Source organism: Sturnira hondurensis, unplaced genomic scaffold (genome assembly GCF_014824575.4).
Source record: "Sturnira hondurensis isolate 20B ecotype Veracruz unplaced genomic scaffold, ASM1482457v3 Scaffold0006437, whole genome shotgun sequence".
In the NCBI taxonomy this organism is placed as follows: Eukaryota; Metazoa; Chordata; class Mammalia; order Chiroptera; family Phyllostomidae; genus Sturnira; species Sturnira hondurensis.
The window spans coordinates 3,030,746-3,174,924 of record NW_028079068.1 but is presented as its reverse complement, the minus strand read 5'-3'; the positions used below and the strand labels follow the sequence as shown (position 1 = coordinate 3,174,924).

The 144,179-nt window shown below is 48.9% G+C and overlaps 2 protein-coding genes across 2 annotated transcripts; both read right to left on the bottom strand.

The window, feature by feature from the left end:
* Window positions 1–456: 456 nt before the first annotated feature.
* LOC118989106 (diacylglycerol kinase iota-like) lies at window positions 457–1,645 on the bottom strand. Its single transcript, XM_037049128.1, has 2 exons — window positions 1,234–1,645; window positions 457–847 (listed from the first exon to the last, which is right to left on the bottom strand). The coding sequence occupies exons 1-2, from the start codon at window positions 1,641–1,643 to the stop codon at window positions 820–822; spliced, it is 438 nt and encodes a 145-aa protein (XP_036905023.1). The 5' UTR covers window positions 1,644–1,645; the 3' UTR covers window positions 457–819.
* A 27,119-nt stretch (window positions 1,646–28,764) lies between these two features.
* CREB3L2 (cAMP responsive element binding protein 3 like 2) lies at window positions 28,765–138,884 on the bottom strand. The gene is made up of 12 exons (XM_037049122.1): window positions 138,377–138,884; window positions 73,521–73,737; window positions 60,626–60,801; window positions 59,172–59,259; window positions 54,259–54,443; window positions 51,980–52,126; window positions 51,053–51,111; window positions 49,446–49,514; window positions 36,882–36,981; window positions 36,504–36,630; window positions 34,979–35,195; window positions 28,765–33,387 (listed from the first exon to the last, which is right to left on the bottom strand). Exons 1-12 carry the CDS (start codon window positions 138,476–138,478, stop codon window positions 33,312–33,314), a joined length of 1,563 nt encoding a protein of 520 aa, XP_036905017.1. The 5' UTR covers window positions 138,479–138,884; the 3' UTR covers window positions 28,765–33,311.
* Window positions 138,885–144,179: the final 5,295 nt, after the last annotated feature.

The window sequence follows — 144,179 nt, the reverse complement described above, 5'->3', positions numbered from 1 at the left end:
CGCGCCAGGAAGACCGTTTTCAGAGTCGTCAGAGGCTGCCACTGAGACCCAGGGCAAATGCCCTAGTGACTGGGGCACCCAGGCCAGGCTATGCCTGTGGGGATCCCAGTGACTCACACGCACAGCCCATAAATACAATGCACACCCTCGCAAACCCACACACCCCTGGCATCTGCTTTTGCTTACATAACAGCACACGGTGTGCAGCCTTCCTACTTTATATGGGCTTCTGGAAAGGACTGCCAACTCAAAGGGGACAGGGGCCCGAGGACGCTTTTACTGACCCCTTTTCAAGCTACACCCCCCAGCCCTCGGTGCAAATCTTTGAAATTCTACGCTTATCACCTTCACTTCTAGAATTAACAAGCAGTAAGGGTAGGCTCTGAGATGTTCTGAACCTCTCAATTCTGCCTGGGGCTTGGCGGAGTGGGGCTGGGGGGCTGGGGTGAGCAGAGAACCTACTGAATCCTCGTTTCTCATTTCAGGATCCTGACACAATCTGGGGGACTCCTTCATCACAGGTTGTGGAGGCTTATCCCACACTGTCCTTGTCTCACAAATACTGCCATCCTCAGGAGCAAGCATGGCCCCATTCTCGGCCTCCCTGCTGGCTTGCCAGCGGGCTCCCGAGTCGTCTTTCTGGACACACGTAGTAGAGAGACAGAGAGAGCACGTGTACGCGTAACCCCATAACCAGTCGGGTGTCTACAGACACGGTCCGCATGGGCTCTTCCTCCATGGGAGATTTCTAGGCAGATCCAACTTCCAGGAGGATTTCTCTTCCGTACAGAGTTGTTCTTTCCTGCCCCTCAGGTGATGTCAAGTATGTCGTGAGTGCCAGCAAAATCTGGAAGGCAGGGGGGACGGCTGAAGATGACACTGGCTTAGGGACAACTTCGAGGACTTCTCTCACGAAAACCAGGCATCTCTGTGTGTGCGCCCCCCCCCCCCCTTCCCCAGACGCGCGCGCATTTTCTCGTTGTTCTGACCTCGGGGACTGAGTCTTCTCTCCTATCCCGGGGGAACCAGGCACGTCGCTTCCCTCCAGCCCAGAATGATGGGACGACAAGAAAGCAGATCCCCAGAGCGGGAGGCGGAGGGTGGGGGCATGAGAGACAGCGAGAGCGAGGGCCGCCAGGTGCCGGACTCCGCGGCAGCGCCCCTCCGCGGGAGCAGCGCGGGTCCCACGCCCCGCAGCGGCACCTGGCTCTGGCGCCGGGCGCCCGCGCCTACCTGTAAGAGACCTGCTTGCGGAAAGTTAAGTTCCTCAGCTTCTCCTCCAGCGCCTCGTCCTTCTCCTTCGGGCCAGCGGCCCCGGGCTCCTCCAGGGCAGCGGCCCCCGCGCCCCGCGGGTCCTCGCCGCCCTCGGCGCCCAGGCAGCAGCTCCCGGCGCCGCTTCCGCTGCTGCTGCTGCCGCCCGTCGCCCCCTTCTCCTCTCCCGCCGAGGAGCTGGGGTTCATGGCGACCGCTCCGGCGGCCGCGGAGGGAGGCGAGGCAGCGCCGCCGCAGAGGCCGGGCCGGCTGACGGCGCTGTGGGCGGCCGCGCCGCGGGAGAGCGAGCAGGTCCGCGCGCCGCTGTCAGGGGCGGCAAATGGCAGCCCCTTCCCGCAGCATCCATCCGCGGCTGCACCGCACCGGGGCATTGTGGGAAACTCCGTGCCTCCACTCCCCCGCCCCGACCAATCAGAGGCCACCTCCCCCTGCACCCCGCGCCCTCCCGAGGTGAACCCGCGCCCTCCAGCCCCCCTGGCCTTCCCTAAATCGGGAGCACGAGGCGGTGCCGCACTGGAACTCTGCCCTGAGGCTTCGGGCGCGGGAGAAGGGGACGGAAGGGGTAGGAGGAGCCGCCCCGCGGGGACGCTGGGCGGGAACCCGGCGTCTGCAGAGGACAGCGCCCGAGGGAAACTCCGAGGAAAGCGTGCCGCGCCCTGGTCCCTACGCCCGGCCAGCAAGCGGCAGCGCCCACCCTGGTCCCGCGGCCCTTGTGCCCCGGACCCCCGAGGCGGATTCTCCCCACCGCCGCTCTCCGCAGCCCGGCAGAAGCTGCCTTAGGCGGGAAAGCTTGGGGCGATGTAGAAGGAGCGCGGTCGGTGCGCACCTCGGAGAGAATTTGTGCGCAGAGTAAATTAAGAGGGGGTTCAAGTTCAGGATACAGATGAGTCGCCTGCCCCGGCTCCCAAGGCGAGGGCTGGGACCCCTTCAAGACTGAATCCCCCAGCCCAGCGTCTCCCTGACACAGAGCAGGCTCTCCCCACACCGCTGTTCATCGGATTCAGTCGGATCACAGACCCTCCGAGAGGCAGAAAGGCTGAGAGAATCCGAGAGGTGAAGTGAGGGCGCCAGCGCTGGGTGCTGGGCTCTGGCGCCGGGCGGGAGCGGGGAGAGGGTGGGCTCGCCCAACTGGGGGCTTCCAACCCCTTGGGACCCCTCTGCTGAACCAACCTAACTTCACAGTCTGCGGGTTTCACTGCTCCCCTCGCTGCTAGTTCTTGTTTCTAAGATGATCGGAAAGGTAGTGGGGTTTAAACCATGGGCTCCCAAGTTTGGGAGACGGACTCAGCTTTCCAAATGAGGGGCTTCCACCCAAGAAATCTCTGCTGTCTGTCAACCAGCACAAGAGAGATCCAAACTTACACCCCAGGGTAGTAGCCAAAACACGTACGCACGTGTGCGAGTGTGGTAAGAGAAGCGGACCGGGGAAGAATTTCAGGTCAGCGTCGGGCGACCCTCAACAAGTGGCCTGACTTCTTCCTCTTTATTTTCTTATGGCTAGAATTAGAAGATGGAACAAAATGCCTCAAAGCTCCCCCAAGTCCCACATTCAGTAATTGCCTTCATATGTACTGCATTTTTAGGACAATAAGACGCACCGGACCATAAGACGCATCTAGGTTTTGGGGGGGGGGATTTTTTTTTGAAGCAAAAGATGTGGTACAATATTTAATAACCGGTGACCCAGCTCCACCGCCCATTCCCTCCACTCACACACGGCGAGCCAGGTAAGTTACATTGGGCCTATAAGGTGTACCCCCATTTTCCTCCTAAATTTGGGGGGAAGTATGTCTTATAGTCCAAAAAATACGGTATATTGTCATAAGCCAGAGGTTGGGGCATTTCCACAGTGGAGTGAGGAAAGGTAATAAAAGAACAAAAACAGCTAGTGGTTATTAAGCCCTCATTTTTATATGACAGTGTTGCACTAAACACCAGGCACCCCCCCAAATGTGAGTACATTGCCCTGTTGCTCAGGCTCATGCCGCTGGAAATGGACACACCAGGAATTATACCCAGGCTGCCTGGTCATAGGTCTTCGCTCTTCATTCCAGGGCAGAGTGCCCCATCTTCCAAGGGGACTAGGCGTACCAGGGCCTCCAGCAGTAATGTAAAGTGAGGTCCACGACTATCCAGTGTATCCCTAAGACCAAGGAAACCTCATCTCGCCTGAATTACTGGATGGCATCCTGTGCTTTCCATACCTTCTACAATCAATTCTCTAGCTCAGCCCCCAAGACACTGCTGGTATCTTGTGCTCTACTTCAGAATCTTCCAGTGTGTTGCATGGTCACTAACGCAAGGGTCAAACAACTTCTCACCTGCTCTCCAAGGTCACACTAGAGGATGGTGGTCGAGCCCCGCCCACTCCCCCCTCCTTCAGTCCTGACCGTGTGACTCTGGGCTGGACTCCTTACAGGTCCCAGCAGCTCTCTGCTCTCTCTGCTCTCCTCTTTCATGCCTGGGTCTGTTGTCTCTTCCTCCACCCTCCCCCATCCCCCAAACTCCCCTAGCTAACTACTGCCTCTCCAGCAGATTCCAGCTGGCGTGTCCCTCCCACTAGCAGCCTCTGTGGTGGGTGTGCCGCCAGCAGGGCCCCCTGCACCGTGGCACTGAACTTCAGCCACCGCCGCTGTCGATCACTTGGGTGTCTCTCTCACACGGACATGGAGGCCACATGTTGTTCGTCACGATGTCCCCCATCATCAGCAGAACTGTGCACTGTAGGCCCTCATTAAATATGTATTAACTTAGAAAAGAAATAGAAATGGCTTTGAGCCTATAAACATACGCTCAGATTAACTCATTACAATAGAAATTCAATTTTAGACTAGAATAAGATGCCATGTTTTAGAATGATTTTGATAATAGATGCTAATGGTGATGGAGTAGGAAAACCCGCAGTGCCTCAAAATGTTGGTGGTGTTTGGGAGAGTCTCTCTGCTATGAAATTTAGCAATGTCTATCAATTTTTGAAATTCACAAGCTAATTAACCTGGCTACTCTAGACTTCTAGGAATTTGTGCTCTGACATCCTTGTAGGCGTATACAAAAACTTTAAGACTGAAAACAACCTAAATGTTCATATGGGATTAATTACCTAAATTACTATTCATCCAAACAAAGAAATGTAAGGCAGCCTATGACAGAATAAGGTAAATTGATACATATGAATATAAAACAACCTTAAAAATGCTAACTGGAAGAGAAAAACTGAGTTCACCTATTTAGTATGCTATCATTTACAGGAAAAAAAGAGGACAGCTATATATAATATTTCAAGAAAAATACATAAGAAAACAGTGACACTCAGAGTGAGGAGCCCTAAAATCGTGCGGTTTTGTATGATTAAATCAATACATACCAACAGGAGACAGAATGCCTCCCAACCTCACAGGAGAGCCAGCTGGACCTGTCAGGTGTGTATTTGTGTATTTAGAAGTGTGTAAGCAAAAATGGGCTGCTGAAGAAAAGCAAATAGGGTCAAAAATGGTCATTGAACATGCATTTCAAACAAAAACAGGGGAAACCCTGCCACTGAGAAGCATGAGTCAAAGAAATTCTTGCTGTGGGTGGCGGGCTGAAAAGTTACTTAAAATATCAGGGACCCCTTCAGACGATTTATTTCCTTCTTTGTTTCTCAATGGTCGCTAAGCAACCATGTAATTATTTATTCACCTTGACCCTCAGAAGTGGAATCCTTGGAAATTGCTCAAAAGTACTCCAATTACAGGAAAAGAAATGGATATTCAGGTCTACAAATGCAGCACCTATGATCTTGAGTAACATAAACAAGACAATGATCTTCTCTGGGTATCTTGAAACATCCCTCATCTAGACGACACCTCAAAGCCATGCCCTGTTAGATGGGTTTCTTGCATTCATCGATTACTGTTCATTCTGAAACAGATATTAACTAAATCTTGAATACCAGATTTGATTGCCCTATATTCTGGGCCTGATTTAAAAAAAAAAAACACTTTAATTGTGAAGTTTTGAAGAAAGAAGGAAATTTTTTTAGAGTTTAGATAAGACTGCCAGATCAGTAATAAATAAAACATTATGTCTGACATTTTTTTTTAAATGTATGTAGTGAACAGGTAGTTTTACAAAATGACACAGGAACATTTTTTTCAGCAAATACCAGATATAAAGTACACACAAACACACAGTTTTAGCATCTTAGCTATTTCTAGACTAGCCTAAGGGTAATAGAGCTTATGAAAATATTGTCACTGAAGGAACAAATGCAAAGTTTCCAGATTGAGCTCATTCCTGTCTCCCAACTTCCACAGTTGCTGCATTAGCCTCTACCTCCGAAATTTCCAAAGTTTTTCAGTTCGCAAAACCGTTACTAGTTGCTCCTCCCAGGGTCTCTAGGCCAGAAGAAGAGCCTAATATTTATGTTTATTAGGTAGTTAAGTGCTAACAACGTAATCACGACTTACAGGTCAGCAACTTGAGTAGCTGTAAAAAACATTACACATAAAATGACCAAAAAACAATGCTTGTATTTCATTCTGAAGTAGCCATAATTACTTCATAACAGGATAGTAATGGGCAAGGCGTAACTTCTCCAACCTTGGGATCATGTTAGAAATCGCCACCCTCACTTCCTGTTCCACGCTGAGTTTTGTTGCTTTTTATAGGAGCAACCACTGAAAACCCGGCTTTGCCAAAATGATGATGTCATCGAAAGAACGGAGCGTGATCCAGTGCTGAAACAGCCAACAGATAAAAGTAACAGTGTGCACAGTGTGAAACCGATGTTGAGCATCACTGTGTTTCTGTCAGAAACTTAAAACATCCTGCAATGTCCCTGTGAATTCGCTGCAGAGGGCTGAGCCCCTCCCCACACGGTTCAGGAACTGTGATTCCACCCCACAGATTTTTAATGGTATTTGTTTCTGCGTGGGTTCCCTGGAAATCAGATTCTCGGACAAAGATTACCAGCCAAGACTTTATGGAGAATTGTAATCCCAGAACTATTTGAAGGAAAAAAAGAAGTAAGGCACAAAAAAAAAGGAAAGAAAGAGGAAAAATAAATTCAAGGCGGTAAGCTACGAGGTGGTCGCACCCTGAAAAATAAACATAACTATTCGCTTGGGCACCAGAGCTTCCTCCAGACACAACCGGCAGCATCCGTGCACCTGGGAACATTCCATCTGCAACAGAAAGAAGAATTTCTCGGCTTCTTTCTTCCTGTCTCTGCTCTCGCACTGGCGGACGTTTGTCCACTAGGGAATTAACTCACCGTCACGTCTAGGTTGCCTTACTGGATCTTTATGGCGGCCTCTGGGGGACCCGGGTCCCTGCCCCACAGCAGGCCTCCTCATCCCTCTTTAAAGGTGATGGGGGACCTCTAAAGACAGAGGTTGGTGGGACGTGAGCAGTAGAGGCTGCGCAGGAGCCCAGGCCTCGCTGGGGGAGGCTGAGAGAGCTGGCCAAGGCAGGGGACCAGGTGACAGCAGTGGCAGCTGGGACAGCCACAGAGCAAGTGAAAGAACAGCAGTGTGGGGAGGAGAGAGACGCGTCAACTAGGTCCTGCACACTCTGTGTCTTCTCCTCATTCAGCTCTGACTTCGCTTCCCTCCTTCTCAGAGAGGCCGCCCAGACCCTCCCTGAAATGCTTGCTGCTTCCGTAGCTGACATACACCTTTTTGTTTGATTTTCCTCCTAGCACTTGCCCACTGTCTCAGCTTTACTATTTACTTTCATCTTTCTCTGCTTATTAGAATAGGAGGTCTATCCTAGCTGTGTCCAACAAAACTGTGCTAGGTATACAGTAGGTACACAACACATGTTTACTGGGTGAATGAGTCAATGTTACCCAACACTTATTTGCTGGTAAGGAACATCAGAGGGCCAATCAGAAAGGCACTGCGATTGTACATTTACCAGTTAATAAGGGAAGAAGGGATCCCCCTGAGGACTGAGCGGTGAGCCCGAGATGCCCAGGCTTATGTCACTGCCACACAAAACAGGAAGCTACGGTGAGAGCCCAGAATTAGAATGGAGATAAATCCTTCAGGTTCTCCTGATAGGAATAGTAGGGACTCGTTAGCATAGGCAGTCTCTAAGGTAGAGTTTGGTAGGAAATAGAGCCATTATGTTTCCAGGATGGAAGGGGTCCTTAGAGCATCCAACGCAGCCTTCCATCCGTGCACAGCGCTCCTGCAACATCACTTCCCATGATCCTTTGCAGCCTTGAACCACTGACGTGCAGGGGAGTCACTACTTTCTGAGACAACCTGGTCCTTTTCCACAGCCTCTGCCATAAAGTTCTTCCCATTTTTCATTGCCATTCCTTCCTCTCGCTGCTGGCGCCCCATGGAAAGTAACATGGTTTACAGTGTTCCTGCACCTGAGCGGCAGGTTTGTGGGCCAAAATGAAGACATGAACCGTTATTTAAGTTTCCTGTGTTCTATCCTTTACCCATCGTACGTCTTAGAGATCTGAAGTCTGCCGCTCACTGCATTCACATTCCCTCCTGGGCCTTCTCAAAGCAAGTCTGGTCTGAAAGTCACCGATGAATTTCCTGAAAAGAATAAGGTCAGGCTAAGAATGAGCAGCCTACCCGGTAAACACAATCCAGGCTGACAGTCATTTGCTTTCCAGGCAGTTGCCAAATGTGTATACGGGACATACAAGGTGCTGGATTCCTCAGGGGAAAAGGGAAGGCCCTGGTTTCTTAATGGTAAACATTCTAATGCTCCATTAATCAATACCTTTTGTAAGTAGTTATTAAAATCTGAATTAAAACACTGAGCTGGTCTTTCATTGAATCCACATTTCTTTATTCCAGTACAAAGTCTGGTTGAGCGACTGTGTCCCATATGCTATTTCTACTGCATGACCTCAGAATATCAGACAAGAAAAAAAACCTCTCAGAAAAAATGAATGAGGCTAATCTAATGTGACTTTTTAATTAAGTTGTCTTAATTTCCAGGGATCGTGCCCACATCTTTTATTTTTTCAACATATGACAAACACTTATTGAGCCTCTTCTGTAAAAACACTGTGCTAATGCTAAAGATTCAGGGATGTGCACAGTTCAGTACACGACCCAGGAGAGTGTCGTTTAATTGTAATAAATGAAAGCCATTTTCTTTCTTTTTCACTGAAAGTCATGAAAGTCATGTGGTAGACATGGTGGCCTTCTTACTCAGAAACCATTCTCGTTCCCATGCTCCCCCACCTTCCTAGACTCCAGCGTACACAGGACATCACCCGCTCTTTCCCGAACTTCCCATCATGCAGTGCGACTAGGTGCTTCTGACCAATGAGCTCTCAGCCAAAATAGCCAGTCCGGGCTTTGGGAAAGCGTTCTATTAGCCCAGAAAAGTAATGTGCCCCTTTGGTCCTTTGCCCTTCTTCCTTCTTCAATTCAATGCCTAGGTATAATAGCCATCTTGCGACCGTAAAGACAAAAACCGTTTACTCAGGATGAAGAGTCAGAGGTGATGGCCTTGGTTCCCGATGACTTCCCTGGGCAGTTCGCAGCCCAGGACGGCTGGCCTCCTACTTAGACTTTTTATTACAAGAGAAAATTACACTCCTCTGTGTTTAAACCAATGTGGATTTGCGTTCATTTTTTAATTTGCTTTCAGTCAGACGCACTCTTACATTTTAGTTGGCATAAGTGAATTCGGAAAAGATTTAATCCATTAATTGAAATATCCATAATGACCTAAATCAAATGGGGTATTCATGTTCTCTCCCCCTTCTCTCCTTTTGGAATTATTATAAATAATTCCCAAAACTAACTATGAAATTAACAGTATTACTCTTTAATCAAATTCTCCCGTGTCTAGAAAAGTATATTAAGTAAAAATCCCAAGTAAGAGCATTGTAGGTACAGGAACGTATTTATCAGAGAATTGCTTATAATGATGAGGAAGTGACCTAACACATCAAAAATTGGAAAAGAAGTCAATTTTTCTAAGTCCTTTGAAGGAATATTATGCAGGTGAAGAATTATTTTGTAATACTGGGCAGAGTCACACTTACGGATCCGTGTAAATGTTATGCAAATTGCTGATGATATGTTTAAACAGTAGGATACAGAGTGGCATCGTCTTTGCTACTGTGTCAAATATGGGTATAGGAGACAGAGAAGGGAGCACGCTTGTCCTTCCCCTCAGTGACGCCTCCTCAGCTCCACTTCTCTGAAAGCCAAGATGAGCCACACTCAAGCTGAGAAGTCCGTGATGGGCATGACCGACCGGTCCCACAAATACATCAGCCTGATGACATGGTCGGCAAGTCGGGCCTGCTGACAGTGCTGAAGGGGAATTTCCCCAACTTCCTCAAGGTCTATAACCAAAAGGGCAAAGATTACTTGCCCCATATCTTTGAGGAAAAGGACAAGAAGGAAGATGAAAAGATTCAGTTTTCCAAATTTCGCCCTTCAGTGGGGGACATAGCCAGGGACCACCACAATCAGAGCCATGGAGAAGTGCCTTGTTCTGAAGAAGGCAGGGGACCCAGCCCAGCCCGAGGCCTCTAGAGACCCCAATATAATGTCTCCACCCCCCCAAAAAGACAGAAGGAATGCACAGAGAGGAAAATAACTGGTTTTGAGACAACTTTATTTTTAAAAATTATTTATACTGATATCATGCTATAATTATAAGGCACTAGAGCATAAAAATTATTTTATTAAATACCATGTTATTTCAAAAATGCCTTTTTGAACTTCTACTAGAGAGAGAAGTATCATCCACTTATGGTTTGGGATCGCTGGTGGTATAAACAGAACCATTTAATCTAAATAAATGGCATAAAACATTTTAATTCAGTAAAGGGGGAAATTTTTATAATAGGAAAAGTTCATTAAGATTAGAACGATTCCTCCCAAGAACGACTATGAAATGTGGAGTGAAATGAGTTAAAGAAATTAACTTCATTTTTCTTGTGTGTCATGGACAATGAAGTTATTTTAATATTTAAGGTTGTCTTTTGCACAGATAAAAACGGCAATAACAAAGTCAGCTGGAGGAATGTGGAGATGATCCATGGCCACCTTTCATTTCACAAATGAGGAAACTAATATCTAGAGAAGCTAAGTAACTTCCCAACACTCACATAGGTAGTTAGCGGAGAACAAAGAGTAGAGTCCAGGACTTCTTTAATGTTATTTCTCCTCCAGAATAAACATTTCCTCATTAGATAAGCATTTATTACATAGGTTCTCTGTGCTACTCTGTACTGGCCACTGTGTCAGGTGTTGTATTCAAATATAAGTTGGGACATACACTCCTCTTCAAGGATCAGAGCCTTAAAGGCAAACAGGATGATAATTACAATGCACATGGACATAGCGCTTATGTGCAACCAGGTTACAAATACCTTGGAACATGCCCTTAGGGGACATAACAATTGGTATCTGATGAGTCCAGGGAAGAGGGAACTTTCACCGTCTAGAAAGAGCACGTTGCAAAAACACTGCAAAAGCTAAAGAACCCACGTTGCAAAAACACTGCAAAAGTTAAAGAACCACAGGTGCCATGCAATGCCAAATATTTTGATATGACACAGACGTGGAATGGAGGGGCAAGAGAGAAGCAGAGGCAGATGAGGCTAGGGGGCAAGTTACAGATGCTTCGAGAGGCCTTTCAATTCTGTTCTGAGGATTTTGAACTTGGTGAAACAGGCAACTGAAAAGCACAGTTTGTTCCCCAACAGGGGAAATGATATGATATAATTAGATAATAAGCTTTAGAAAGCTATCAAAGCATGGAGGACAAAGCTGGACAGGAAGAGGCAGAAAGACAAGTTATGAGTCTGTGCAAGAAATAGTCTGCACAAGAAATATGAAGGGCTTCGGCTAAAGTAGTGGAAGTGAGTTATGAAGCGGAATAAATATTGTGGGGCAATTACTGAGATAGAAACAAAAATATTGAACAAATTAACTGTAGATAGTGAGGGACACAGTAGAATCAAAGTTGAAATCAACAAGTAGCCCTAGAAATGTTAAGTAGATTCTAATAACACAAACAACCTAATGTAATGTAACATGGTCTTATCTATGTGCCCTAGGTAGCTGCTCAAAACCTCCATATCCAAGGTATCAGTCTCAGTTAATCAAACACAAGTTATGCAAGAGAGAGGTCAGGTCAAATACTTGTTATATTTTACCTAGACTGCTCATGGATAGGTAATCTCAATAGACCTATATCTAGTAACAAGATTGCATTGATAATTAAAATAGTCCAACAAAGAAAAGCTCAGAATCAGATGGCTTCGCTGGTGAATTCTACCAAACATTTGGAGAAGAATTAATACCAGTGCTTCTCCAACTCTTTCAAAAAACTGAACAGGAAGGAACACCTCTAATCTCATTCTACAAGACCAACATAACCCTGAGCCCAAAGTCAAACAAAGACACTATAAGAAAACTGTAAACCAATATTCCTGATAAACATTGGTGCAAAAATACTCAAAAAACACTGGCAAACAGAATTCAATAACACATCAAAAGAATTATACACCGTGACCAAGCGGGACCCATTCCTGGAATGCAAGGATGGTTGAGCTTGTGAACATCATTCACTATAACATCACAATGACAGAATGAAGGAAAAAACACATGATTATCTCAATTCATATTAAAAAGCCATTTTACAAAATTCAATGCTTTTTCATAACTATAAAAACATTCAAGAACCCAGGGATAGAAGGGAACTACCTCAACCTGATAAAGACCACATTTAACAAAAAAAAACCCTACAACTAACATCATACTTAATGGTAAAAGACTGAAAGCTTTTCCGTTAAGATCAGGAACAAGATAAGAATGCATAGCCCTGGCTGGTGTAGTTCTGTGGATTAAACATGGGCCTGAGAACCAAATGACCGTGGTTCAATTCCCAGTCAGGGCACATGCCCGGGTTGTGGGCCAGTTCCCAGCAGGGGACACATGAGAGGCAACTATACATTGATGTTCCTCTCCCTCACTCCTTCCCTTCCCCTCTAAAGATAAATAAATAAAATATTTTTTAAAAAGAATGCCTGATTTTTGCCACTTGTATTCCACATAGTACTGGAAGTCCTAGCCAGAGCAATTAGGCCAAAAAGGAATGAAATGTGTCCAAATTGAAAAGAAAAGTAGTAAAATTATCTCTGTTTGCAGACAAAATTATTTTAGGAGTACAAAGTCCTGAGGATTCCTCATACAAAAAAATGTTTGAACTAATAAGTAAACTCAGAAAAGCTCCAGAATACAAAATCGACATGCTAAAATCAGTTGTGTTTCTCTACACTACAATGAACCATTAGAATAGAAAAGTAAGAAAATAATTCCATTTACAACAGCACTGGAAAGTATAAAATACCTAGAAATAATCTTAACCAAGAGAGCAAAAGATTTGTATACTGAAAACTACAAAATGTCATTGAAAGAAATTCAGAAAGATCCAATGAACAGAAATTCATGTGTTCATGACTTGGAAGACCTATGATTGTTAAGATGTCAATACTACCCAAAGCCATCTACAATTTTAATGCAATCCCTGTCAAAATCCCAGAGGCATTTTTCAGACATAGAAAAATAATCTATCTTAAAATGTATATGGATTATAAAAGACCCTGAGTAGCCAACACAATCTTGAAAGAGGAAAAGTTGGAAGTCTCACACTTACTGATTTCAAAACTCACTACGAAACTACAGTCACCAAAACAGTGTAGTCCTGGCATAAAGGCAGACATATAGACACACAGAATAGAAAAAACATAGCTCAGAAATAAACCTTCACACATATGATTAAATTCTTTTCAACAAGGGCACTAAGATCATTCATTGGAGAACGGATAATCTCTTCAACAAATGCTACAGGAAAACTTGGCTACCCATTTGCAAAAGAATGAATTTGGACCATTACATAGCTCAAGTTGTAAAAAATATCATTGCCTGGATTAAACAAGAGACGTGTATTTCTCAGAGTCCTGGAGGTTGGGAGTCTAGGATCAGTGTATCAGCAATTTCATTCTGGATGTGGGCCCACTTCCCAGGTTGCAAACAGACTCCTTCTGCAAATATTCCCACGAGGTGGAGAGAGGGAGTTCTGAGTCTCTTCTTCTTCCGGGAACAGCACTAATCCCATTAAGGAGCTCCACCCACATGACGTCATCTAAACTGAATCACTCCCAACCACCACCAAGTCCCTCCCTACTACCTTGGAGGTTAGGGCTTTACAACACAGTGTATGAATTTTGGGAGGATGCAAACATTCCATCTATAACACTTGTCTTACACCATATAAAAATTTTAATTTAAAATGTATTGCAGACAAAAATGTAAGGTGGGGAAAAGCTTCAGGACATTGGATTTGGCAAAGATTTCCTAGGTATGACACTAAACATATAGGCAACAAGAGTAAAAAATAGATAAATTCAACTAAATCAAAATTTAAATTTTCTGTATATAAAAGGACATAATCAACACAGTGAAAGGCAACCTACAGAATAAGAGAAAATACTCGAAAGTCATATATCTGATAAGGAGCTAATACAGAATATATAAAGAATATCTACAACTCAACAAAAAAAATCACAAATAACTTGATTTTAAAATGGGCAAAGGACCTAAACAGGCATTTCTCCAAAAATGATACACAAATAACCAGCAAGCATATAAAATAATACTCAACTTCACTAATCATTAGAGAAATGCAAATCAAAACCACAGTGAGATATCACCTCATATACATTACAGTGTCTGTTTAAATCAAAAAGGAAATGAAAAATAGCAGACGTTAGAGAGAATGTAGAGAAATTGGACCTTGTTCCTATTGGTGGAAAAGTGAGATGATGTAGCCGCCATGGAAAAGGGTGTGGCGGTCCCTCAAAAAATTAAAAACAAAATGACTATTTGGCCCAGAAATTTCACTTTTGCATCTATATCCAAAAGAATGAAAAAGGAGACTCTCGGAGAGATATTCATACCCTCATATTCACAATAGCCAAGAAGTGAAACCAACCCAAGAGTCTATCCATCTATGAATGGGTAAACAAAATGTGGTGGATACATGGAATAGACTAATATTCAGCCTTAAAGAAGAGGGAGGGCCCTGGCTGGTGTAGCTCAGTGGATTGAGCGCGGGCCTGCGAACCAGAGGATCGCAGTTCGATTCCCAGTCAGGGCACATGCCTGGGTTGCAGGCCAGTTCCCAGTAGAGGACACACACAATACATTGTGTGTCCTCGGCAGAGGCAACCATACATTGATATTTCTCCCCCTCTCTCCTTCCCTTCCCCTCTAAAGATAAATAAAAATAAAATCTAAAAAATAATAAAATTTAAAAAGCTGAAAAAAAGAAGAGGGAAATTCTGACACATACTACAACATGGAAAAAGTGAAATTGTGCTAAGTGACATTGTGCTAAGTGAAATAAGACAGTCACTAAAAGACAAATACCATAAGATTCCACTTACATTGGGTACCCAGAGCAGTCAACTTCATTGGGAAAGGAAGGGAATGGCATTTGCCAGGGGGTGTGGGGGCGGGGGTGGGGAATGAGGAGCTCTCATTTAATGGAAACAAATGTTTTGTTTTGCAAGATGAAGACCTTCTGGTGATTGATACACTTAACACTACTGAACTGTACGCTTAGAAATGGTTGCGATGGTCAATTTTGTTATACCTTTTTTACTGCGTTGTTTTAAAAGTACCTGTGGAAAGCCTTTGAAACAGGAGGTAAACTATGTTTGAGGACAATCTGAAAGTGAATTCATGCTGAGACCACAAGTTACTGAATTCATCTCTGACTCTGTGTCTTGGACCACGAGCAAGGAAAACAGATTCTCCGAAGATGAGTCCAAATGAGCCGGAGCCAGGGAGGCGCAATTGCAAGGCAACGGAAGAAATAATTTCTTGATGGAGACATCAAAGCTAAGATGCCAGTTCCTGCACCAGATTTCAGGACACTGGAGCTTTCTCTTCCCTCTTCATTAATCAAAGATAATGCAGAATTACAGGGTGAAATGACTTGCCAAAGACTTTTCCATTTTCCGCCTCTCTGAAATGACGCTGCTCGGAGTGAGAAAAGTTCCCTGAGGACAAAGCCTCGCGTAGGACCAGACTTTGTTTTCAGCAACAACAGGGTACTCAGAGGTCTGTTCTGTCCACAGTCCCTCCGGAGAGGCCAGCACCCTCAGCAACACTTACCCAGGCTGATCCTCCACTGTGGAGCTGCACGGAGAGTTTCTGCATTTCCCCTTCCATTCCAGTCTTTAATTGGCCTCCTGTAATTTAACCTCCCTAGGCCAACATCGCTTTGCTCTCCACAGGGCTTAAAAGCAACTCCTGGTACATTTATTTAAACTTCTTTTCAACTAATTGTACCAGTGTTTCTCAGTCTTCACTGATACTCTGAACTCTCTTAAAGGAACAAAGGGTTCTTCTAGACCCACAGATTCGGTGAAATTCTTTCATTTATAATTTGGCTTTACAAAACAAGGCATAAACTCCTTATATTGGTTAGGTGACAATGCAACCCAGATAATGTTCAAAAACTATAGAAAAGTACACAACTCAAATATTCCAATAATACGAATGGATGATGGATGAGGTTTTTCTCAAATTGAATCAGCACCTTCGGTGTGAAAGTGGTCCTGTTTGCCCCAGAGCTGCTTCTTTTGAGATGGGGATTTGGGGTCTATGGCCATACATACCACCCTGAATGCACCCATCTCTTCTAGTCTCAGAAGCTAAACAGGGCGGGGCCTGGTTAGTACTTGGATGAGAGATAGGGGTTTTGATGATACTCAGCTGTCTGATCATTCTTCTCTACTGCCATCCTGGGACGCTTTGCTCACACAGCACAACCTGGTGCCATCTGGCCTTCCTTAACACAAAAGGGTCATACACATATAACCCCCATCTCTATTCTTTACTCATTAGCCCACAGTCACAAGAGAGCACTACTTGGCGATCAGTGGAAATGGGGCCCCTGAAGTCACAGGTCGTTAGTATTGACAAGATAATCTGAGCCATGCAGCATTGACATATACTAATTTTTTAGACTGTCATATAAATAAAAACAAATATTTTTCATGTTGAAGAGGAATAACAGAAGCTCTAGGTTCTTGGGAGACGTTGAGGAATGTTACAACATACCTCCTGGAGCACCCATTTAGTGCTTAGGGTATTTCATTGTTTACTGCTTACCTCTGCCAGCTAGAGGGGCAGGAACTTGAGGGCAGTAAGTATATGCTTCTGCAGCTTCCCCTGTACTACCCAGGAAAACTATGCCTATTGTCACAAATTATAATTGATCAATCGTTTGCTTGATCCAGAGGTTCTGAACAGATTGGTTAAGGTTTCCTGAGTGTTTACTGCTTCGGAGTCTGTGCCAGTCCACTAAATTTTTTCCAGTTTTATTGAGATATAATTGACATATAACACTGTATAATTTTAAGGTTTATGGCATCTGCCAATTTATTGAGGTAAAGAAGATATTACTGGGCTCGGTGAGTGGAGCCAGCCCTGGTGTGCGTCGTTCTGAGACGTGAGTTCTCTCGGCCCCCCACCGGCCACGCTCCCTTACCACCTGCGGTCAGACCGTGCAACCGAGCCCTCACACTTCCTGCCTATCACTCAGGTGAACCGGGCTAGAAAATGGGAACTAGAAACCGGACAAGTATGGAAAATATCCACCCCCAACCTGCCACCGTCTAAGGCCTGTCTCAGAAGGACTAGGTGGTGGCGAGGAGGTCGGATGAGAAAGCCCGAGCCCTGCCTGCTCAGTCTGGACCACAGAGCAGCTGTGTGGCTTCCAGCAAGTGACTCAACGTCTTCAATATTTAGTTACCTCCCTTATAAAATGAAAGAGCTGAAATAGAGATTCTCGAAGATTCTTTCTGGCTCCAAGAATCTCGTACATAGAAACACAGTGGAAGCAGAATTGTGATAGACGTCTACCTCATCGTACATGTTGTGGTCCTGAAACAGCTGGAGTGATACCCTGACCATGCATTTCATTTTTCTCCCACATCACCCTGTCTTCTTCTATCCTCCGCCTCTTTCTCTTCCCTCCCTTCCCCCTTCAGATGGCCATGGCCATCAGGGGAGAAAGAAGTGTCAAGAACACTTCCAAAGGGCGTATCCGCAGAGTGTCTTACGGATTCCAGCGTGTTCCCCTTCTCTTGGGAACAAAGATGGATCCTCTTCACCTTTTCTTGTCTCAGAAAGCAATTCCATGAGCATGTTTGCCAATCAGAACATTGAGCTATTTCCAAAAGATCTCTTCATCAAAGCTAATGGATGAATGCAGCCCAGCGGTCAAGAGTTCATCGAGGTGTTTCCTGACCCATTAGTCAATAAACAGGAAATGACAATAGCAGAAACGAACTATTAACACCACTCTGGGTGCGTTCTCTGAGATGGAAGGAAGTGGGGAGGAAAAGAGAGAACCCATTATGCAGAAAGATGTAACTCATACAAAAGGAGATGTGTTTCCCCGTATGGTTAAAATGTGTTCTTCAAGCAAACATCCTTAAGAGGTCCCATTACATCTTTATGACCATTATCTTCGGTTCTTCCACAGAAAGCACGTAATCTGATTCTTCAGCCTGATCTGTCCTTTCAACCTTCTCTGTCTCCTAGCGGTGGTTTTTGGCCTCCTGTGCCCACCAGCCTGTGGTGTCCCTCAGCCAGTGCTGGCGGGCTCTTGGGCCTCTCAGATAGAAGTGGATAGTCAAGAATGAAAGGTCAGGGGGGTATCCTTTATCCCTCCAGGAGGCTTATAGTGAAAAAGCTGGTGGTCAGGAGGGAGGACTGTAAGTGCCCGCTGGTGCTGAACGTTCTGGCTAGAGTAAGCAGGAACAGCAGCCCTCTTCCCCGCCAGCAAATTTCTTCTGCCTCCACTCTAGAAAGGTCCATCGGCTCAGCCAGTTGGTTGCCCAAATCACCTAAGCAGATGGCAGGCCTCCTTGGTAGCCTCTTGGTCTGGGGACCATCCTGTGTGGTATAGTTATCAGGGATGTCCATCAGATTCCCAATGTCGGGGATTGTCCCATATGAATGGCTGTTCACCAAGGGCCAATGTTTGGCCATAGTTATTTTAACGGTTGAGTTGGCCATGCAGAAAGACAGAAAGAATAAGGAGTTTGAAATCTGTACTCAGCTCATCATATCCCCCAAATCTCTCAGGGCATTAATTTAACCTAAAGCTTGAGAGAACACGGGATATGTTACAGTGGTTCTGAGGAACTCTTGGAACCTCTAATCAATTCACCGGTCCCCTCTAATTCTCGGTCCCACCCACAATTTCACACACCTATTTCCGTTTCCTGGTGCTTACCTGTGCCATTTACCTGTTTGTTCACGTAATCATTCTTCCATGCAAAAACAAACGAACAAACAAATTCTTTCCCCTTCTCTACCTGTCCATTCTTTTGTATGTGTGCAGCCATTAAGCTGGACAAGAATGTTTACATGAGTCAAAATGTGAGTGCCATGGATACATAATACACAGTGATGGTTGAACTTGACCCCAGACCAGATCATTGGAATGGAGCCCAGGCATTTTTATAATAAGTTCCCAGAATTACTTATGAGAATAAGTAATTCTAATGTATAGCCACCCAGTGTGAGAACCATTGATCGGACAGCTTGTTGGTTTCTCCTGGTACAACACTCTGGGCACCTGCCCGGGGAGTGTCAGTTCCTGATAAAGCAAGGTGGTCACCCAAAGCTTCTGCAGCATACACAATGGATGTAATAGTAATTTTCCAAAGGGAGAGAGGTCTGTCGGTGGGTGGGGTCAGTAAGGAAAGTCCTTTGGCATCCATGGGAAAGCTTTAAATTACAGCTATCATTCCACTTCTGCTCTGTAAGGAATCTCTAGTGAGAAATCTTACGAGTACAATAACTCTAACAACACTGATGTAGTGAATACTACGTGACAATAATGAACACATCGCTCAGACTAACTCACTCTATATTTGCAATAACTGGTAAGGTCAGTACTGTTTTAATTTCCGTTCTCTGCACGGAGGAAGTAAGCAGAGAGGCTGAGAGACTTGCTCGGGCTGATCAAGGTGGGGCAGAGTCAGCATTCGGAATCCTGCCTTCAGGTCTGTGCCCCAGGTCTGTGCCCCATCTCTGGGGTGGGATTCCATCATAGATCCACTTAACTCATTTTCAATTCCTTCAACTGAACTAAATATTTCTTCTTTTCCATGTCCCTTTATGGGTTCTAACCTTGCCTTTTGAAGACAAATCTGTTTCATAGAACAAAGGACTCATGTATCTAGGGTTACAGGCAGTTAGACAGGAATTGTAAATCAATCACTATTGCCCGTGCATTGTGTAGATAGATGGCGAAATCAAGGGCAAAATGTTCAAGATGTTTCCGAGGTGACATAGCTAATCAATGGCCCAGCCAGAACAAAAGCTAGACTTCTGGAAAGTTCCAATCCAGCCTCCAACTGATCCCACCTCTGGAAGACAGTGTATGATCTTCTCCAAGACAAGTAACTCAGCCTCCTCAGCCCACAGGGAGACCCACAGGAGTGTTACGAGGGGTTGCAAGCAGAACACCGTCTGGAATATAAGAGTAGTCAGAGTTCCGTAAGGAAATTTGATAGAGGGAGAGGGGAAGAGGCAGTGGTGGGAAAGATACCGGCAGAGAGTTTTCAAAATGGGTGAAAACCCCCAGTCCTCGGGCTAAGAAAACATGAAAGATCAATATGTACCTCCCTGAGTTAGTTATTAGGCAAAGAAAAGATCACGAAGTAGCCAGAAAAAAAAAGCCGGAGTACCTTCAGATAATAAAAAACTAAAAAAAACCTGATTTTCTTACTAGCAAAATTGGAGACCTCAAGACAGCGGGATTAAAATATTGAACAAGAATAACTGTCAAGCTAAGATTGTCACAAAGAAGAAGAAAAGGGAATGGCAATTACATGATGTGACAGATGATAGCTGATGTGGCAGGCATATGGCAATATATAAATGTATCCCATCAACCTATGGTACACCTTAAACTTACACAATGTTATATGTTAGTTATGCCTCAATAAAAATAAAATCGTATACTCACCAGAGCTATTTTTTAAGAATTAGGAAGAATCAGAGACTCATAGGCAAGTTAAAGCTTAGAACAAGACTCGCACATAACCCTTTTCCTATATAACACTTGGTAGGTATTTTTTAAAATCTTCTGCGGCCCCCTAAATGGCAGAAACCTCTCCTGAAGGTTTCCAGTGTTTACACTTTATCCTTTTTTTGAAATGTGTGAGCCAGCCGGCACCGAGAAGGGTTGACCATTTTCCTGACCCTGAAGAACATGGCCACAAATTTCTTTGGTTTTTCAGCTTTACAACTGTGCTGTCCAGTTCTTCTTTCTAAATCGATCCTCATGTCACAAATCCAGAAATGTAGCTGCTTTTTCACCTTTTCCATGTCTGCATCACACACTGTCATGTTACTAGCACTTTCCAGAATAGCCTCATGAACACAGACTGGGATTTCCTCTTCTTTTTTTCTGGATGGACTTGATTTATTAGCATTGCATTTATGGCCGACAGCACTGTGACTCACCCCGAATGCAGCTTCTCTGACACGTATCATCTCCAGAAGGCAAGCCACGGCTTTTTCACCCCAAGGGACACTAGTGAGAACTTCGGCACTATGTGTGGGGGCCGTTTTAAACAGCAAGGTCACGGAGAAAGAGCACAGAAACGGAGACACCATGGAACCAAGTCGATGACAAGGGGCCGCTTGTTTACAATACGAGAGCAGAAACAAGAAAACAGAATGTCGCCTTGTTCCACCTCAGCTGGGAACGTGTCCACCAGGCAACTCATTTTTTGCCGCTCTGTGCAAGCCCCTGAAATATTATGCGAGGGCTGGGAGTAATGATTTCAGGGTTACCAATAAATTTTAATGGGTAGGCAAAGTCACAGATAAGATATCTGCAAATAATGAGGACTGACTGAATGACTAAAATATTGCACAGAAACTGCATGAAAATGAGAGCAGCTTGGAAATCAGGCATTCGAAGGTCCTTCAGTTGTTCAGAAGTAGTAACTATAGTGGCTAATTTGAAATGTTTGTTAAATATGCATGAAGAGAATAAAAAATAGTGCTTCCCAGGAATAAAAAAGATGTGTTGACTTCAAACGATAATAACCACAAGATGCCATTTTCTACTCATCAGGCGGGCAGAAGTTAAAATCAGACGACGTCGAGCACAGACGTGAGTTTGGGAAGCAGGAACCCACATACTGTTGGTAGAGGTGGAAATTGATACCGCCGTTTTGATCAACACTTGCCAATCCCTAAGGTTTGTCATATGCATTTAAAAATGTGGTGCCCAGAACTGAAGGGAATACTACCTATGTGAAGCAATTCGCTCAGAGCGGAATGCGTGCTTGCTTCCTGTGACTGCAGGCAGGTTCGGAGTTGGCAGTCACCTCGCGACAGTCACGTTCCAACGTGTCAACAGAAATTTGTAGATCTGTCTGCCCAGCCAGAGCTTCCTCGGTCTATTTTGGAAGGTAACTTTTGGACCTAAAAATAGCTCCTCCACCTAAAAATAGGCCTTCGCAACCCCAAGTACTCTCCCTGTGTATGCCGCCACCATCAGGCATCCAGGGCAGGCAGAGGGGGTGAGGTTTATGTTCTGATGGGAGGTCTCCTCTTTGCCACATCACCACCTCCGGTCTCTTTCAACCCAGGACGTCTTCAGCTTCTAATGGGTTTTTGATCCCAGCTTGAAAAACTGGTTTTAAATTTGTGTCCCAAGTTCTAGTTCTTCGTTGCTCATGACAACTATTCTCTTAGACACGCAGAACTAACTCTACCTTTGTTCGCACAAAACTCAGGCACCTCTAGAGCAAGGAAAAGGGCCCCAGAGACCGCTGCAGGCTGAGCAATGTCAGAGGAAGGTGCAGGGGGGGCAAGGGAGAGGGAGACTCACTCACTGGCCAGTCCTTGGTGCCAGCCTTTCACGGCATAAGTTAGGCAGCGGCGGGGTGAGAACAAGTACTGAACCGTCTAGAAAATTCTTGAAGGTTCTGTGATTGAGTTCATAAATATAGAACAGAGCTTAAGCCTCCAGAGAAAGAAGAAACCTGGGGTGAGGCATGGGGTAGAACCCTGAGGATCAAGTAAATAACACAGTGGGGGATGGGGGACTGGATTTTCCCTGCCAGTCTTCCCCACCCTGACCCCGGAATACCTGCCCATAGCATGTTCCCGGTCAGGACACTGAAATAGCCTCCTCTTCAGAAATGGAATGGCCCCAGATTCTCCTATACGACCCTTGGGAACCCAAACAAAACCCATTAAATTGTCATTCCATCTATCTCTACACAGAGAGCTCCATGAGTTCATTAATGCTTTTTTTTTTTGAGATTCGTGAACGTTTTATTGTGATCCTTAGGAAGACATACTTTTTATGCTGTGAACCAGAACAATACTTACACATCTCTACACACCCCCACGGGACTGAAGTTAAACATACACGAAACGCTGTTAACCTCTACTTGACGTGTCCTGACAGGTTCTATTTCACTCTGTGCAACTCCATCCCATCCCATTTCCTCCTGTTTCCTTTGTAAAGTGTTGGTTAAAATGGGCTAAATTGACTCCCCAATTCCATCCCCCTTGGTTTAAAGAGCACCAGACTAGAGAGAAGCAAACATCCGCTTGTCCTAACACTCACGTTTAGGATAACTGATCATTGTACCTCATTCATGTTGGTTGATGCCTGTGATGTAACAATAGCCATTCAGATCTTTGAGGAAGGTAGACAGATACAAGAGGGAGGCCCGAATGGGGAGAAAATAGGGAGAAGTAGGGTGTGTGTGTGTGTGTGTGTGTGTGTGTGTGTGTGTTGGAGGTGGTATAAACAGAGTATACCACAATGAGAACTAAGAGTAAGTAACTAAAATGGACGTATCGACTATGAGCAGCATAAACACATAACTTAGAAATAAACAGACCAATACTAAACTGTAAGTGGTTACTCACAAAAAGTCAGGCTGGTGGATGAAAAAGAGAGAAAACAATAGCTATTTGTCAATAAACACATCCCGGTAGTCAATTCTTCATAGCTATGTACAGTAGCGCTGCAATAATTTTCTTTGTATTTAATTGCATCGCCAGAGAGTTCTGTCACTGGTTTCGGAAACACTCCTTCCACCCCTTTCTTTTCCGAACGAGGCCGTGATGCGGTCCCTCACTGACTGACGTCCCTTCTAGCCTCCCTCCTATTCTGACTCATATTCCCCGTCAGGTACTGCCCTGGGGTACGACTGCATGGGATCATGTGGCCAACACTGCAAATTCTATTTCAACCGTATTTTCTTTTCCGCATTCATTTATAACGTAAACGACCTGAAACAACGGTAAAAGGCTGTACTAAACGCTGAAAGCTTAGAAGTGATCATTAAGCCAAGAAAGAAAACATTTGAGGGATGGAGGGCACCTTTTCTCTCCTGGTGGCGTCTCAATAAGTAGGTGGTTTTATGCACACACTTTTTTCCTTGGGGGGAGATATTTGTCGGAACAGGCCCAGGCACATGGAATCGCTCAGGCAATCCACCAGGAAGTCGCACTTGCCGTCCCCAGCGCACTTGCCGTGAGGCTGGGGAGGGCAGTGGTTAGGAACGCTCCGGCAGCCCCAGTCCCCGAACACTTTTCCCATAAGAAACATTAAACATTTTGAAACAGACTTCTTGGAGAACGGCACAGCAGCCTCTCGGGCAGCTTTCGCCGTATTCCTCAACGGTTATTTTTGTTCCTCCGTCTAAAAACGACAGCGCAGAGCGGGGAAGGGAACACACGGACTCCTCGTGTGGCCAGAACTCTTCTTGAAAGTTGCCAAAAGATCTGGCAACAGCTGCGCCCATGGGAGGCCAACGTCAGTGTGGACAACCTGCCTGGGCTCATCAGACGGTGAGGGGTCAAGGGGGATCGGCCTCTTCAGGGACGACCTGGAGCGTTTTGCAGGAAATGACTGCGATGAGCCGTCTTTTTTCCTTTTCCCTCTCTGAACACGTAGGGGCCTTGGGGGGTGTCCCAGACCCTGGGAAACACTCCATCCTGGTGATTCTAGGAAAAAGAGTATGCAGGGGCACCTTGTGAGGCAATCCCACTGGTGGGGTCACAAGTGACTTGGACAGCTACCAGGGGGTCACATGACTTGGACAGCTGGAGGGCCACCTGCCCAGGTGAGGCACAGCTAATGGAAATGGTACTGGGATGGGAATCAGGGCAGCTGGCTCGAGGGTCTACTCTGCACTCACTCGCTGTTCACACCTCTGCAGCCCCCGCCCCTCCCCTGGGCGACAGGGACCCTAACAGTTGCCACACCTTCCTCATGAGTAGTCAGCAGGTGCATTACAGGACATGGGGAAGAGCTTTATGTAAAGCACAAGCTTTCGCAAACGGGATCATTAACAAGGACCATTTCTTCTACAAACAGGATCATTAACAAGATTTTTTTTAACATAATTTATGGGGTTAGTGAAGGTTTGCCTTTGGGACTAAGAAACAGCACCCAGATGGCGACTGCGAGTGTGTGTGCGTGCGTGTGTCTGTGACAAGATGAGGGGCCGTGTGCAACGCCTGCCCTGATCACACAGCTCAGCCCCCTCTCTGCTCAGGCCTCCCATTTCTGGTCCCTCAGGGTGAGATTACCCACCCTCCCACTCCTAGTTCCACCACTAATACAGCCCTTTTCAACTACTTCCTTTCTTGTGACACTCAGAAAGTCAGCCCTCACCCCATCTTCAGATGACAGAAGGACCCGATAAGTGACATTAAATGAGTGAACAAGCCTGGACAGGGGGAAATGTGTCTACCCAAACATGACCTACGCCATCTAAGGGGCCATCATTACTCAGTCCCTGAACTTGCCGGGTCCTCCAATCTTCCAAGGGCAGATGGAAATCTGGAATTTTAGGAAAAATCTTTGAAATGTTGAAAGGTTATCTAATTATTTTTAAATGTTTGAAACGCCTTGGGACCCAACCAGAAACACTTGTGCTTGAGCTGAGGGTTTGGAAACTCCGATCTGGGCTGACTCCGTGTTTTTACAAGTACAGATCGCTGAGCCCTAAAAACAGCACAGCGTAGTTCAAAGACCATGGACTTGGGGTGAAGACCGGGGTCCAAATCTCTCCTCTCCTGTAGTTTGCTGCATGATCTTAGGTAAGTTTCCTACTCTGTCTTAGCTCCACTTTCCTCAGGTGTGAAAGGGGGAATTACACTCGTATACCCTCTTGTAAGAGTTTGGGGGTAATAAACAGGATCATAGATAATGTAGAAAAACCACCTGGTACATTAACTGGCAATCACCGTCTCCTTTCCCCTCAAGGCCAACAAGTTCACGGTGTAACAGGAGAACCCATAACCCTCTATCTCCTGAACCCGGCTCGGTTCTCTCCCTCACTGTCTCCTGGTGTTTCCTTGCTGTACCTCTTGTTTTCAGAGATACCAGGTGTGACTTATCCTGGACCCTGAGTATAGGACTAGGACTTTATTTTTTATCTTTATTGTGTTTTTTCCCATTACCATTTAGTCCCCTTATGCCCTCCCCCGCCAGCAGCCACCCCACTGCTGTCCATGTCCGTGAGTCCTTTTTCCTTTTTACTCAGTCCCTCTGTCCCCCTGCTCCCCTGCCCAGCTGTCAGCCTGCTCACCATCTATGAGTCGGTCCCCATTATCCTTGTCGGTTCAGTTTCCTCATTAGATTCCACCTATGTGTGACGTCATATGGTATAGGACGAGGACCGTAGACGTCTCCCTTCAGATTTACCGTTTTTCCCCTGTGGACAAACCCCTCCGCCCTCTATAGTTCTCCATTTCTTCCCTGAAATGAAAGTGACGACCCGTGTGCAAGGAGACAATAAATCTGCATCGTGTTTCCCTAAATCACAGCAGGTCCATCCACAACACCCCAAATACCCAGGAGTCTGGGATCAGCCTCTGATTTGACATGCAATGTCTAAGGAATGTGTGTTAAAGTGGAGGTGTTATTATTATTCACACATGGTGAGGCCCAACCGATCCAGAGACAACTGTGAGTGAAAGGACATTTGTTACCCACAGTCCCCGAGAGGAGGGAGCAGGCCACACCCCGAAGGGCCACGGAAGCGAGCCCCAGGGTCCGTGGGGAGACAGAGGCAAAAGCAGGCATGAGCCTCTGTTGAGGGTTCAGCAGGCATGTGGGAACGAGGAGGGTGAGCAGGCTCAGGACTGGCTGGTTGGAAGGGTCCCAGCAGGCTCTGGGGTTTAGGGACTGTGTCTAGTCGTCTGGTCCCTGGCCTTGGGGTGATGAGGGCAGTGGGACAGTCGCCCCTGCGAGTCTCAAGGAGGTGGCTGCAGCACCTGCATCCACCCCCCCCGCCCCTCCCCCAGTCTGGAATTGGTTGGTTTGCATATGAAAGGTATCCTCACAGGCAAGCCCTCTACTGTCTCTAAAAACTGCCTCTCCCTGGGAGGGGCCATCATTCCCGGATCAGCAAGGCCCCGCCTGATGTCAAAGCATCAGAAATACAGAAAACATAGAGGCCTGTTTCATACAGAACATTCTCACACCGGGAGTGTTGGCCCCTCCGCACATCACTGGATCCGTATCAGCAGGCTGGGGAGGAGGCTTCGCTAACAGGCCCCCAGTGTAAGAAAGAGGAAGGCTTCCCGGGAACGGTCCCTGTATAGGAACAGAAGAGGAGAAGGTCAAGGTGCTCAGGAGGGAAAGGCAGTGGGAAATTAACGCCCTCCTTACCCCAAAGCAGGGCTGGGCCTGCTGCTGAGAAAGGACAACAAAGCCTTGGTCTTTTTTTGTTTGTTTGTGTGTGTGTAGGTAAACATGGTCCAAGGCTGTGGTCGCTCCCCTCCTGGGCTCTCTGTCTGAGGCTGAGGGAAGCCCCACTTTCTCTGAGTGGAGAAAATCAAATCTGAACGCAGAGATTCAACAGAACAAGATGATTCTGCCTGAGTACATTGACCTTCATCAGAATTTCTGGAGCAGGAATCTGCGTGCGCGTCCTCCGCAGCTGTTCCCAGGAAGAAGGTCCCTTCTCATCCGGCTCAAGTCCAAGATCTCATTCCCAAGCACCTGACCCGGGGAAGCACATTCCAGGGCACAGAGTTCTGAAATCAAGTTCGGGAACCGTTAAGGGGAAACAACGAAAACAGCGCTCAGGCCGAGAATCTCTAGCGAATACTGCTTTTCTTCCTGGCACTGGCTGAAAAACCCATCCCATGTCTCAGTGCTTCTCCACCTGAGCCGTGGATTCAGCACTCGATGACATCCAAGTCCTGGCTGGAGGCTCCTTTTACTTCAACAAGATCATCGGAGGAGGGCGGTTAGGCGTTCGTACACCAAGCCGTGCCCGTGAGAACAACAAATGTTCTTACAACCAGAGCACCAGGGTTTCAGAGACAGGACACCATTTCACTCTTTAAGAAAAAAAATATTTTTATTTGCATGAAATGGAATACAAAAGCATAACAGTTTTGATTCATTTTTTTCCCAGACTAAGTACAAGTTCCAAAGCATTTATTTTATTATTTTTTTGGTATTTACTAAGATAAGATAAAGAATAAAAAGCCATTAATATAAACAGCGTGATACAACATGTAATAGACTCGCAATGTCTTAGACGCACACACTGCTGGTCTGCACAACCTGTTACAAAGCAAAGGCAAGGCCAGCTGTCAGCATAAACATCAACGCTCACGGTGGATTATAATCCCGGGTCCGCTCAGCGTTGTTTAGAACGGGCCACTCAGAGTGTGTCCAAGGCTGCTGGTGTTTCCATAGACTCATAAAGCGTCTTTTCTGAGAGAGACATTCTCTAAGCGGCACAGGCCTTGGGTCCATGGTGCAAAAGAGCTCCTGTTTTCACCCACCTGGTGAGCAAAGGATAAGCTAGGACCCCCGTTTGTTTCCCTTTCCAGGATGCAAAGCCCGCGAGCCAAACTCACAGAAGATTGGATGAAAGAGACAAGAGATGAGCATCGTATCTGCAGGACCTCGCCAGCATGTGGCAAAGCACAGCCTGTGCACGGCGGGGCCAGCGCGGGGAGCGGGCACTGTGTTTGCTGCCTGCAGAACTTACACATTTACAGTGTGAGTAAACCGAGGCATCCGCTCAACCTAATCCACGGACTGTTGAACTTCCAACACCACTTAGCTGTGTATTCAGCTCAGAGTAACTAGTTGTCTTTGTTTAGTCTGCCTACAAAATGAAAAGACTCAAAATGTATTTAGCAGAGCACCCAGCACTTAATTAGTGCTCACGAAATATTGTTCCCCTTCCTTCTCGAAACCGAGAGAAGAGAAAGCATTCCTGAAATGTAGGTGGCCCCAAACGACCGCAAGAATCAACACGCGGATTTTTTCCTGGGCTGAGGGCTGACCCTTTGGCCACCGAGGTATGGGACGTTAATCCCCAAATGGGCCCCATTCCTCTGCACCGAGAAAACGCTCTGCTATATGGACTTATAATACCCTTAATCCTGGCTGGCCTTTTTTTTTTTTTGCTGTGATTACACCTCTCCAAAATGGGATTTTCCTAGTGGACAAAGCCCTGATTCTTCTCTCCCGGTGTACCCATCTGGTCAATGCTCACTCTTAGGAAGCCATCTTTGAGCCTTTAGAGAAACCATTCCTCCCTCAGCCATTTCAGCCTAATACTACCAGGCTATATATAAAATCTCCCAGGAGCAGCAGTCCTCAGTCATCCTGATGACTGGACTCATATGTAAGGCACCTGTAAGGCACGAACGAGTGTCTGAGACAGACAGACAGACACACAGAGAGAGGGAGAAAATCCTAGCACTTGTGTGTTTGAGGAGCTATTGACGAATGATCCTTCCTTACGCCTCTTCTTCTCCGGGGCCTCACTCAGCACTGCGCCTCTGGAGGAAGGGAATGAATGAATGAACAAATGAATGGCCTGAAATCTCTCTCTGGCTCCTTCCCAGCCCTTGCTCTCTCCGCTAACGGCCCTGCCACAGTTTCCCTCAATGTCTCAACGGAAAAGCATTCAAATGATATGACTCTCCCCGTGCCACTACCTGCGAAACGTTTCACAGGCCAGCACCGCAGGTAGGCCTGCTGGTGTCTTTGATAAAGGTTCTCAAAGACAGGATTCGACAGAGCCGCGCAAGCGCCGCGTGGCAGACAAGGGGAGGCTGGAAGCCTCCTCCTCCACCTCCAGCCTCCCACGTGAGCGAGGCCAGCATGGACAGTCCACTCCCCTGTGGGAAGCCTCCATGTGTGCTCCTGCGGAGGTCCACCTCTCCTGGGACAGGGGACAGGTGTGTTCGGAGGAGCTGGCCCGAGAGGCCTCGGATTCTGTTTCTGTGGTTTTGCTTGGTCTGGGGATGTGGGGGGAAGGAGCCACGCAGTTCTGAAATTTTTACATAAAACACCGGTGACAGAAACTCTGGACACGGACTCACTGCCTGAATGAAAACGAGTCAGTTCGACACTGCTGTTCTGTGGGCACGTGAGACCCACGGCCCCCTTTTGGCATTCAGGCTAAACCCAGAGATTTGGGAATTAAAAACCGTGGTATTTATACTTGGCTTGTAAGTAAGTTGAGCTAAAAGCTGCTTTCACAATCCACCAATTAGGTCTCCAAATAAAAATCGCCGATATAAACGAAAAGGTCATCTCATTTTGCCTACACGGGTGTCAAACTTCACCCCAGCTCCCGCCCCAAAGGGCACCCTCAGCCGGCTGCTGGATTTTTATGTAGCACTCTCTTGATGCAAGCCAGGCTCCAGAGTCCTAACACTTCACAGGATCCTCTCCCAAAACGGGCACCGAGGCCTTTGGGTTTCAGTATCCATTTCGAAGTGCAAAGTCGAGAGCTGTGAAAAGAACCACGCTGCGGGGGTTCTGGGTTACTCAGGTCTCAGCCAGTGAAAAAGCACCTGTTCTCTGAATTTCTGCAAGACTCTCCTTCCAAGGAGCCAATCAAAGACAGGGAAGAGGAAAACCTGTTTGCATGATGTAATATATAATCAGCATATGTGTCATCAACATGCGTATTTTCTATGGTTTACGGCTGAGCTGATGGTCTCGTGTTTCCCAAAACTGAAATGCAGAAGCCGAGGTGAGCTACTGTTTGAAATCATCAGGGCTCACAGGGGGCTGCTGACTAGTCTGTGGGGCCGCTCTGGGCGGGGATCAAATCCACTGATATTCTGGGCGGGGATCAAATCCACTGATATTCTGGGCTTAACCCTGGGACAAAAACATGCACACGTGCGTGAATTCTTTGAGACGCACCTACTGTTAACCCAGCTCTCCTTTGTCTCTCGACCCCGTGGCACACTCCTGAAGAAGGAACTGTTTATTTTCCTTACTCACCAAAGCAGGGAGTGGAGGGCACAAGTTTTTCTCAACGTGGCGGCAATCCTGGCTCTTGGAACCCCCCCTTACACTGGCCACGTGAGCGCTCAGTCTGATGCCTCATGTCTATAGATGCAGATTCTGTTCCGAAAAACGGTTTCCCAGGGGGCAGGCCCGGCGGCTGGGAGGTCTGGAGAGAGTGGGTAGCCATTTACTGATTTTTTATTGAATTGACTGGGGTGACATTGGTTAGTAGGATCATACAGATTTCAAGTGTCCATCCTTACGATACGTGAGCTAGGCATTGAGAAAATGACGTCCAAAACGGGAAGGTAGGAGAGAAATGCAATCGTCACGGCACTAAGGACAGTGCCTGCCCGTGTGCTGCCCCTGCCCTGGGCCCCCTCATTCAGAAGAGCGGGTTTTCCACGCCGGCCAATTCACGAGCATGGAAGCCCTGGCCTGGTTCTAGTGCTGCAGGGAGGGGGGGGGGGCGGGTGCTGACCCATTCTCCCACTCCTGCCCCTAACTGGGAAACCTTCCCTTTCGCATTGTCCAAATACTGCATGAGTTCATTCTCTCTCGTTTCCTTCTCGGGCCCTCGCAGGCTGCCTACGCCTGATAATTACATGACATTTACAGAGAGGGAGGGGTCGGCAGTGGCACACGGTTCCCAGACACCAGCCAGGCCCGGGAGGATCCAGAGCAGGAGAGCAGGGGAGAAGGGAGGGAAGAGAAGCTGGAGCAGGAGGCAGACTAGCAACGCCTGTTCCCACACAGCCCAGATGGTCTCAGCCCTCCCCTGCCAATGTCAGGGCCAACGTCAGGGACAGTGAGAACCGTGCAGACCACCCCCAGGAATGCCAGGACCACTGCAGCCCTGACTCTGCTCTCACGCCCTGCTGAGAAGATGCACTTGGCTCTCCCCCAGTCTGAAACACTCTCCGTTACAGTGGGGAGACATGGGAATCACAGACAGGGAGCCCCAGATGTGCCTGGGCCGACACACAAACAGATCTGCGTATGAGCTACGACAGCAAATGTCAATGACCCCAAATCCTGTATCTGAGAGAGGATGGAAGGCACAGCTATGGGCTTAATCCCTCTTCGGTACAGGTTCCAATAACAATGTGGGCTGGGGGAAAGAGAGAGATTGAGAGAGATTGAGAGAGAGAGAGAGAGAGGAATTAAAGCTAAAAGGCCTTTTTTTCTTCTACTAAAAATAAAGTACAAAATGGTCCTACACAAAATCTTTTACAAGCTAGGAAAACATTTAAGCAAAACTTTCTACATTGTACAATACAAAGGCAATTTCCATTTCTTATCTGTATGAAAGGAAAGATATTTTTAACTACAAAAGTGACTTGAATCATTAAAAAATAATATAATAAAAGTAGGGAGGGGGTTTAGGTTATGTCTCTTTGGGTGAGCTGCAAAGTAGCCAAACCTGACTAGGAAAGGTAAGACTGTGGACACACAAACATCGCCTACTCCAACCCCAGGAACTGACCTCAGGCCCACCTCCTGCTGAGGCAGAAGAGGAGGGTACAGGGGGGTTAGGGGGTGGTGGGGAGGCGGGGCCAGGAGCAGGTGTGGAGAGACACGCTAGCAAGGTTGCCCGGGACGCCTGTTGTCAGGGACAGGGCCTGCCTCCTCTGTGGCAGGCACAGGACAGATGAAGCGTCTGGCCACAGGGTCACAGGCCTAAACCATCTTTTCCTCCGAATCCATCCTACAGGAGGGCCCCTGCATGCAGGGGCTTTCCAACTACAGCGAGAAGCCTCCAGTAGAAAGAAGAAGAAAAGGAAACGAAGCGCCTTCTAGAGGACTGGGGATCCCGGGGCCTGGGGGGCCCTCCCAGCGCCAAGGTCCAACAGAAGACTCGGCTTGCTCGGAGCGGGGCGTCCAGTCTCTTCAATGTGGCTGCTAGCGGGAGCCTCAGCAAGCTAATAAATACTATTTACAAATGGGGAGGAGAAGCCAGGGAGGCGGATCTATGGACGTGTGGGAACACAGGTTACGGAGAAGTCCTACAAGCGACAGACGGGGCAGGTTTGCCTGGGGTAGAAGAGCCTGATTCCGTCAGGCATTGCACTTGCGGCCTGAGAAGGTGAAGGGGGCGCCCTTGCTCCACAGCTGGAGGACAGCAGGCACGGGCTGGGGGGGCTGGGACAGAGCGGAGTGGCAGGGGGCGGTCACGGGCCAGCCCGGCACTTCCGGGGCTGACGGGGAGGGGTGGCAGCGGACACACCAGACACCCAGGCTGAGGGAGCTGGGACGTCGGTCAGTGCTTTGCCACCTCCCAGCAGGCATCCCGGTGTCTTTCCGGATCGAGTCTGGGGTCTCCCATGGACGCGTTGTCTCTTCTTCAGAGAGGGGGCCACACCCGCAGGTGAAAATCAGGCAGCGTCTCTCCGGCACCATCGGTAGAAACAAGCCCCCTTGTCCCACCCGGGCCCTAAAGTGATTTCCTGTGGCAATAAGCGGAGCGGAAGGAGAGCTGCCGGGCTCCGTCTGCAGAAAGCACCCCGGGGCTGGAGGGGAGGCACTCTCGCCGCGGGTGGGACTCCCAGGCCGTCCTCCCATCCAAAGCCACAACCGCTCACCCAGGCCTTCATCCACATCGGGTGGGGAAGAGGGAAAGCTTAGGCTGAAGGTGGCCGGGGCCATAGGAGCGGAGCGGAGACGAAGGGGGAGGGGCAGACCACCTCTCAGAAGGTGGCGTTCACTCTTCTGTCGAGTTCTACGACTTGGAGCGTTTCGTTCCCCTCCAGTTTGGCGCTGACCCTGTGAAGAAGGCATTGGAAGGGAAAAAAAGTCTTAACCACACTTGGCAGGGAGACAAATCCCTCCCCCGCCCATGGCAACTCTGTGGGCCAGCCCAAGCGCGATTCTCGTTCCTTCCCAGCCTGGGGCAACTCTCCGTGCCCAGCCTCCCACTCACAGCCTATCCACGGTTCACGTCCCTACCTTTATCCCCACCGGAGACAAGACATCCCAACCCAGGGGAGCAACCGTGGCAGCGTGACACTGATTTGTCACATGTTGCCTTAAAGCACCGCATTTACTGCAGACGGTCGGTCCTACGCTAGACTCTGGGAAGGGGACACTATACGGATAAAGGCAGATCCCTGGTCCGGCGTAGCAAATAATCTAAATAAAGACACAAAAAAACCCCTAACTTGAAATAACAATAAATATTAACAGGAAATAAGTGTTATTGATTGTGCAACAGCCGAGGAATTCTGTAGCTGCTGGGAAGACGAACACATGGGCTTCAGTCTCCGGGAGACATCACCCCAGACGGGTGGGATTTCAAAGAGGAGCTGAGCTACGAGGGGAGGCCACTTGTGCCCTGTAACCATTAACAAGGAGCTGAGTCTCCACTGGTCTAGCATTTCTCTATAATGGGGATAATAATAATGATGCCTAATCTCTTCAAGAGTTGAACGAGACGTGCACATCGTAGCTACGCAGTGCTTGGCATGGTCAGTGCTAGTATGTGGAGCATGCATACAATGGAAACCTGCAGACGTGTACGTGACCAAGAACCCACCACGTTAGGGGAAGAAAGCTAGAGAATTAGAAACAGAATCTCCCCCCTTCCCCTGGACCAGCGTCCTTTCTGGGAGGCAGAGGGGCAGAGTGTGGTCAGCACCATCACCAGCCAGGCCACACCTAGCCGGGAGCGCGCCTGCAGGCCCTCCTTCCCGCACTGTTGGCGGCTCCCTCGGACCTCCCCCGACACAGGCACGACGCCTGGCACTCACACAGGCCTGCCTGCTTACAGAAGGACTCCTCTCCATAACTACCTAAGGGGAACAACTCACGGAGAACTGGAGCCAAACATGTCCTTCTCAGTATGGAAACACAGACAGGCACCATGCTTCGTCAACGGTGCCCCTCGACATAGATGTGTCACTGTAACTCATGCATGTTTATTTACACGAAGCACAAAACTATATGCTGATATACAGCACAACATACAGGCACGTGAAGTTGGAAGGAAGCTGGAGAAGGTGCCCGGAGGCTGCCTCTGCACAGCAAGTGTTCTTCTGTGACTGGGCTGTGCTACTCGTGCGGCTTTGAGGGGACAATGAAGAGTGAGGAAGGGAGGCAAGCCACTGTCCCACTTTGTGGACACAGCTCCCAGGGACACAGCAGACCTGGAGGGTGGGCAGTCTTTCCCCATCCCTGCTAAAGGCAGCTGTTGGCAAACAGTGGACCCTCTGGAGTCCCGGGCCCTGGAAACAGGCCCCGAAAGAGCCAAAGGCCCGGGAAGGCCTGTGGGAATGTCTGGGCCTCCGCAGCCCAGGTTGCTGACTCCTAGCCCCACGTCAGGGTGTGAGAGGACTGGACCCGAGTCCAGCGGACTCACAGGTGCTGCTGAAGCTCCAACAGCACGGACTTCTCCAGACCGGTCTCGTTGGAGATGAGGAAGCGGGGAAGATCCACGTCCGGCCTGGACTCCAGCCCTGACGCCCTGAGCAGGGCGGGGCTTCTGTCCCAGCGCCCGAGCTCCGCGGCCGAGGCCGGGCTGGACGGCTCCTCCAGGGCAGAGTGTTCCTCATAAATCAGCAGGTTCCTGGATTTCACTGAGGACAGAGCACAGTGACAGGCGTTAGGGAGAGACCATGAGGACACGTCCTGTCCCTCTATGCCCAGGGCTGGGGCAGATGGCAGTTCCTGGGTCTTATGGCCCCAGACCGAGGGGCCACCTGGAGTCTGCCTTCCATAAAGGTGTCCGAGTTTTGTGCACTTGAAATACTGTACCAACCACACTGTGCTGGAAGAACAACAGAAAAGCAGAAACACAAGATGCAAACGGCTGTGCCCACCGCTCTCAAAGTAAAACTCCCCTCCTTGCCCACCCGACCACCTTGGGAAACACTGCATGGGCGGTGGGAGCAAAGCGCTCGGGGCCGTCAGACCCAGCTGATGCGAGCACTCCCGCTGCGCAGGTCCTGCGTGGAGGGAGGGCACCAGGGCAGGAAACCGCCCTTTCACTTAGAAGCTAAAGTAAAGACGCAAAGCCACAAAGAAACCGAATGGCGGGGACCGTCTCCTTCGTCCCCCAGGGTCGTCGCGTAGCTACGTGACGCTGTGCAGCAACAGCTACTCTCATGGGTTCCCACCTAAACTCAGAGACCTGGGAGCTTAGGGAAGCAACGATTTCCCGAGAGACCACTTTGACTGCAATGTCCCCATACGCCTGGCAGGGGACACCTGCCTGGGCCCACCTGCCTGGCGAAGACACACATGCTCACAACTGCAAAACAGTGCCTCGCCCCCTCTGATGCCCCCTAATCCCACACTTGGCCCTCTTGTGTCTGCGTGCGTGAGGGTGGGTTACCACCCCAGCTATCGCCTGTGTATTTCCTACGTACTCAAAAGAGATCACCGATCTAGGTGAGGACACCACAGATTTCTCATCGAACAGCTCGGTCTCCAAAGTCTCACATCTTGGGCGTGACGTTTTGTACGACAGGCTGGTTCTTTATTTTCACTCACAAACTCTTTTGACGGTGGGCACGTTTCTACGGCCCGGACGTAGAAACACAGGAATTCCCTTAAAGGGCCATGAGAGCTTAACGCTTCCCTTCCCGCTAAAAGCCACACCCCTCCCCCTCCCCGGAACTCAGGAAGGAGGCCTCAGAATTCTCCAGGCGACAGAGCCATGAGCACTAGTCTGCAAAGTGTGCCCTGCTGAGCGCAAGCGAATTCCCGGCAGGTGGGCACGATGCCCCTGCCGCCTCTTCCCTCCCTCCCATGGGGAAGCTACACTTGGACCACTTTTTAAAAATCAGACTGTCACCTAAGACTCCCTTCAGAAAGCCGAGCTTTCAGAAAGCTCCAGAGAAATGAAAGGAAGGCCCTTCCCAAGCGGCTGAGCGCGGCCTTACCCACGGAGGCTGTGTACGGCTCTGGCGCGGAATGCTGGCTGGGCAGGGCCATCTTGTTGGCAGAAGAATGGGGCCCGTAGCCTTGACAGAAGCTGCCGAACGCCACAGCAAAGCACAACACGACAACCTGCAGGAGGAGCGAAGACACAGGAGGTGTCCATTCCCAGGTCCACAGAGCAAACCTTTGGACCCACGACACCCGGAGGCCAGGGAGAAAGGCTCCCTCCGTGGGCTAGGAGACTCCACCACAGGTCGGTCCCTCAGAGAGAGCAGCATACTTCCTCCACCCCATGGCACTCGGACTCGGCGAGATGGGGAGAGGCTGGACACCGGAGACAGGGCTGGGCAGTCACAGTACTGTCGCTTCGGGAAACTCACCATGAGGCAGGTGCCAGTCTGTGTGCCGGCCAACTTGCAGGTGCGAGAAACCTTGCCCATCACCAAAGTCTGAAGTTTCTGGAGTTGCTGAAGGAGAGTCCTGCAAACGGAAAGAACAGAAACCATGAAGTCTGAGATGCCATAGTGCTTTTGGGGGGACCTGGCCCCAAGCTCCAGGGCAGCTGCCATGATTTTGTGGCTGAGTTTGAAGAGAGTGCCAAGGGACAGTCCTCTGTGGGAGAACGTGAGGACACCAGTGCCTTCCAGTGCTCAGAATCAGCCACTTCTGGGGCTCAGAGTCAGGCACGTTCACCGCTTGTCCAGTTCTTGTCCTGTTCGGGGAAGAGGTGAACGCCCCAAATTTTCCCTGATATATTGGGATTTGTCTGTCAGCCACTGAAAAGGGGGAAATACCTTTCTGACTGGCTGTTGATGGTGGTACAGGTGAACTCATTTGCCCAGTGCTCAAAGAAGAGAAATATTGAAGAAGACATAAGAAAGGAGAGAGCAATGGAAGGAGTGGCCAGAGGTGATGGCCGTGATTGGAAATGACAATGCTGAGCTAATCTCCCTGAGCTAATCTCTCAGATGGCCAACTTGAAGAAAGAGGGAAAGAGCAAAGCCAAGAACAGCAGAGAGGCAAACAGCTACGGCACCCTAAGCTCTCGTGGTCCTTGAAAGCTCGAGGTACCTCCACAGCCAAAATTGAGGCCGCGGCATGAAAGAGCAAAGACGCCTGCTCTACTGGACATACGCTCAGAGCCAGGATCTCAGAAAATACCCTCGGATACTGACTGATCTCTCTGTTGGAAGAGACAGAGAGCAGGAGCAAAAAGAGTTGTCCTGTCTCTAAAATTGGACTCTGCATATTCTTAAAAGGGAAGGGTTTGGGAAAGAGCAGGTGGCGAAGTTCTTTGCAAATCCTGACCACGGCAAGCCAAAGACGAGGACCTCACAACACACCCTCCCGAATCAGCGCCTTGGAGGTGAACCGTGCAGAAGCAAAGTAAAAAGTTGAAGCTCCTCCCTCCCACCTCTCTTCTCCCCAAGGCCCATGCACACGGCAAAGGGGAAAGACTTTGCAAGCAGATGTTCTTCCTTGAGTCGCAAAGATTCTCAGAAATTTATGCTGGGATGTCCCTTTAGAAAGCCAGACAACTTCCCTGGCAAACAGGGAACCACCACGCATTTGCAGAATTCGGGGCTTATAATGTGCCCAGTCTCTCTCCTGAATGGCTTTCAAGTGCTTGAGGCACAAGCAGGTGGTCCCAGGTCTGCAACTTCCCCCAGGCTCGTGCCAACACAGCGAGTGCCTGGGTGTCAGTCCAGGCTGGGTTGGCCACAGGACGATACCACTTCCAGCAGGGAAGTGGGTGAGAGTGGGGGCGGAACAGGAGCCCCCCCCGCCCCAGCACACGCTGGGGAGGCCTTCTGAATCCCAACATCTGTGAGTGGTGCCCAGCCGCACTGGGTTTTCACCTGTGCCATGCTTTTAATTGAAGCAAAACGAAATCATCCATCCCATTGATGAACATCACTCATTGAAAGAAGAAGATGGCAGCCTATTCGTGGTAAATTTTTTGCTTTAGGGTTATCTAGAAATAGAATCACACGCAGTGCAGACCCAGTTCATGTTTATGTCTGCTCCCAGGACACAGGCTTTGAAAGTGTTCTGTACAGCACTCGAGGCTTGGAAACACTGAGAGCGTGATTACCCTACAGCCCACTTTCAAGAAACTATTAACAACCACACCATAAACAAAAACAAACTAAGGCAACAACTGGAACAGGAACAGAACCACAGAAATGGAGATCACGTGGAGGGTTGGCAACAGGGGAGTGGGAGGAGGAGAGAGGGGGGAAAAGGTACAGAGAATAAGTAGCATAGACAGTAGGTAGAAAATAGACAGGGGGTAGGGCAAGAATAGTACGGGAAATATAGAATCTAAAGAACTTGTGACACATGGACATGAACTAAAGGAGGGTAATGTGGGAGAGAGAGGGTGTGCAAGGTAGAGGGGAACGAAAGGGGAAAATGAGACAACTGTAATAGCATAATCAATAAAATATATTTTTTAAAATCCTGTCATTTGCGACAACGTGCATGACCTTGGAGGGCACTATGATGAATGAAACAAGCCAGACAGACTGAGAAAGACAAATATTACATGGCATCAGGAATATATGGAATCACAAAAAAACCCCTCGAACTCAGAGAAACAGTACAAAGTGGAAGGGGCTGTCAGGGGCAGGCAGGCTGAGAAAAGGCCACACGCTTTGAGCCGTAAGATGAATGAGGTCTGAGGGTCTCATGTATAATGTGATGCCTACAGTGGATAGCACTGTATTATATAATTAAAATGTGCTACAAAAACGAAGCTTAAATGTTCTCACCGAGAAAATGAAAAGTAAAAAGGCAACCACGTGAGGTGTTAGGCGTGTTAATGAACTCACTGTGGGGATTTGCCTTTCACACTGTATACACACACCCAATCGTCACGCTGTGCACTTTAACCTCCTTACAATTTCACTGTTAACAACGCCCCCAGGAGGATGGAAAGCAAAGAACACGTTTGCACTAAATGATCACACAATGCCAGGAGTTTTTTTCTCCTCTCACTTTTTCTTTCTTCTCCCTGCCCCTCCCGTGAGCACTTCATTCTGACCCCAGCAGGGCTGCCTGTCCAAACCTGAGCCCTAAGCCGAGGACCACACGCCCACTTCCCAGGCGGGCGGGCAAACTCTCTTCTCAGAGCTGCGATGGGGTTGGCAGGAGCACGCACACCACTGCCCCCCACAGGTGCCAGCCCAGCAGCCCCCACTGGGTTCTTGCAGATGTTTTCTGGAAGTCTTGGGGCAGACATACAGGTGGGCACACCTCCCACCCTACCAGACAGTGAGGGCTTTGTCGCCAGCTGAACGATGGCCAGGGGCCACTGTGTCTCCTGGGCTGCCACCTCTGTGAATGACGGGGGCCACTTCTGCCGGGCACCCCAGTTCCCACGGGGCACCCTCGTTCAGCCGTGCCCTGTGCACGGAGGGGAAAGTGTCTCCACCCTCTGCTGGGCGGCAGCTTTTCAGATGGTACCGAACCCACTTACTTCTGCTCCAAAGTCGAAGGTGTTTTTACAGTCAAATGACCCTTTTCCATTTTTACCCATTGTCCCTATTCACCCACACCCTTCCCCCACTTCCTCCCTGGCCCCCTCCCTGCTCCTGTCCAGCCTTTTGAATGGGAACCACTGAGAAAACCAAACCTGCCCCATTCTCGGAATCCCTCCTCCCCTCTAACTGCTGGGTGAGATGGCGAGGCCTGCTACCCGCTTCCCTAGAATGAAGTTCCCCAGGAGGCGCCACAGCCCCGTAAAAACAGACTTCTAACAGGCCAGACACCCCTAAACCCCAACAGTTGAACACCTCAGGCTACAAGTCGGGAAGGAGCGCTTCTGGGCGGCTGGGCAGCAGAGAAGGCCTCACGCCCACGGGTGGTGTGGCCCTTTGCCAGCACTCGTCGGGCCCACCCTCTCCAGACGCCAAAGTAATTAGACTCTGAATCCACTGCAAATGAAAGGGGGTGTGTGGTGGTCCCTCCCTGATTTCCAACAGTTTGCAATCCAATTCTTTAAGCGGCGCAAACACGTAGTTTAAAATAGACTTTTTAGTTTGGAACTTTGGCGGGGGGCACGAGTGATTTAGGACGCGCGGTTTGCTACTGCTGGTCTTACCGGGGTTGGCAGGGCTGCACCGAAAGGCGGGGCCCAGGACGAGACTGCGAAGCCCCGCCCACCAGCGACTGCGCGGAAAGTGGGCCGGTCCACCCATCCCAACCGCCCAGATACACCTCCCCGGTCTGATCAACTAGAGGGAATCCACGCACATCCGCGCCACAGAAACGCCCACGTTAGCACAAGGAAAGAAAATCGACAGACTTGAGTGCCCGCCGATGGATTCCTAGGACTTCGCAGGCTGAGATACTGGGGGCTGGTCTCAAAGACCCAGAACAGGTCCACGAAGACCTCAGAGGCAAACCCAAACCTGATGCCACACCCCCCCAAGCACTTGTACACTAATCTATAACCTGGAAAGATTGACACCCAGAATGCGTGTCAGCTGAGTAGATATTCTTAAATCCAGTGACCTTAATGTCACATCGACAAGGGCCCGAGCAAGAGATGTGTCCACCCTGAGACAAGAGAAGGTCACTATCCACAGGGGCCAGCCGCCTTTGGAAGAGCCACAGCAAATAAAGCCCAGCTGAGGGGCAGTGAGACGCACACTAAATGGAGTTTCGTTGATAATGGTGCGGATGAAAACAACAGCAGCACACGACACGACCATGTGGCGGCCCTTCCCTGGATGTAGCAAGGTAAATGCAAGTGAGGGGCGCAAGCCACAAGGGGACTCCACACCCTACCTCCAGTGTTGGGAGGGCAAACCCAGGCTTCATTTTACGGAAATGGAAGTGAGAGGGCCGCGCCCTGCCAGACTGGGGAAGAGCAGAGGAGAGCGCTCTAGGATAGCTGAGTGGGTCCTGTCGTTGGAATTCGGGGGACAGGCTCCCAAGGCAGAGAACCCTGAGTTTAGACCTCAGTGCTGCTACTCTGCCTCTCGTCAGCCCCGAGTTCGGGCAGCCCGTCAAAACAAAGTTCGTCCCCTTGGCCTCGCCCCCCAAAAAGAGCAAGGAGAGAACCCTTCTGGGGTGCTCTGGATGCCCCTTTGAAGACTGCTAGGTCTTTTCCCCCATGACAGATGAAGCCTGGGACCTCGTACTTGACATGCTCTGGGCTGACACGGTACTTACTCCCAGATGTCACAGGGACAGGTGCCCCAGCCGGCACGGAAAGCCTGGGTGGCCACTGTTACTCAGCCTGCATGAAGGGCTAGTCAGGGAAGTGGCGGCCATCGGCCAAGTGAAAGAACTATTTTAAAACTAGAGCTATAAAATCAACCAGAGGACAGACCCCAAAGGGCGTTCAAAGCCCCATATAAACTCCTCCTTGATCAGTATATTCTACGTCATCAGTGACCATAGCTGATTATGGCTTAATGAAGTCTTGGGCTTCTCGGAATAAGGTCTTGATTGAGAGAAAGGAGAGCTCTTGGCAAATGGTTATTTGGGCCAAGAGATTTCTCACGACTTGCAAAATCGGCGTGTCCAACGTGCAACTGAAAATGTGGATTTTGTCCCGTGGTGAGATGTAAAAATAAACCCCGTGCGTGTCCTCATTCAGTTCCTTGCAAAAGAGCGTGGAAAGAGGCCGCCAGCCTTGCCTGAAGTCAAGCATCGCCCTGGCTCCTGGAGGCGGATGGGGGGCGGGGGGGGGGGACCAGGCAAAACATTCGCACGTCGTGAGAACATGAGACACAACCTTCTGATAACTGGGAAACGCATCAACAGACTCATGGGTTTTATTTGCGTTTGGTTGAACTTTGTTTTCTTCTGTTTTCGTTATTCAGAGAGAGAGGGAGATACGATAGCCCATTGCACATTATACTTCGAACATTCAGGAACCTAATTTCCCACCGGAGTCGGAAACGGGGACCCAGGAAGAATAAACTGGTGTTTCCCAACTACTTGCCGTGCCAGAAGTTTCCGACCGGGCCCTCTTGAAGGACACGCATTCTACTGAGTCTGGTAACACACCTTGCTCAGAACCGGAACTAGCTGGGCCGTGGAGTGGACGTGCACACACGTGTGTGTGCACACACACGTGAGTGCATAGAAATACCGCTCTGGGAAAATCAGCCTGCTACAGAGACGAAGGAACTCTCTTCACATCCTCACACAACCATCTACAGTAGTATGTTCCAAATTCCAGAGTATGAACTACGAGAGGACTATAAAAACGACTGGGTTGTGACAGGTGTACTTTCTTAACAAAACAGAATCCCACAGAACACAAAATATTTGGGAGCATCGCACAAGATAAATAACATCCGTNAGGCGGATGGGGGGGTGGGGGGGACCAGGCAAAACATTCGCACATCGTGAGAACATGAGACACAACCTTCTGATAACTGGGAAACGCATCAACAGACTCATGGGTTTTATTTGCGTTTGGTTGAACTTTGTTTTCTTCTGTTTTCGTTATTCAGAGAGAGAGGGAGATACGATAGCCCATTGCACATTATACTTCGAACATTCAGGAACCTAATTTCCCACCGGAGTCGGAAACGGGGACCCAGGAAGAAGAATAAACTGGTGTTTCCCAACTACTTGCCGTGCCAGAAGTTTCCGACCGGGCCCTCTTGAAGGACACGCCTTCTACTGAGTCTGGTAACACACCTTGCTCAGAACCGGAACTAGCTGGGCCGTGGAGTGGACATGCACACACGTGTGTGTGCACACATGTGAGTGCATAGAAATACCGCTCCGGGAAATTCAGCCTGCTACAAAGACGAAGGAACTCTCTTCACATCTTCACACAACCATCTACAGTAGTATGTTCCAAATTCCAGAGTGTGAACTACGAGAGGACTATAAAAACGACTGGGTTGTGACAGGTGTACTTTCTTAACAAAACAGAATCCCACAGAACACAAAATATTTAGGAGCATCGCACAAGATAAATAACATCCGTTGTGAAACCTCTGGGTTAGTGGGGCTGGGGGGGGGTGTGTGCATGTACTGTGCCTGAGTCGCTACACAAAATAGAAAAATGGTCACCATCAGAAAAGTCTAGGTGCCACCCGCCTAGTGCGGACGTGCCAAAAATAATATATCTGCCTCTCAGGTGGCTTCAGGAGGGTAAGCGTCCACGTCTCCTGAAGCAAAATCCCACCCCGCCCCACCCCCATCCCACCCGTCTTCCTCTTAGTGTCTACGAAGATCTGAGGGGTTAGGAGGAGGGGGTCCAGGGGTGGCGGGTGGGGAGGTGGTGGGGTACATGTCAATGATTAGGAGTTCATACGCGGCATCGCAATATCTAAGGAGTCTCATAAATTATCTCAAGGACTTTTTTTTCATACTCACCCAAGGACGTATGTTTATGGATTTCAGAGAGAGAGGTTTGGGAGAGAGGACAGAGAGAGAGAGAAACAATAATTGGTTGCCTCCCATCCATGCCCCAATCAGGGATCGAATCCGCAACCTAAGTATGTGGCCTGACTGGGGATCGAACCCACCACCTTTTGATACGAGGAACAGCACTCCAACCAACAGAGCCACCCAGCCAGGGCTCAAGGACATTTAAATACCGAAGTGTGACACGTAAAAAACACAATCACATTCCGTAAAAATCCTAAACTGTGATTAAGTACTCATTTATGCATGAACTTCTACTTCAGTTCTGAGAGGCGTTCACGGGGCTCCGGCCTAAATGAAAAAGGGGGGTGGGGAGGAACGAACTGTTTTCTTTCTCATTCTGTGTAATTGCTGCATGACAGGAAGCTGATTCCACGGGGATGGGAGGGCTCTTCTGAAACATCCTGTCACCCACTGTCCCAGGAGCAGACACAGGAGCATCCTAGAATGTATTCTGGGGCCGTGGAATTTCTAAGTTTCCCACTAAATTACACCAAAATGCCTTTTTAATCTCTCGTGGAGACCTGAGTCTGGTAACCAACAACCCTCTAGTCTGAAATAGTTCCACCTGGAAAGAAAGCTTATGCTCTTCACATGACTGGCAGTTGGAGACAATGGAGAAATGGAAAATGAGTTAAACCAAGATGAAGCTCTGCAGAGGAGAACCTCCAGGTCGTTCATCATTACTCAAATGCCCTCTGCGTAGAGCAGGGAGGGGAGCCGGCCAATCGGGGACAGTCTAAAGAGGAGAGCACACACAGCAAAGACGGTGACAGTGTGGAGGGAGCAGATCACAAGCTGGGACAGAGGACATGGCTGCGTGGCTGGACACACCCACAGGAGAGCCAGACTACAGCCAAAGCCCAGTGGGCTTACCCAGAAAGACCTTTACCGGGAACTGTACACGGATTTTAAAGAACAGGACCAGCCGAGTGAGACAGAGAGGACTACAGGTAACAGGAGGCTAAAGAGGGAGACCGAGGAAGTCTGATTACGGAAGAGACATGTGTCAGGACAACCACATCCCTCATTCCTCGGAGGTCTGGGGAGGGGGAACCCGTGAGACCCACATACCACACGTGACCTCACCCATCCCACCCCAAGCCAGACAAACTCTGCCCACAGGAGCCCCCCAAATCCCACTCCTTCCACCTGTCCCCAAGGCTGGCTTTGAGTTCAGAATTCTTGGACTCCCCAGGGCTCCCTCCCCAAGAGCAGCGGCAAGGCCAGAGCTGCTCCGGCCACAGCCCGCTCCCCCTGCTTCTCGTCCCGGGCTCTGCCCACCCCAGCTGGCAGAGTCTCCTTCCGTGTCTCACGTGGCTCCCTCCACGTTTCACGGAGGGCTCCCCGAGAACAAGGTCCCACATGCTCTTTCCCATGGGGCACGGCACGGGTTGTTTATGAGGCTGGTGACCTTGACAGGGGACGTCCTGTCTCCCGCGGAGCGACAAGCAGGCCTCCCTACTGTCTGCCAGGAAAGCAGGGGATTCCCTGGAAATAGACTAAGTCCCTTTGGGCAGCAAATCCGGGATCCCAGATACCGGGGTGTGGTCTGAAGGGGCGCGTCTCCTTGGTCCCACACAGAGGGGCATGGCTGGAGGTCGGCCGGAGGAGCAGGGCCCTCAGAAATGTGGGGTGGGAAGCGAGGCTGCATGCGGCTGCCCTGCATTTCAGGAAGGCGGTGTCCTCAGAAGGGAGTGGGGCACAGCAGAGGAGAAACCCAGGGAAGGACCCGTTCAAACAGTAAGTGCCTGAGTTCTAGTCCCCGTTCTACCTCTAATGGATGGAGGACCTTAACCTCGCTGGGCCTCGGTTTCCCCCTCAGTCCAAGGAAGTGATTAGAAGTAAGATGATCTGCACAGCCCACGTCAAACGGAAGCTCCTGTGATTCCACAAATCCGGGCTCAAGGAGGGGGACTCACAGTAAAACAAAAAATGAGCAGAGAGACCTGAGACAGACACAGGGAACTGTGGGCTGGGCAGCGTGCGTGCATCGCTGGTGCAGGAGAAAAGAACAGAATGGGGGGAAAGACGGGATTTCTCAGGAAGGAGACCAGGGCAGGGTCAGCGAGCCTGCAGCTCAGAGAGGGGGCTGAGGAGCCCGGGAAATCCAGGGGGAACCCTCCAGCCTCCACGCACCCCGGTCTCGCTTACACTTTAAAAGTGAAAATGCATTTCCTGGTTGAACACAGGAGAGGGGGGCCCCCTGGGAAACTCTGCCTCTCATCTCACACGTTTCCCGAGGGCCTGTGATTAGTGGGTCGCCTGAGCCAGGGAAGCGTGAATGTGCTTTCACGCTGTCTCAGCTCTGCTGGCAGAGGCTCCCATGGTAAGGCCACCAAAGGGTCTGAGGACTTCCTCCTGTCCTCTCCTGTCCACACCCTCTTCCAGTTTTCTGAGCTCAGCTACATGGGTCTTTGCACCTGGAAACCAAAGTGCGCCCTGTAGCTGCTGCTGCTGCTGAGGTCAGTCCCGGAAAGAGCGAGAACTGACTCTCACCTGAGCGCTCATTTCATCCGGGTGGAAAAACCGCTTGCAGGGTGCAGAGCAGAAATAGTAAAATGTACGGAGGTGTGATGTTTTGTTAAATTTGGTGAGTGATGAAACACCTGTTCATCTTTCCCGCCACGTCGTGCCATCGGAGACACTGGCACACGGGGTGTCCCACCCCACTCCTCGTGACCCCGGCTCACTCAGGGCTGTCACTCCTGCCTCTGTCCAGCTACCTCCAGAGGACGATGACATGAGAGGCATAAACAGAACACAAACACAGGTGTGCATTCCATGGGCCCAGCCCTGTCCTCAATTCAAACACTGGGTCACTTACACAATGGGCCACGTATACAGGGTCCAAAAGGCTCCCCTTCCCACACGCCCCAAACACAGACACCTGTGACAGGTTTAGGGCAGGAGACTGCCACCGTTCACGTAACAGTCACGGGGGCTGGCGAGGTATCAACCCAGCAAGGGGGGCCTTGGGGGCGGGGGCAGAAGGAGCTGGGGATGAAGTCCAGGGGAAGGCAGCCCCGCTGTCCCTGTGGGCGTCAGCAGAGGCTCTGCTTTTATTTTTTGACTCCTTGAACTAATACACATTGAAAGCTGCTGGACTTAGAAATTACACCCCTCCAAGCTCCCTGATAAGATTATCTGTGGGAAGATTATGGACTAATCAATTGTTGGCCATCACCACCATAAAAAGCTTGTCTATCTGGAGAGGTCTGTCTGGAAGAGGGAGAGGAAATTCGAGGTGAGCACGCACAGGACTCTGCAGGGGACCACGGTGGCCGCTCTGGCAAGCACAGGACACAGCAGGGACCAACACCAGCTGACAGGTTTTCCCCAGTGGGGGTCCCAGGAGGCTAACTGCCCAGGACAGGGTCCACACAGGAAAGAGGATTCTCGGAAAAGGTCATGAGATATGCTGGCCCCAAATATGCCATCTGTGCCCAGGCCTCATAGTCAAGGTCACAGTCAAACAGATATGGCCATTATCGAAGATCAAAGCAATGGGTGGAACCCAGGCTGCCGTTCCGTGAAACTGGATATATCAAATCTCAGACAAACAAGGATTCTGTAGGAATATTTTCATTGATATAAAAATATGGCCAGTGTGCTCTGCTAAATGGAAAATTTTCTTAACAAAAGACTATGTGCAAGAGGAATGTATATAGGTATAAAATACTCTAAATTTATAAAATGTATAAAAACTCAATGATGTCAATATATCTGAGTAAAAAGACTGCGGTTTTAAAACGGTATTTTCTGAGTTTTTTTCTTCAATGACTATGGGTGTGTAAGTTGTTTTTTTTTTTTTTAAGGTCAGCCTGGAGAAGGAAGGAGAGACCCTCCTTGATTACCAGCACCCGCTGCTATAAGCACAGCCTGTGCTGAGCCTCTGCTGCCCCCGTGTGGCTCATAGAAGACATGACACCCAGAGGCCCAAGACAACACCCAACCTGGACCAAACTCCAAGGCTATCCTGAATAGATTCCTCTTCCCCTTAATACAAGTTCATGGCCTGGACTTGTCCCACTCATTAACACCAGGCTTTGGGGGGGGAAAAGTGCTAGGGTGGGCTGGGAACTGCTATCTTGCTCCTGATGCTAAAGAGACGAATACGGAGCCTGGCAGGGGGTCAGGACCCAGAGACGGGCTCTGGTGGGACTGAAGGTGGAGATAAGGATGGCACCTCAGGAGACGAATGGCCAAAGGCAACCGTGACACCAGAATCTGTAATCGGCACTGGAAACATCTTCTATGTCTCAGGGGATCGAGGTGATGCCCCAGGGAGCTGGGGATGGTTACTTCTGCAGTCTGTCTACAGGGCATTGAGGTGACAGCCCCCACCTACTTATGTGAGTGCACGCTCCCAGAAATGCAGAGGGGAAGTCGGCGGGTGCACAACGTTCAGTATTCCCCCCAGGGGAGTTTTAACTTACAGTGAATCAGCTTGCCGTTGGAGCCACAAACCGTGGAGATTTGATAATGTCATTATCGAACGGCGGGCAAGTAGATTTCACCTGATCTTTCAGCATTGGCAACACGGCTAGAGAGCATTCCTGCTAAGCCTCGAAATGGTGGACAGTTTGCTCTGCTTGAATTGTCAGATCTACAACAACTAAGGGCAACAGGACCCCCCGACGAATCCCCTCACTGTCAAAGCACAGGGAAGTACCACACACGACACCCAAATACACGCATTCTGTCTGGAACTCCCCGACTGCCTGTTTTTTCTCCGGCTTAGGACCCAGGAAGGAAGCTCCATGTGGTCCTCTTGCGTGCTGGCCCCAGAGTCAGGCCCTCTGCATTCAAATGCAGCCCCAGCATGACTGTGTGACCACAGAGAACCCACCCGGACTCTCTGAGTCTCAGCTACCTCCCTGGTGTGATGATAACAGGAAGACCACATGGGGCTGTTCGGAGGTTAAATGAGTTACCATCCACAAAGTGCTGAAAACAGTGCCTGGCACAGGGAGTCCGGGAGAAACCAACTCATTAACTCATCCCGTCCTTGAATTATACTTCAAAATGGGTTTGAAGTGTAATTAATGAGGTAATTAATTTTTAAAAAACAGTAATTAAAAAACAAACTTAATGTTCTCTTTTTTTTCTGCACTACTAAAGATCCTTTCTTACGAAAATGGGGTGACAGTGGAATGGCCAGGGCCTCCTTGTCCACCTCTGACGCCTGGTGTCCTTTTTAGGAGAATCAAGCCTATTGACTCGATTCTCCTCCGAGCCCCTCCTTAAGCCCCTCCAGTCATAGCCCTTGTCAGAATCAGCATCTTCATCCGTGCCATGTGTTTCAGGAAAAGTGAAAAGCATGTGTGTGTTTGTGTGTGGCCACGTGTGTTTGTGTGTGGCCACGTGTGTGTGCATGTATGTACTGTGTGTATATGTCTCTGTGCGGAGGGGTACGGCCTTCCTGGCTCAACGCCATCCCCTCCACTTTTCCTCCAGCTCTGGCCCTGCATCAGTCCGCCCCCTGCTGGCGTCTCTCCTTCCAGCAGTGCACCCAGCCCCCGACTCAGCAAACTCACCTGTTGGTGTTCTCCAGCACCTCCACCTTCTTCCGAAGCTCCAGGTTCTCCGTGGAGCAAGACTCCACCCTACCCAGGAGAGAGGAAGAAGCAAATCTGTTTTATCAGTAAAGCCGTGAGCCAGACGCTCTGGTGGAAGGAACTGGGGATCAGAGAAAGATGGGGAGCCAGCTCCTCCAGCAAGGAGGGGGAAAAGCCTGGCTCACCGGAGCTGGGAGGAAGTGGGAGAAGACAGGAGGAGAAAAAGAGAAAGAGTCAGGTAAGGAGGGCCTCAGTGACAGAAAAGGAACAGGGTGGCGCAGAGCGTGAACTTCCCTGAGGGTGTTCCAACCTTGTCTGCTCTGACCTGTTCCCTACAGCTCTCAGGGCCATCACGGCTTCTCTGTGAGGATCAACTCTGGGTGGTCCCACTAAGCGCCACAGGAAGGATTATCGGGAAGCCAAGGGGCTCAGGGCATGACAAGGAGGGAGGAGGAGAATGCATGCCCCAAAGACCCAAAGAAGAGATTTTCACAGAACCCTCCTCACCCTGGATGCCCACAGAAAATGACAGACCAGGATGGGACTACTTCAGAAAAGCTAACTTCCACTAGGACCTTCAAGAACCAGCCAGGATCCACAGACCGCTCCTTCCCCAGATACACAGGAAGATTAATTTCTGATGCGGGGCCTCGTTCCCATCTAAAAATGGTATTCTTTTGTCAGCTAGGGAACTCTTTTCCAGGGCCAGTGGGAAATTGTATTTAATTCACATTTTTCTAACAACCCTTCTGATACTCATTTCAGGCTTTTCAGAAGGGCAAAAGGTGCCTTCGAGCGTTGGTGTGAAAGGTCTCTTGCCTGCAGCATGAATTACAGCAGACAGAAAATAACCAGTCCCACTCTGCCTTCTCTAGGGGAGAGGGGAGTGGCCCAGCGAAACAGACCAGGTCTGCTCCTTTGGTGGGGGGTGGGCGGTTGCCTGTCCCCTGGGGAGTTCTGGGGGGTCGTGCATGTTAATATTTGCACCTGTTTGAAAGGAAGCCTTCGAGGACTCGGAGATCTTTGGTTGGAAATGGGTGTGGCCCAAATGCCTGCGAAGACTGAGTGCCTGGCTGGCCACATTACGCCAAGTGAGGTACGTCAGACAGAAAAAGGGAAGAACCATAGGACTCCGCTCAAATGCAGGATATAAAGCTGAAAGCAATGCATGAACGCACAAGACAGACAAACCAAAACTCATAGACGCAGAGAACAGTATGGAGGGCACCAGAGGGAAAGGTGGGGAGGGGATGGGAGCGGGTAAAGGAGTCAAATATATGGTAATGGCCGAGGACTTGAGTTTGGGTGGTCGGCACACCATACAATAATCACACAGATGATGGACTATAGAATTGCACACTTGAAACTTACATAATCTTATGAACCAGTGTCACCCCCCCTAAATTAAATTTTGGACAAAAAGGTTGTACGCTTCCCTGTAACAACCACTAGGTGGCAGGCGACACACGGCTGACTAGCCGGCGGCTCTCCCGGCAGCTGGGCGGGGACCTCCCTGCAAGCCCGCACACCCCGCCTTCCCCGCGTGCAATGCCCAACTAGCGCAACCCGTTCGGGGAGAGGCTTACTTTTTCTCCAAGCTGTCCATGTACTCCTTCTTCTTTCTCCTACTTTCCTGGGCAGAAATCTGAGACATGCGGAAAGGGAAAAGGGTCAGGTCCCAGTTACACCAGAAAGCCAGCCCTGTGCCTACAGCAGAGAGGAGCCCTGGGCACCGCGATCACGGAGGCCCTGCTCCCTTCTGTGACCACCACCCACCGGTTTAACGCAGGACAATGGTCTGCGGAAACTTTCTATAAAAACCCCAATCCAAAAAAATAAAAGATTAAGCAAACACCCATGAGCATTTCTATTTATTTACTTATAAATTACAGGCAGACAGGGGGAAAAGATGGAGGCTGGCAGTTGGAAACCCGGCCTGGAGACCTCAGGGACAGCCTGGGAAACACAGTCATACTGTGATGACCATGTACGGTGCCAGGCGGGCACCGGAAATGGGGGGGGGGAAGTAGAGCACTTTGTGAAGTACATGATGGTCTACCCACTCTGCTGCATGCCTGAAGCTATTAACAAAATAACATTGAACGTCAACTTTGAAAACAAATTTTAAGTAAAAAAGAAATCAGTTACGGACACGCCCCACTGGAGGGAAATATCATGTACATCATCAAACAAATTTCCAAGGCTGAGGTTTTTTTTCAGTGATATCGGTGAAAGTTCTAATGGTTTCCTCCCACCCTGAATGACTCATTGCAAGCACCAAGGATGCGCACACCCACTCGGGGAGCTCACTGACCCAGCGGGTGGACGCAGGGGCTGGAGGAGGTCGGGCCAGGGGTCACTATGTCCCCCTCCCCCGCTCCTGGCCCAGGGCAAGGGAAGGGCTGGGGCTCAGAGGGGTGGGTGTTGGCCAGCCGGAAGGGAGTGGGGGGCGCACAGGCTCGCTTCTGCTCACGCTCTTGGCTCACAGAGGCCCCTGGCTTTGAAGGGCTCACCTTATTCTTGATTTTCCTCCGGATTTTCTTCAGCGCCTTCTCCTCTGACTTTGTCAGGGGCAGTTTGGTGGGGATGGGGTAGCCCTCGGCGATCAGGGTCCTCTTCTCCTCCTCCGTCAGGACCAGTGGGCCTGAGCCCTGCAGTTTCTGTGCAAACCAAGGAGCAGAAGGGGGTCAGAGAAGGACAGCTGGGCACGCTGAGGCCACCCCTCCTGAGGGGCGCAGAGACTCTATCACTGTCCTACACAGCAGCTAGGGGGAAAGGCTGCCCCGTCTGCTCTTGGTGAGAAACAGGCACTTTGAAGCAGAAAAGGAGAAGATGCTGTCTGTCCTGTGAGTGTTACAGCCCACAGATCATAACTCAAGGGGGAGGGAAAGGAACCTCCCTCCCCATCACTTCCCAGATCGTGCCCCTTGGGCTGGGACGGCAGAAGTGAAGGGCAGAATTCTCGGCTCACGGCCCTGGAGACTTCCTGGCCTGGGGGGAGGGGGGGGGATGAGGGTGGAGCTGACGTGTAGACAGAGTTGTGCTGCCTCCTGAAAACACAGTTGTGTAGGACACTCTCTGCTCACGGGGTGGGGGGGGGAGGGGGGGGGCGTTGCTCCTTGTCCTTATCGCTGCCAAGGGGCCCGGGGAAGATGAGGACTGTCGCTCATCTTGTGGAGCCCACGACAGAGGGACGTATTTATAGCGAGTCAAACAGACCGAGCATCCACTACAATGTTTGCTCCGTGCTAAATGCCATGGAGGACTCAGGACAGACTCCGTCTCTCCGGCAGCTTCCGATCAAGACTGAGACTGTGCAGATGCCCACGAAAGAATGAGAGGAAGGAAAGGATGAGATTAACTCAGGGTGCGTTAAAAGTGTGGAGAAACAATACCTCCATGAGTTTGTGTGGGTGGGAACTGGGCCTCCTGAGGGAAAGGAGGTGATTTATACCAGGGAGGGGAGGCATTCCAAGCAAAAGGGAGTATTTTGACAAGCGCAGATGCGCCTTGAGGGGGGAGGCGTTTCTGAAGCTGCAGAGGGTCCCAGCGGACACAGCGCAGGGTTACCAGGGTCTGCCCCCCACGCGGGTAACCAGCGAACCACCAGGCCGCTGAGAAGGGTGTGACATTGGGGGACTTCCCCCATGAGCATGTCGCATGGACAAACTGGGAGGACACGCAGGGACACAGGATGACAGCTGGGCTTGTCATCGGAGGAGAGGTGGAGTTAAGAGTCGAGCAGAAGAGAGGGAGTGGAAAGAGTTCATTCTCTGTCCTCAGGCATGAACTTTCAAATGTCCAGACTCAGGCTGGTAGATAACTCCCAGAGAATTTTTAAATACCTGATTTAACTCAAATTTCTCTACACGATACACATTCAATGAATTGANCCAGGGAACCACCAGGCCGCTGAGAAGGGTGTGACATTGGGGGACTTCCCCCATGAGCATGTCGCATGGACAAACTGTGAGGACACGCAGGGACACAGGATGACAGCTGGGCTTGTCATCGGAGGAGAGGTGGAGTTAAGAGTCGAGCAGAAGAGAGGGAGTGGAAAGAGTTCATTCTCTGTCCTCAGTCATGAACTTTCAAATGTTCAGACTCAGGCTGGTAGATAACTCCCAGAGAATTTTTAAATATCTGATTTAACTCAAATTTCTCTACACAATACACATTCAATGAATTGAGTGTCATTGTTAAGAGTTAATAGGCATCGATTAATTCCTCGGTACAGTCAGAAGTTAATGGTCTGCCCTATTTGCATTTGGAGAACGGTGCTATTACAGATGTTAAGGATCAATGGTGGCGCGTGACCACTGACTTGTCACTGGGTTCAGAGTCCCATCATGGGGCGGGGGGCTAACCTACATTTTTGAGCTTTAGACATCAAAGTGTTTAATCCCGGAGGGATTTTTAAGTTCACCAAAGACTGCTTCTTTAAAAACAAAGCTCCTTCCCATTGCAGGTCCCAGGGACCGCCTACGTGGGTGGTAAGTGTGTGTGATAAAATTTGGAGGGGGAAATAAGACATTTTTATTCCTTGTGCTATTGCCAGGTTAAAAAAAAACATACGAATAAAACTGGAGGTGTGCGAAGAAAGAGACACGTGTTACTAGATGAGAGGACAAGCCATTCTGAAAAATGTTCCTTGAGATGATCATTCTGCTTTAAACCTAAACCTTCCTTATAAGACTAATAACCAAGTGGCCTTGACTGGCAGCCACTCCTGGGGACGGTCCAGGTGACAGAATGGAGGGGGTTCACGTCCAGGGATCCAGCCCAGACTTACATGAGGCGCTGTGAGGAGTGGGGAGCTGGCAAGGGTGGAGGGGGCCCGCGGCACGACCCTGGCGGGGCCGTGGGTCTGAGGCAGGCCGAAGGGGTGCAGGCGCGGGCTGGGGCTCAGGCTGCCTTCCGAGTCGCTGCTGTGGCTGCTGGGAGGGGTGGGCGGCAGGTGCAGGTGGTCCACGGAGGCTGGGGGACAGAAGGCAGGTTTTGGCCATCAGAGAGCAACGAAGCAGGATCTGGGCACAAACTACACATCCGTACGGCCGAACGCCGAACGCGGGACGACTGAACCAAACAATGAGGGAGCTCCATGAGTCGGTACAAGATGCATGGTTAAGAGGGAGGAACACTCAAGGTGCAGAACAGTGTATAAAGCAGTGGTCCTTTCATATGAAACAGCAGAAAAAGAGAAAACAGTTATGGTTGCTTGTACCTGCATAAAGAGACGCTGGTAACTCAGTAGGAAAGGAATCAAATGATGACCTCAGGGCAGGGGGAAATCAGGGGAGGGAGGCAAAGCACTGGCAAACCTCTCACTGTATTCATTCCGTACCATTTCTATAGTCGGACTCGTAAACCTTGCGAATGTATTGTGATCTTAAACACACACACACACGCAAAAACCCAACAGCCTGGGAGCCCAGGAGGGTTTGAGAGAAGCTCATTTGTTCCTGGAGGGATGTGCGTGGCAGGTCCACAGGCAAGAGGCCAGACACTCCCCGGTCAGAAAGCACTAAATCCGTCCGCAGAGGACGACAGGCACTGGCAAGTCAGCGGGGAGGACGGGGTCCCTCCTGCCAAGCCCTCCCCTGCATCTGAGCCTTCAGGAAGGCGCACAGCAATCGCCGGGTCAGGCCAGGAGCCTCAGTGAGTATCAGCCTCGTGTCTCCAGGGCAGCCAGGATGGGTCTCGGGAGGGAATCCACTCGGAGTTCACTGGGAACCAAAGGGTCGCTGGTTCGATTCCCAGTCAGGGAACATGCCTGGGTTGTGGGCCAGGTCCCCAGTAGGGGGCACTAGAGAGGCAACCACACATTGTTGGTTTTCTCTCTCCTTCCCTTCCCTTCTTTCTAACAATAAATACATAAAATATAGGAAAAAATAAAATAAAATTATTTTTAAAAATAATAAAAGCTCTGTGCTCTCACTCCTTTTCCAAATGGTGGATCTTTCCACTCCGCTGAAAACACGGTGAGCTCCCGCCACTGTAGCGGAGCCCAGGGGCGGGACCTTGGTAGGCCTTTCACCTCCCAGCCTCCGGGGGCCTCTGCGGCACTCAGCACTGGACCGCCTCGGAACTGGGCACAGCGCCTGGCTGCCTCCCACCCCCGGGCTCGATCAGCCAGGGAATTGCCAGGGGCTGGGAATGAAATGTGAGCTGTGAAATAGGCTGACAGACAAGCATGGGGTGGGGGGGAGGGCGGGGCCACATGGCAGGCCTGACAAGCCCACTGACCGACAGTCACCTCACAGGATGGTCTGGTCAAAGTCCCAGCTGGGCAGGCCGCTGGGGTCTTCACCTCCCAGGCCCACAGCTTCCTCAGCAAAGGCCAGTCTTGGCCTCCCTCTGCTCCCATGCAGCTAGGATAGCACACCTTCCGGGTGTTGGAGTAACTTCCTCTTCCTGTGCCTCCAAGCACACAGCCCACCTCGGACTACCAGACCACAGAGCCCCGCATGGTCCGTCCCCCTCTCCCCGCATGCCGTCTCTGTGTAGCTACCCTGCACCCACTTATGAAAAAAGCATGTCTCCCCGTTTTGCCTTTTATCCCGCCCCAGGGATGTCCTCACTTTGCTTTTTCCTGCCCCTAAATGTGCCACCAATGGATTTCATGGAACCCTCCTTCTGCCCCCTCCTTTGATTCAAATGCATAAAGCTGCAAACTGCCCTTCTCTGGAGCGTTTTCTCCGTCTGTTGAGGTTGTGCTTCCTGGCAACTGTCGTCAGACTGGCTCAGAGTCAACTCACACAGATTCTTCACAGGTTTGGACATTTGTCACATCAGTGGGGCCATGGCAAGGCAGCCATCTGACGTCTTCAAACAGAGAAGGGCTGACCCGCTCTCCAGGGAAAGGCCTCTGGGAGGCAGGACGACTCCCCTAAGGAAAACGGCCCTGCCCAGAGCTGCCTCTGCAGGTAACCAGCAGCAGCTCAGGGGTTCGCTCTCCTGCTGAGATACCTGAACGCTGATGGGGGTGGGGGGATAGGTCCTGCCCCTCTCAGCCTCCCCCTTCTGATCACGGTGTCCCATTTCCACTCACAGCACACCCTGCTTTCTCTCTCATCCTCTCTCTGATTTTGACCCTCTTTTTCTTTTTCCAACCTGCTAATTTTTGCTCCATGCTTCCCTTTTTCTCTGCCAAGGTCTTGCCAGAGAGCTGTGTCTAGGGGCGCTCTTAGAGCTCAAGAATGTTCTAGAACAAGGCTATACACCTCTATTGCCAGCACCCCACCAACAGCTGCAGGCAGTGAAGCCGGATAGGCAAGTGCCGTAAATATGTGCTCATCTAGAGAAGAGTCCTGTGTGTGTGTGTGTGTGTGTGTGTGTGTTAACCGAGGTTTTCCCTGCCCCCAGTTCCCACGGCACTTCCTGGGGTTAAATGAATCAAACGAGAAGGCCATCAGACTGAAGTGCCCCGCACGGCGTGGTGGCCTGCACATGCAGACCAAAATCCAAGCCTGCAAACGTGCCCATGCCACCAAACTGAAACCCAAGGACACCAGTCACAGGCAGCCAAGCAGGCTGGAGGCCACCGCTGACAATAATGCCCTGACTTTGCTCCCGTCTCTTCTCTCTAAGCCTCTCCCCGGAGCGCTGCAGAGTGGAGGCGCCCTAACCACTTGTGGCTGGGTACTGCCCCTTTCTGACCAATCTTTGCTCACATAAACTCAACATGTATACCATGCCTCAGTTTACCTTTCAACAATGGTTACACAGACAAACAACCATCAGGAGGAGACTAACCTATTAGGGACGCCGCCATCTCCCACGTGGGGCCGTGACATCTGGAGAGCCAGCCAAGGGTTCCTGGAGCTTCCCTGTGCCTTCCGCTTACCCAAATCACTCACACTTGTTCCTCCTTTCGAAGCAGAGGGTGCTCCTCCCCACCAGAACCACAGAAACGACAGGGAAACCGAGGCAAACTGGAACCTCCACTTCCCTACCTGGTACAAGTTACTGACTCGGCCCCCGGAGCCTCAGTATCAGATTTCTAAATATCGTTTGCAACTCGATCTTGGGTTGCTGAAAGGGCTGGGACAACAAGAAGCGGGAGGCCCTCAAGGATATTGGGTTTCCTGGTCTCTGTTTGTCAGGGACAATGAGGAAGGCCTGCTATTTACCCTGGGGACACCTCTCCTCCCGTGACCCCAGATGCCCGAGCCACCGTGGGACTCGCTCGCACAGTTACACCACTTTCGGAGGCGTATTGCAACATAAATGAAATGAACACCGTGCATCGGATGCCAATAACAAGTGTCATAAAAACAACAACAACAACAAAAACCCCTACTTTACAGCAGTATCTGAAGCTGAGAGGCCCGAGGGCATATCACTCAGTGCAAAGAAACAACCGTCTCAATATGGAGTCTACTCAGTATTATTCATTTTTCAAATGCAATCCTTTCTCTCCTTTGCTGATAATAAAGGCAAATGCCAACCCTGATGAAATGGTCTCAATTGAGAGGGTAGGTCAAAATAGACAGGTGGGGGGTTAAGAATAGTATAGGAAATGCAGAAGCCTAGAATTTGTATGTATAACCCGTGGACATGAACTCAAGGGGAGGGAGAATGTGGGTGGGAGGGGGTATGCAGGGCGAAGGGGAATAAAGGGGGGAAAATGGGACCACGGTAATAGCATAATCAATAAAATATATTTTTAAAAATCAAACCAAAACAAAAATTATTCTATGGAAAGAATTTTTGCACATCATGAAATGCTACCTGGTAACTGACCTAGCAAAAAAAGAAAAAGAAATAAAGAAATGGTCTCAATGACATCCCACATCGGTTCTAGTGGAATGAAGGCAGACCGTGCGTCCATGAGAACGGCTCACATACGATGAAGCACATCCCATGGAATAGAAGCATGCACCACAGCACAAGTACCTCTCCCATGGCAAACGCACGTACAGATTTCCTCATCGTTCGCCACACTAAGGAGTTATCCTTGTATCGGTAAAAAGGAAGGCCGAGGCCTGGCTGCAGGCTCATGAGAGAAGATCTCAATAAACAAGGCAGGGGGACCTTCACTAGACTGTGCAACGTAGGGCTCAGGATTCCTAACTGCGGGCTTCCTACGAGAACAACAGGGAGAGGTCAGAAAGAAACTGACACACACACAGGCAGAAAAAAGGGAAACTGTGACAACTTCAACTATGACACTGAGTTCTAACTAGGTGACAAGAAGCCCATGGGGTGCACGGACGTTGCAAACCGAAAGCAGGCCCCTTGCTACTGCTGTCGTCCCGAATCGACTGTTAAATACACTGAATTGATCCAGCAGGTACCTGGGGAGTTCACTCCCCAGCGGGCTTAAGCGAGAACTGTTGAAATGGGTGGCTGTGGGGTGCCTGCTCCTTCGCCTCTGCGGGGCCTCACTCCAGCGCAGGGAGCTGGGCTATTCTCCACCGGAGTCACAGCGGTCTAGAAAGGCTCTGAAAAATCACCCTGGCTAGGAGCAAAAGCAACGTAACACATTCCACTTGGAAAGAAGCCTGCACACACACAGAAACATAATACGTAGCTTTCAAAAAGACGTCTTGAGAATCCAGGCTTTTAAGAGCTGACCTATTCCATGCAGCGAGCTAAGTCTTTGGGACCAACGGGCCCCCAGCACTTCCTCCCACACCCCCTTTCTCTGCAGACCCGCAGGGGCCCCTGGTGACCCAAAGGGACACGGGAGAGGAGACAGACCTTCTTTAGGAGAGAAGTTGAGGAACTGATCCACTTCATGAGGCTCCAGCTTAATCTTAGGGATGACCGTCTGGCAAGAGGAATCGACCTAGGGGAAGAATTTCAAACACGGTTTTTAAAAACCAGTAGCACCCCCGACAAAACACCCAGGGGGACTCCCTGTCACCTGTGTCAGCCTCGCAAGGGGTGGCCCTGCTTCTCCAGCCGAGGCCTGGCTGAGCACAGGTGGCTTTGACCTCCCTCTGGTGGCCAAACCCGGCACTACAGCTGATGGAAGCCTCGGGATCCCCAAATTCGAAGCCCGGGGCTCCCTCACGAGTCCACTTTCTACTGTCTTTATGGTAAGAGAAATGCATGGCATCCCCAAACAGTCTGAGGAATTTTTAACCGGCCCGTGCCAGTCTGTGCTGAGTGAGCACTGGGCGAACGGCACGCCCTGCATTCTCTCCGGGCTCCCTGACGGTGGGCGACACCCACCCAGGAAACGCTTGGTGGGGGAAGGAGAGGTATCTGGTCCGAGCACAGGGAGCAAGGCCACGACCCTGACCTTCCCAGACACACACTAAAAACCAGCTGAACTAAAGTGTGTGCTGCCAGGAGCCGGTCCAGTGAAGAGACTCGGGCAACCACGGAGTGAGGAGCTGCGGGGCGGGGGAGGGGGGGGGCGTTGCAGAAACGCTCCACCCAATCGCTCATCTTCTCCTAAATGCAATGTAACCAGCAAGCACTGAGGAGTGTACGTAGGGCCCAGCAGGGGCAGCTCTACCGCTCCACGCTGCCTCGTCCTGAACAGGTGGCTGGCGGCGGTGGCCAGAAGGTAAAATATTCACAGGAGCTAGCGTTCCCTATGGCCGCAGCTCTACAAGCCATGGGTTGCAGCATCTGCTCACCCAGGCCCTCTCCACCGGCTAAAAGTCAATCCTGTCCAACATCCCACTCCCCCCGCCCTTTGTTTTACTATGACCATCTATATGGTTTTTTAATTATTTTGTAATGGTGATCATAGAAAAAAATGAAATCATAGTTGCTACCAATTTTTCTGGTCAATGCCTTTAAAGAAAATTGTATCGTCAGTGCTGACACCAGATGGACATATCCTTAATACGCATACACATACATAGTTGTATACCCTTAAACATATCCAGCCCTGCCTGGTATAGCTCAGTGGATTGAGTGTGGGCTGTGAACCAAAAGGTCACCAGTTCAATTCCCAGTCAGGGCACATGCCTGGGTTGTGGGCCAGGTCCCCAGTGGAGGGGTACAAGAGGTAACCATATATTGATGTTTCTCTCTCTCTTTCTCCCACCCTTTCCCTCTGTCTAAAAATAAATAAATAAAATCTTAAAAAAAAAAAAACACATCCAGCCACGAGCTCCCAAATGACTAAATGCCTCGTTAGGGAATAAGAATGTCTTTGGATCAAATCGGTTCATGCGGGAGACAGTCGAGTGTACCCCAGTGTTCACTTCCAGAGCAAGTTCCTCCTTTTCAAAAGGGGTGGAGATGGCCGTGATGGTCAGAGTGACAGAGGGGACCAGTCCCGGGGGCGACTCCTCCGTCATCGGCTCGGTCTTGACGGTGGCTGAAGGGAAGTCTGCCGACAGGTACCACTTCTCGCTCTCTGCTTCATCTGTGGGAGGAAGACAAGCGCAGATGTGGCCTGGTTCAGGACCATGGGCGTAAGTAAGACAAAGGACCTCTGGTCTTTCTCCTCAAAAAAAAAAAAAGCTCCAACAAAGAATTATTGAGAGTAGCATAAAAGGACATAAAATGAGGGAGTGAGAGAGGAGATACACGGATAAAGGAATGAATGGCCAAGGGAGAATCGTCCTTGTATCCGCTCAGGCATAAGTTTGCCCAAAGAAACTCCGCGAGGACCCATCAATGGAAGAAACTTGGCCTCCTGTTTCCTTCCCACAGGAATGTGGGAGAATCTCAATGTGTCATCTTTTATACTTTTTGGGTTTCAAACCAAGTTGCATGTATTATCTATTTCTAAATAAATAAATAAGGACATTTAAAAATACAGAAGAAAATGGCTGGCAACTGGGGTCTCAGGAGAGAAAACCGCAGACAGTGGTGGGCAGGCATCTCTACCCTTCTCCCAAAGGACAGCGTTGGTTCTTTTTTTCTTCCTTCTCACTCTCTTTTGTCTTCTTTTGTTCTCCTACTGCCCCACTGACACATTAAACCAGCTCTAGACTTCCAGAACTTTCCCTAGCCCTCTGGGAAACCAGAGTGTGTAACCACCGTCTGGCCCTCGCTGAAATGGACTACAGAATCCTCCAGAGAAAAGGGTTGGATGGGGCGGGTCCGGCTCTGGGTTTGCCACCGGCTTTCGTGATCATTACCAGGCCCGGGGTTAGCCGCAAAGCCTCACCACAGCACAGACAAAAGCACAGCTACCACTCAGCGCACACTCGTCCTGGACCCAGAGCAGTTCCGTGTGTTTCAGACCCGGCCCCTCAGCACAGCCCTGGGACAGGAGGGAGGAGGGCAGAAAAGGAAGACACAAGACTGCAGACGGGGGCCGAACAAGAAAACCACAAGTCCGAGATTCTCCAAAATCAGCTTTCCTCGCCTAATCCCAGTTTTACTAAAACGAGGAGAAGGCATTTCGACACTCACACACCACACGCTCAGTGAATCCTTACTGTTAAGGGGAGCCAAGTCGTTCACGTTATGAAAGTATTTTCACCAGAGAATCGGACCCAGGTGGTCTCATGAAAGTGACCCACTGCTGCCCGGGGAGGGGAAGCTCAAGCACAGAAGATAAAAACTAGAGTTTGCCATTATTAAATGGTATTTCATAAGCAACTTCCTTGCAACCCAAGAAAGAGTCAGAGTCACTTTAACAAAGGAAAATGATCTGCCCCCTGAATCCAATTTATAACCGACTTTCTTATCCCAGGCCCAGTGTATTTCCTAAAGTAAAATGAAGATGGGCGAGAAGGTGTTTTGCTTTTAGGGCTAGTTCTAGAATGCTGCCGAGTGTGGGGGCGTGAGGAGGGAATTTCCATCTCTCTGGGGTGGAAAGAGCCACATCCTGGCCGAGGGGAAGGGGAAGGAGACAAAGAGCCTTTTGGTGGCAGCCAGAGGAGGGAGACCGCGCTGTACATGACACAGAATTCTACCAGACGGACAAGCGCCCAGCTCAGCTCAGAAAAGCAGCTAGATGAGGAAGACTCGATCACCGTTCCCCAAAGGAGCTTAGGGACGAGAAGACTGTCACCTGCGTGAGAAGGAAACATCGAAGACAGGTGTGGGGAAGGGCTAAAATGACAAAGAGGGAGAAGAGACCACGCTTTCTCCACTCAGCAATGACAACCGGATGTCCCCGCTGTCCACACCGGGCAATGTTTATCCCCAGCAGAAACTGGGAGAGAAAGGATGGGATGAAATAAATACACAGCCTCCGCAGACACTGAAATTAACAGTTGGAAGACACCCCTGAGAAAAAGGCCACACGTGACTGCCAGGAAATGGAGACAAGGCCAGGTCCCCCTGGCCATGAAGTTATAACAGTGATGCAACTTAAGTCACAAGGCAAACAAGAGAAAAGGCAAAAATAAACACACAAAGGAAATACAAAGTTACAACACGATGAAGATAGATAACGAAGATAACGAAATTGGTTCTTCCACCCTAACTAAGCCATTCTCACAGGGCACACGTTCGTAAAATGTGTCAAGACAGCTTATATTCTTAACGTTCCGTGTCCTATGCTTCAATTTTAAAAGAAAGTTTCTACCAATAAAGTCATCACTCTATCAGAGCTGGAAACAGACAGACAAACCGAGACCCTTGAATGACGACAACTCTCTCCCACAAAGACAGCGGAAGGCCTTCAGGTGAGAGGCGCAAGGGAGCTGTGACTCTGTCCTTGAGCTATTTTGAGGACTGACAACCGGGACTGCCTTCCTGCCTCCGCCCCAAAACAGCACTTTAGCCCTCCATCTTGAAAGGTACTACTTTTCTCAACTAGAAGTTCAAGGCCATCAAGCTCAAGTGCGTCATCTCATGAATGAGGAAACTGACAGGCAAGCACAGTGCAAGCTGGTGGTGGGGCCCGGATCTCTGTATTTGTACTTGTATCCATTAAAGAACAACTAAACATGCAGATAAAGATTTGTGCACAAATATGCTCACGACAGCGTTATTTACCAGTGCAAAACACTGAAAATCGCCGAAACACGAAAGAGCAAGGGCAAAGGATAACAAATTAAGGTGTACCCATACAATGGAATATTTACATATCCAGTAATAATAATATGTAATAATATCCAGCATTAATCCTTTTTAATAGCAAGGCAAAGAGTTATCATAAAATATTAAGAAAAATCTGGATATTAATTTGTACTCTAGTAATAAAGAAAGTGATGGGGGGCAGGGAAGACTAAAAGGAAATATGCCAAAAGTGTATCTCCAGAGAATAATCCAAAACACATGACTTTTTAAAAAATTATGCTTTTTTGTAGTGATATCTCATTGTGGCTTCAGTTTGTATTTCTCTAAGGGCTAATGATATTAATATCTTTCCACCCTGGCTGGTGTGGCTCAGTGAACTGAGTGCCAGCCTGCGAACCAAAGGGTCACTGGTTTGATTGCCAGTCAGGGCACAGGCCGGGGTTATGGGCCAGATCCCCAATACAGGGCACACAAGCAACAACCACACACTGATATTTCCCTCTCCTCTTTCTCCTTCTCTTCCCCTCTCTCTAAAAATAAATAAATAAAACCTTTTTAAAAAGAGAGAACCTGTCCATGTACTTATTTGCTTACCTGTATATCTTCTCCAGTGAAATGTCTGCTCTTATCTTTTACCCATTTTCTAATTGGATTTTCATGCCCCTGAGTATTGAGTTTTCGTCTATCTCAGATACTAATCCTTTGTCTCATCTGAGTTGCCTGTGCTGGGAATACGCTGTACCTGAATGCTCTCACTCAGGGGCATGGCCTGCTTCTTCCCGTAGTGCTTTATGCCTTAGGATGGCAAGTGTAACACGAGGTGGAAGCCCCAGTAGCTCAAGGGGCCCACTCAGCATCCTTCAGATCAATACGAGTCCCTGAGCACCTTAGTGTGTGTGTGTAATGAACTGTATCACTGGCCCCAGCTCTCCACTCTGCCAGCGGTACCGGTCCTCTGTCAGGTATTCCGTAACCTCCTCCTGGGGACTAAAGCCCACCCCAGGACCAGCCACACCACTTGCTTTGGGGATGTTCGCTCCCTAACACAAGCAGAGTCTTATAACGCGTTTTCCCAACTGGAGTTACATACCTGTACTTCTGCCGTTACATAACAAGGGTGTGTCAGAACAGTCTGTTGCTCCCAGGAGAAGGATGACAGACACATAAAACAGGTAGCCTGGCTAAAGTCAGCCAACTCCCAGGTGGCTTTAGACATGTGAGTGCATCTGGCTAAAACCAGAAAAACCACTCAGCTGCCCGCCCCCGCCGCCCCCCACCCCACTCCTCACACCTAAATCTGCTGGCCTCCAGCCAAGACACAGGCATGCATGCTATAATAATAAATGATTGTTGTGAAAGCTAATGAGATTTGCTTTATTGTTTTCCCATGCAGTCCCATAGCTGGCTGATACAATATAGGTGAATAAATACACACACAAGAAATTAAATCATTACATCAGAACCTATTACAACAAAGTAGCTATACTTTGTTTGCATAATAATTCCTCTAAACCATCAATTGTGAACCATATCAATACATATTTGTAGCCTGACATTGGGCCTATCAGTCACATTACAGAATAAATGACTTAAGAGAAGAAAGTCGCCCTAGCTGGTGTAGCTCAGTGGATTGAGCACGGGCCTGTGAACCAGACGATCACGGTTCGATTCCCAGTCAGGGCACATGCTTGGGTTGCAGGCCAGTTTCCGGCAGGGGCCAGTTCCCTGCAGGGGATGCACAAGAAGCAACCATACATTGGTGTTTCCTTCCTCTCTCCTTCCTTTCCCCTCTAAAGATAAATAAATAAAATATATATATAAAAAAGAATTAAGTTCCTATGGTGTATTCCTGGTCATGGAAACATCACCAAACTTCTTAATAAAGACCCCAAACATTTCTAATAGTAAACATTGAAATAAACATGAATTACACATATATTTAAAAAAAGAAAAAGAAAAAGAAAGTCAGCTGGTAAGCAGCTTAGTGAGAATGGCATTCCAGTGCTGGCTGAAATGAGAGAAAAGAGCTTTCATTCTGAACTACTGGGTGTTGGCTTGTACTCTGTCCCTCGGTGGAAATAAATAGCAAATTAGAGAAAACAAATGACAAATGTAACCTATGAGGCAGGAGGTTAACAAAGGATAGAGTGAAGGGGAATGAGAAGAGCATGTATTATCATTTCCACCTGACCTTAATTTCGTATTTTTATTTGACTGGCAAAAAAATTCAGTAGAGCCACCAAGGCTTAGAATGGGAATTACCTTTAGATGTTTGTGTTACTGGCTAAAGGACAAAAGCAAGCGTCATACCCTGGCTGGTGTGGCTCAGTGAATCGAGTGGGGGGCCTGTGACCCAAAGGGTCACAGGTTCCATTCCCAGTCAGGGCACACGCCTGGGTTGCAGGCCAGGCCTCCAGTAGGGGGCGTGCAAGAGGCAACCACACATTGATGTTTAGCTCCTCTTTCTTCCTCCCTTTTCCTCTCTCTAAAAATAAATACATAAAATCTTTTTTAAAAAAAAGCAAGTGTCAGCACACACTCTTCACCTTCTAATTTCTAAAGCTTGAGGCTTGGATATTGAGTTAAAATTTCTTCTTCTAGACTGTATTTACACGCCCTTTGACTTTCATTGCAGAAGAAAAACATCATCCAATAAGGTCAGTAGTGAAGGCCGCGGGGAGTAAGAAAAACCACTGCTACGTCATCTGATTTTATTTAAACAGCTTCCTGTCAAAGGCCGGGCCCAGCTGGCACATTTTCTCGGCATCACCTCTCTGCTATCAGCAAGAAAATAAAAACAAGCCGCTGCCCATCTCGTGGTGATGAGCAAGCCCTTCACATCCGAGGACAAAAATGGAGCAATGGGGCTGGAGGCCGAGATTCAGAGGGCAGGGGGGACAGAGGAGCTGAAGATGTGAATCTAAGCCGGCAGAGAGGCAAAACGCTCAAAATGCAGATCCTCAATCATTTCCATATGTTCTGCATAAATAATTGCACTGAATAGATACTGATTCCTGGGGAGGAGGAAAGGAAATATTAAATTCTAAATTAGGAGTACATGGTATGTTTCTAAATGTTATACTACATAAATACATGTTCTATATATTGCGTATACATGTATATATACAAATGCACATATACATGTGTACACATATAATGTGTGTGTATTCTTAGAAAGAGAAATTGCATGTGAAAAATACCGGTTATAAGAAAGACCCACTTATATATATCCACTTACTATTTCTAGAATATGTCTAAAGTGAAAAGGAAACTTTTGTCAATTAAATAAGTATGCCTCATCTAAATCCCTCAGCATTTGGTCACTGTTTGCCCTTTAAGATTTTTTAAAGGAGGCAGCAAATCTTGGCCAGTTTGTGATGTAAAAATGTCTTCAAGAAAAAATGGCCATGCTGGACCCTGGAGGCGGGGAGAGGGCCAGAAGTCAGCGGAACGTGTCGGAACCACAGGACGCTGAGACCCACTGCGTGTCCGGATGGACGTTAGAGGTCCATCTGCCCTCGGTGCCCTCCCTGCGTGGCTTAACCCTGAAATAAACTTCAGTCGTGAGCGGCAGGATAGGGTGGTGCTAACAGTCGAAATAGTAAACACTTCCCTGTGAGTACTGACTATGTGCTGAATATTGCTCCACGCGCCTTTTGTGGACTAACTCATTTCATCCTCCGCGTAACCCTGTGAGGCAGGCGCTGTTAAGCGAGGAGATTAAATAACTCCGACAAGCCACGGCCTGTGCCCATGGCCACTCCAGTGTATTGTTTTCCAAGAAGATCTCAGTGATTTCACAAAGCTCTAGCCAAGAGAGATTATTCTTCAGCCCTGGCTGGTGTAGCTCAGTGGATTGAGCGCGGCCCTGCAGACCAAAAGGTTGCAAGTATGATGGTTCTCTCCTTCTCCTTCTCCTTCTCCTTCCCCTCTCTCTAAAAAATAAATAAACAAAATCTTTTAAAAAGAGAGTGATTATTCTTCAATTAATGTCACCTTGAGCCCATAATTAGCCACGACAAAAGTGCATTATTAAGTTCTAAGCTTCCTACCTAATCTAACGTTCACATGGTGAAAAATTCCAGCTGAAGGTCGACCAACAGCAGATAAAATGTTCTGAGCGTTCACTCTGCCAGGGACCACTCTACACATTTCCATGTATTATATAAATGCCCACGATCAGTACAACTTCCCTCAGATGCGCCCCTCACTGTTCTTTCTTGCTGGGTGCACAGAACCTCTTTGCCTTACTCTAATCCTTCATCCTGTGGCCCGCTGGTAAATTATGTACTTAATTATGCAGCAATTTGCATAAAGGCAATCATGGTAATGTCTAATACTGAGTTAGGGCTTACTAACTGCCAGGCACTGTTCTAAACACTTACTTAATACATGTTAACTTATTTAATCCCTACCACATCAGCGGGTGGTAAGCACGGTATTATTATTCCCATGTTAAAGACCAGAAAAGGGAGGCACAAGAGCTGGGCAACTTGCCCACAGTCATACCACTTGAAAGAGGCAGAGCCCAGATTCAAGGGCAGGTGATCGGACCCCAGAGAGTAAGCATCCTGCCTTTAGCGTCTCAGGTCTCCCTGCAGGACACAGTGGTGAGGGTCTCGGTTAAGTATCTGTGGGACAAACGATATGGTCTCAGGAGACTTACTTAGCAGTAAAAATTTTTTCCCACTGCAAGGTATGGTTCTCACTCATGAATTTCCAAAGAAATTTTAATTGCTACACAGATGGAAATACTGCTTTCGTAGACCATTCTAGCACTGCAATGGCCAGGCAGACAAAGACGTCGTTATTTCACTTTAAAAACAATCACGGTTATCCTGTTTAGAAAAAGAAAATAAAAAGTAATGCCAAAAGAGGTGATGGAGAGCCAAGGAGCACACATCACAAGCCCAGAATTCAGACTTGGAGCGGACAACTGTCCCTTTGCTTGGAACCCAGCGACACCAGGGTCTTTCCCCAACCCCCCGATGTCAGAGGACCCAGGGACTCCCTGAAGGCGGATGGCCAGCACATCTTTCTTTCTACCCCAGAATCCACCCCCTCTAACCAAGATGGCTCAGACGGATGCTCTGCTCAGTAGCTCAGACTAGCCTGATGAAGGTGCGGCTAGCTATTCCTGCCCCGGGGGGGGGGGGGGGGGGGGGGGGGGGGTGGTCCCACTTCCCTGGAACATTTCAACACCCGAGGTCTCCCACAGTGCAAGCTGGAATGACATCGTTATGAGTCATCGCTACTCTTTACTCCGCACACCCGGTGGTGTGCTAATTCTGCTCTCAGTTTCCTCTCAACATTTCACAATCCATTGTTTTCTCTGCTACCGTACATGATACACACCTTCCCATCTTCCCTGGCAGCATCAGCCACGAGACGACCTTATCTTTTCTAGTCTCCAGAAACCTCCATCCCAGTTTCCTGAGGCCCCGTGGCCCAACCAGCCATGAGTCAATGCTTCCCGGGAGGCGGTCCCCTTGCCCCGGAGCTACGTCACTTCAGCAGCATCTGCCCCCTCGGCAGCTCCTCACAGGCGACTGTTTTTCAGTCCCACCTGCGAACGCAGCGCCACCCTCACAGTCCATTCACCCTGAGCCGGCCTCGCCCCCAGCCACCCACAGCCCTGGCCAGCACCCCAGACCCGACTGGCCTAATCGGAAGGGGACGTCACTACGATCTCTTCTGCTCCTGGTCCCACCTCTCTAAACCTGAAACAGCCACAGGGATGGTCCCTTACTCCACCCAAAATAAAGTCACCTTGACTCCTGCCTGGTACAAACACTGCGCTGGACCACTTTTCTTATTCGTGTGTTCCACGCTGAGCCTGTTGATATTTTACCTCTTTTCTAACTTTATTCTTATACCATCTGGGAGGACAGAGCCCACTCTGGTTCTCTCCAAACTGCCTAAGTACAGAATGACTAAGCTTTTTTTCCCCCCCCTCTTAGGAAAAGGACTGCAATTAAGGAACAAAGCAAATGAATACCGGGCCTCCCGATTTCATTAAAACAAAGGAACATGAGCAAGAGAGTGACTGGGGGAAGACACCTTCCAGGTGGCGAGATACGAGACTTGGTCATTGAAACACCAGCCTTCATTCCTCAATAGAGGCATTAAAAACAGCCCCAGACATTTGACATTTTACTTGGATGTTTCTGCTTATCTCTTGATAACATCCTTTTTCTCCAAACAGAAAGCCCTGGTTGGCATCTTGGTTGACAGCTTTAATCCTCTCGAGAAACGACCGGGCTGAAGGCAGGCTGTCTTTGTCGTAGTTCTGAAGGCTGAGCCCGCATTCCTAGGACTGGCCTCCTGTGGTGGCCGAACCACATGAACTTCTTCAGCTCGAGTGTTTCAGAAAAGTCTACACATTTAGCCCTGAAGACAGATGACTCCTATGTAATCTTAGGCCAGTGTTTCCCAACCTTTTGGGGGGGGGGAGTCAAAGACTCTTTAGAGAGTCTAAAAAAAGGTACATGCTCTCAGCAGAAAAGCTGACAAACGTTGATAGCCCAGAATCCAGGGTACGGTTTTAGGCGGTCTACAGTCCACCTGAGGTTCATGATGGATATGAACATCTATATTTGCCCCATATCATCGGCCTGGGGTTCAAAGAGAGGGGGAGAGGAAGGAGAATTAGCAGAGAAAGAACAGGGAAGGGAGAAGGAAAGGAAATAGGTTTGGAGTGGGAGAGAGAAAGAGAGAGGAGACGGGGGCGGAAAAGGGAGAAAAAGAAAGAGAAAACCCCTAATACACCTGGACAGAGTCTCCCTTCAACCTGTCTGTCTTATCACTTTGTTTCAGGCTTAGAAGCAATTCCTGAAGAATTGCATTCAGTCGAAGTAAAGCAGGACAAGACGACCCAATTCACTGGCTTCCCCAGGTATAAGGACATCCTCACTCACTACCCATCACTAGAAACAAGAACCTGGTTTTGCCTGAGCTTTTCTTCCCAAGGCAAGAGATAAAGAATATTAACTCTCACAGGAACAACAAGGTTTGGGTGCTGCCTCTGTGTGTGATGCCTGAAGAACCATGCTCCTCCTCCAACAGGTAAGTAAGTGATCTGCTAAGCAAGCACGCAGCTGGAGAGGGGTCCTTGTGGGCCGACCCTCCCTCGAGAGGGCTTCAGAATGGGGTTCGGGCGAATAAAACATTCCAGGTCCCCAAATTCTGGCCATCCACACAACTCAGAAAAACAAGTGAAGCTAAGATGTAGGCAGAGCTTTCCAAGCAACTCCCCACCCATTCACGCCCACTGCCCACCTCTAATTTCAGACACCCAAGTGGTTTTGCCCCACGTTTGCGATCCCCTACTAATAAAGGTGCTTTCGCTGGCACGGGAAGGCAGGCTTCACACAGGGAAACACTGGTCAGAAACTGGAGCAAACATATCGTACATGCTGTTCTCTCAGCAAGTTACCAGCTCAGCCCATGGCAGCACAGGGTCTACAGAGAGAGCAAAGTGTGCTTTGGTGGAACTGAAGGGTGTGAACTTTGACCTCGTGAGTGGGGCTTCCTGGGAGAGGTGGACTGATTATTGCTCCTCACACCAGGCTGTTCTCAGAGGTGGCACCCATGCATTCTGTTACGTTGCACTTCTATGGATTAGAACTTAAAAATAAAGAGATAGTACACTTGAAACGAATATAAGATTATATGCCAACTGTAACTGGAATATACATTTAAAGAAATATTATACTCTCCAAACCCTTCACTACAGTCATGATATAGCCACAAAATTCACAATAATAATCAGTAATAATAACAGTAATAATAGTGCTACCGTGGAAGAGAAGGAGACCCTGACCTTTGGAAATCTTCTGATGGTCATTCATTTCTCCAGGGATCTCTACCATCACCACTGTTTCAACTCCACTCAATGCTCCAAGGCCCACCTAAACTCTGCCTCATGGATGCAACTGTGCCGGTGACCTTTGGTGGGCACGGCCCCTGCCCTCTCAGCTTGAACAGCTTCACTTCCTCTTGGGGCCGTACTCCCCCCCTCTGTCTGATGAAGCATTCGGTACGCGGCATTTTCACAAGGCTCTGAGCCACCCTCCGGCAGCAGGATCTAAGTTTTACTATCATCTCCCACAAATATCCATGTCGGTGCCTGACACACAGTAGGTGCTCAACAAACAGAGAACTGAAGGGAGAAGTGAGCCTGCTGGATTGTTTAGGCCATCTCTACTCGGCACGCTCTAGAACGGCAAGGCCGCAGAACGGCTAATTCCACAGATGCTCATTATCTGAATTCCGTCTAAGTGTCCTGCTGTTATCGAACTCCCACCACAGGGCCTGGGCCCCTGCTGTCTCCTCTGCCCGAAAGCCTTTTCCTGAGACAGACATTTGGTTCTTTCCTGCCTCTCCTGCTGATCTTTGCTCAAACGGTACCTTCAAATAGGAGCCTTCCCTGTCCGCCCACTACGGTTTAGACGGCATTAGGAAGTGGAGTGTGTGGGCGCTACTTAGGTCACGAGGGTATAATGAAGGGTTATGGGGATCACAAATGGGACTTGTGCCTCATGAAAGAGACCCCACAGAGCTCCCTAGCGCCTTCTGCCATGTGAGGGTAGAATTTGAAATCCACAACCATCCTGAGACCCTGATCTCAGACTTCCAGCCTCCAGAACAGTAAGAAGTAAATTTCTATGGTTCGGGGCATTTTGTTATAGCAGCTTGAATGGACTAGGACAAACCGTGCCCCGCCCCCGGCCATAGCCAGGAACTCCCTCTGTCCCTTTTACCAAATTATTTCTCTGTGTGTCTCTGATCATCACCTATTATCCTGTATTCTATGTTACTTTAATTTTTTCTTATCTTCTACTTCCAACCTCGTATCCCGGAGTGCAAATTCTATGAAGCAGAGATCTTTATAAATTATATTTACTCCTTCACGTGCTAATGCTTAGAAAAGTCCCTGGCAGCTTAAGGTAAATACTCAATAAAAAGCTTTGGAATGAATTTTTAAAATGAATCATAAAGCATTTTTAAAGCACCAACTTCTCCTTGGCACTGATCCCACATAAGACAACTGCTACTAGCCAAGAAACACCACTTGATCCAATACATGCAAGCCGGTACGCCTGCAAAGCAGAAAATCGCGCATGGAGGGAGCCCGGGAGCCGAGGCGGGCACCGACTCCCGCAGAAGCCACGCCCCCACGGAACTTCAGGACGGGGGACTAAAGGATGTTCAGTGCAGCGTCTCAGCAAAGGCTAAAATCCTTTCTCAAAAGAATCAAACTGAGGCAGGGATCGCATGAATTTACCTAAACTAAAACCCAGGAGGAGGCTGACTTCCTGCAATCCTCCTCCCAGTGGTGATACAAACGAGGAGCATTCCGCCGAGGCAAAGACCGCCGCACTCCTGAGTTGGAATTGGGGTCACTCCCGAGAGTGATTTCGTAGGAGTCGAGGGAGGAGGCAGAAGGAGAGCAGGATCAGGGGGAGAGAAACAAGGCACATGCTGAAGTAGGATTAAGAGAACGCAGTTTTTAAAACCTACTCAAGGTACTAAAGTAGCTGGTTATACTGCTGAGGAAAAACACACAAAAAATAATATTAAAAGGTATAAAAAACATTAGAGAGTTTGGAAGATAAAACATAGCTATCAGAGGCCTACAGAGTAATGGTCAAAACGCCTGAACATCTATAAGATCTGGGAAATGAACGCTTGGACAAATCCCGCCCCGAGGGCACTGATGGTGGGCACGGGCGGGTCACCGTCAGGAAAGTAAAGAGTGATCACCCAGGTCTCACACACGCGGTCCCCCGGAGACCCCGGGAGGACGCTAAGAGGGCACCCAAGAAGCTTCTATGAAGAAGAGTAGTCACAAAATTCTTTCTCGTAAAAAAGGACCTGTCCTCTTGACACAACGAATGTCCTGGCATTGACAACCCAATGGGGCCACCCTGATTTGCACGAGGATGCTTTGCTGTCCAATCCACGGGCTCACAGAAAGCAATGACCAACTACCGTGTGGGGACAGCAAGGTCCCAGAGCGCACAGTCGGGGGAAGAGGAACGTGCCCCGTGCCTCTTTGCGCGTCCCCACAACCCGAGCTCACAGCTGGACACAGAGTAAGCATGTGGTTAAGAGGGGCGCTCCGAGCCACGGGAGCCAAGGCCCCTGCTCCGCGTTTACCGTCATTGAAGCTGTCGCTGCTGGTAGTGTGGGTGAACGGCGACTGCACCCGAGGCTCCTCGCACAGGGAGTAGCTGTGCTCGGCCTGGATGAGAGGCGCGGGGGACGTGGGGGACGGCTCCACCTCCATGGACACGCTCTTCTCTGAGAGGAAAGGGTCGTTCAGGAGCTGGCCCAAGACGTTCTGGGAAAACTCATCCAGAAGTTCTGAGAAGTGCTGCAAGACACGAAGGAAGAAGGACTCAGTTTCTCTTCATTGTGATCGGCCAGTAAAAGGCCAATTCTAAAGCAAATACCTTCCCCAGAGCCTTAAATGAGGTCACCGACACACGTTGTCCGGTTAACTGTGCAGCACGCTCCCCTGAAAGTCAGTGGCTCAAAGTAACCACAGTTCACTATTTCTCACCCCTGGCAGGTTGGCTGGGGGGGGGGGGGAGGGTGAGCTGTTTTCTTCCGGGTTCAGCCACACAACCATAATGAGCAAGAAGGTCGTCTGGGAGCTGGGATGGGCCCCGACAGGGGACACCTGGGCCTTTTGCTCAAAGCGGCTTTCTCAGGCTTGGGTCCCTCCTCTGGTAAAAAAGGCTCCACGTGGGGGAAGAGCAAAGCTGAAGAGCCTCAGAAGTCATCCATCATCATCACTCCCCCCCACATTCTTTTGGTCAAAGGGAGTGACAAAGGCCAGCCCAGATTCAGAGAGTAGGAAAATATTTCTGCCTCTTGATGAGAGAAATGGCAAAATCACGTTGCAAAAGAGGGTAGACAGAGCTTCGCGTGACTCACTAGGGGCCCTCGCTGTGACTGCCTACCCGGATCGGCACTGGGAAATATTTTTAAACAGCGACCCTGTTATTTACACCAAGGGGCCAAGTTCAAAGGCATCAGAGGCAATTCCCCTCTATTCTCCCCACCATCTGGACCTTGCTCCTCTCCAGTGTCTCCTTAATATCCTTTATTTCGTCTCATCCTCCTTCTCCAGCACTGCCAGTTCCCTAGCCCCTAGCATTCCACGAAGATGACTCAGGAGTAATCTCTACACAGAGTCACCGGGACTCCTGCGTCCTTTGTCCCACAGTTCCACACTGAGGAGGCGGCAGGCCCAGCCACTCCCCCGAGGAGCTGCCGAGCAGGGCCTCACACCCTTGGCACTATCAACATGCGGACTGGGTAATTCTCTGCTATGGCAGTGGGGCTGTCTGTGCCTATAGGGTATATAGCACGCAGCCTCCCGGGCCTCCAGCCTCCCGACACCAGTAGCAATCCCCAGGTTTTGACAGTGAAAAATGTCTCCAGACACTGCCCCATGTCCCCAGGGGGAAGGAATCACCCTTGGTGTACAGCCACTGCTACCGAGTAAATTTTAAAAAAATAGTAAGTTAATGGAATTTAGAAGTATACCCCAATAATAGCTGGTAGAACCACTTCTTCCTTCCTAACTAAGACTCCCTAAGTCACAGACTAACGTGTGTCATTCTTACTGATCAAATCCCAGGGACGTTTCTGCTGTAACAAAGAAGCTACGAAAGCCGATACAGGAATCAGAGAACTGATGGCATAGGGGAGATCCTCGGGGTGGGCAATGAAAACTCCTGCAACCCACACGGACAAGTCCTCTGCTGACCCGAGGCCTGAGTGAAGGTGTGAGAACGAATGCAATCGGGGAAGGGAAAGCAGGAGGTAGCTGACTCTAAGGCGAGAGACAGCTCTAAGCTGGGGTAGTTTGGGGACAGAACCCCTCCTAAAATACAGGGGAGAAGCAGACAACACTGAGGGGGCCCCTGTGGGCTAGGGCCCTAAGGTGGCGTGGGCCTGGTGGGCTTCACCAACATCACAAACACGAGAAACGGCTGCAGCTCATCCAGACAGGAGGCAGAAGAGTCACGGGGCTGGGGCGCATCCCGACAGGCTGCAGTCGACTGTGAGAACAGGAGAGCGTGGCTGGGAGAGAGCTCTCTGTGCGCAGAGGCGCTGAAACGGAAAAGTCCTTGGCAACAAACAGCTCAAGCTAGAATCTCAAGAGGCCAGCCATCCGTGTCACCCAACCGCCAGGGGAGTTTTGTTTTAGTCATTTTATAATGAAATAGCACCGTGAATAATTACGCCGCCATTCCTCTGGGAAAGTCCTTCACATTTGGTGCTGCAACCTTCTCCTCTTTACTCTTTTTTGTTTTTAAAGAAGTAACACGGGAAGGGGCCGTTAAAACTCCCACCCAATCTTCTTCTTGCCTCTCCAAGTTAGTCACCACCTTCCCAAACTTGCCGTTTATCGCTCCATCCACACTCCCACTACGCATGTGTGTTTTCGTCGCCCGCATGTGAGTTTTTAAAACTGTGAATGAGTCATGTACCTCACACATCCTTCTGCAACTTCATTCTCTCCGGCAAAAGATTTTCAGATTTATTCATGTTTACATGTGTAGCTCTAGTTCATTCATTTCAACTTCTTTTTTTTAAAGAGTTTATTTATTTATCTTTAGAGAGGAAGGGAAGGAGAGAAGGAGAGAAATATCAGTGTATGGTGGCTTCTTGTGAGTCCCCTGCTGGGAACTGGCCTGCAACCCAGGCATGTGCGCCCTGACTGAGAATCGAACCGCGATCGTGTGGTTCACAGGCCCGCACTCAATCCATTGAGCTACACCAGCCAGGGCTCATTTCAGCTTCTGAATTGTGCTCTATCCTATCTACCCATTTCCTCTTGAGGGGTATGAAAAGTCTATTTTTATATGCGATACTGTAATCAATGTTCTCGAACACGAAGGGAACTTATTTGAAAGGCCAGATCCAGTGGCTCACCCTCAGAGATCTTGACCTACTCAGTGAAAAGCATTCATGTTAAAACTACCGCCACCCCCGCGATTCTAACGCTCGTTTCAATTTTCCAGCCACTGAGGCTCCGCCCCTTCTCCACTCACCACGCCCCTTCTCCACTCACCACGCCTCTCCCCGCCCCACTTCACCGGTAGGTCCCCAGATAGTTACAAAGATTGTAGACATTCGGACTTGCCCAGGCCACGGGAAGAACCACAGGTTCCGCAGCTCCCATACACTACACTTTAAATAGACACCAGGGATACAAAATGATCAATGAGGCAGAAGAAGCCAATCCCTTCCCTGAGCTCACCCTGCGGCGGGGGCTTCTCCAGCATTCATGCTCTATGAATCTGCTGGGATGGCTCGCAAGGGGTGGGTCTGTGACTCTGCATTTCTAACCAGCTCCCCGGGACGCTGCTGGCCCCTAGGCCAGCTTCAAGGACAGCTTCAAAGTTAAGACGAAATCCCACGATAACCTGACGTCCGGGTCTGATTCCCCAAGCAGCTCCCCAAAGACAAGTTTACCTGTTGGCTGACAGCAAATACTCTGCAAGCGTCTGACAGAGTTCCTTTCAAGACCAAAATTAAGGTAACACAAAGAGAAATAAATAACGCAGAGTGTAAAATGCAAAACCCAGAATTGAACTCACCGCCCCTGCGTTTCCACGTGAGAATTCTGCCCCCTGAGCTACAGTGTCAAGTCTGGGCAGCTGTGTTGGCCCTGCCCACCCCCCCGGAATCCTGTCCTGTGCCCAGGAGAGGCTCTATTCGATGGCCCGAGCTTTCCCATGGAAGATGCCAGGCTGGGTGGGATTTGCTGACGCTGTTTTTTTCCTCCTGTGCAGCACTAATGAATGTTTCCATGAACATCCCCAGGATAACCAATAATAAACCTTCCCAAACTCTGCCATCCGTCTCCAAACTCCCCCTACTTCGGATTTTGTGGTAATTATCATGTTACCACACAACGTGGCCCTAAATGATGATGGGGCCTGAGAACTCACAGTTGTTACCAAATGCACTACGATAGCTCCCCTCTGGAAAACGAACCTCCTCGGAAGAAAGGACAGTCTGTGCCTAACCACCCCGCACACCTAGGAACTTAGCTGAGTGGTGAGCACTCCACCGTTCCCAGGGAGACGCTTGTCATTGGAAAGATATGCCCAGCGTGTCCCGACCAGATGCTGTGACTCAGCCCAGCAAACAAGCCCCAGCTGTGGGCTGCAGGGCTCAGCAGACAGGTCAGCATGCCCTTGCTGGCACTGGGACCAGGCCTGCATCGGCCCATCCCTGATGCCAGCCGGTGAGAGAGAGGCAGATGGTCTTGGAGCCCCAAAACCAGAGAAAGGAGCACAGTGAGCCCCAAGAGGGGGGCCTTCTCGATCCTGCACATACTTTAGCAAAGGACTACTCATGGAATCCCAGGGTTATGCAATGTGAGTTGAATTCTTCTAAGCACATGGCTGCAATAGCATTTTACCACTCTGCCTAATAGTTCGGCCACGCTTTCTGGGTCTATAAGGTACTTTCACAGCTTTCTTGTGCATCAATGCTCACAACAATGCCATTGTCCAAGATCTCGGTCACCTACTATGAAGAGACAGACCTTGAACTAAGGTCCACTTATTTCAGATCGACTGAACTTCTCCACATTGTTTCACTAAGAAAGAAGTATTTGAGCCTCACAATTCAACTACATGGAGAAGTCCTAACAAGTACAAAACACGATGCTGATGCTGGTCACTGACGCCGATGTTGACAGGAATCAAGGGCTAGAAGACTAAGTGTTTGAACATGCCAGACTTTCAGAAAATGAGCTGGGTGCTTTCCTGTAAGGCAGGCATGTCCCCATTTATATACGGGGGAAACCGGGGCTCAGAGTAGGTAGGTTCATTGCCCAGGGTAGAATTGAGATTCTGTCCCCAAATCTAGCCAGTTCCAAAGCCCACACACTGTCTACCACAGCACGCTGCCTCATTTAAGTCAACCTCTAAAGCTGACACATAGTGGAGACTGGAGTTAAAAAAAAAAGATACACTTATTGACAGCCCTTCCACTCGCCCACCACGAACACACAGCCTCCCATATTCCAGATGGAGAAACGTGCCGGGGGCGTGGGATGGAGAGGCTCCTAGGGTCCCTGCCGTGGGACACAGGCAATAAGGATGAAATGATTTGCTTGCCCCTTGTGTATGGTTCTCTGCCAAAGGGTTCAGGGTAGCATCCCAGAATCTCCAGGTTGGAAGAAACCCCCTCAGCCACCTGAGTGAAGACGCTTGGCACCTCCTTTAAGAACCTGTGTCAAGGCCTTGTAACACTGAATCGCCTCCCACCTGGCCCCAAGGGTCCGGTAAAGTGTTGTCTCAACTCTATTCTAATACACGATACTTTCATTCCAACGCTAATGGAATTCCTATGACACTGTAGCAATATGGCTTTGGAGCCAGACAGCCTTGGAGTTGAATCCGGGCTCTTAGCTTTGCAAACCTGAGCAACAACCTCCAGGTCTCGCAACTTCTGTTTGCTTTCCCTGTAAAGCCAGGATAATAATAGCTCCAGCTTCCTGTTGTGAGGATTAAATTAAACAATGCGGGTAGCGCACCTAGCACTTCACTGGCTTAGTGATTTTTATTTAAAAAGCTCTGGAAAAAAACAAACCCCTATCACAATGAGAACAATACAATGTTGGCTTTTTCTAATTATACACTGGCTTCTCGCACAGTTTTTCCTAGAGCATCCCTCCATTTTCTTCTCTGCCCATCGGGGAACGAAGACAAAGCAAATCTATCTCTTTCCCAGTCATCCTGGACAGAGACGGGTTTGAGTTGATCTTTTACTCTCCTGACCAACTCCAGCCCTCCAAAGAGGTATCCCTCAATTTGACGTTTTTACTGTTCTTTGATGTTCCTTTGATTGCCAACTTAAACCATTTGTCGTTAGGCCTCTTAAACTATAACCTGGATGTAAACATTTTTACCCATGCCCTCTGAGCCTAGCGCAGGTCAGAGGGCGTGTGCACTCACCAGCCATCTCGTTCCCATCTGTCATCATTCTACAAGATCCCAGCCCGACTGCAAACAAACCTGAACTGGAGCCTCGTCCTCCCGACCATGACAAACGAGTGCCAGCAAATGTTTAAATGTATGCCCCAACCTACAAGTCAGATACACGAGTAGGAGAAACTGTTAACCTTACAGAAATTCCTTACTTCATAAAAAGGTCACCATAGCCCTGGCTGGCGTAGCTCAGTGGATGGAGCACGGGCCTGCGAACCAAAGGATCGTGGTTCGATTCCCAGTCAGGGCACATGCCTGGGTTGCAGGCCAGGTCCCCAGTAGGGGGCATGTGAGAGGCAACCACGCATTGATGTTTCTTTCCCTCTCTTTTTTCCCTTCTCTTCTAAAGGTAAATAAAATCTAAAAAATAAATAAAATTATAAAACACATACAAAAAAATTTGTAAAAAATAAATTTAAAAAAAAGTCACCAAAGCTCTGAAGCATTTATGCTTGTGTTTGCAGGTCATAAGAGCTGCCCCAAGAACACAGGTCATGGAGGTGAGGCAGGGTGAATAACGGAGAAGGAAAGGGGACGCATCATTCTGGAGCTGGAACAACTGGCTGCATGAAGTTACAAAGCTCTCGTCCTGGTCTGTCCGCTCCTGAGGTTCACTCATCCAACAAAAGTTGTGGCAGCTCCTCCGAGCAGGGCGCTGTGCTCTGTGAGTTACCTGAAAGGGTCCCCTGGCTCCCCATTGACCAGCGGGCTCACAGAGCAGGTTCAGAGCAGTGCTGCCCTCCCAAGGTGGGCCAGACAGGCATCTTTTGGGCTGGAGTTAACTGAAGGTGTTGGACCAGAGCAAGGACGGGAGACCAGATGCACTTACACCGACCGTCACTCCCCTTCTTCTGGACTCAGTTTCCTTGTCTGTAACTCACTCTCTCTCTCTGTCTCTCTCTCTCTCTCTGTCTCTCTCTCTCTCTCAGAAGAGGGGGCAGTGATGGTGTATACCTTGGACTTGATCACTAGTTTCTCACCTCTTTTTGGAAGTGTGGACCCTTCTGAGAATCTAATAAAGGCATCTCACTGCCCCCCACAAGAAAATGCCCCCAGACACTATACACTAACATGGGCAGGATTCCAGGTGACTCGCCTGCTCCCTGAAGCCTGCCCATGCTCAGGAGAGGGTTCCACGGATTCCCCATTAACAACTCCCAGGAGAGGTCCTGGCTGGTGTGGCAAAGTGGACTGAGCATGGGCTGCAAGCCAAAGGGTCACTGGTTCTATTCCCAGTCAGGGCACATACCTGGGTTGCAGACCAGGGCCCCAGCAGTGGCCAAGTGAAAGGCAACCACACACTGATGCTTCTTTCCCTCCCTTTTCCTCTTTCTAAAAATAAATAAATAAAATGTTTTAAAAATAATTTTTAAAAAGTCTCAGGAGAGGTAATAGTCACGACACACAAATGTTTATAGGTCATGGATAACAACCAATTCAACACTAATATTCTATAATTTTCTAAAATGTTGCAAGCAATATAAAATGGAAAAGCTTGTATTTAATTTAGGAAACGGAGGAGAAAAGCCCTCTTTCTGCTTCTTGGGGTTCTTAGCTTTGCCCCTGTTACCCTGCCCGGCAGTGGCGCAGGCTGAATGCCGGGGGGGCGAGGGGTTCAGAAGACAGAGCCAGGCAGCTCCGCAGTCTGCACCTCACAAAGATCCCATTCTCCAGGCCTGCTGCCTGGAAACGGGCTGGTGCTTCCCTCTCAGGCAGGGGAAGAAGGGTTTTTAGTGAAAACTCGCACCTTGGAGCCTCGCACAAAAGCACAGAAGACTCCATGGACATAGAGGATAAGGTTGGGACAAGCAGACCACCCCCAAAGCCTCAAAGAAACGCAGAGGAAAAATGTAGAGGGCAGGCCCCAAATTTACTTTAGAAACCAAGGTTTCTCTCCAGCAAAACACAGCTTGTCTGTACGGTGCAGAAGGACAGAGGGCTGAGGACAGAACTGCACCTTCAGGGACAGCGCACCTCACACCTGAAGGGTTCTTCCGCCTGGTGTGCCCTGCTCATGCGCCCAGCACGTGTAGCACACAGAAAACGGCCAGACGCCCACCAGGAGGGGAAAAGGGGGCTTTGTCAAAACCGCAAGGAAGAAAACGGCTCATGAGTCAAACCCTATTACAGTGAAATTTCAAGGGGACCCATTTTTTTCTAGCACTGAAGTTTAGGTGCATTTCTCCAAATAAAGAAATGTGGGACTGAGGCTTGGAACTCTTTTATACAAGAAGTTTGGAGTGTTTGGGGTTTTGTTTTGGGGTTTTTTAAAAGTGATATTTGCTTTACTGAAATTTCACACACGGTGGCAGAATTGTTTTATAAAGAGCCCTATTCCAAAAAATACATACTTTGGTTTGTGGTACCCAGGTGTACCTTTCTTTAAAAACAAAAAAAGCATGTGAAATAGTTAATCAAGTTATAATAGCATTGGGGGATCCTAATTCGAAGAGGACCTCTACCCCCAGGCATAAATCCACTGATAGGGTGTATCTGTTGTAAAAAAAAAAGTCACCCCTTACTTATTTATATAAATATGACTTTTTACATGATATTTGCTTCAAGGGAGATACGCCAACACTAATTCCTTTTAAATTACCCAATTTGTCATCATTAAAACAAGTAACAATGCACTTTTTCCAAATGTAATTCGATCCTAAATGGTCTAAGCCGTTCTTCTTAGCTTAACATGTGATGTGGAAAAAAATCCTTTTTTTTTGTTTGTTTGTTTTATACAAACAAATCAGTTACGGGAGTAAGAGAGAAACACCGAGGAAATACGCATTCTCTCACATCCTTAAAAGAAGACATAAGCTAAAATAGTCATCATGTGTACCCTCTTGGGCCCTACCCTAAAATAACTAAAATCTGGTATTTTGCCATTCCGGAAAAACTTCTGATTATAATAACAGACACCCAATCATACAGACTGGATGAAGCTTGAAGAAATGCGGGAAATCATCTGGGTCCACCTGGTCCTTCTAATTTGGGAGAACCAAGGTCCAGGGCAGGACGTGAAATCAAAGAGCTGAAGATTCAGCTCCTCACACCATCGATTCTGTATTGAGAGACAGGCTGACTGCACGCAGGTAAAGACCCAAATGGATCACTTCCTCCATGGAACTCTCTGAATAGGACACCACAATAAGACAATCCTTCCCCTGAGTGAAGGCCCAAACGCCCCAGATGTCAGGTATAAAGAGAAAACTCAAGGAGCCATGAAGTTTTCAGGAACCAAAAAACAGCATACTCCTCCAAATCCCTTCCTTTATCGATGAGCCAGATTTGCCATGAGAACTGGAGCGTCACAGTGGGGAAAGGGAGGAAGCTCCCCAAGGGCCAGGCACCGCCTGCCTTGTTGTGTAAGTTCACAGGGACTGACTCACCCCCAGGGAGCACCCTGTCACCCCACGATCAGAGCAAGAGGGATCCCACAGGTTTCGCAACTGTACGCCCGGGAAGTCTCGGGCTTTAAGCCAGCTGGACTTAGGAGCTTAGGAGCTGATGGACTCCGTCGGATCTCGCGAGCGCGCCTGCTCGTGGGGGGCTGGCCTGCTCACACACACCAAAGGGTCCGAACCATCTGAAGGAGGTTTGACTCTCAGCACTCAGGAGTCGGAAGACACAAGTTCTGGACCAGCTCTGCGACTACCAGCAGTAACCTTGGGCTCACATGCCAGTCCACTCCGTTGGAACGATCTGCCTTTCAGGGCTGTGGCAACGATTGAAGCAACGCCTGTGGAGTCTAGGCCACATAGAACACGGTGCTACGGGAAGTGAAAACGGCTGAGAACGTGAAAGCTACTTCCCAGTTCCCCACAGAGGTATTTCTGCCCTCCATCCTGACTAGCCAGGTAGTGACTGATGGCAAACCCTGGGAGCACGGCACCCATCGGCTATCTGCTCCTGCGTGTTCCTTCCTCTTACACAACCCAACCAGCGAGGTAGTAAAACCCTTTTGTATCTTCAAATGCTACTGGAGTCCAGGAGCCCAGCAGCCTGGTCAGGACAGGACATGGGGAGACAGTGGGGAGAGGAAAACCACCAATGAGCTTTCTGGTGGGCCACCTGGCCTGCTCCAAGCTGAGCCATGAACTCCAGTCCCATCCCTCGAAATAAGACAGACTGGAAAGGCAAGCTTCCTTATTTTGAAATAAGGAAGATAAAGTTAAGAGATGTTAACTGCCCCCCCCCAAAAAAGAAGCAAAATGTGATGTTTCTCTATTCACTTAGAACAATTCCTTTCACTAAGAACTCAGTAAATGTTAGCTGTTTTACTGTTCTTATTACTATGTACCTAGAGGAAACTGGGACAAACTATTAAGCATTTCTCTTACTATCTATCAGCCCCTTAACACTATATAAAATTATGAGGCTCATAAAATACCACTTATTCTTAGTGATCTCACGCTAGTTCTAGTTTTGCCCGTTTGCTTACCCAGGGGCTCTATGTTCAGATCCTCAGCTCATAGCTGAAAAATCTCCTTTTTCGCCTTTGGAAAACCAGACCCATATCTCCGGTCCTGGATGCCTCGCCCCTTCCCTGCAGGTGCCCCCCAGATCATCCCCACCACCACCATATCCACACGTTTTCGGGGCTCCTTCCTCTCGATCCACGAGAAGGATTTTTTAGGCAAATCCTCTCACTCAAACTTTTATAAGAGAACTGGTCATAGTTGAACTGTATTATCAATTTTCCACTTCGGTGGCGCCCCTGACAAAAAAGGATGGGGCACAAAACCCAAAGCAGGCAGGTAACAAGAATGACATCATCACCCGGTGGGCAACTGCGAGTGCACGAGACGACAGCAGCAGCAGAAAGGGAGAGACGCTGAGCAACCTTGCTGCGAGGGGAGGTCCTGGACGTGCTTGAGGATCCCTGACCCCAACTGAGCGCCCGCCAGCCAAATCTCTCCCAGCTGACGGGCACTTTCAGGTTCTCAAGTCTCACTCTGGAAATGGAGTCCGGGTGCTCCAAAAGGTATTCCTCTGAGCTTCTTCACCAGCAGGGGAGTCTCTATCACCTGGCTACAGCCCTGCTCTTCCCCTTCATTTGAACTTGGGAGAGCGGGAGAGCAGGTGAAGAAAGAGGCCATCGTCTTCTCTTCTACGAGACCCTGCATAGAACCTGGCCATCTCAGAGCTGTCACCAGGAAAAGCAAAGGGAAAGATAATTGCAGTCCCTCCGAGAATCATGGGCAAACACTGCCTGTGAAAGCTTGGTACCAACCAGCTTAGGTGAGCATTTTTCTCCTCCCAAAACAACTTAGAGTTCCGCCTTTACACCTTTTTTTCATGCCTGGGCAGTGGTGGATAACTGCTTATTGCATCGTCAGTAGGGGAGCATTCGCCTCCTGGTCATAAACGCTTCTTTTCGGTTCTCCAGGAAGCCAATGGTCTCGGCAATTACATGGGGTTTGAATGTGATGGTGATGCAAGACCTTGGTGTGGGTGGGAGAATGTTTGGGGGGGAAGTCAGAAAAACTTCATTAGTAAAATCATAGAAGGAGTCCAAAGGGTAGCTGCTATTGTAGTAGAAAGACTGCTGTACCCGGAATGACAAGACTTGAGTGTAGACCTAACTCTTTCACACATGGCTCTGTGACCTTGGGCAAGCAAGTCCCAGACCCGAGTCTCTTTCCTCAGAGGGCGAAGTAAAGAACTGAGACCAGCTGGCCTCCCAAGGCCCCCGCAGTTCTGACATTCCGAGACCAGTTATTACGTAGGCAGCCTAAGGGAATAAAATAGCCTGAAAACAAGCCTTCAGCCTGAGTCAGTGTTCCCGGGAAACTCCCTCTCTGGCCTTCCCTGAGACTCTTTTGGCAAAGAATCAATTCGCCCGAGGAGAGCTGAGCTAACAGCTGGATAGTACTGGCTGGTTCTGCCTTTGAACAGCTGGTCTGTGAGACAAACAACCAGACAGGCTTTTATGGGGGGCGAAGGGGCGGGGGGAAGACTCAACTTTTGCAGGCCAAGTATAGATGGACAGAAATATCAGACTTAAAAAGTGTTGTGCTGCTTTTATGGACCCCCTTATATGGACCGACATCCTTCCAGCTTTGGCTACACAGAACCTCCATGAGAAGTGGGGGAGAGAGAAGGGGCAATGCTTGAAAGGCCTGGAAAGATTCCACGTTTCCTGGTTCATTCTGTAGAAGAAACCCAAACTTCTGACATGGTTAGAAGGTCTCCACCAGACTGCGTTGGTCGAGATGAAAAGATTATTACTGTAGGTAAAAAGATTCTTCATTGATTGGGACGGTCCCACTGATTACAGCCCCCTAAATGCCTGCAGCTTCTCCTCCCCTCCATGCTGACGACCAAAAATGCTGCCATGTGTTTCTAAAAGAAGAAGCAGCTGACATTCGATACGTAGACTTCCCTGGATGGTGAGGACTGTACGTGAACTCAGGTTCTTTCCCTGGGTCTGCTTTCATCATTCACGTGAAACATCACTACGTCAAACGATGCTCTTCGTGACCCTCTGGGTCATTGAACTGTATCTCTTCCATGGCCTACAACCCCCCAACGCCTGAGTGTCCCTTTCCCCACCAATCCCGACACTCTCGACGTTTGCAAAGCTCAGGTTTCTCGTAGGCTAAACCTCTAACTAACTTTTACAGATCTGGGCTTGCAATCAACATATCCTTTCCTCACCTTTGCTTGAACAGATTTTTGCCACCAGCAGCCCATTTTGAAGGGAAAGGGAAAGGGAAAGAAAAACAGCCACTCACAAAGCCGTACACAGAGTCTGTGTGGGGAACAAAGGGGCAGCCAGACCACCTCGCTGACTGGGGGTGTCTGCAGCACGCAGTGAAATCGGTAAATCATGCCAGAGCCAATACTCCAGTCTCAACAAAACGGTTTGTTTGTGAGGGCTTCTCGCTCACAAAAGAGGTATTTAAAAAACTCGACATGTAGCCTTGGAAACAGACCAGGGGAAAAGTAAACAGAAGGCACGAGTTCTGTCTGTGCAAGCAGCGAGCACTGTCCCGGGGACAGGAGGGCACCTAGCAGATGAAGTTAAATGAAGTGAGCAGCGGGCGCGAACCACAGGTTCGCAGCCACTTAGGAAGACTTGCTGATGGAAGGTGGAAACCCCTGACTTGATAGCTATTGTCTGTCTGTCCATCTGAAACGTAAAACAGCCCATAGGAAGACTGCCTCAATAAACTGCAGTATACCTCAGCAAGTAGCTACTGAAAATGTAACTGTAGAAAGCTATTTGTCCATCAGTGTTCACGATACCTACCACAATAAAATGTTCACATTATATCTTAAAGTGAAAACCTGTGACAAACACTAAATTCCCTATATTTTCCATTATAAAGTAAAGAATTGTCTACAAATGCTGTTATGGAGAAATGTATGGGCAGGCATCTGGTAAAAAGTGGACAGTATTTCTGCAGAGTGTAACAGATGTGGTTTTTCCCCCTTCTTATCTGTATTTGCTGCAGTGGAAACCTACAGGTTTATAATGGTAGGGGAAGCATTTGCTTGTTTTTTTAAAGGATTCCATTTAATCAAATTAAGTGAGACCTGGCTTACACAGCCCCTGGGGGACAACGAACAGTGCGGATCTCTGACCAGAGCCATTTTCTGCCCAGAAGACAGCTCCTCTGTATTTCATGCCTGATCATCCACACCCTCCATGAGCAGGTGCAGGCTCAAAGCACAGACCACTTACTTCACAGGACAATTATACCCCATCTCCTGCCTGAAGCGTTCAGCGTTAAATGGACGGAAAGCACCTCTCTCTCCTTGCGTCCTGCACATCAACAGCAATCAGGACCCACATCACTGGGGCCTGTCCGCCACCTGGCCGGGTGCTGCCCATTCTCTTGCCCACCCTCTTCTTGTCCACGCTCTGTGGACGTGCGTGTAGAGGAAAGCTAAACCCTGAGACTAAAGGCTGGGCTGGAGACTCTGTGAGCCTTTCGGTCAGCCCCAGGCTGGGGAGCGTGGCCCGGACCAACCCCCTTCCCCTGCCACCCGCCCTGCTTGCTTGAGGTGCTCCACCCAGTTTTGTTTGCCCTTACCCCCCCCATCCCACACCGTCCACTTCTGGGAAGCGGAGCTAAGATGGCAGCTGCGACTTTATACCTGGCTTCCCAGAACACAGGTCAACGTTTGGATAAATCTTTTTCCTGATGGCCTGGCCAAGACCAAGGGGATTTTTTTTTTAAAGAAACATTTACAAGAAAACTAAGGGGAAGAGAAAGGAGGACTCTTTGGAATGAAAGCAGATACATTTACATAGGACACATTTCTAACTTCACTGAAGGCTAGCCACAGGACGGCTTGGCTGGCGGAGCTCCTGGATGTCCACACCCACTTCCTTCCCCAGCCCTCTCTTTGCAGGAGGTTCACACCGTGCCAGTCTCTCGCTGGCACGACTTCTGTTTGAGTTGGCACCTTCCCAGCCCCGAGTCTCCCTCCCAAGCCCCTCCCACTCTGGTTCCCAGCTGAATGGACGAACCAGGTACTTCCCCATCTGACCTCAGCAAGTCCTCTCCTAGACCTCGCACTGGGGCCCATACAGGACAACGCTTTTCCTTCACTCGCTGGCTCAAGACCTCTGTGCTCCTGTACCTTACTCTTGCTCTCTGACCTTTTGGGTTGTGATGTACACGAGATATTAAGAACTCCCTCTGTGTCAGACAACTCTGCTGAATTCCAGAGACACGGAGAGGCTGTCCTGAACTTCGAGCCCTACTTGACTGCCTGAAACATGCTTCCCGGTCCATTATTGAGCCTGGTACTAAATTATTCTACCAGTATTACTATCATACTATGTAACTATAATCCTTGTTATTAATAAAATATTGGCAATATTTGTAAAATATTTTTTACAAATTTTACCGTTATATGTGTTAGTAATATTAGCGTTACATATTTTTGGTATATTACTCCAAAACTCAATGCACGGTCCACCTATTTTTTTCAGCTGAGCTTCAACTGGCTAGGAGTACCATGGTGGGGCCCGAAACTACCTGAGCCTTTCCTATTTCCCATTAGTATACTCTGAGAAGTTGGACGGAGACAAATGTAACAGAATTTCAGTGTCTACGTGCCATCTTCCTACTGACTCCTCACTCTCAGACTGTGTACTTGCAGATACCCACTGCAAGGAGCAGGAGGAAGTAGAATACGGATTTGCCTTGGCCAACGGGACTCAGGAGAGGTAAATATTTACCTGGAAGAGGTCCTGGTGGCTACCCAAATGTGTGCTGGGCTCAACACAAGAATCCCCTCGTTTGAATGTTCCTACGGAATCCACAAGCGTGAACATTAGCGTTTTACTGAAAAACAGCCTCGTGAAAATAAGTTGGCCATGCCCAGCCATGCTCCTAGAAGACACTTCAGATGCCTTCTGCCGTCTCTGTTCTGACCTGCACAACATCCTGGGCAACTGGCCACTCAAATGAGTCCCAGTGATGACCAGGAAGGCCAGCAACGACCCCTGGGAATGTCCCGCCTCGGTTTTCTTAAGTATGGCTGCGTAGGAGGCACTGGAAACATAAGGGGGCATGCACACAAGAATGGAAACAATCCCAAATGAGTTCTACATGAAGGCAGCCCTCTTTCTAGTTGAGAACTGGGGTCTACAGCTTACACCAGGGTCCAGAGGTCACTGGTCTCGGACTAATCTCAGAGGCCAAGCCAGCAAAACAGATGTGGTTTTCTCTCAAGCAGATACCAGCTCTCAAAGTTCAGAAAGGAAGAGCCACTGGGGCCTGGAGTTCAGCATTCAGATTTCTGACTCCATCATGTCCGCCACTGTGAGGTTTACAGTGGCCTTTTAAGAACACTTGGGCAGTTGGGTGTCATCGCCGGTTGTCACAGATGTTTAAAGAACATGCTGTTGTATAGGTATAGCTAAATCTCAAATCATTTTATAAAGGAGCCACAGAGTCTCATTTAACTGAACAATTATCAAGAGAAAGGAATCTTTTTACACTGCCCACCCCCCCACCCCCACCCCCCGCCCAGTAATTCCAAAGTTGGTGGCCTGGGCTTTATCTAGTTTGGGGATCTCCTTGTACAAGTCGCTTCCTGATATTTCATTTTTCCCATCAATAAAATGGGCACCAGTGTTACACTGGCCTCTCCCCCACCACTTATTTGACTGTTGAGTAAGTCCCTTCCATTGCTTTATTCAACAGGTAATGTGTGCCTACAGCTTGTCAACATGAGCTTGCACACTCACTAACGGAGAATGCAACGCACACTGGTTATTCAGTAGCGGTGCCATTGAGGGGTAGTAATCACCAGACAGAACTGCTGGGAAGCAAAGGTCACTGACAACATTATTCACTGATTTTCTCTAAGAAGCTATTGATAAGCTTCTTATCAACAGAGTTCTTATTATCAGAGGTATGATGAGGAAAGAGACCTAAATATGTTCATGAAATCTTCACAACAAATATATAAATTAAGTCATATTATTGTTCCCGTTTTTAAAAATTATTTTTTCTATACTTTTTTTAAGATTGTATGTATTTATTTTTAGAGAGGATGGAAGGGAGGGAGAAAGAGAGGGAGAGAAACAGCGACCTGAGAAACATCGATGGGTTGCCTCTTGCGCGCCCCCAATGCGGAACCTGCCCACCACCCAGGCATGTGTCCTGACCGGGAATCAAACCAGCAATCTTTCGGTTCTTGGGCCGGCTCTCAGTGCACGGAGCCACACCAGCCAGGGCATTATCCCCATTTTACCAAGGAGAAAATGCAAGCTCAGAGAAGTTCTACAACTTGGCCAAAGTTGCACACCTAAGGATGGGGCAGAGCCAGGAATCAAAACGAGTTCTCTGGCTGTGAAAGCCAGTCTCTCTCTACTACCCCATATGCCTCGTGAACATTCATGGTTGAAATGTGGGTGGCAGTTGTGCATGCGGGCATAGGAGAGGTACTGTGTTTTCCGAGGAACATCCGTTCTCACCAAGCGGGCGCTCCGCAGAGAAAGGACCAAGACTCATTCTCCAGGCTCAGTCAATCATGGCACAGCCGGTCAATACAACAGCAAATAATAGATTCCCTATGCGCAAGTTCGCCTACTCGCTGTTTGTAACCTCAATATCCATACCCATGGTGCTTTCTCAGTCATTCGCAAATACGCACAGAGCGACAAAAATCTGAGTTTCCTGAAGCGCGCGCTCTAGGCTGAGGTCAAACAGGGTGACCCTCTCTGCCTTCTTGTTTCGGACCTCGGATTGTAAACAAGAGCCCTTTTCATGGTCCATTTAGTGCCACATTTTCCACATTGTTGCCCTTGGTGCTGGTGATTTTGGTGTTGGACATCACCCCCCAAGCACAGTGTTGAAGGGCGGGCTCGGGTTTCTAAGCACAAGACAATGGTGGTGTGTGCCCACCGAGAAGAGACCCGTGTCAGGTAAGCTTCATTTAGTGATGTTGGCGTGAGTTCAACGTTAATAAATCAACAAACTATGTTACACAAGGTGTCTTTGAGCAGAAACACACAGAAAACAAGGTACATATTGATTGGCTGGTGCAAATGTGGCCAGAGGTCCACAGGAACAGACTTCCCCAAGGGGCAATGATTCAGCACTCACTAATTCAATGTTCCCAGGAAACTTCTAGAACAGAACTCTCTCCAAACAGAGAAGAGATTGTATTTACTCAGTAAAATTTGCAAGTACAAAATATAAATTTGAGGACGTGTGGGAAAATACCTGTTACACATTTGAAGGACTACCTGTTAACTATCTGAAACCAGACGAATATGAAAAAGACTGAGAGGGAACATATAAAATAGATAATAATGTCCCTTGGTGAGCAGACATACAGGAGATATTTTTTTGTATTTCTCCAACGTAGGTCATGCATTTTCATGGTTTAAAAATAAAATTTTAAATGAAAAATAACTGCCACCATTAATCCCTGTGAGAAAAATACGTTAAGTCCTTATTGTCGGCTTTACAGCTAATGTCATGTTAGGCAACCAGGCCAAAGGTAATTAAAACCGTTGGGAGGACTAATGAGGTTCAATTCACTTCTCTGAGGAACTTGAAAATGATCTTCCTGGTACGGATCTGATTCACCCTCCAGCCACACTGAAGGTTCTCCTCCTGTTCTCAGTTCTACTACCTCTACCATATTCTCAGCCCCCTCCCCTACGTCCTCACTGCGGACAGGACAGCCTCCAAGGCCCTCAGAGTCCCAGCCCCTCCTCTCAAATGCCACCCCAGGAAGACAGTGCCTCCAACTACAGTCATGGACCTTGTTTTATAATCTTCATGGCATTGGCCACTGTCTGAAATGATCCGTTCTACCTTTTATGGCCTTGACCCCTGCCCCTCACTGGACTGTGCAGGGACTATCCTCTCACCCGCTCACAGTCACCTCCCCCTACCCCACCTGCCCACCACCACACCTAGAAGGCGGAAATAGTCGATAAATATTTGCTGACTTACTGACTCGTAGGTCTCCTGATCTCTCTTTCCCCTTTGGCCCCAAACCAGCCACAATCCTTCATTTATCTCTCTGCCCTAGTCCAGGAGGAGTTTAGACATACAACAACCTTGTCAACATAAGTCCTCACAGTTTACACCTCTGGATGACTCCATCCCGATCTAGTTCTGGGAGACGACCGGGTTCAGGATCAGAGATTCAGTTCTCCGGAACTCGCCGCCGTTGAGTGACAATGAGATTAGCCCCAGAGGTGCTGCCCTGGAAACTGGCTTATCGGTTAGCTGACTCACTGCAACCGCACATTCCATCTTCATGACCCGATTACGGCAATAGCCTCCTAACGTCCCTCCGCCCCCCGCCCACTCCAGTCTGGCTGAAGTCCGACGGGCTGATGGGTGAGTAACCACGTCTGAGGTTTGCTGCTGGTTTGCGTTGGTTTAAAAGGGCCAGAGACCCCCCAACACATGACCATCTCCAAAAGTGACTATGGAGAAATCGTATTATCTCTGTCGTTTAGTTTCTTTCCATAAAAGACACATTTTTTATTTGTACCAATAATTTTATAGATCCGGATGTTTTGAGTAGGCTGGCTATCTCCTGCATGGTATGAGTTGATTATTCTCAATTCATATCTCGATTTGAGCGCGATTCAACTGGTCTATCTGACCGTGGAGCATCACCGCCCCGCGAGGAATCGCCAGCACAAAGCTTCACAAACCGCTTTTGACAGTTTGGATCAGTCACAGCACCTTCTCCATACACAGCACAAATCTTTTTTTTGCATTTTAGTTGTGTTTTTCGCTTTCTTGAAATAATAAAGCATAATATGCCAAAAATGTCATGTGTTTTCTTCCATCTTTAATATTAAAATAGCTACACAAAAATTCACCAATTTTGACAAGTTTTTTAAAATACAGACTGTTAAGACAGCTGTCACAGTATAACCTAACAAAATTGTTTCGAATGAAGTTAAAGACAACTAAGCGCTACTAAGACCATCTTATGAAAAAAACAAATGGATTTTGGCCAACCCCAGACTCCTAACTTTACACCTTCATTAGAAAGCAGCTGTAATAAAGAAAAATGCTTTTACCTAATCCTGTTTTCATGATGGTTTCCAGGCAACCGTGTGATGCTTGATATGATCACGGGTTTTCAGACAGCCCAGTAATATCACACAGCCATGTAACTTTTCCAGGAAGAAAGAGAAGCAAGGGGCTTGTGAGCAGCAAACATGGAAGAATAAATGGAACTTTCTTGATGAATTATAAGGAGAAAAACATTCAGCCACTCATGATAGAGAGAAGCTCACAACCTGGAGAGGCGCCCCGCACAGGTGTCTGTCTGCAATTTTGAAGTTCCTCGAGCACAGCTAAAATTGTGCCCTTTGACCTAGAGATACAAGTTGGAGGTGTTTTATCCGTGGATGAGGGATAACTAAAATGATGTGGACAAAAACGGATTTCTCGGGAAAGCAACCTCATAGGGTGACCTGATCGTAAATTCCTCTCTGCACAGATCATGGCGTGCAGTTAGGCCCCGGCCGATCACTTCTTTAGTGAACGGTTTTGAAGCCAGCTCTGTCCACTGTTCTTGTATATCCAGGTTAACACGCCTTTAAAATGCCAGAAGCAATACCCCTAGAAAGTGTAACCACCCTCAGAAAAACACCTAAGCCTCTTCACGCTCCTGCAACCCAAACCCCGCCTTGCTTCCTCCTACCCTCACGTCATCTTCTCTCATTCCCTCCTTCGTTTTAAATGAATAAAACAAACGGAAAAACTGTCATTCTGGGAAGCAACTGAGATCTTGCCTTTGGCAATGTCACCCGTTTGGCTCGGATAAACTCTTTTAACAGTTCTCTACAGGTTTGGACTTTTCTTGCCTGGACGAGGACAACTAAACTTGTGAAATGACCCACAGCCTTTGGGCTGGGGGGTGAAAGTGTAGGATCCTAAGTGTTCATTTCATTTGACTCCAATTGCACATTATTTTTCCTGAAAAGAAAAGGCCGATAATCAGTCAAGGAACATCATCCACAGGTTACATCTAAGATGCTCGTTCCTCCAGGTGGGAACAGCAGCAGCCGCCCAGGAGAGAGAGGAGCGGTTGTGGCTTCCCAGCCACCCCTGAGCTGCCTCCTTGCGCCCCACTCTACCTGCAGTGGCCCCAGCTTTCCATTGTCACGAACATCCGGCAAAGGCAATAATCAGGGACACTGCAGGGTGGCGTCACCCCCCCCCCAAGGACAGTGATGCTTGAGGCCTGAGCTACTTAAGGAGCACCCTCTTTAGATTTATTCATTTATTTTTAGAGAGAAGGGAAGGGAGGGAGAAAGAGAGGAAGAGAAACATCAATGCGTGGATGCCTCTTGCACACTCCCAGTTGGGGACCTGGCCCACAACCCAGGCATGTGCCCTGACTGGGAATGGAACCGTCAACCCCTTGGTTTGCAGGCCCACGCTCCATCCACTGAGCTACACCAGCCAGGACGGAGCACCCCTATTTTTAAATCCTGATGGTTTTGTTTTGCCAAGCTCCCAGCTCCACCATGTGCAGAGTTTATCCAGAGCTGTGGAGAAAGGAGTTGGGGGTGTGCACCGTGTTTTGAGCAGTGGGAGGAGGCGAGAGAGAAGAGACAGGCAGGGGGAGCTGGAAGGGAGGGTGACCGGCTGCCCCAGTTTGCCTCCAAATTATTAGCACTTAAAGTCCTGCATCTAGAAAAAGTCCCACTTTGCTTGGGACTTTGCCTCCTCAGTCCCAAGCAAACCAGGACAGTTGCTCAACCCACGAGAGGAGGAAGAAAAGTGCAGACATTGCCTAAGCAGAGGTGCACTTAGCCATTCAACTTAGTCACGGTGAACCCAGACTCAGGAAAGCCTGCTCCGCCCAGGTGTCCCTGCTGCAAAGCTGCAGCGAGCCAGCGCCGGCGCTGCTGGCGCCTCCCCACCCTGCTCCCTCCCCTGGGGTTTGAGTTCTTGCTGAACATCAAAGAAAAACTCCAGAAGCAGCATTCCTCGGCCAGAGCCACGGGGAGAGACACTATTCCTTACGCATTTTAACCTACATTCAGAGGGTAAAGCACGTACTTTCGCGACCTCTGATTCTCGCCAGGAGAGCCTTGTGGAAGCCGTGGGCACTCACGCTACCCCTCCTTCATTAGAAATCCTGGCCCGTTTTTCCACCTTCACAGAGTGAGAAACCATCATGCAGGCATGGAGAGAAGCTTGCGTTCACAGGTGTTTCCTTTCCAGAGCAAGCCGCAGAGGCCTGATGGGCAGAAGCAAGTGGCATCCGTGTTTGCTCAGAGCCACAGGATAAGTGTGACAATGGCCACTTTCATTTTATGATTCGTTCTTCAGGAATGCTGCCCTTCAGTCCCTGGAGCCAACATAAACATCAGGTTCAACATCAGTCACTGAGCCCAGAAATCTGGGGAAGGGCCCCTGGCAGTTTGCTACCATCTGTGATTAACACGTTGTTCTAATTGGAAAAAGTACTGAAATAAAGAGTAATTCAGAAAATAATTTAACAGATAGCCCTGAAGCCCACCACCCCGCATCTTACCATGTAAATTGGCTATGTTGGCCTCAGATTTTCAAAAAAGAACTAAAATGTTACAGATAAAACTAGAACCCCACTGAGAGAGGCAGGTACCGTAGGAAGGTAGAAACCGAATGTCCGAAAGATTAAATAGCCCCGGCTGGTGTAGCTCAGTGGATTGAGCGCGGGCCTGCGAACCAGAGTATTGCAGTTCGATTCCCAGTCAGGGCACATGCCTGGGTTGCAGGCCAGTTCCCAGCAGGGGACACAGGAGAGGCAACTGTACATTGATATTTCTCTCCCTCTTTCCTTCCCTTCCCCTCTAAAGATAAATGAATAAAGTCTTTTAAAAAAGATTAAATAACATCCCGGAGGCCACACAGGCCACACACAGAGTGTCTTGGTAGTCGTAGTCTTCCTCGTTACAAGCGAAATTTCCCTTCTCTCACTGCCTCCCTGAGAATCCACCTGAAATCATTCCAAATTTGATGCTTAGAACACTAACCAGAGACCCTGATTCCAGGACTCGGATTTTGCTGCCACCAAGTGCTACCAGATGCCACCTATTTCGGTGGTAATCAACTCAGGAATGGGACTTCAAATCAGAAAAGACCCAGAAGGCCTTATAATTGTTCTATAAACAACTGTTTCCTGCTTCTAAGTAAGTGGAAATGTGATTAAAAAGCTGTGATTGGCCCTGGCTGGGTGGTTCAGTCGGTGGGAGCATTGTCCCGAATACCAACCAACATGTTGTTCGTTCCCCCAGTCAGGGCACATACCGCGGTTGTGGGTTCGATCCCCAGGGTATGTATCGTATGGGAGGCAACCGATCAGTGTTTCTCTCTCGCATTGATGGATTTGCTCCCTCCTTTATTCTCTCTCTAAAATCAATAACCTATCCTCAGGTAAAGATTGAAAAAAAAACCGCAAAGCAGTGAGTGTGTGAAGCCTACGAGGTATAGCTAGGAGTACGATTTCAATGTAACTGAACATTGTTCACTGAGAAACATCCTTCATATTCCCCCCAAATCAAAACTGAGCTCTCTCAAGCCCACCTCAGCCCCTCTCCGGCTGCCACTCACTCCACATTTTCCGTCTTTTGGGTCCCGAGAATCCATCAGAGCATCGGGCCACATATTTTTTGAGAAGCCAAAGCCCGGAAACGCCCTGTTGACACGGACCCAATGGCAATGACAGCTATTTTAATTCGCATTTCACAATCCAGGCCGAGTGTGACGATCAGTTCATACAGCACGTGTTTTTACCCACAGCCCTGGATCCCAGGGCACCTGGGGGAATCTGCTCACCCTCTTCCAGGAAGAGGAATCTGTGGGCTCCGGGCAAGGGGCGAAACTCAACTAACCCAGCTGTGCCACAGCGGCTCTTCGAGAAGACCAGCGTTTCGTTTTGGTAAAACAGAGGCCTTTCTCCACACGGTGTGTGTGTGAACTTAACACAATACCACCCCCCCACCCCATGTACATTGAAATTCTCAAAATGTTTCGTCTTTCTTCCTGCCTCTCCGCTCACACGGCCCCACTGCTGTCTAGCCTGACCCAGGGACACGGCTTCCCCCAAACACCCAGGGCTCATGACGCCTTTCCACCTTTGGGCCCGGGAGGCTTGTAGCCCAGAATTCTATTGGTCTCCCGTCTCCCGCGGAAAACTTCACAACGAGCCACTGCCCACTCACCTAGTGCGTCACCTCACACTATGTGTTCCCAAGTGCACCCAGGGCCCCTGACGTTATTTCTATGACTGCCTTTATCACTGACTTTGTGCATTTTTACCTATTTCCTGCTCCTGGAGGCTGTGACCACAGGATTTAACGCAGTGCCTAGACGCATCAAAAGCCAAAGGCACGCTCGGTGACTCTAGGAGAGGCATGCCCTGTCACCTTCCCTGCCCTCTGCACCACGTCCCGCCCACCACAGGGAACGTCACACTGCAATGTCAACCCAGCCCTGACTACCTCCCACCAGAAAAAAAATAAGCACTTGCCACCTACACGTCCACACCATTCCCTCAACTGACAAACAACCTTTAAACTCAAGAGAAGATGCATCATTTTCCTTCATTCTTATAAAGCGAAGAATATGTTGCTAATCCAAGTAAGTTGTACTTCTTCCATTCAACTTACCTGCTTTGCAAGTTTTCTCCAAAGGACACACCTGTAGAAAGATGTTCCAGGGCAGGAGATGGAGGGGGAAAGAATTCTAAAGGCAGGGACCCTTATTGCTTTATTCTGCTACGGTATTAACTGATCAGCAAGCAAAAATACTTCAGACAGGCCCTTACTGACTTTTGCTGTCACGGAGGGTGAAATAATAAGCACAATGTTGTCTCTCCTCCCCGAAGGAGGAGGCATTATGCCTGGCATCTTGTATACCAGGCCTGACCCACCAAGGAGCTGTCAAACTGAATCAACCACCTGCTAGTTTTCTCCTAAATCAAGGCCATCACTGCACCTAACCTCCATGGTGCCTGAAGGAAGTAGGTAGCTCCCCGACCCCTCCCCTCTCTCCTTTGTTAACAGTTACTTCCCTGGGATTATAGTTGAATTTATGATTTATAGGACAGAAGACAATTCCAGGAGTTTGTGTTACCCCAGGCATACAAGGCCAAGGGTATGGCTAACAGACTAACACAGTGAGAAAAGCATTCATGTCAAAAAGAAAAAAAGAGGAAAAAAGCACCCCCATTGAATTTGGGACTCACGGGCAAACCACTGAGATTTCAAATCTGTATCTGGGGAAATTATTGGAATGTCCACTCTCTCAAAATGATCAGGGAAAAAAATCCTTAGCTATATAAACAAACCCAGCAGCCTGAGATCATCTGATGGGTTAAAAAGAGTTCAAAAATAATGTTATTTACAGAACTAACTTATCTGCTTAGCATGTGCTGCAATGCAATGGCTAAACGTTCCAAGTGATCCAGTTCATTAAAGGGAGTGGTCTTTTTCCCACACGTCTGCTGCACAGGAGGACAATTAGAAAGTGTTCTCGAGCCAGGGCCACCTGAGTAGCCTCCAGCAAGGTCATCCAACTGACATTTCCCCGTTCTGCCTGGCCACTGCTTAGATATGGGTGAGCGGATCTGGTCAGGGGTGAAATCCAAGGAAGGTCCAGCAGGGTCACGGTCAACGTTTAGTGCCAGCACTTAACAAACTTGAGCTCTGGCTGCAATTTCAGGGAAATAATGACTTAAGCATCTCTTTTCAGTCTTCAGAACACCAATTCCTGGGGCAGGGGGTTCAAAATTGAAGCAGAAGACACTATGATAGGCTTAAGAAAGAATCTGTTGATTCCAAGGAAATAGAAAGTAACTTATGAATGAGGACTGTACCGTCCAGTACTACGAAGCTCCTCCATTAAGAGGCTGCCTCCATTTCTCTGCTCACTGATTCTGGAATGGTCTTTTGAGTTGCTTTGGCCAAGAGAATGTGGTGAAAACGACACCGTCCAAGTTCTGAAACTGGACAAAAAACTTGAGTGCCCAACCTGTGACCCCGTGGTCTGCATGTGGCCCAGGATGGCTATGAATGCAGCACCCCCCAAAATCATGCATTTATTTAAAACTTTTTTTTTGGCCCATCAGTTTTGTTAGGGTTTGTGTATTCAATGTGTGGCCCAAGACAACTCTTCTTCTTCCGGTGTGGTCCAGAGATGCCAAAAGGTTGATGAACACCCCCGCCTTAGAAAGCTGAGCCGCTTCGTGGACAAGCCAGAGCTAGCCTGTTGGGTGATGAGACCTGAGGTCCATACACAACCCAACCACTCACTTCCTCTCTCACTCCAGCTGATCGCCAGCCGTCCTCCAGAAGTACAGCTCCCTAGCCGGCCAACCACTGGCCACAGACTCACGAGTGAGCCCAGCTGACATCAGCAGAAATATCATCCATTGGAGCTAATTTCAAGTTGCTGGTCCATAGAAATTTAAGCCACGAATTTGTTATGCAGCAAAAATTCGTACACCATTTTCAAAAACAGTTTGGAAAAGAAAAGATAGCCATATGCCAGAGTGACAGTCAATTCCTTAAAGATAGTGAAGACAATCAATGATTTCTCAAATATTCTACAAACTCAGGTCAATGAAATCATGATGAAAATCAAAGTCTAAAGACCAAATTAAATTATTCTGGGTGTACTGCATCCTTTACCATCCAATGATGGAAGTGGATGTACTATTTAGAAAATTTAAAGAAGTTTTGTTACTGAGATCACCAGTACAGCAGAAAATTGAATGACAAAGTACTCATTCAGCTCAATAACTTTTCACTTTCACTCCCATCTCTTCATTTTTCTTCCATGTTCTCCTTCCCTAGTTTTTAAAATTCCCGCTCCTTCATACCCCCATTGTAGTTCTCCAAACAAAAAATAACAGGAACACCAGGAACCTCCACTTATAAAGGCAGTCTACCAGGAGCCTTATACGTATTATATAGTAAATTCTCACGACCACTCCACTAGGGGAGTATGATTAGACCCATTTTCTAGAGTAGTAAACCAAGGCTCAGGGAGGTTAAGGTCATGCCAAGGTCACATGCTGTGAAGGTGCTGGAGCTAGAATGTAAACCGCCATCAGAGTGACCCCACGAGCTCACGAGTTTTCCACTTCACAACACCGTCTCTACAGAGTAATGCATGCTGAGCTCACAACAGACTTCTCACGAGAACGCAAGCTTAAAATGCAGCAACTACAAATACATGCAAAATAAACCACATGTATGTATGGGAGGAGACAGCGTGTGGAAAAGAATAAAAGAAAGAAGTATAGTTGTGCAAACTGCAATTCTGCCCCCCAAACTAGAATTTTGTTGATTTTGGCCAACACCTTCGCATGACTTAGAGAGAAAGAAAGAAGCAGGAATATGCGATGGTTAGGGTGAGCGCTATGTTAGCCTGGCATGATCCAATGAAACTGGACCAAAAGCACACCCGTGAAGACATAGGGAGGAGAACCACTGGAAATTCACAAGGATGCCGATGGCCAATTGTGTGTATTTGTAAAGAGGTGTACCATAACACAACCTCCACCAAAGTCAAACATGTTTTATTCATTTAGTTTTCAAATCCTCACCTGAAAACATGTTCACTCATTTCAGAGAGAGAAGAAGGGAAAGAGAACGAGACAGAGAGAGAGAGAAAGGGAAAGAGAAACATCGATGAGAGAGAGACACATTGACTGGTTGCCTCCCACTTGTGCCCCAACCAGGACTCGAACCCTCAAACTTTTGGTGCATGGGATGGCTCTCCAACCAACTGAGCCACATGGCCAGGGCAAAGGTGCATTTAATTTAAATTAACAGGCCCCGGCTGGCGTAGCTCAGTGGATTGAGCGCGGGCNATTTTGGCCAACACCTTTGCATGACTTAGAGAGAAAGAAAGAAGCAGGAATATGCGATGGTTAGGGTGAGCGCTATGTTAGCCTGGCATGATCCAATGAAACTGGACCAAAAGCACACCCGTGAAGACATAGGGAGGAGAACCACTGGAAATTCACAAGGATGCCGATGGCCAATTGTGTGTATTTGTAAAGAGGTGTACCATAACACAACCTCCACCAAAGTCAAACCTGTTTTATTCATTTAGTTTTCAAATCCTCACCTGAAAACATGTTCACTCATTTCAGAGAGAGAAGAAGGGAAAGAGAACGAGACAGAGAGAGAGAGAAAGGGAAAGAGAAACATCGATGAGAGAGAGACACATTGACTGGTTGCCTCCCACTTGCGCCCCAACCAGGACTCGAACCCTCAAACTTTTGGTGCATGGGATGGCTCTCCAACCAACTGAGCCACGTGGCCAGGGCAAAGGTGCATTTAATTTAAATTAACAAATAAATATAATCTTATTTATCATTTATTATATTAATTATTTTAAACCCAAAAGTCAGTTATTTCTTTTACTCAAAAAGAAATGTGGTCTTAAAATCTGCTTTAGTACAGAACTTACACTTTTTTAATTCAACCTTTAGGTTCTGCATTAAATTCATTTCCTTCTTCCAAGTTATGTATAAACTGGAGAAGAGGGATAAATTTTTTTTATTTTTGACTGACTCCAATTTTCACAATTTAAATGAATGAATCCGGTGTCCCTGAGAACAGCCAAACACCCAGTGAAACAGCAGTTTGGGGGAAAGGGCGGAAGTCTCTGGGACACTGGGAAGTCAGGAGGGGAACCCTCTTAATTATAACTGGGAAAACACCGCCACAGGCCCCTCGCCCCTCCCGGCCAAGCCAGCTGAGTCTCATTCTCTCTGGTTGAGTCAAAGGGCATCCCCACGCCACAGGCCCCAACGCCTGGAATCTCAGCCTTTCCCTTCCTTGCCTGTTCTGGAGGGAAGCCGTTTCTTCCCACCCTTGCCACAACGGCTCACTCAGGGCTCTCCTTCTGTGCCCTGAGTGTCGACTCCATGCCCCATTTCTGCGCCAGGCTCTTCCGTGTGCTGGTCCCTGGAGAAATGAAGCTTTTTCTTCTCTTGCCCAGAGGCACACCTCACAGGCCTGTGAATTATCACCTTGACCGATGTTTCTACTCTCTGTCCCTGGGAATTCTCAGCTCTACCTTTGCTGAAGGACCCGCCCCCCTGCAAATCCCCACTTGCCCAGTACACTGTCCAGGACTCTGTCACGTGTCTCAGGATGCCACCCTCCTCATGCCCCCACTGCTCAGCCAGCCCTTCCCTCTATGCCTGACTTCCTAACTTTTCTGAGCCACAGAAGCCCTTCCCTGGGAGCTCAAACCGCTCCCCACATCTCTGGGGACCTGCCTCCAGCCCTCCCCCACCCTCACCTCCACACCCCGCTCTGCTTCCCCATCTGCCATCCCACCAAAAATCAGGGCCGAAGTCTGGAAACTCTTGTCCTCTGAGGGCAAAGAGCCAGAGAATGTTCACACTGAAAGGGCCCTTGGAGGTTTTTAAATCCAAAACCAGGCTCGACAGAGGGACATGACAGGTAGCACTTGTGAAGATGAAGGCTCACAAAGCTCAGCCCACCAGGCCCCTCATGTCAGGCTGTCGTGCGTGGAACGGAAAGCTGCCTCCTCATCGCGTTCACTGGAGGGTCCTGGCTCTGACTCTGGAACTCCTTGGGGACCCCGTAAAGAAGGGCCCCGAGTGTTCTCAGGCTGCGTTGCTCCTCCGCTCCCAATCCCGGATCGAGTGAGATGAACCGCTGGTTCCCAGATCCTCCTTTCTCCCCTCCCCCTTCTCCACCTTCTCCCCCTTCACGCCCCGCCTTCGTGTTGCTCACTCTGCTCCATGCACACCTAGCCTCCTCAGTGCTGCCCACACACCAGCCGCACCTTCCAGAACCACGTCCCCAGCACTGCCTTCAGGCGCAAATGCCAGGAGAGCAGAGAGGACGTGCCTGAGCATCCCCTGCCTTAGGCCATGCACCTGCTTTGCTGCTCTCCACAACACTGTCACCGCCTGAGAAAGTACACCTGTGTGTGTCTGTTTTCTGTCCCCTCACGAGCCTGTCAGCTCCCTGTGGGCTGGGCCTTGGCTACCTTCACTGCCACATCCCAGCAACCAGAATACGGTACCCGGCACAACGAAGGTGCTGCATAACTACTTATCCAATCGGTGAATTCCCACCCTTTCCACTCTCAACATCCCCAGTCACTCACACACTCACAAGCTCTCCCCTTGCATCCCTAGCCAGCAAGGGGATTTGAAGACTGATTCTGATACTCGAGCAGCCCCCAGCCCCTTAGCCTTGAGTCTTTTAGGTCTTTACTACCTTCATTTCTCCTTCCCTTTTCCCCCTCCTCAGCCTAGCCCCCTCCTTTACTCTCTTTCCTAATCCAGAACTTTCTGTTACCGGCAGTATTTAGGAAAGGAGAGCAAAGGGAGGCAGACAGGGAGCTTAATCAGGTGGGAGGCGTGAGCCTGCTTGCCTCACCAGGGAGCCGCAGCCTCGCATTCCAGGGGATTGCAGCATTGACCCTCCAAGGGGATTAGCACTCCTTCCTTCCCTGCTTCCAGTCCCAGATCCTTTCGGGGCGCAGGAGGAGTACTGGACCACAGAGGCCTGTCAGACTCCCTGGGGTGGGGTGCTATCCACGCCCACAAAAACTTGGGAAGTCTATCGGTCATTGGGCAAATGCCCCTGGTTATAACCACAGGGGAACAAAGAAGCTCTCTCCCTTGCTCGTGACGCACACTTGCCCCACGCATCCGTGTGTCCTCTCTCCACAGCCACGTGGTCTTCGCAGCCAGGCCGTGGACTGCCAACGGAAATGCGCCCAGCTAGCTGGGAACTGGACCAGACTTGAACATGGAGCAGAGACTCTGGGCACTGGCCTTCCTCCCGGCCCTGATGAAGACAGGACCAGACCTTTTCCACAGCAAGGGGGACGGAGATGGGACACTGGGAAGTCAGGAGAGGAGCCCCCTTAATTTTACATCATCAATGAAGTTTACCACGGAATCCCACCCTCCCGTGCGGGTCTCGGGGAAATTCTTTTCTTTGCGACGCCGCAACAACTCCACTTCCACCCCAACGAAAGTCTTGGTAAGTAAATGGTCTATGCCTCTTCCCATCGGCCTACGGGAACGACGACAGACACAGCCCTCCTGCAGACGGCCCTCTCCTCTGGCTCTACGCCATATTCCCATGGTCCCGACCACCTCGCAGCAAATCCGTGCTGCCGGTTAGCCAGCACTGCTTGCTTCCCACCCCCAAGGGACACGTTCAATATTTACCTCTAGATTTTTTACAGGTATTTATATCAAGCTTTTCACTTGCCAAATATCCATCCTGCATTCACCTCACTCCACGTTTCCGTAGCTCACACGTCACCTTGATATTCCTCATACCAGTTTTCGACAACCCATGTGACTTTTCGTATTTGTCTCAGGATCAATACCAATCCTTCTATCTTCCTGGTGCATTCTTTTGGTATCTGAGCACACCAGAAAATTTTCCAGTCACTCTCTGGTGTCAATTTCCCCTATCCTTGTGTTCTTTATAGATTGGATTTAAATGTTCTTCTAAATACATCCTTTGTGAACTCTATTTATATTAGAGTCTTTGACCACAGAATGTACCTAATTTTTTCCCCAGGTCATTTGAAATCCTCCTCCCTAAACTTATGATACAGGAAGAATTGTGTTTCAGTGTTCCTTGATTTGATTTTATAACCCTAAAATAGATATGATCATCCCCCACTTTAGTTTGGTGGTTTGCGTTGTGCTCTTTTAAGCCTATTTTAGTCAGTGTTTGGAATATCTGTTGAACACAGAAAAGAAAAATAACAACACCAAAATAAGCATTTATCGCAATCCATTTCCAGCAGAAATAAGTCTCTGGAAAGTCTAAATACCCACCCGTATCCCCTTTACAATTACCATTTAAAGACACACTCACTTAATCTACCAACAAATCTGTACCCTGGCTTCCCAAACGTCTGTCACTACGAAGTCAATCACATATCCAAGTCAATGACAGGGGACCATTTCCCCCAGACGCTTACCCTTCCCCACCCAGTACAGGTACTGCAGCACCCGAGGCTGTGGATCCAACACATACAAGAATTTTAAGATCCTTGTGGAATACAAAGGAAAAGAGCTGCTGTTCCTTTTCTGGAGCTTAGAGACTTCCGCCAAGATGGAGGCATAGGTGGAAACACTGTGCCTTCTCCCACAACCACGTTTGAATACAACAAAGGTTTGGAGAACAAAGACACAGCCACAAAACAGAAAATTGAATTATACGGAAGTCCGACAACAACGGAAGTCCGACAACAACGAACCGTTCAACCAGGAAGGTAAGAGGGGCGGAGCCAGCAGTGAGCAGGGTCGGGCAGGACAGATCCCCCGACCTAGGTGCGCAGGCAGCCTGGAACCAGTTGGGGTACGGGACAGACTGACCGTGGTCGCACATTCGCGCACAGTTGAGACGGACCGCGCAGGCCCCAGGGGGCGAGGGCTGACAGCGGTGGCACACTCGCGTGCAGTGGGACGAAACGTGTGGGCCCGGTCAAGGTGGCAGCTGCCGCATCTGTGGGGGCCGCAGCAGGAGACAGCAGACAGGACGCCATCGTTCCTCGTTAACCCCGCCCCCACATACAGCGTCACAACCCAGCGACTGAGTTGCCCTGCTCTGGTGAACACCTAGGGATCCGATCCTGCTACGGAACAGGCACGAACAGCCCAAAAGATGGCGCAAGAAGAACTCAAAGTCCCAGAGCCCATAACTCTAAGCTACCGAGAAATTGCCAGCCTCTCAGAAGCACACTGAGGACACTGTTTATCAGGATGCTCACAGACACTTCAGGACACTGTTTATCAGGATGCTCACAGAACTGGTTGATTATAGTCACAAATTAGAGGAACATATGAAGGCTAAACTAATTGAAATGAAGGGAGATGTCCAGGAATCCAATAGCGATGGAAAGGAAACTGGGACTCAAATCAATGGAATGGACCAGAAGGAAGGACGAAACATCCAACCAGAAAGGAATGAAGTAATGAGAATTCAAAAAAATGAGAAGAGGCTTAGAAACCTCCAGGACATCTTTAAACGTTCCAACATCCAAATTGCAGGGGTACCAGAAGGGGAAAAGAAACAGCCACGAGTAGAAAACTTATTTGAACAAATAATAAAGGAGAACTTCCCCAGTCTGGCAAAGGAAATAGACTTCCAGGAAATCCAGGAAGCTCAGAGAGTCCCAAAGAAGTTGGACCCAAGAAGGAACACACTAAGGCACATCATAATTACATTAGCCAAGACTAAAATGAAGGAGAGAATCCTAGAAGCAGCAAGAGATAAGGGGACAGTCACCTACAAAGGAGTACCCATCAGAATGTCAGCAGATTTCTCAAAAGAGACCTTACAGGCAAGAAGGGGCTGGAAAGAAGTATTCCAAGTCATGAAATCCAAAGACCTACAGCCAAGATTGCTTTATCCAGCAAAACTTTCATTTAGAATGGAAGGACAGATAAAGTGCTTCTCAGATAAGGTCAAGTTCAAGGAGTTCATCATCACCAAGCCCTTAATATATGAAATGTTAAAGGGACTTATCTAAGAAAAAAAAGATGAAAAATATGAACAGTGAAAGGACAGCAAACTCACAGCTATTAACAACCACACCGAAAACAAAAGCAAACCAAGAGGACAGCTAGATCAGGAGTGGAACCATAGAAATGAAGATCACATGAAGGGTTAGCAACAGGGGAGTGGGAGGAGGAGAAGGGGGGAGAAGGTACAGAAAATAGCATAGACAGTAGGTAGAAAATAGATAAGGGGGAGGGCAAGAATAGTAGGGGAAATATAGAATCTAAAGAACTTGAGACACATGGTTATAAACTAAGGGGGGGAGAATGGTGGGGGAGGGAGTGTGCGGGTGGAGGGGAATGAAGGGGGGGAACAGAACAACTGTAATGGTATAATCAATAAAATATATTTTTAAAAAAAGAATTTTAAGCCACCCAGAAAAACCAGGTCTCTCTTGCAAAGGTTTTCTCTGAGCTCCCTGCACCCCGGGAGGGGAGGAAGGGGACAGCTGTGATATCCCAGGTGGCCAGACCCTGAGTTATCTGGATACACTGCTTCCAGATTCTTGCAATGATACCTTATTTTTCGAGTCATAGATAAATCACAAACCACTAGTGATTTTCGCCCCACTAACCATCTATTTCTACTACAGAGACCATCCAACAGGGGAAATGAGATATATGAGGAAACCGCCTACGTGAAAACACTCGAAATGTAGAGAGCTCCAAAACCAGCATTACATCAAGGGGAGTCATGCCGTGCAGCACCCCACAACAGTTCAAGGGTTGCCGACTGCAGTAACCAGCCCTCCTGCAGGTAACTAACAATTTTCCTATAAAGAGTAACTCCAGTCTCCTCCCTCGGTCCCTCAAACACACATCACACACACACAAGCACACAAATATATTTACACTTATTACGAGAAACAAAAGCCCAAAAAAGAGAGGAAACAAATGTGGAATTCTGCCCGTTTAAGCATTTGATTTTTCTCCTCTAGAATAATTACATGAAATCGGTGACCAGAGCCACTTAATTTTGAGATGTGAGAATCTACTTCTGAAATACTCAGCTATTATTATTAAAATGTTAACAGAACCTGTAACAGAGAGAAATGTTCCCTCTCTCTGAAGCCCTGCAGACAGGTAGCTCCTGCTATATGTATGCTAAGTATCTGGGGCATTTTGCTTGAGGTTTCAGCAGCCCTTGTCAGCAAAGAGGTAGGGAAATTTGTACAAAGTCTTAACCGTTTTTTAAAGATTGACAGGAGTCTCCAGAACCGAACTCAGATCACCAGGGATCAACAGACCAAGCAAGCACAAAGGGATTTAGAAATGTCAACGCTCCCTCGAATCCCTTTCCGACACCTACCAGTCTCCAGGTCGCACCCACTCCTTGCCTCGCCCCTTCTCCCTTCCCTGGGCAATAGACACCTGAATTCCAGACTCTCTTAGGATAAGATTTGAGAATTAGTTCTCCCATCTTCTCGGCTGGGCCTTCTGGATCAAGAAATCTTTCCTTGCTCCAAACTCTGACACACGGAAGCATCAGGTACAAGCACCTTGTACCTGCAACAAACCCACAGGTGATTAGGCCCATGTGAGTGGTTCTTCTGTAATATATCCTTAGGCCCCTTGCAAAGAACCCGGCCGCAGAAAGCACTGATTGAACAGCCTTGAAGACAGAACACGGCCCATGTCGGGAGAACAGAGCCAGAACAGGAAGCTGGGGTCTCCCCACTGAGAGGTGCGGCTACTCGAAAAGCCTCAGGGCAAGTAGCTCTCCTCCAAGGTCACGTGAGCTGACCAAGGGGACCTCTCATAAATCTCACTCCACTTAAAAAGGTCTGATTCGACATCTGAGGAAGAGCAAAAGTGCCGATATTTATGCCAAAATTGACAACTGGGAGATCGATCCACTGAACCTCACCTCCCAGCCTAGGGCAGGAATTCTTAGTCGGACTTGGGCAGCTGTAACAAAATACCAGAGAAGGGATGGCTTATACACAATAGAAACCGATCCATTTCTCTGAGCCTCCTCCAACAGGGTCTACGTTAGGTCGGCCCCCAGCAGAGACCCCCAACCTCATCACCTGGTCTCGTCCCGACCCATAAATGCAGCCAATTTGGCAGCTGCCACCTGCCACACCACCAGTTTCAAAATTAAAGCACAAAACAATTACAAATGTATTAGAACATGCCTGTGTCCGTATCACAGGGGTCTGGGAAAAGTAGGGAGGAAAGAGAGGAAGGGGAAAAGGGAATGAGGAAAGAAAATGGGACAAGAAGGAATCAAGAAGAAAGTGGAGCAGATGAGCAAGAAGGAAGAAAGAAGACACGGTGCCCAGTAAAACAGCAAGTCACATAAGGACATTTGTGGGGCTGCTTAGTCAGGGGAGACAGGAAAATCTGGAACCACAGCGAGGTGCCTGGTCTCCCTCAGGAAGCCAAAGCAAACTGTTCTCAGTCTGAGAGAGAACGTGTGTGATATCAAGATTACAAATTATAAAAACAAGGTTTCCTCTTTCGTCAAATCCTGGATTTAAAAAAACACAGCTACAAAGAACTTTTTAGGAATAATTGGAGTCATTTGAACAGGGACATCGGAAATAGCAGTGCATCAATGTTAATTTTTTTTTGAGCAGTATGATTTTTGTTGAGGTTGTTTAGGAATATGTCTTTGTCCTTCAAAGACGTGCTAAAGTATTCAGAGCTATAATGTCTCAACTAACTTTCAAAGGGTCAGCAAAACAAAGCAGGCAACAGAGAGAGGAATAAGCTAATGCAAAATATTAACAATCAGTGAATTGAGATGAAGGCTACGTCTCCACTGTACTATTTTTACAACTTCTCTTGGGTCTAGAATTGTCTGAAAGAAAAAGGTTAGGAGGAAAAAATGACAAACTAGCCCCAACCCAAGAAGCAAAATGACCACCAGCCTTAGGACATCCTCGTTTACCCAGTAAGTTCCTCCTACTGACCCTGAAGGCACTGTTTCCTGCAGATTAAAGGCTCACCCCAGCTCTGGATTCAGGCTGCCCGTGCGGGGATACCACCTATCACTGATGAACAGAACGAGTCACTCAGCATCTTCAAGCCTCTGTTTGCTCACCTCTAAAATGGGGCCAAAAGTACTACCTAACTCAAGGACTTGATTGTGAGAGTTAAATGAAATAATTCACAGAATTATTATTAGTATTATTAGTATTATTAGTATTTATTGAGATGAGAGAGGGCAAAATAACACCATCCCCATTTAAACTGCCCAATTAGGATCCCAAAGCATAAGCTATATTTTGTTTCAACTTTTTCTCTCTCTCCTTCCATGTAAAACACAGAGAAGCAGTCTCAGCCAGCGTGGGCCAGAAACCACAGAAGCTGGCGTGCATCCGCACATCACGTCTCCAACAGAACAGGGTGACGCCCTCCACCAAACACAGCTTCTTATAAACTCTGCTCTTTAACTTCCCGTTCTGGCCGAGGCCCTGGCCACGAAGAAACCGGCCGCCCGAAAGAAAAAGAAGCCTGCTTCTGTGAGCGGGACCGTCCGGGGAGCAGGGCAGGGCTCGGTGGGAAGCCCAATGTCAAAAGTGACTCCTCCTGGCAGCAACAGTCCAGCCGAGGACCTTGGGGGCTGGCTTCCCCCCTCCCCACAGTAACAGCCTTGAGGGCTGCGAGTGTGGCCCAGACAGGGCGCATTCCACAGGGCTGGAGAGTAGGCGTGCGGCCAGAGGCCGTTAAACACCACTTTTGTACCCTCCAGCCAGAAAGAATGTCTGGCACCAGCAGCATGTGCCTCGTTCTAAGAACAGCTTTCTCCTCTGGCTGTTCCTCCAGCTTCCAGGGGAACGGCTAGGCAGCCCATGTCCACCTCTACCGCCCGTACTTTCTAACCCCGGGCCTCGGTGGGGAAGACTCCGGGATACAAAAAGGAGACATACTTTCTAAAAAGTCTCCGGTAGGGCATGCTTCTAACGCCAGCACCATCCGAGCCCCTGAATGAGGTGAGCAGGCACACTGCCACACACATGAATTGAAAAGAAAGTACGTCTACAAGGCCTAAAGTTGCCCACTTATTCCCAGAAGGTGAGTTGCTTATTACAAAAAAAAAATGAATGGAAGGCACCTAAGTCGCGACATGAGGGGGGGGTGCGGGCTGCAGAAACACAGAACTCGCTCTTCGGGGTGACGCTGTAGCGAGTGGGTGTCTGCAGAACTCAGGCCCAGACACTGCGCGACCCGTCGGAACCCCCTGCGCGGCGGCTCCATCCCTCCCACCGCAAACCGCCTCAACCTGGGTTCCGCTCAGCACCACCGACTTCTCCGGCGGCCACAAAACACCGCAGAATATTCACTGCGCCTGCTCCGGCTCTTTGGCTCTTTTTCACCTTCCTCAAACTACGAATTAACAATTAGGCCAATCCATTCAAAAGACAAAGGAAAGGAATATCAGCTCAAATTCTAACACCCGGATATTACTTAAGAAATACAAAACAACCCTGGCTGGCATAGCTCAGTGAATTGAGCGTGGGCCTGCGAACTAGACGATCACGGTTCGATTCCCAGTCAGGGCACATGCCTGGGTTGCAGGCTGGTTCCTTGCAGGCTACCAGCAGGGGATGCACAAACGGCAACCATACATTGATGTTTCTCTCCCTCTCTCCTTCCCCTCTAAAGATAAATAAATAAATAAATAAATAAACTTAAAAAATAAATGTTTAAAAAAAAGAAATACAAAACATACACCAAATGAATAGATATATAGGCATTAAAAAGGAACAGGTAAGTATTAAAGTAAGAAGCATGTCTATCACCAAATATAAGGAAATGACACAAAAGTTATATGAAAACCATGAATTGTGGTTACATAAAAATATTCGCAGAAAAAACGTACGCTGACACAACAGAAATTCACAATGGTTTTCAGGGCACAGTAAGTTTGTGAGAGATGTTTTTTTGTTTATTTTCCAGTTTCTGTAATGGAGTGGTATTCTTCTCGTCACCAACAATACTGTACTAACAGTTTTTCTCGATAAGAAATACAAAACAATGAATCTAGAATAAGAGCAGATCATTTATTTTGAACTCCGTAGGCATCTAAGGGCACTCGGCACTGGGTACGCTAGCATTCATCAACAAATACATTGTAGATAAACCAACACAGGGAGAACTGTCACACCAGTGAGTTCCCAGATGGGTACTCTGGAAACAGGGCCTCCCTGTTTGAATTGGGGAATGACCCCAAATACCAATACAAGGACCGAGACTCCAGGGCCCCTACAAAAACTATCTATACAGGAGAAAATACACACACACACACACACACACACACACAAAAATTGCACACCAGAATACTGAAGAAATAAGCTAGCATGAAAAACTGAGATAGTTCAATATCCCTCAAGTAATGAGGGACTTAGTCGCAGCGATCCCTATTCCCATTTATGTGCCAAGGGTCCTCAGGGGCGGACACCCGGGCTGTTGGCTGAATCCGCAGGCTCGCAGTGGGTGTGTGCTCCAAGTCAGTCCACTTTGACTGAGTCAGGCAGAACTACAGCCAGGGACACACACCACCACTTCCCACACAACCACCCCCAGGGGCCTGTACTCTTTGAACGCAGTGGAGAGGCATGCGGCCCTGGGAGCCAGAAGGAAGCACAGCTAGAGTGAGCCACTGAACTGCAGCCCTCAGAGCAGGGAAGCAGCAACAGCTGAGAGATGCCCTGTAGTCAAGAAAGTGAGAGCATGAGGCCCATCTGGCACCGGATGGGCTACCACGCCCTGACACGCAATAGGATGTACCGGACACACTGAGGGGCCTGGGCCTTCCTCCTAATGCCATGCAGACCCGCAGGGAGAAGGGCAAGAGGGGTCCCAGTCAGCCATGGCTTCACATGCAGACTTGAGACCCTCCCCTTCAACGGCTACTCTCAGTGTTCACACAGAGCTTCCAATTAATGACTAGCCCCTCCACCAGTGCAGCTGAACTCTCCGGGCGTTCCTCAGGCAAGTTTCCACAAGGTTTCTAGCAACCTGCACCCATTGTATGAATTGGCACCATATGTTCCGCAGAGCACGTCCTAACCATTGACTGCAGGGCCAGGCTGGAATCAGCTGGGACTGAGAAATGACGGGAGAGGGAACTAATTAGAGGCAGGACTATCTGTAGTGTCAAATTACACCTCAGTCATGCCAAGCATCTGCCTTTAACAACAAGGAAAAAAAGCAATCTCCTTTTTTAAAAAAAAAAGTAAGTAAAAAGACTCGTCCTCCCACCCCCATTGGGTTCACTCATGGAGCGGACCTTTCTGAGTATACATAGTGAACATAAAATATAAGACATTATAACCCCTCTGAAACAAAGGCATGTGACTCTCAAAAAGCAAGGAGAGTTTCCTTAAGGATTGAGGTGATCTAAAAGATATGTCAACAGTTGACCAGGCAAAGGGGAGACGGGAAGAACAGAGTTACAGACAGAGAGAATAGCATGTGCAAAGGCCCTGTGGCAGGAATAAATTTATTTAAAGAACTTTAAAAAGGAAAAAGGCATTCTTACGGCTGGAGCAGATACAGGGGTCAAACCAGAGCACAATGTGCAGGTCTTGTCAGGGACGATGTTTTGCTCAGAACAGCAACGGGAAGCCATCAAGCTGTTTAAGGGATGGCAGTCACCGAGTCCAATCTGCATTTTGAAAAGATGTCTCCCCAATTTGGGGATGATGGTAAGGAAAGAGAAGACAAGCGAGATGGAGGAGAGTAGTCCATAGATGACTGCAGTTCACCTGGTAGTAGATGAGGGCAGCTTTGTCTGAAAAGGGGGAGGGGGTCAAGATATTTAGGCAGAAAAGTCTGTAAGGCCGCACGACTGATGGGATACGACGTCGAGGATGGCCCCTAGGCGCCGACCTGCCCAAGCGGATGGATGACTGCACCGTAGGCTGACAGAGGGAACAGGTTCGGGGTGGAGACTGGGGGGCAGCAGCATGGCTGGTTCGGTCTCGGACACGTTTTATGAAGGGGCCTTTGAGAGAGCAAGACAGCAACTGGATGATCAGGCTTTGGAGAGAGATGCAGGCGCAGGATAGACCTACAATTCACACATTACTATATGTAAATTACAGACCTAGCAAGACACAGAGGGTAACTGAAGTTACAGGAAGCCGCCCAAGGAAAGGTTACAGCGTGAGAAGACACGGCATTTCAGCATCAGGCCCCGAGGAACTCAAACCCTTTTCGAAGATTATACGACTCAAAGGAGGTGATGTACACGAGTGGAATTTGTAAACTGCACAGCACTATAAAGATCAGTTGCTATAAAAACTGAAAGGGCTTGGAGATCTTTCTCCATCCGTATTTTATAGACATAGACGTTGAAAGAGAAGGTGCGGATCAAGGTCAACGCGTGCATTAGTTGGAAGAGAAAGGAATCAGGCAGAAGTTTCATCTGTACCAAAGCTCCGAAAAGTCCAGGAGAACCGACTGCCCAAGTTCTCCAGGAGCCCAAGAGGCTCTGGGGAAGCAGGGTCAGAGTTCCTCAGAAGCAGCGCATTTCTTTTTGAGAAGCCACAAACGGGCCCTGTACTGGGATCTCCCCTGCAAGCTGACTGCAGCTCCCAGGGGCCTGGCAGACACACTGCAACCTCACATCTGCAGGACTCTTGACCCCACCCCCTCCCTTAAAGGGCCTTTGTCGTTTGTTCCCCAGGCCCACAGGCAGGACAGAAGGGCCTTTGCTTCTGCACGCCTTAAAAAGCGGGACAAAGTTTGGAGAGCAGGGAAGTTAGAAAGAGACTTCATTCTGCACATTTCAGGCAGGACCAGGACCCATGACTCAGTGCAAAGTGGAAACACAAGCACTACACAACCCACTTCTCCTTGAGGCAGCCTCCTTCTCCCATTGCCTCGGCCCCGGTTCTAAAATAGCAGGGAGGAGAGCGGCAATCCAGCCCTTGCACAAAACAGCTTTTCTTACGCTCTCAGGAAAACTCTTTGAATCTATGTTCGTGTGCTGGGATTACAAGTGACTTCACCCTCAAAACAGTGACCTTAGAATCATTGTGTCCAGCTGCACACATCAAATGCAGTTCAGCTCAGGCCACTGGGGAGGGCAGTGAATGAGAGGCTGGACTAGAGGGCCCTCCGTGGGTTCTCCGGCTCCAAGATTCTGCTCCCATGGGTAATATAACCCGATGCTCTTATCAAAGAACCGGCGTCTTTCAAAAACATCCACTTCCTCTATGCTAATATGTGAACCAATGGCATTCGGAATTCCTATTAATCTTGTCTGGGGTTCCAGGTGGATATTTAATCAGCCAGTTTGCTCTCACCCTCTCACCAATGTTCTCTCAGAGCCTTCTTGGGGTCCCTTTTCCTATATATACAGTGGCCACCCAGCCCCCGGGAGCATGTTAAGACCTGCTGACCCAACACGCTTTCCCCACACAGACGCCATCTCTGTCCATCCAACGCCACCATCAAGCCGTGGATGGTATCATATGGAGAAGCGTGGGCGGGTTTCTTTTTTGGGCCAACACTCTAATCTGAAAAACGTAAATCAGAGCAAAGATGAAAGAATCGTATCCTGTAATGAATACTGTATGCCAACTGCCTTGATTCTACCATTAACATTTTACTGTTCTTGCTGTATCGTAAATCTATCCATCCATTTGCCCATCATGCCACACTATTTTTTTAGTTGTTATATAGTAAAATTCCAGATTTAGCATATGCAAATCTGACCTGGGGGCTATTTTAAAGTCTTATGCCCCACCTCCAGATACATTGATTTGGTAGTCTTGACTGAGGCTCGGGAATCAGTAATATATTTTTTTACTTTTTTCTTTCTAAAATATTTTATTTATTTATTTTTAGAGAAGGGGAAGGGAGGGAGAACACATCCATGTGAGACAGATACTTCAATCGGCTGCCCCTCCTATCCTACACGTCCCGACAGGGGATTGAAACTGCAACCCAGGCATGTGCCCTGACCAGGATTCGAACCAGCGATCTTGTGCCGGACGGATGATGCCCAACCAACTGAGCCATGCTTACTGGTCAGAGCCAGGCATTCAGTATTTTTAAAAGCCACTCCGGATAATTCAAATGTATAGGCGAAGGGACAGATGAGAATGCACTTGCTTCCCATGAGCCCTGACCAATGGGAGGGGGACAGGGAGAGGTCAGAGGGCGGAGACAAGAGTATGTCACAGCTTTGCAGCGGGCATACCAACACGCAACCAGTCCTCCACAAACACAAAGGGCAAGGGGGCGGGGCGGGGGCGGAGCTTGGAACGACTGGTCTTCATTCCTTCAGAACTGAGGCTGCAGCAGGGGAAGTCAGCTCTAAAGACACTGCCTGAGCTCACACCCTGGTCCATCAGCTCCGCCCAGCACCTCACCCTGCCCAGCTACATCCCATGACCCATGCAAGTTCCCTTCCCCCCATCACACTGTCTCCAATCTCCAGTGGGAAGCTGCACAGAAATGGGCTTGCAGGTCTTCTCCAACTCGAGCTAAAGGAGGATCAGCAACAAACCCTGCCTGGGGTTTTCAGTGCAGACAACCCACAAATGTCAGTGGCAGCAGCTGCTGGAACAGCAGCAGGACCCTTTCTGTTCCCTCCCAGACCCAGAGCACACACAGGAAATGGTTACGCAACAATGCAACCCCTGCAAATAAAACCGTGAGGACAGACAACACCTCTGGGAGTTCAGAAAAAGGAATGGCAGATAGTGACTGCCAGCAGAATCTTGGAACAACTCACTGGGCATCTAGCCAAATAATTAGCAGCAGTATCAGAAAAGCCTGGATATTAATTTCATGTTGAAGACAATAGAGAAAGGAAGAAAGGAAGAAAAAAGAAAGAAAGAAAACAAACCAACAGACCTTGTTTTGTTTGCTTTAGGAAATGTGGAAGCAGCAACCAGCAGTGCCTTTTAATCTGAACTCAAGCCCTTACAACTAGTGAGCACACCTGACTTTTTCTCGAGTCCACATAAGTAGCCTCACTTAATCCTCACGCCAACTTTGAAATCAATGAGCATTATCGTTCCGTGTTACCAATGAAACACATGAGGCCGGGGTAAAAAATAAATTACATCAGAGACCACTGAGCTCCATGAACCCCAAAAATGTAAATGACCTGACTTCTGGCCCCATTTCTGTGATCTGAAAGCACTTTCCAGAAAAACCAATCACCGAGGCCAGGGAGAAGAATCTCTCTTCAAACAGGCTTAACAACGGAAAAGATGAGCTTGAAAGACTGAGAAAAGCAAAAATAAGTAAATAAGTGCAAGTGTCCCGATGGCGTTTCTGGTTCTTATTCCAGAAGCATTTCAGATGGGTCAGGAAACAGCACCATGTTTAGGGAACGGAGATAAACCACGGCCCGGAAAAGTCAGGCCTCCGTCCCGGTGATCTCAGCACAGTTTACGTGGGTTGGAGCAGGTTAGATTTCTGTGAATTTGGGGAGAGTCCACGATTTATCTCTGAATGGCCTGTAAAGATACCTCCTTTCTTTCTTTAATTTTCTTTCTTTGATTTGTTGGTGAAGCCTAAGGGGGCAACGTTTAAAAGCAAGGGATTTACACACACAAGAATCTGTATTTCTTGCTTTTTAAATTTTATTTCTTTTTTTAATTGTCACCCGAGGCCATTTTTTTTTTCATGGCCTTTAGAGAAAGAGAGGAAGGAGGAGAGTGAGGGGAGGGGGAAGAAACACCTGATCGGTTGCCTCTTGTGGGGTTCCTGACTGGGGACCAAACCTGCAACCTAGGTGTGTGCCCCGACTGGCAATCAAACCCATAAACTTTCAGTGCACAGGACGATGCTCCAACTAACTGAGCCACACTGGCCAGGGCTGTATTTCTTGCTTTTCTTTTTTAAAGCCAGATCATCTGCCAACCCTGGGCCCAAACCTAGTAATAAGTCTGTTGGAGGTGAGTGGCTCTGCTTCTCTGAACAGGTCTGACCCCTCCCAGTCTCTCCAGTTCCTCCTGCTCCCTAAGGTTTACATGCCTGACTCCTGAGCTCAAATCAGCCTGATGCAGATGGTCCAGGAAGGTGGTAAGGGTCAGCCATGGATCTCCCTGAAGATTAGTAAATCAGGTCACATTGTTTTCAAATAATGACCAGTAGGAAAAGAGCACAGGGGACTGGTCAGGCAGTGGCCCTGGGGATCAGGAAGCGGACTGACCCAGTCCACTGTTATTCCCACTGAATGATGAGGAGCGAGAGGAAATGAGGCTCCTTTGGAGTCAGAGCAGCAGGGGTGAGTCAGCTGGGGCAGGGGCTGGGTGCCCACTGGGGTTGTGACTCCTCGGGTCCCAGCCCATTGCAGCGCTGGACATACAGAGAGCTGCTCGAGAACTATCTGTGGAAGGGAGACACGCATGACGACCTCAGAGACACGTGCACTTGTTTCACCGGTGGCACTGTGAGAGGCTGGACACAGGAGAGTGGCAACACGAGGCCAGAGTTGCCGATGGCCTCTCAGAGGTGGTTCGGGAACTCAGAATTCTGCCACGAAACCCTAGAATCCCAATATGAGTAGTCATGGGTGCTGCTCCAGAAAAAAAGAAAATTCGAAATAGCTGGATCGTAAATGCAAAACCTGAGCCACGGGCAGTGTGTCTGCCTGGAGGTCCCCATCGGGAGACACAGGATCCTGTGTGCACACAGAAGGCAGTGTTCAAGAGGTGTCTGCTGCAGACGAGGGGAGGGATGACACCCCCATGCTCTGCATCTGTCGTCTCTGGTCCAGTCACCCCAACTCCAGTGTGTTTGAGTCATTCTCTTTCACGACACTTCCGTTTTCAGTCTGATTTTCCTACTTCCATGCCCCAGGGTCAGGGCAGGGCAAACTGCCAGACTGACCAGGCAAAGAACCTCGAGGTCAGGCCATGAGGCCAAGATACCCAAAGCACAGGTCGTCAGCTGCACCACTGCTTCCAGGAAGGGATTGTTGCCCAGGTCCCTGCTTCCCTGGTGCTGAAACCTGCTGGGATTTCCGAGTGGACGGGTATTGAAGCGATTAGTCAGGAGTGGGAGGGAGCAGGGAACCTTATCAGATGTAGACCTAGCCCTCAAGAAAGGTTCACAGGCTAAGTCAGTTTCCCGGGCTCCTTCTAGCAGAACCTGGTATCACCAGCTGGTGAGGTGTGGCAGGGATGGGCACAAACAGCCCCACAGGACAGGCACCAGGACAACCAGCCAGCGCTTCTCAAATGCGCATGGAGCTGTGGATCCTCAGATTACTACTCAGACAGTCTGGAACAGGCCATGTTCCTACTGCCAGCCCGTGGACCACACTTCCAGCACCAAGGCTCCAATCCAGTGATGCTTTCGTTCTAGCATCACTAGGGAAGCTTTTAAAAATTCCTGCTGTCCAGCCCTCATCCCAGAACCAGTTAGATCAGAACCTCTTGGGCTGGGGCCCAGGTGGCAAAATTTCTTGTGCTCCCAGGTAATTATAATGGGCAGTCAGGATAAAGAGACCCATTGCTCTGGGCATTGGGGATGGTCACGGTGGATGCCTCCAAATTCCAGGGGGGTCATCAGGCCCAAAGCAATTCAAGGGTAAGGTCAGCCAAGGAGGTGACCAGACACCCGGGTAAGAAGGTCTCAGACTAGCTCTGGCCGGGTAACTCGGTTGGTTAGAGTGTCACCTGTATACGCCAAAGTTGCAGGTTCAATCCCGGGTCAGGGCAAATGCAAGAAGCAACCAGTGAATGCATAAATAAGGGGAACAATAAATCATTGTTTCTCTTGCTCTCTCCTCCCTCCCCCTTCTGTCTCTAAAATCAATCAATTAAAAATATTTTTTAAATAGACTGGTGAGCCACACCCCTAAGCCTGAACAACACTACTAGAGAAAGAGGACGGGAAGGGTTGCTGGTGCCCAGGGCTTACCCCAAGCATCACTGACACCTGTAAGCAGCAAACCAAGATCCAGAATTTCCCAACCAGCAGACCAGCCCCTCGAAGGCATGTTGGGTTTGCTCGGGCAGACTAGAATGGTAGAACAATGGGCTACAAGTCTTCAGTCTGTAAATGCCCCTCGGTGACCAGCTACTCTCTACCTTTGAAAAGTAAATTCTGCAGTGTCCAGTCCCCACAAACACCCTGACTGAGCAAGGCACACCACACATGAGACACCCTCCAAGATGCCGTCATCAGCTGGGGACCACAGGTCCTTGTGACGAGGCAGGAGAACCTCAGAAGAGATTCCAAACCCTGAGTTCGGGTCGCACACTGTCGGGGCTGAGTGAGCCCTATGAACAGTGGCATTGTTAGGGAGCAGTCAGAGGGGAAAGGTCTAGGTGACAGAAGAAGGAAGGAGAGTGAGAGGACAGAGAGAATAGGAGGGAAGGGAAGGAGACAAGAAGAAGGAAGCCAGGTGGGAAAGGGCACACAGAACCCAGGCACAAGCCTCTAGGGTCCTTCGGGGACTGTGGCCAGGTCAGGAGCAGCCCAGCTCGAGGCCAAGAGCAGATTCTAGGAGTAGGTGTTTTTAAAATTTATGTTCACTAGGTTTCAAAACTAATCTAAAGGGCTTAAGGAAACCTGTAAGGTCAAATAAAATTCACAGCGGAAGGCAGGACGCTCTTCCACAAGGAGGACCAGAAATAATCGGGCCAAGACTTCGCGTGAGCCCTGGGTGCCGTGAGCGAACTCATGGGCCAGAGCCCTGCATTACCAACCAGGAAGGACGGCCTCACCTTCTGTCTACTTTGACTCAGAATCTTAAGAACACTGTGAAATGTCTCTAACAAGCCCCCCTTTTTTTCTTTCTTGGCTTATGATGTTGGCCACTCATTTTTTATGCATTCCTCAAAAAAAGGGGTTGTTCCCCCCAAAAAACAAAGACAAAGGGCTAGGTTTAAGGGACAAACAGTGTGGCAACCAGCAGAAGCACTCCCTTTGGCTCAGGGGTGGTGAGCTCGCCTGCCTGTGGTCAGGGTCTAATTAGCGCCTGGTGGCAGGGAGGTGCAGGGCCTCCCTGGAACGCCCCCCCCCCCGCCCCGTGGGGGTTCCCATCCATGTACAGTGACCTCTGTGCACAGGCCTGCTACCTCTCAGCCTCCACTTAGCAACTTGGGGGCCGTGAAAACCTTTTGAAAATGTCATGACAATGCACATGTGCCTGCACGTTAATATCCTGGGGAGCATTTCAGGGAGGGGGTTCTCGGATCCATGCATCCGTGGGCCCAGCTTCAGAGCCACCAATCTACAGGCTTTCCAGTCCCAGAGGTCTCTCCCAGCAGAAGGCACACTGCCCTGGTCACCACCCCTTGTCCCACGACAGCCTCATGAAACTCTAGGGAACACCCAGCAACACGGACTGAGTTGTGTAACCCAAAATTCATTTGTCAACACCCTGACCCCTACTGTGATGGTCTGTAAACAGCGGAGGTTTGGGAGGTAATTAGGGTGAGATGAGGTCATGAGGAGGGTGGGGCCTTCGTGATGGGATTAGTGCCCTTAATGGAAGAGGAGGAGAGACCAGAGCTCACTTGCACTCTCAACAGTCTCTCTCTCTCCACCATGTGAGGGCACAGCAAGAAAACAGCCTGAAGGGAGCTCTGACCAGGAACCCAGTTTGCCACACCTCGATCTTGGACATCTGGGTTTAGGTGACCGAATTTACAATACACTGTGGGTACAGCCCAAGCAGACTAAGACACATGCCAACTCCCCCAACCTGGTCCACCGGGGGGCATAAGGGCCTCTGAGACACCCCTCTTCCATCGCACGGCCCGGAGGCAGGGACAGAGAATGCCCTCCAGAGGGCTAGCAGGCACACAGGCTCAGCACCGAGGAGAATCTCACATGGATCGAGAAGCGAGGGTGGGAACAGAATGCCAGGGCCCCAGGCAGCCCTGGGACAAACAGGGCTGAGATGGAAAGTTCGAGGGGAAAGCTGGTGCAGAGCTCGTGGGCTTCCGGGCGTGTTCCAGTAACTCCAGCTCACTTAATCCCCCCGCCGCACACAGCCAGGAGCCCACAAACACGGCTGACTCAAGGCTGGTCTTCTAAAGAAAACACAGCAGGTTTCAGCACAGTGTTATTAAACGGCTCCAACCGGGCAAAGTGGCTTGCTCCCAAACCCGTGTTTTTAAACACCGTTGCTCTCCACCAGATAATAGACCTTCACAAATCCCTGCCCAGAGCCCGTCCCTCCACGCCCGGCTCCCAGGTCTGCCGTGGACTTTCTTCACTGTAAGCATGCGCCTCGGCTTTGTCTCACACATGCGGTTGTCCTGGCAGCCCTGTGAGGCTTGGCTCCTGCGGGGCAGGGCCGTCTTCCTTGTATGGCTTTTGTGATCATTCCAGGAGGCTGGATTCCAGGTTCTGAACTGCGAGGCGGCCCAGTAATCATTGTTGGCCGGCTGCTTTTCCTGAGAAAGCATAATCAGACCTTTTGATTCCCACATACACAGCACCTGTGTCCCTGCAATGGCCCCCCCCTCCGATGAAAGGGGCTTCTTCAGAGCCCACTCACATTCCAGGCACAGTTTACACTTCAAGGGATGGTGATCGGCCCAGCCCAGGATGGGGCTTGGCATAGTGCACAAGCGTAGAAGGGAATAAATAGTCCCCTTATCTGTGTCTTAACAGGGTTGTGCTCGGCCATCTCAAAGGTCCCTACCTGACCTATGACCCCGTAAGTTTGGGAAAATGTTATTTTGTAACATGGCAGAAACTGCTGCCTGGCCACTCCACTGCTCACCCTCCCTCCTCTCTCTCTCTCACATGCCGGTCTTGTTGAGGGAGGCAAGGTATCCATCCACCTGCCTCCCTGGCCTCTCTTGTGGTGAGGGTTGACCGCTGAAACCAAAGACCAGGACCTAAGAGCAAGCCTTGGCTTTTCTATTTTATTTTTTAGAGAGGGGAAGGGAGGGTGAGAGGGAGAGAAAGATCTATGCGTGGCTGCCTCTCGCGCATCCCCTACTGGGGACCTGGCCTGCAACCCAGGCATGTGCCCTAGACTGGGAATCGAACCGGCGACCCTTTGGTTCACAGGCCGGCACTCACTCCACTGAGCCACACCAGCCAGGGCTGGCTTTTCTAATAGAGGTACCACCCCCCTCTGCTTTGCCCTCCCACTGTCTGGGTAGTAAGAAGTCTGACATTACACGGAGGTGAAGCAGTCATCTTGCAATCATGCGGTAAAGTCTGTGAGGACAAAGGTCTCCCTCTGAAGATGCCAGAATGAAAAGGTGGGACAACCGAGGGCCCCGGTGGCACTGTTCGACCCCTATGCCAGTCTAGGAGGCCAAGTTCAGGACCTCTTGGTTCACAAGACAAGGTGACCCTCCCATGTTTCCATTGCTGTATTTTGAGGTCAAGTGCCATATACACTTGCAAGCTTGAAACTTTTGTTCCTGGTTTTGTTTCGATTTTTTTTCTAAAAGCATATTTGGCTCAGGCAATAGTGTCTCAAAAGGGCGCTGAAAAAAAAGTCTACCTACCAGGATATTTTTGTTTTGGTTGGCAGATACCGTAGAACAAACTTTATGAAAAGTCGTCTGCGTTTCATGAAAAGCCAATGAAGGGCTAACCAGGCCCCCCAGTTGCCAGCTGTCTTGTAGCAGGGCGGTCGTTCCAGGTCACATTCAAGCTCATTAGCCTCTGTGGCTAAGGATCTCTCCCTTCGGCACTCAACCCCATTGTCAGCAATGGTGTTTTTATTGTTTAAAGTAAAAATGTAGCCCTGGCTGGTGTAGCACAGTGGATTGAGTACAGGCTGCTGGTTTGATTCTCTGTCAGGACACACACCTGGGTTGCAGGCCAGGCCCCCAGGAGGGGGCATAAGAGAGGCAACCACACATTGATGTTGCTCCCCTTCTCTTTCCCCTTCCTCTCCCCTTCCTTTCCCCTCTATCTAAAAATTTAAAAAATCGTACATTTTTTAAAAAGCACAACTTTGGGGGCGGGGAGGGGAATGGCAGGTGGAATGGAGATTTGAACACAGCGCCCTCTCAAACCCCTGCTGAAACTGCCAAAATAATAACAAGGCAATATGCAAGGGGTTCCGTTCTCACACCAGAATCTCCATGGAGCTTCTATAGATAGCAGGCTGGTTGGTCTGGGTAGAAGGAAGGCGGAGAAGAACAACTCAGAACCCTGCTTCCCAAGAAAGCAGACTCGGGAGGTGCTGTCGCTGAATGCCGCTTACATCAGCTATCCTGGAAGGTCAAAAGCGGAAGCTAGTTCAGGCCTCGGGTCAGAAGGAGAGGGTGCTGTGGGTTAAATGCCTTTTGCTGCAGCTTACCAATAGCACTCAAAGCTGCCCTGCTGGGAAAGCCCAGGGGACAGGCAGAGTCACAGCAGATGAGAGCCCTTCAGGCCTGTCCCCCACGCTGTGCGTAGGGCCCCACGGTGGCTGGTTCAGGCCACACTCACGGTTCCTTCCCCACACCCCTTGTGTTGAGGGATTCCTATCCCAATCGGCTCCAGAAATGCTGTTTATATTAGAAAAACACTGTAAATGATCTCAACATCCAGTCATACAGGGTTATTTCCAGGGACGACAGTGTCGGGGAATGGGCTGGCCCCTCTCTCGCCCACCCTCCTGTGACTTGAAGAATGCGAACACCTGCCACCAACCCACCCCCCGAAAACCCACAGAGAATATCGGTTCTGCAGAAGCAGGTGGCTGAAAGACTGAAGTGCAAATTTGGTCATGCAAATCAGTACCAGGCCTCAAACCTGAAAAGATTCAGGTAGGAACTAAGGAAACTTTTAGGGCTTCCCCCCCCCTTAAATGTCTGGCCACAATTAGGCCACGTTGGCGGGGTCAGAAGGTGCAAACTCCCCATTACGAGATAAATCAGCCTGAGATGAAATGTATGACACAAGGACCACGGTTAACAATGCTATGCTGCATATATGGAAGTTTCTAAGACAGTAGGTCTTAAAACTTCTCATCATTAGGGGAAAAAAATGTAACTGTGAGGCCATGGAGATTAACTTGACTTACTGTGGTGATCGGTTTGCAATGTGCACAAATATTGAATCATTACCTTGTACATCTGTGTTATATGTCAATTACATCCCAATAAAACCAGGGATAATTAATTAAAAAAACAATTAGGTCACATTGCAGAGCCTTTATTCCGCCCTTTTTTTTTCTTTTATTGATTCTAGAGAGAAGGGAAGGGAGGGAGAAAGAGAGGGAGAGAAACATCGATGTGAGAAACACTGACTGGCTGCCTCTTACACAAGCCCCAGCCGGGGACTGAACCCACAACACGGGCATGTGCCCGGAGGTGGGAATCGAACCGGCAACTGTTAGGTTTGCAAAACGATGCCCAACCAATTGAGTCAATCCAGCCAGGGCTCATTGGGTTTTTTTTTCTTGCAGTTTAGAATTCAGCGAGGGTTTTCTTCCCATGCTTCCCTGAAATTACTGGAGTAGAAACATGGAGGGCAATGACCTAATGTCTGCTGAGTGGTGGCCATGGGCCCAGCATGAAGGCAGACACTTTACTTACCTCATGTCACTTGTCCTCTCTCAGCCTCGTGAAACAGTCTCAGAAACATACCCAGAGCAGTGAGGGCCAGAACCCTACTGTCAACCCAGCGTCATTCATTCACTCACTCATGCAGCAAATATTTTACTGCATACGTCTGATGTGCTGGGCACTGTCCTGGAAGCTTCCCAGTGAAGGAGCCTTTGGCGGGCTCCCACTGGAGGCTGGAGCCGACAGAGCACCGGGCTGTGCTCAGCCTCTTCCGTGACGTCAGTGCAACAGGCAGATGTCCCCCACTGTCTAAGAGTGCCACAGGGCTGGGGACGCGAGGAACAAATCATTGTCAGTGGTCATGAGGGCTACGGAGTTCATGCTGATTCGACAACGCCTGCCTTTCTGAGCAACGCTCTCCCCCAGTGGGTGAGCCATCCGCAGATCACGGGACACTCAGAACCCCACCCCAGAAATAGGAAGGGTCAGAATCAGAAAGCTAAAAACTCCTCCTGTCCAATCCATTCAACCAGCCGACCTCTCAGCTGGGCCAGGCTTAATTCCAGTGTCCTCCTATCCGTCCGTCTGTCTCTGAATGAGAAGCAAACATGGCTTGGGCCCACCTCGTGACTCTACTGTGTAAACACAGCTGGAAAACAAGTGGTTTTCTCTCTGCTACTTTTCTGTTTCTCTTCCTCATCCCACACGAAAATGCATAGGTTGCCACGGTCACAGGGGTGGGGGGGGTGGGGGGATTTCAGTTAGAACACGATGTCCTGGAGCCCGAGGCTGGCAGGTGTGTCCCCATCTGGGTTTGGTTGTGGCCTCCTCGCGCTCCTCAGCCCCCGGCCCAAGGCTTTCCAGCTGTTCCCAAATGTAGGTCAAGGCAGTGGGAGAGCCCTGGGAAGAAGACTCGCAAATCCAGAGCAGAACCAGAAAAACAACTTCTGGCTGTGCGGAGGAAACGAATACCATCTGAGGGTAGGAAGTGAAAACTCCCAGCTTCGAAGTACGAAGCTGGGCTTATAACAAACAGGGTGTTTCCTCATTCGACCCCACTCCTTTCCAAAGGATGGTGTCCAGTGCCCAAGCCACTTGTAAACGAAAAGGAAGAAGCTGGGGGTGGGGAGGTAGGTGATTTCAACTTTTTAATTGTATTCTCCTGAAATCTGTAGGCCTGCTCCTAAATCGTTTTAAGTAAGTTTTCGTTAAAAGAAAATAAAAGCATCCTATACACACACACACACACACACATTCACATACATGTTTGTTTAAGGCTTTTGTGGGCCAATTTGGCTTCTTGGTGGACTCCAAAAGGAAGCTTGCCTGTGCCTAATTTTAAAAAGCAAAGTTAAAATCAAAAGCTGCCCCAGGCAAACCTGGCTTACGCACCCACAACCGCAAAGCCCCTAAGAGCCGCACACTGATGGCGGAGGAGGCTGCGCCTGGTGGGCAGAGAACGAGGGGTGCATGGGAACTCTGTATGTGCTGCTCAATTTCGCCGCAAACCTAACACCGTTCTAAATAAAATAACGAAGTCTATGTGTTTTTTTTTTAACTTTGTAACCTAGGTGCTTCAACCTCACAAGGCATTTTGTTACTGAAATAATGTGGTCAAAAAAAAACAAGCTGATTCTCCGGCCAGCCAAGCGGTCCAGAAAACCAACACTACAGCCGAACTGGGGGCGAGCGAAGCTGCTTCCCCCTGGGCATCAGGAAGCAGAGTCCCCATTACTCTCCACCGGCTCTTTCCTAGACCCTTGTATCCATCCGGTCCTGGCAGCAGAGCTGCCCTTTCTGTGCGTGACCCTGACCTCCCTGAGTGACAGCAAACCTGAGATAGAAGCAACACCCGAGATACGAGGCAGCAGACAGCAAAGGTGAAGCCAGCCCCCAGCACGCGGCAGGGAGGGCTGCAGGGCGTCCGGACAGAGGCCCCTTTGTAGGTCCACAGGCCAGGCCCTGCTTTCTTGGAAGCTGCACCGTTCCTTTGAACGTTGCCTCCACTGGAACGCCCTCCAACTCGCGTCCTTATTACAAAACTATGTGTCCTCACCTGCCCTCCTCGTGCCTTAGAAAAACAGGGGGGAGTAGGGAGTTTTTTCCCCCTGTTTTTCTGCCATTTGAATACTGTTGACGTCTCTGTGACTGAACTCATGTTTGGTGACTGATGCTTTCCCAGTGGAAAGAGCCATGAGGACACACGGAGAGGGCAAGGCTCACACAGTAGAGCCATTTGGAACATCCCAACACTCTTTGATAGGTGTGAGTCCAGAGACCGTTCTTTTGCACACCCCGAAGCCTGCAAACCGTAAAGGGCACGTGCACAGAGGGGCACACGCACAAAGTCCTCCTCGCCGATCAGAAGGGCAGCAGAGACACACGGACTCAGCCTGGAGAGAAGGATGAAGAGAGGACCCTCCTAAAATGGCACAGGCACCAGCATTCCACGGGCAATTTGAAGGGCCAGTGTTAATCTGGAACAGGAGAAAATGAGCGGGACAGGCAGCGTGGCACGCGTTCCCACAGGGCCTGTTCCTTAGCCCCCGACCTTCTGCAGTTCCTACTCTCGCCTGGAAGCGAGGTCTCCGTGGCCTAGGCACAGTGCGCATAGCTCGCCCACAGGCGCTGACCACAGGGAGGCCTCTGTGGCCGAGATGCAGGTACTGACCTGCACATGTGCGCACACACAGGGTTTGGCGTGCTTAGTGGTCAGCCGGGGAGCACACCCAGCCCTTGATCTTGACCGCTCTGCAGCTGTACCTCTCCGGCTTTTGGATTCTGCGGTAGGGCTGCCCTGCATTTTCTCCACATTTCCCTGCTGTTCCTTTCGGAGCTCCATCTGCAGACTCTTCTTCCCCTGCTAACCCTTCAAGTGTCCCCAGGGCTCCAACTCTAGCCTTTCGGTCACGCTGCTCACTCTCAGCGTGACCTCCCAGGACCCTCTGACATGAGATGTTAGCTTCACTTATCCTCCACTAGGCTCGTAGCGCCCAAATCCACACGCCCCCCTGTCAAGACCTTCCTCCAGAACTCCAGACCCACGCTTCCACGTCCGTTACGTATCCGAAAGCTTCATGAACACATCGTAATTACCATGTCCAGAACTGAACTCACAGTCTTCCCCACCAAACTCATTCCTCCTCCAAATCAGCTGTTACCAAGTCAGAGAACAGGAAGTCTCCCAGGTCCCTCTGTCATCCCGCTGGGTCACCAAGTCCCCAAGTCGAGCCCTTACCCCTATCTTGTGTTTTGCGCTCCCTACTGTCTGGTGGGGAGCGCAAACAGATGAAAGGGCCAGCAGATTATCTTGTCGCCATTAATTCTCCCCTCCAATCCCTCCTTTATAAGCATTAGGGCTTCTTTTCTAAAATGCGTTTCTTAGCCCTGGATGCTAGGGCTCAGGGGATTGAGTGCAAACTGCAAACCAAAGGATTGCCGGTTCGATTCCCTGTCAGGGCACATGTCTGGGTTGTGGGCCAGGTCCCCAGTGCGGGGCACGTCAGAGGCAACCACACACTGATATTTCTCTCCCTTTTTCCTTCTCTTCCCCTCTAAAAATGAATAAATAAAATCTTAATAAAATAAAACGCATTTCTTCTGCTAACCCTCTCTCTCGTTAAAAGCCTTCCGCCCTACTGCCCACCAAAGGATATCCGCATGGTTAACAAAACAAGCAAACCTTTACGATCTTGTCCCATCTTCCAGCACTCCCCACAGAGCACCCTGCTCTCTAACTCCATAAAATTCCTTGGGATTTCCAGAATCAACCAAGATGTTTTACACATTCCTACTCAGCATCTGCTGTTCCCATCTGCTGGAGAGCTCCTATGTATACTTCAGGACCCACTGCAAATATCCCTTCCTTTGTGAAGTGTTCCCCAACCCTCAGTCTCCTTCAGAATTGTTACTCCACTCTCTGTGCTCCAGAAATACTTTGAATACAGCTTTAATGGGAAATGTACACCAGGTATTTAATGACTGGCATTGAATGACTTATTTACGCAAACTTCCTGCCCGCTCCACCGGGAGAGCCACAAGGTCAAGATCGCACATCCTCCTGCCTTGAACATGTGCAGGTTTAGCAAAGCAGTTCATGGAGTTTCTCAAACTGGGAGGAAAGACCAGCTGTGAGAGACGTTCCCCCAGGATGCCCAGAGAGGAAGCGAGAAGAAGGAAGGAGTCACTAAAAACTGAAGCTTTAAAACTCTGTGATCCGTAAACATGGACTGAAATTTCAGTTGCACACAATTGGCCAGTGAGAAGCGCCTTCCTCACAAAGCCCGGTTTCCTCCAAGTTTTCTGAAAACATTGCCTTATCAGTTTGAATCCTGCTGGCTCTTTCTCAGCCAAAAGGAATTTCCCTTTAAACAAAAATTATTCAGACATTTCCAAGATATGAAACGTTAAAAACCAGGATTTTCCACTCAGACAACTAGGAAACTGTTTGCAGACCTTTCTTCCCCCCCAGACTTCTCTTATTTGCCAAGAAGTCTGAAGAGGGATTTTTTTTTTCCCTGATGTTAAAAATACGTTTCCTACCTCTGTGCCTCTCTGTTTTTCCATTCTTTATTTTGTCTGGGTTTTACTGAAGCAAGGTTTCAAGTCAGGAAACAGAAGCTACAAAAAATGCAAAACTACACCTGCAGATTAACTGAGTTGCCCCAGTGAAAGAGGCAATGCACTGAATTTTGTTTTAAGTTGCCAATTTTTTTTTTCCTTAAAGAGGCTTTCCAGGGCAGGAGCAGGACCCTCAGCAAGGAAATGTGGAGTGGAAGGGGACCTCTGGGACTGGGGAGCATAAACAAACATGACATTTTATAGGTGCACACTCTGAGACCAAGGACGGGAACTAACTTTGTACTAGAAAGAGCTCACACATCCAGACGCTTCAGCCTCAAAAAAAAAAAAAAAAAAAAATCTCTCCCAGGAGCCAGTAAGAAGAAGCAGGCATAGACATTTGGGTGGCTCAGAGTGGTAACCCATCTCAATTCTTTTTTTTTTAAGATTTTATTTATCTTTAGAGGGAAAGGGAAGGAGAGAGGGAGAGAAACATCAATGTATGGTTGCCTCTTGTGAGTCCCCTGCTGGGAACTGGCCTGCAACCCAGGCATGTGCCCTGACCGGGAATCGAACTGTGATTGTGTGGTTCGCAGGCCCGCGCTCAATCCACTGAGCTACACCAGCCAGGGCCCATCTCAATTCTTAAAAACAAAAATTGAAAGTCACACCAGTAAACTTTAGATAAATAAATTACTCCAGAATAGAGCGATTCAAAGGCAAAGAATCCGACGGGAGGGGATCGGAACTGAGCCCGACAGCAGTTAACTAACACAGCAGAAGAACATATGGCACATGAGCTAGGAAGTTACCTCTGACTTTCACACTGACCTTCCAGAGTCCTAGGAAAACATCAGACGTGGAGAACGGCTCAACAGGTTTCCCCAGCCGAAGAAGAAGCATGAGCCCAGACAAAAAACACAACCTTTATCTGGTGAATGCTATGGACTCTGGAAACCGCTGTGTCCCAGTCACGACCCCGTGAGCTTCTCACGGGTCTCCAGGACGGCTGAGTCATTACACATCCCCTGAGATACACGGGGTGCAGTGATAAGGGGGATCAAAGTGCACCATAGCTCTTTGTCTGTGAAACGGCATTGTGACATTCCAAGGGTTACCCTGCAGGAGCTGTTCTGCAGCTAATGAGGCCCTGGAAGAATTCTGGGTCATACTCCGAAGATCTCCCACTGTCCATCAAGCAACAACAAATAACGCATATAAAGATCTGAAACCATCTGTACTGAAGCTGGTAGAGGAGCCCAGGGGAGCATTCAGGGAGAACAGATGGCCAAGCAACAAACGCTCACATTTTAACAGGTAGTAAGGAGAAGAAACTAAATCCACCAGAGCGAGTTACAAGAACGAGCTGCAAGAGAACCTGGTGGTCAGCATCGCCAAACATTCCCATGAGGCCCAGCAGGCAAGGGCAGAAGAATGACTGGATTTAGCAGTTAGGGAGAAGCTGGAAGGCCTGTAGCAGCAGAAGGAACCAGAAAACACAGGAGTCAGTAGAAAGTGAGGAAATGAAGGCGGGAGCTATTGACCACTGGTTGGAGCAAAGCTGGCGGTAAACAAGAGAGAAAAAAATGAGCAAGGATGAGTAATAGCATCTGGCAAACACGTGTTCAAGGCAGAGACCTGTGTTTAGCGCAGAGGGCAGGAGCTGGGGCCGAGAGGAAATGAAGATACACGAGAGAGAATAATTATAAGCCCATGTTCCCGATGAGGTCAGGCTCCTGCGGACCCAGAGAGAAGACACTGGACTTAGCAGACAGGGTAGGAAAGCATGTCTACTATGATCCAAGCAGGGCCATGCGAAGACACTGAGACCCAAAGGGGTGAGGTCATTCACGCAAGCTCACCGGAGAACCAGGGCCCCGCATACGAAGTCTGCCTGGCTCGAAAGCCCAGCCGTTCCACAGTGCTGCCTTCAACTCTGCTCCTAGTGAAGACCTGGGACTGTTACACAAGCCCTCCTTCCCCACCTTGTTCTCTCAGCCAAACCAGGAAAGATACTGACATGGAATGCCCCAAATCGCTTTATACTAAAATTTCAGATTTGCAAGAAGCATTCACAAGAATGCAGAGTGTAGCCCTGACTGGTGTGGCTCGGTTAGGCAGTCTCGTAAAGTGCAAGGTTGCCGGTTCAATACCCGGTCAGGGCATGTACCTGGGTTGAGGGTTCAGTCCCAGTCAGGGAGCATGCGAGAGACCACCAATCAACGTTTCTCTCTCTCTCTATCTATCCTTCCCTTCCCCTCTCTCTAAAAATAAATGAATTCAATCTTTAAAAAAAGAATGCAGAGTGTAAAAACTGTATTAATAAAAAAGGCCACTGAGCTTATCCATTCTCCAAGACGGCCTCACTCTACCGAAAGTGCACCAAGCAGTGACCACGCATCTCTGTGCTTGGTCCAGCACTGTGGGATACAGCAAAGACAAAGTCATGTCTCCTGTCCTAGAAGAGCTTGTGTTCCTGCTGGGCAAACTGTTTACTGCTCTGGGTTTCAGATCCTCTGTAGATAATCCTCCTGTGTACCTCATGGCTAACCTTGACAATGCCATTCAGGGAAAACCTGAGGTCACTTGGAACTTCACTTGAAAGAGCCCGAGAACACGTGATGAGCAAAGAGATGGAGAAATGGGCTCAAGGTCAACACAAAGACCTTGGGTCTCATCAATTCTTTTCAGTTCTAACTCTACAGAGGTAGGGCATGTGGACCCTACTCCCTCCTTCATAAAGTCATTCACGGGCACCCTGAAGTCCTTGGCCCTGTGCCCCACCAACGGCCCAGCCAAGGCCCAGGCTGGCTTCCCAAGATGCTCAGCAGACAGGTCAAAACCATGCCTGAGGCAGGTGCTTCGACCTGCAAAGAGGCCCACCCGTATCAATATTTGAATAGCCACACACAACTGGAAGAACAGCTCCTTTGAAAAATGGCGTTCTGCTGATGCGAGCCCGTGTGAAGCTTGAACAGAACAAGGCATCCTTGTCCTGCACGGTGAGCGTGAGCACGGTCCCAGCTAGTTACCTTCAGCCCTGATAGTGGACCCTGATGCCGAGCGTTCAGATACTATCGTTAGTTCTAGATTTCCTAGTTAGTGAGTTGGGACACAGCAGCACTCTCTCCATGGTAACCCTTGCATGCATTTCAGAGACTGTTGCCATCTCTACCGTCTTCCTTCATTGGGCACTATTAGCACAGTAATATTCTCGGAGCTTTGCAAGTGGTACAGTCTTTGGTTTAATCTTTTGCTCCCAAGGCTGATCCTGGGTTTTAAACCATTTTCTATTTGCTGGCCCATCTTCATGATAAAAACAGCCATTCGTTGAACAAACACACCTTTTAGTTAGGGAAAGGCCTACCAACCCAGACTATTTTACTAACAGTCATTATGAACAGTCACTCTGATTGAGCCTTCAATAGCTCCTCCCTCCCCAGGTGACTAATCTAGGCCAATCGTATAAATCCCTTTCCAGCCACTGATTTACAAATGGCCATGTGATCCAATCCTCGCCAATGAAGCTCAAAGAGAAATCGGCTGGTGGGCTTCTGAAAAGTCTCTTCCATCCTAGGAAAGAACATGAGGAAGATGCAACCCCTCTCTCTTCCTCTGGGTATCGTCATTTTGAATCCAACACGGGTCACTCCTATGGCTCTGAGTAGCCTTCGGGTTGCACCAACCTAAAGATGAAATCTGCATATAGACGGATGGAATCTGGGGGCATGATGATAACACCAGAGAGCTGCTGAATCAGCCAAACAAGTAGCTATACTTCTAGGCCCCTTGCAACATCACATAATCCTTTACTTATCAAATAGGCAACCCGGATCGGTTTTCAGTTACTTGCAGCTGCAAGCATTGTACTATAGTTCAATTATTAATCTAGGTGCACTGCCTTGGTTCTCCTGCACCAGCAACTTCACACTGAGTATTATCACTCTCATCTTTCAGGGCTGTGCCCAAGTCCTCCTTCACCCAACTCATGAGAACACCATGAGAACAATTTCAGAGACAACAGTAGAACAGGTCCAAGATTTTTTTCACCGAGCCAATAAAAATCCTTTCGATCATAGATTAGCAAGCAACACGTGTGCAAGGTTACTTCCGGAATAACGGCCACACACATGGGATGGTAGAGGGGTAGTAAGGGCTCCCCTTTTACCCGACTATTACCTTCAATTCTCCATGTAGAGATTCATCCTTTTGACCTGAAGTAATTATTGTCAAAGAGTGGAAACTTATCAACTCTTTGCTGAGAGGAAAGCTGGGAAGAGAACATTGTTACAGTGAGCACTGGGGGAGGAGGGGGCGGTCCCAAGAAATAAGGGAAACAAGAAAAGGGTGCAGGGGAAACTAGGTGAAGTGAGGGCCTTGCACACAAACCATACTTACTTCCCAGCTTTGCCTCCTCCTGGAAATCATTCCTTTTACTCAGTTTGTGGAGGTGAGGTGACCAGAGGGAGTGATATTCTCAAGCCACAGGGACCCAGGTTCCCCCCAGAACCTGGTGGCGGGCCAGCGACAGGAGACAAATAACAAACCACAAGCCTCAGTGCCCCACGGGAGCCCTGTCGGTCTCTGGGCCAGGCGGGAGGAACGGGAAACCGCCAGCCTGGGAGATTAGCCACCTCCATTCTGGCCATCAGTGACGGACGTGGAAGCCAGATGGCCTTCACATCCGGGCACCAGGCAGGTTGGACATCCCCGTAACGCCCCACCTATCACTGGCAGGGATCAGTCATTTCCCTTGCAGATCCAACTGGATGCAAAAGTTAAGTAGCATGACCACTAAATCCTTTTAGAAAGAACTGGATTTATAGGAATTTTGTACTTAAAAGAAGCCGGACTGTCGTTATCTCTGCAAAGACCTGGGTTTGGGTGTTCCTATAGCATGCTTTAAAAAATAAAATAAAATCAATGTCATAATGGACAAAATTCCCATTTTCCAGATTGCTAAACTAAGACATAAGGAAGTTACCAAAAGTAAAATAAAATAAATAAGAAAATTACCGAAATCGCAGAGTTTATCATACACAAACCCAGGGTTAATCCTCGGCCCCAGAAGGTCCCGCCCCACCAACCAGGCCCGCTACTCGTCACCCAAGGTCTCCATCCACTGGAAGGGGTGTTGAGAGCGTTAATGGCACAGCGGATTCCCCTGTCCCCTCGAGGAAACTCAGGCTGAAGTTACCTCTAGTCCAGTCTTATGCAGTGTCTTTAAATTGTCATTTTTCATTTTCTAAATACATCCAGGAGGTAAAAACCCAAATAGTACCAAGGGATAGAGCATAAATAACTCCTCCCTCTCCTGACTTCTAGACCCCCAACTCACTTTCATAACAAAAGTCCTCACTTAAAATTGTATTTGATCATCTCTATAGAAACTATTTTTTAAGCTTCCAGAGGAAGCCCAAAGCTCTAATTACCCAGGATCTAACAGGCAAGTCCATATCCACAGTCTTCGGTGTTTCATTATTTCGTAGACTTTGAGCCTATGTCCTTCTGGACCAAGAAGTCTTCTTCGAAACTAAAGAAATGAGAAAATCATTGCTCCTGATGGCTCCCAGAAGGCCCCTGAGAGACCTTAAAATCCCTACCTCAGGCAAGTTACATCTTCTATGCTTTTAAAATCACGTAGGTGACAATTTGCTGAAACAGGGCATTAGCAATCCTGCATGGGGTAACTAAGTCCCCACGCTGAGCAAATAGAGTGATCACGCTAGGAAGGCTTGGTGACTGTCACCCTCAGTTAAACATTAGCTGCCTTCGGGCTCAGCGGGTTCTAACGGCCCAGTCATCGTCTCCCATCCTCAGACTCTGTTCTTGCTGTTTAATTAACTCTGGATGTTTCATTCACACAGAATGAGCAAGAGCCTGGGCTTTGAAGGCAGGCAGCCTTGCATTTAAATTCTGGCTCTGCCAATAATTAGCTGTGGGACCTTTCACCAAGTTGCTTAAGCTCGTTAAGCCTCAATTTTCTTAACTGTAGAATAAAAATAATAGAAATGACTCTTTCATTGGGTCATTAAGAGGGTTCGGTGGTATAATTTTTGAGAAGCACTAAGTACAATGCCTTTCAGGAGGACCAACTGCATGATCCATGGGACTCCGCGCAAAATGGAAAGTTGGAGCCCCATGTCCGGAAGCCACTAAGGATGGCAAGATGGTGACAGGAGATCAGCATCGGACCAAGGCCTGTGGGCTGCCCAGGGGGCAACTCATGAAGCCAGCCCTCCCTTTCATATAATACATACTCAATAGACGGTAGCTGTCATCGTATCTTACCACTTTCCTAATTGACCTCTGTGCCTTACCCTCCCTGCAGGCTCTTCTGTCTTTACACAATGCCCAATCCGCTGAACAGGGAAAGTTTTACGAGGTCATTCCGAACACAGGCACTGTGCCCCAGAAGTTACCCATACTCACAAGGAAAATAATTGATTGAAATGAGGGGAGTCCAAAACAGAGAATACCGTGACAGACCCATTCCTACCCTACGGCCTTCGCTCTGGCTTTTCATCCTGCCCTGCCGACATTCTCCCCTCCTTCAAGCCTGTGTTCACATCCACTTCCTCTCCGAGGCTTCTTCTCATCACTCAACTCAAAGGCATATTTTGCCCTTCCTCCATCTTCCTCACCTTGTTTTACTTTTATTTTTCAATAGCACTTACATTGTCCAACATACTATTTTAGGTGGGTCACTTGTTTATCTTCCCCTGCACGAGCGCGCGCGCACACACACACACACACACACACACTAGAATGTAAGCTTCTTAAGGTCAAGAATTTTTGCCTGCTTTCATTCACTCATGTATCACAACTGTGTAGAACAGTGGTTGGCACACAGCGGGCATTCAATAACTATTAATCAAAAGAACAAACAGATCTTTGAATGAATGCCTAATCAGGCTATCTTTTTTCTACCTGGACGTCAATCCACTCCACATTATGGACAAAGGGCAATAATAACCAGCTCCGCAACTGGATACCCAACAGAGTTTAAGAAACAGATGGGGAGGTTATCTACTTTCAAATCTCTGCCAAACTCCTTTTAATTTAGAAGGAATATAATCCAAGCGTCTATGCTGCTAAACCCAATACCTCTTTCAACGCTAATTCATATACGCAATTTGCTGGCAACGACTTGAGATGATCATGAGTGGTGTTTTCTACGAGCGAAATCTGCAGAAGAGAAACGTGTCCCTAAGTGGAGAACATAAAGTCATTTTGAAAAAATAGAATCAGAAGAAAAATGATCACACATCACTGCTTCGCTACAATGACGCAGAAAAACCGAGCCCTTCGTACCAAGAGGAAGGTTAGAGCCCTTCCTGTTCCTACAACAATGCAGGAAGGTGTGAGAGCTAGTCCGAGCTGTTCTGCCTGGAATGAATGTCACAGTCACAGGCACCATCTCCAACCCTGGCCTGTCATCTCACCTGTGCAAGCCCCAGAGCCCAAGAAAGGAAATGGGGACACCTGTGTACACTTCATCCTACCAGTTCAGTGACAACCCCCAAGCTGTGACATCAGAGCTGCCAGATGAGACGCCCCTCAGTGTACTTAAGAACAAAAGGGAAGAGCTGTCCTCCCCAAATGGTTTAAGTGCAGTCCATGTCAGGAGAAACATCTGGTGCATCCGATTATCAGAAGATCTCTGAGGGCCAGCATGCTCTAAGTTCCGCACTGACGACAGGAAGCACGTCTGGGCCCTCCATCCAAGCTGGGCCCATGCGGTCTGCGGGCTGGACTCACGGAGCAGAGCCTGGCAGCTCACACCACACATCTGGCTTGTGCCTCAGCATGAACTACCATTCCCTCTCAGCCCTTGCACTCTGCGTTTTTTAAACAAACCATTCTCAGCCACCACAAATGCTTTGGTGGGAATCACAGGGAGGCCCTCGTCCCTTTTCCCAAAATAACGTCAGGCAGAGGCAAAGGCCAAAGAGGTGGAGCCTGCAGGCCATTTTGCAAAAGTTTCAAATATCCTGGCACTGACCCCATTAAAAGAATCATGAAGGGGGAACAGCCAAGCCTCTCCTTTTCTCATTAGTGTTGTCCTCTCTCCCTCCCTCCCTCTCTCTCTCTCTCTCTCTCCCCCCCCCCGCCACCTCTCTCTCACATACACACACCCCTATATGCATTTATTTTAAAAAGTAACAAAAGATTTCACAGTCATTAATCAGTGCTGAAAATAAAATTTCATTTTGCCTCTGTAATACCAAAAAATTGAAATTGAAAACTTTCAAAGCAATGTCCTTGCTCTGTGCCAGCTTAATCCCCAAAGGGATCTCTGAGACACTAGACTGAGCAGGGAACTGGTGAGCTGCCCCATCTTCTCCATGGACTTTCTGAAATATGCCTCAGCTGCCTCAGATTTTCCAGACTCCTCTGCTGATCCTCCCTCTTCCGAGGGAAGAAGCAGATTTCTCTGCCGTACAGTCAAAGGAGCCAAATAAAGCAATTTTCCTCCTCATTCGATGGGGCCTTATACACACACACACACACACACACACACACACACGGGTGTTCTTGTTGAAATATTAATAAGAAAGTAAAGGAAAAGAGAGAATACGACCGGGAAGGAAAGAAAGTGGCACTTTATTTTGTTCAGGTCTTAAAAACGTTCCCACAAAAATCTAACTAAAATAGAGGCATATTATTCTCAAAATACCTTACCCTTCTCCCACTTTAACATCCTGGTAGCAATAGGAAATGAAAATGCAGAGGTGACAAAGCCTTGGTGACAAAAGTAAAAATGTCTAAAGCAAAACATTGTCATAACTAGTACTGTGAGTTAAAAGGGGCCAGCTGCCCACCTTTATTCGGATCGCAGAACCACGCCTCTCCCCAGACCTCTTCATTCTGGGCATGCCGCTTCCCAGACACTTCCATCCCAGTTCCCTTTCCCCAGCTGTTCCTCGGATGACAGCACTCCCCCTATCAAGCCGCCCCGTCCGCCCCACCGCCGTGTCCTCACCGTGTGATACATGAGAGCCTCGGTGTCCCCAGGCTCTGACAGCTCGCTCAGCTTGCGGTCCCACTGCAGGACGCTCTGCTCCCCGCTCTCGGGCACCTCCATGGTGGTCCGAGGCGCGACGGGCCGAGGATGCTGAGCACAGGAGGGGAGCGTGCAGAACCGCCTTGGAGGGCGAGATCCGGCTCCGCGCGTGTGTGCGCGCGCGCGCGTGTGTGTGTGCGTGTAGCTTATGCACTTAGGAAGGAAAAAGTTCGCTCCCCTGCCCGAGAGAGAACTGCCAAGGGCTTCCCGTCCGGTATCCTCGGAGATCTGAAAATCTCCGGACGAGACAGGCTGTCGAGGAATCGGGCTAAGGCTGAAAGGGTTAAAGCAGAGTGTGTATCCAAAAAGAAGATAAGAGAACAGCTCTCATCCCAAGAAAACGCCTTTTCGTTAAGCCCACTTTCCACTACTGCTGCAGACACAAACTTTGAGACTCCCCAGAGAGCCTCTCAGCTCGGTTCCAGGACCCACCTACGACTCCAAGACCCACCTATGACTCCACCTCCCTCCAGGGCAGTGACCAATCGGATACGCACTTCGCCCGCTTCACCCAATCACAAGTCTTTCTGTCCTCCCGTCCCGCCCCCAAAGTCAGGGGCCGCGGGATGTCTAGGCCCAGGCTTTGGAATGTGGGCGGGAGGTGACTCTAACGTCATCGGGGAACTCCTCCAGCCCGACCTCCGGCCGCCGCCGCTGTCTGCGGTAGCGGACCAATAGAGTGCTTGAGTTCGGGAGTGATGGCCTGGTGTGGAAACCAATGAAAATGGGGTGCCTCGGAAGGACAGCCAATCGAATAACGACAAGAATACATTTTTATAAAGAAGGGAGGGTGAGCTCAGTGCCCTCGCAGAGACTCCCCAGAAATTAGCAGGCGCATCTGGAGGAAGAGGGAGTCGCTGTGCGACCAGATTTGTATATTGTCGTAACTATTTTCCAGCACATTAACTCATTGGAGTCTTTCAGGATTTTTTAAAAATGAATTACGTATTATACAAAAATACAAAAATTCCCCATTTCGCTTGAATTTGTATTAGCACAGTGCTAGCAACTGTGCTAATTGCCTCTTCTTCACAATTTTCGCCCTTTTTATTATGCAGCATTTGCTGCTGACCTGTATTTTATGGGCTTCACTTTACTTTTACTTATTTTTACTTTCACTCATTCAAAAAGATGCTATTGTCAAGAGCCAATGGCTTGCTTTTCCAGACCCTAGTGAGCTCACAAGACCTTGAATTCACAGAGCTTTTTTATCTCAGTGGAGGAGTCAGACAATAAACAGATTTTTCAATAAAGGCATAACATAATTTAGGAAAGTGGTAACTTCTATGAAGAAAAATGAAAGCCAGGTAAGAGCAAGGGGCAGGTTTATGCTATTTTAGATAGCAGTCAGGGAAGTTCCGTTTGAACGGGGCGCTGAATGAAATGAGGATTGGGGAGGAGCCTGAACTGGTGTTCTGTCTGTGGACGGACAGGGGGACCAGCGTGCCTGCCGCGTGATGTGCTGGCCAGTGAGTGACGGCAAAGGAGGCTTGAGAGACAGGCTGGAGCCAGACCACCGGTCCTGCCAAGATTAGGAAAGAGCCTATTCTAAAGTGTTTCCTCCAACGTTGTGATTTTCTTCCTCATTTTACACTCCTTTTAAGAAAACAAAGTCATTTGAAATGTAAAGGAGCTTTTGCCAACTGCCTGTCAAAGTTCCCTACAATGGCACATTCAGGTATTAGGAATTACTTTGTCCCTTTGGCAAGTGTGTGTGTATATATATATATATATATATATATATATATATATAGGCAAGTGTATATATATATATTGGTAGTTGGGGTCAGTCAAGTCTATAAGAACCTTGTTTTTAAGCAACAGTGTATTATGAAAACTATCTCATTTGTCTGGTCCTCTCTCCTGGGTCTTTCATGGGTAAGTGGAAATTCTACTTTTTCCTCATGCATCTTCCTTGTACAGTATTTTTCTCTTTCTCTTTGTAGCATAACACTCAACACAAGCGAGTGAGGTGAGAAACATGTACACCCTCCTTTGTACTGGAACACAAATATGTATCTGCCAAACACTTCGGCTTTTGAGAGTCAGCCCTTGCTTATCTGCCACATGTGATAGGCAGCTTCTGCGTCGTTGGCACCAAAGAGCCCGCCTCCTGGTGTTTGTGCCTGTGAGACACCTCGAGGGTGGGCTGGGCCTGTGACTCCCTCCTAACAGCACAAGTGATGGGCTGTCAAAAGCCATTCGGCCTCCATTACTGGCCTGAAGGGGTCCATTTGCTTGCACGCATTAAAGCTCAATAAGACACAAACAAGAATTTGCAGCCAAGAAAGTGAGGATTTATTAAGGAGGTGGCACCATGCCCGGAGTCACAGGTAGCTCGTGTTCAAAGGCTTGGCTCCCAGATGGCTTCTAGGGGGTGGGGTATAGAGGAGGAAAATCATTAGTCAGGGCAACTATGGAAAGTTAGGTTCATGGTCGGGGGCGGGGTCTCTTCTGATTGGTGAGCGCCAGGGTAGGAGTTAGGTGGTTGATCACAGCGTCTGGTCCTGAGGTCAGCCACGGTGTGGCTTCATCCGCTTCCTCAAGGATGCAGTTGGTGGGGTCCTTCTGGAGCTGACACACTACTGAGGCCTAGGTATCACCCCCAATTTGACTAAAACCCTTTCTCTGTGGTCAGCAGAACTGAGGCTTATTCCTATGACTACTGGATGCTGACCAGGGCCTCACTGTCCTGAGGGCTTAATGCTGAAGTGAGGGAGAGTGAGGGGGCTGAGCCAGGCACTAGAGGAGGCCAATTTGAGTCAAAGGGAAAAAAATCAAAATAACAGGGCAAATTAAAGAAAATAAGGTTTCTGCGCAGTGACACTCCTGAATTGTTTGTTCTGTCTTCCTCCATTGCTTGCTCGCTTGCTCTGGGAGAAGCAGGCCGCTGTGCTGGGAGCCGCCCAGTGGGGAGGCCCACATAGCAAGGAACTAAGCAAGATGTCCAGCCACCAGCCAGCGAGAAACTGAAGCCCCGAGTCCAACAACCCAGGAGCGCCTGCTTCCTGCTAATAAACACGCGTGAATATGTGAGCAGGTTCTCCCCAGTGGATCCTTCCGGTCCCTGCAGCCTTGGGAGAGACCCCACCCAGATTCCCGACCCACGAGAACAAAAGGGGACAAATGAATGTTATTTTGAGCCACAAAGTCTTTCCTTCTTAAAATAAAAAATATGATCATTGGTAGCCTGAATGCTTAATTAAATTTCTCTGCACCCCGATGATGTCACAATCCCTAATCGTGCATTTTTTCAGCCTCCTTGGTTTCGTATATGCTTCTGCTGTTCAGTGTGTACCAGGCTTCTCTCACTAGCCCAGTTCCTTTTCTGCACCCTGAATCAAGAGCTTGCCCCGCTCCCTCTTGTTTTTGAGGACTTAGCAATTCGATTGACTCTTGTTCCAGCTTCTCCAGCATCCTTTAAAAAAAAAAATAGCGGCACTTGCTCCCATCTGCTCTTTCCTTTTTTGAGATAAAATTGACCTATCCCATGTTAGTTGCAGGTGCACAACAGAATAATTTGATGTTTGTATATATTGTGACACGATCACGATGTCCATCATAGTCACCATGCTGTACGGCACACCCCCTGGATTTGTTCATTTTAGAACTGTAAGTGTCTGCCTTGAGACCCCCTTCACCCGTGTGGCCCACCCCTCACTGGCTGCCTCTCTCTGGCAGCCATCAATCTATTCTCTGTATCTCAGTGCAGGTTTTTTTGTTGTTGTTTTTTTGCTTTTGTTTTGTTTTTATATTCCACATAAGAGTGAGATCTTACAGGATTTGTCTTCCCTCCTTCTGACTTATTTCACTTAGCATAATGCACTCAGAATCCATCTATGTTGTTGCAAATGGCAGGATTTCTTCTTTCTGATGACTGAATAATAATCCAGTGTGTGTGTGTGTGTGTGTGTGTGTGTACCACATTTTCTGTATCCATTCATCCATCCATGGACATGTACACTGCTTCCATGTCTATGATAAATAATACCTCATTGAACAAGGGGGTAGAAATATCTTTTCAAGTTAGTATATTCAGTCTCTTCAGATAAATACCCACAAGTAGAATTGCTGGCTCATAGCGCTGTACCAGGCACTGTTCTGCGAGAGCGTCATGTTGCAACCCAGGTCTATGCTGCATTGAGACTGCTGCCCATCCGCTCCTGAAATTCTGCCTGGCTCTGAACCGCATCCCCCTGCGGGCCTCATTTAAGCTTTGGCTGTGCATCGTGAACTGCAGCTGTCACAGACAGCACCGCATCCTCATCCCCACAGCAGCCCCAGCAGCAAGGAACGGGCATCCTCCTTCAAACAGCCACCCCCCAGGATTGAGCATCCCTGTCGTTACTTCTCAAGGTGCATGCCTTGCCCTTCTACCCTTTGTGTATACAAGGTCTGTCCAGAAAAAGTCCAACCATTGTTAATCTAATGAGAAGGGTTTGCATGATATCGATGTAACCTGGCAGCCAAGGAGAGTGGACTGGAGGAATGCACATGGGTGAACAATGATGACTTCACTGTACTGGTCAGTGGAGGTGGTGGACACTGTTGAGTGAGCATACATACTATGTAATCATCACATTCAAAATATCTGGGCAAGTAGAACAGCGAATCTGCATCAAATTTTGTGTTAAGCTTGAACATTCCTCTGCGAAAACTATTGGGATGATTCAGAAGGCCACAACTATGGGCACCTGGTGATGGGCAGCTTCATCATGACAACACACCTGCTCATGGGGCAGGTCTCACGCAGAGTGTTTGGCAAAACATCAAGTCACCCAGGTGACTCAGCGCCCCTACAGCCCAGATTTGGTGCCCTGTGACTTCTGGCTTTTCCCCAAACTAAAATCACCTTTGAAAGGGAAGAGATTTCAGACCCAGACCATCGGTGAGATTCAGGAAAATAGAACAGGGCAGCTGATGGCGCTTGGGAGAACTGTGTGAGGTCCAAAGGTGCCTCCTTTGAAGGGGACTTGAGATATCATTGTCCTGTGTACAGTGTTTCTTGTATCTTATATCTTCTTCAATCAATGTCTCTATTTTTCATGGTACATGGCTAGATACTTTCTGGACAGACCTCGTCGTATATCCGTTCAAGAGCTCACCCCTGTACCCCTCCAACAAACATGGAGTTCTCCAAGAACAGCCCTCCCTTGACTTCTGTGATTATATAATCAGGTCTGTATTGGGGGGAATTTCTCATTCCTCTTGAACAGTTTTTCCTCTTATTCTATCAAGCCACGCATGCAGCCTCACCTGTCTCCTCTCTGATCATTGGTTTTACCAGATTCTGAAAAGAGATCTGTTTTGGTCTATAACCCTTGGCTTGCTACCATCCTTTGAGAGTTTTCTTTCTGTTTTATCACGTCCTGCCCCTTAATTCTAGTTGGGGATGGAAGCCGACTTGTACTACTGATTGCATTCATCCTGTTCTGACTGACCTCAAGGTAATAAAGGAATTTTCTACCTTTGAGGGCTTTCTTTCAATTGTCATTACTTAACCTGAAATAGTGTGTTTAGCCTTTACATGATCCTTTCCTGCCTGTAGAACAGCATGGAGAGAAGATATCTGGGAGAATGTAGTCTCTTCCTGGCCAATCCGGGTTGATAGGCTAGCTCAAGGGTCCTGTTGGCCCCAAGGGATCTGGAAATAGATGGTAAGAGGAACTCAGAGCACTGAGATCAGAACAGAAGTTGGGGTGAGGAGCGCAGCTGCCAATCT

Coding starts and splice junctions, on each gene's coding strand:
- LOC118989106 (XM_037049128.1), bottom strand. CDS start 1,643: ATGCCCCGGTGCGGTGCAGCCGCGGATGGATGCTGCGGGAAGGGGCTG. Junction 848..1,233: donor CGCAAGCAGGTCTCTTACAG/GTAGGCGCGGGC, acceptor CCTGCCTTCCAG/ATTTTGCTGGCACTCACGAC.
- CREB3L2 (XM_037049122.1), bottom strand. CDS start 138,478: ATGGAGGTGCCCGAGAGCGGGGAGCAGAGCGTCCTGCAGTGGGACCGC. Junction 36,982..49,445: donor GTGCTGGAGAACACCAACAG/GTGAGTTTGCTG, acceptor TTCCGTTTGCAG/GACTCTCCTTCAGCAACTCC. Junction 33,388..34,978: donor TTGGAGCTTCAGCAGCACCT/GTGAGTCCGCTG, acceptor CCTTCTTCACAG/GGTCAGCGCCAAACTGGAGG.